Source organism: Alligator mississippiensis, chromosome 12 (genome assembly GCF_030867095.1).
Source record: "Alligator mississippiensis isolate rAllMis1 chromosome 12, rAllMis1, whole genome shotgun sequence".
Taxonomy (NCBI): Eukaryota; Metazoa; Chordata; order Crocodylia; family Alligatoridae; genus Alligator; species Alligator mississippiensis.
This window is the reverse complement of record NC_081835.1, coordinates 43,325,030-43,443,999: the sequence shown is the minus strand read 5'-3', so window position 1 is coordinate 43,443,999 and position 118,970 is coordinate 43,325,030. Positions and strand designations below refer to the sequence as shown.

Below are 118,970 nucleotides of genomic sequence, written 5' to 3'. Positions count from 1 at the left end.
CCACTCTCAACTAGGACATTTTACTTGTTTCAATCCAGTGTCATTTCATCACAAGCCAAGTAACCTTATGGCAATGTTCATGTGCACACCTACAGCTCTAACTTAGTCTGTTGGTCTGCCAACTGCTTTTCCACATTGCCTTGCAACATCATCTGGCTTGGCTGCTCTACTGCTCTGGAAGTCTTGTTAACTAGATATCACCTGCCAGTTTAAATTCTGCTGCTTGTTTCAGAAACCAATACCATGAAAGCACATTTTTCTGTGAGAATTTTATTCACTAACCAAACTGTAGCTCTTTGGGAATGTCTTCTCACCGCAAGTGCAACTGGGGTTGGACTGAGGTCCTTTACCACCTATCATAACAGGAAAAGCAAAAGTACAGCAAGCCTTATGGAAAACTCACTACAACCCAGATATGTTCAACTCCATAGCTGCATTAGTGGCAGTGTAGGGACCCAGGCCATCAGCTATACATGACAGGCCAGGGGCAGGAACGTAAAGAAGGCCTAAGTGAAGGTTAAATATATCAACCAGTGCTCAGATGTTGAGTAACTTTCCTGTATTATGAAGAGTGAGATCTTGGTAGGGGACATGGCTTGGAGCCATGTTTTGCAGATATAGGGGAGGACCTGGGTAAAACTCTGGTTAGCAAGTCTGAGAAGTCTGTGCACAACAAGGTTTTGGACTTGTTTGCCACCAGTGGCAAACCCTCACAAACACATACCAAGCCCTCTGCTGACCTGCTCACTGGTGCCAATAGCTTGTTGTTCTCTCTTGTTTTATCACTACTTTTCCACACAAGAGCCATCATTTAGTCAGGGCATCTCTGCTGTGGAAGGACTTTGGCACTGGAGGTGCATCTGGAAATGAGAGCTGGTTTTCAAGTGCTGGATGTAGAATATTGCAGATTGATGGGCAACAAACATGTAACATCCTTCCTCAAGCCCTGGAACAGTGAGCTCCATGCTAGGAAATTGGAACAGATCATGTGTTCTCTGCAGCCTTGTTACTGGCAACTCCGAAGGAGGCATGTGTAATGGGGGAAAGCGTCTAAGGGTGCCTGGTCCTTCCTTCCTCTGCCAGTTCACCCCATCCCTTTGTAGTGTTCTTTTCTCTAGTTTCTTTTTCCTTCGTCCTGGTCCCTGCCTTGTCTCCCTCTTTCTTTTACTTACACTCCTGTTGCTGGGGTCAAACTCACAGGCAGAGAATCCTGAAAGAAGATGACTGCTGGGTACAGGTGCAGACAGTGCCTGATGGCCAAGGGGGCAGACGTGGAGGGTCAGGTGACCCAGAACACCCTTTATAAGCCCAAGTGTCAGGCCAGAAAGTAAGTCTGGCTGTAGAAGCTACAGAGAATGGAGCTGACAGAGGGACTCCAGGGCTGAACCCCAGACCATCAAGGGAGGGCTCAGAGCAGCAACCAGGATGAAGGAAACCCAAGAAGATAATGACGGGGTACGTTCTGAGCCTGAAGGAGCAGAACCTGTCAATGACTGAGAGGCAGGAGTGGAGCATGGGAAAACAGGACCCGTGGCTCCAGCTGCCTGTGCAGGGGTCTCACAGGGCCTGGAGCCTGAGGTGACAGGGGCATGACCAAAGCTGAGCCACAAGCCTGTGGCCCTGAATATTGGGCTTCAAGCTAGAAGGCACAGCCAGAGTAAAAGTGGCACAAGGCCAGGAGAGCCATGGTCCAGACAAGGGTTCCCTTTCCCAAAACTCTCTTTGCCTTTTGGGCACCTCTCCTGTCTAGCTATTACATCAAGATGTGGCAGGTGAGAATATGGGAGTGGGGGAGGAACAAACGGTGCTAGCTGGAAGAGGCTCCTAAAGGCAGGTGCATTATGTTGGAATCCCTGGGTGTCCTACAGCGCGTGCACAGAAACTGTCCCCGGTGTGCTTCCTGCTGTGCTCAGTGGAACAGGAAGTTATGGGCATTCTTTGTAAATAAGAGGATTGCCTCAAAGATGACTGGATTCATCATCAAATGCTTCTCCTCATATAAGCAACCCTCATTTCAACCTGCCTCACCACTCTAGTTAGAAGGGTAATGCTGCTGTTAGGGGTGGCACACAGTAGAGCTCCCCAAGAAAGGAATTGGGAGCTGATGCTCCTCTTGAATCAAGATGGAATAAATAATGGAGGCACCTACAGAAATCATAAGTGGACAAAGTGGTGTAGGTTGTAGCCATGTTGGTCTAAGGACATAGGCAGACAAGGTTCCTTGGGTGAATCTGATATCTTTTATTAGACCAACCCAAATAGTTGGAAAATAATTATTAAGCAAGCTTTCAGGTTCAAAAACCCTTTGTCAGGCTAAGGAAGTTTCAGCAGTTGGTGTGTGCTCTTCCTGGATGGAACGAAAAGTAAAGCTATGGGCACTAAAATGGCCCCACAGTATGCCAACCTTTTTATGAGCCACCTGGAAGAAGACTTCCTCAAGAACTGCACCATCAAATCCTTGCTGTTAAGATATATCGATGACATCTTCATCATTTGGACTGAAAACCTGCAATCTCTGATTGAGTTCCATCAGAAATTCAACAATCACCATCCCTCCATCCGACTGTCTCTATAATACTCCAGCACCAGCATCTCCTTTTTAGACACGATGATCAGTATCCAGAATGATAAAATACAGACCACGTTATACAAGAAACCCACAGACCAACATACATATCTGCACAGAACCAGCAATCACCCTAAACACACCAAAAAAGCTGTGATATACAGCCAAGCCCTCAGATACCACAGCATTTGCACTGAAGAGAACACCCAGGATTGCCACCTCACCAATCTTAAAAAGGCTTTCAGCCAGCAAGGATACTCGTCCAAAGCAGCTAGTATTCACTTTGGATTTAGATTCGGCTGATTCGGGGGACAGCGATTCAATTCGGTGATTCGAATCACTGTCCCGATTCGATTCAACTGAATCAGATTCAGAGATTCGGCTGCTGTGGAATCTCTGAATCTCTGAATCTCCACACCAGGCCCAGCCCCAGCCCCTCTCCCAGTCCAGCAATGGCCACCCCGCGCCCCCCCCCCCCCCCCCGCCAGCTCCCCGCACTTGTAAAAAAAAAGAAGCCCCAGCTCACCGGGTGCTGCTGGGTGAGGGGTGATCCCTGCTGCTCCCCACTGCCCCACACTGTGTGGGGGGGCTCTGCACAAACCTCCCAACCCCCCCTCCACTTCCTGAGCCCCGACATGGGTGCCCTGCACAGGCCAGCTCTGGCCCTTTAAGGAAAAAAAAAAGAAAACCCCCCTTCTCCTGCCAGCGGGGATGATCCCCGCTCCCCCCACTGCCCTGTGCCACATGGGGGTCTTTGCACGAGCTCCCCAAAGCCCTGAGGCCACTACAGGAGCAGTGAGTCCCGGGCCTTTTCTCGCCTTCTTTTTTCTTAAAGGGCCAGAGCTGACCGGGGAGGGGGTTTTCTTTAAAGTATTGAGCTGGGGAGGGGCAGCCATGGCAGGGCTGGGGGAGTGGGCAGGGGTTGGGAGGGCTGGGGGAGCGGGGAGGTCAAGAGGGATAGCAGTAGTCCTCCCTCCCTGCCCCCCCCCCCCCGTACTTACCAGCTCAGAGTCAGCTGAAGCTCCCTGCTGCAGCCACCCGGGACTGCCCAAATAATCAAAGCTCTCTGAATCTTTTCTGAAGATTCGGAGAGCTTTGAATCGATTTGGACCTTTAAATTAGTCCCCTGATTTGATTTGGATTCAGAGATTCAGCCACTGAATCAGGCCGAATCTCCTCTGAATCGAATCACCACCCAAAGCTTTGCACAGCCCTACTGCTTACATGGTCAAGGATCAACCTACCCTAGAGTAAGAACATTGTGTGGTGCAAGGCATCACACAAGAGCTGCTGGTCAGCCTAGCTGTATATCTTTCATACCCAATGGTTTTGGGGCAAGACTGGCTGAAGATTTTTCAGTTATTAGGAAATGTGCAAAAGAAAATGGACCTATGCAAGGGACTGATAGGAGAGGAAGCTCTAGAAGACCTGGAAGGGGAAGGTTCAGCACTTTGGGATATGAGTTAAATCACATGTGGGGCACCCTTCAGGGAGGAGCAGCGGAAAGAGCCTATGTTTCGCGCTATTTTGGGAATCAGGGATCACACAAAGGGAGCAGCAGGTGACACACCCTGAGTTATGCGAGCAACATCGTCAGTGTGAAGTGAGGAAGGGTTTGTTATATCATCTTAAAAGGGGGCGGGGGGATGATGAAGTTATGGCACAGATAATGATTCCCCAATCCCATCATCAAGATTTGTTATGTTTAGCCCATGCTAGTCCCCTTGGAGGTCATTTGGGGAAGGAGAAAACCATAGCCCAGGTGTTATGTTGGGTTTTTTTGGTTGGGGTGCTGCCAAGACATAGAGCAGTTTTGTATTAGTTGCCCTGTTGATTATGAGGTGGACACAGTTGATTATGAGGTGTTGCAGCCAGGGCATCATAGAGAGAAACAAATATTTCATGTTACCCTTTTAAAATGATGGAGAAAGTCAGAAGGGGTGTGGGCTACTCCCCTTCCAGAGAAAGAGGAATTTGGCAGGGAATTAGGAGATGATTCCAAAGAAAAGCTGGGGCCGGGGAAGGTCATAATGGGAGGTACTTTGACAGAAGGCCAGAAGGGGCAGCTAATTCAGATTATTAAGGACTTCGAGGATGTATTCAGTGAAGTCCCAGACAGGACAAGAAATGCTGTCCATAAAATTATAACACCAGGAGGCAACATTGTAAGGGAAAGGTGGAGATGGATACTATATCACCCTTACTAGTTAGTACCAGATGACAGAAAGAAAATGCTTAAGCTGGGAATAATTGCACCTTCCCGGAGCCCCTGGAGGAACCCTATAGTAGCAATCCTGAAAAAGGATGGGACATTGCAGCTTTGCATAGATTTCCGTAAGCTCAATGCAATCACACAGGTTCCTGATGCCCCAGATAGGAGAACTGCTAGAAAGAATAGGACAGGCTAAGTTTATCTCTACCTTGGGTTTATCTAATGGGTACTGGCAGATCCCTGTAAGACCAACAGATCGGGCCAAGACAGCTTTTTGGGACCCCGTGGGGCCTTTATGAGTTCTGTAGAATGCTGTCTGGCCTGAATGGAGCAGCTACAACATTCCAGAGGCTAATGGACTAGGTATTAGCCCCACATCTATTAGCGGTTTATATAGATGACATTGTATATACCAAAGACTGGGCATGGCATGTGATAGCAGTACGAGCAGTGATACAGGAATTAAGACAGGCAGGTCTGACAGTCAACCCAGGAAACTGTGCATTGGGACAGCTCAAAACCAAGTATCTCGGTTTTCTGGTAGGGCAAGGTCAGATCAAGCCTCTGGCTGATAAAGTTGACATAATAAAACAATTCAAAGTCCCACAGACCAAGAAGCAAATGCAGGTATTTTTAAGACTGGCTAGTTATTACAGAAGGTTTATTCCTAAATTTGCAGAGCATACAATTCCCCTTACCAATGCTGTCAAAGGTAAAGGGAATGGATTAGTGATGTGGGGAGATGAGCAATATTGTGTCTTTGAGGTAGTAAAAAGGGCTCTGTGTCAGGATGTGATACTACATACACTGAATTTCACATTACCTTTTGTACTCCAGGTGGATGCTTCGGGACAGGCATTAGGGGCTGTACTATCTCAAAAAGTTGAGGGAGATGAGAGACCAGTAGTTTACACCAGGAAGAAACTTAATGAACATGAAAAAAGATATGCTACAATAGAAAGAGAGTGTTTGGCCCTGAGGTGGGGTATAGAATATTTTTGTTATTACCTGTTAAGGCAGGAATTTACAGTTATAACTGACCACGTACCCCTGAAATGGCTTAAGTGTACTAGAATGGACAACTCCAGTATTACCCGATAGGCCTTACCACTACAGCTTTTTCAGTTCAGGATATTCTCCAGAGAAGAATAATGTGGTAGCTGATTTTTTATCTCATTGTCACTCAAGGGAGTCTACCAGATCACACCAGACAGAGATAGAAAATGTGGCAGTATGTGAACAAGCTTCCCCAGGCAGCAAAAGAAGAGTGCCTGGCGGTGTCTAAAGGGCAGGAATATGTGAGAGAAGAGGAGAGAGAGGGATGGCCAGCATCCCAGACTCACCGCAGCACAGGCAACCCCCAGAACTGCCGTGCAAGAGACGCTGTGGCACTTCCAGAGCAGTGTGAGGCTCTGGATTGGCAGAGAGAACGCTGAAGAAAGTACTTCTGGCCCAGGAGAAGGGCACAGAGGTGGCAGCGTGCAGCAGAGAGGGAAGGCTGAGCAGCTCCTGGACAGGGAGCAGCTGGCTGCCGAAGCAGAGCATCCAGCCCAGCCCAAAGGGTGCAGTGCTCAGAGGAGCACTGATCATAGGATCAGATAGCCTGTAGATGCTGGAGCAGCCACCAGTGACTCCAGGTGCATGGTTGGAGATGCGGTAGCTTTTAGGTCAAGGGAACCCTGGGTGGAGGCAGATTAGGTGGAAGGCTGAGGTGCTGGGACATTACTCACCTCCTGGGGGTTAGGATCAGACCCAGAGGTCAGAGGCCAGTCTGAAGCAAGTCCCTACACCCCAGCCCTATCCACACTGAAAGGGCAGGGGCAGCTGGAAGCCCCAGAGTAGTTGACTAGATCCCAAACTAAGGATTGAGGGTCACCAGGGCTTAGTTGGACTGTTAATGAAGCCTCAAGTGACAGGATCAGGGCATGTGAAGGCCATGGCCCTAAAGGGACCCCTGTTGGGGAAGGACATGTTTCTATGTCAATGAAGTAAGCCACCAGCATATAAACTTTTGGACTCAAGTAGACATGGGTCTGTACTTTTGACTGCCGTGTCAATTTGATCAAGCAGCTGTGGGTTGTTAGCTGGTTGGAGGGAACAGTTAAGGCCAAAAAGGAGTCAACTAAGTGGATCCCTGACCACAATGGCTGTTGAGGGGAGTATGCATCAGGAAGCCTCAACAATATACACCTCATCAGAGACAGGACGTGTTTAGGGTGGGGTAAAGGGAAGGTTTGGAGCCCCACAAAGAGAACAGGGTAAGGGATCTAGAAGATGGTCTGCAGGGAACTGCCTCCAAAACAAAATACATCAAAGTTGTGGCAGGTGAAGAATACAATACTCCATTGGCAGACTGAATGGCCTAACCTAGGTCCCACCCTGCCGCCACCAGTAGGTTGGCAATCCCTGGGAAGGGGCTTCAAGCCATATAATACCTACAGCTGGCACATGGACAAATTGGAAAGAGTCCAGCAGAGAGCAACAAAAATGGTTAGGGTGCTAGGGCACATGATGTATGAGGGGAGGCTGGGGAACTAGGCTTATTTAGTCTGGAAAAGAGAAGACTGAGAGAGGATTTAATAGCAGTCTTCAGCTACCTGAAGGGGGATTCCAAAGAAAATGGAGCTAAACTGTTCTCAGTGTTGGCAGATGAGAGAACAAGGAGGAATGGTCCCAAGTTGCAGCAAGTCAAGTTTAGCTTGGATATTAGGAAAAACTTTCTCACTAGGAGTATAGTAAATCACTGGAACAGGCTGTGCAGAAAAGTTGTGGAATCTCCATCCTTGGAAGTTTTTAAGACTTGTCTAGCCAAAGCTTTGGCTGGGATGATCTAGTTGGGGATGGTTCCATTTTGAGCAGGGGGTTAGACTGGATGACCTTCTGAGGTCCCTTCTAACACTAATTTTCCATGATTCTGTGATTCTATCATTCTAAACATGAGATGCAAGACGCAGGAGCTCTCTCCTCAGCTTTGGTTAGATCTCATCTAGAGTAGCATGTGCAGTTTTGGGCTGTCCGTTTAAAAAATGATGAGGGGAAGTTAGAGAGGGTCCAGAGACAGGCAACAAAAATGATAAAGGACTTGGAAGGCAAGTCATATAAGGACAGGTTGAAGAAGCTAGGCATATTCAGCCTGCAGAAAAGGCACTTAAGAGAGGACATGATACAGTCTTCAGATACTTCAAGGGCTGCCATAAAGAAGAGGGAAAACACATTTTCTCCTGCTGCAGAGAATAGAACACGATCCAATGGATTGAAGTTGCAGCAAAGTAGGTATAGATTGGATATCCAGAAAAATGTCTTCACTGTTAGAGTAGTGAGGCAGTAGAATAGACTGCCCAGGGAAGTTGTGGACTCTCCATTACTGGAGGTCAGGAAGAGTATGGATAAGCATTGGTCAGGGATGATTTAGGTATGTTCTACTATGGGTATTTCCCTTTCTTCTGGGCTTTGTTGGTTGCTGCATTGGGTCGGCAGAAGCAGGACATCAATTGCTGTGGTCCTTCTACTTTACTTGTGGCAGGTTAGGGTGGTATGTCTTATGTTGTGTCAGGATTGACTGTGTGGTTTCTCTAAGAGGTTAGGTTATGGATTTGTATAGGATGGTTTGGATAGAGATGATCCTGCCTCATGCAGGGACAGGGTTGGCCTAGATGAGGTATGAAGGTTCCTTCCAGCTCTACTTCTCTATGACTCCAAGACATGCTGAAGCAGTAACTGGAGCTTTCACTGCAAGGGCTGAGATAACCTGAAGGTAGATATTAACCTTCCAAGTACCCAGGCTAGACTGGGGAGTTCATTGGCAACACTCCCAGTTTCAAATGGCCAGGTGGGTATAAGACAGGGGGTGATAACACATGTCTGGATCCAGACAGCAGAGCCATTTGCTTTGGCCTGGGGCAGTGTTTGATGGCACTGGGCTTAAGTGGTGGTCACTCCCCATGCCACCACAAGAGGTGGCAGTGGTGGGAGCCCTTCCTGTGACACTGTGCCACTATGGGGAGAAGAAAGGCAGTAGCCAGGTCCTAGCATGTGCCTTCCAAACTCTGACCTGAGCTGGGTCATTCTGGCTCACAACCTGAGAAGGGTGCTGATCGTTGCTGTAAGAGACGACCAGCAACCTGCTTGCCATGGACCAGACAGTTGTCACAAAACAAGGGAGACCAAGAAAGCTTTGGCCAGTTTGGAACCTGCTAACAGGGATGAGCTACAGCAAGGTCTTAAAGAGTCATCTGAGGAATCAACTTGAAAGAGAAATCAAAGGGTCACATACCACTGTGACAGTTGGCATCCTGGAGTAGAGTTGGGCCAAACAGAGAAACTGCATAAGACAGGATATCTAGAACAGTTTGCTGTCCCATTTGTTACCATTGAGGCCTGAAGGGGAGAACTTGGGTCAAGCTCAAACAATGCAACAACCAGTACCCTTGATGAAAAACTCCTGTGGAGGCTTTGTTTGTCTCAGTTCAACCCCAAATTCAAATGCAAAGGGGTGATGGACAGAAAGTGAGGGTTTCTAGCAGCCATCTTGAGGGTCAGCTCTGATGGTGCTAAAGAACTAAAACATGACATGTGTCTAGTGCAGTGATTCTCAACCTTTTTAGATTCAAGGCACCACTCAGAAAATGCCAGCTCTTAGCTCTAACTTATTTTTTTGACTAGAGAAAAATACTAGAGCTATTCTTCTGTGGCAAATAGCTCAGAAGAACCATTGCAAGTCAGAGTGTTTTTAACACTATGGATTCCATTTTGAAATCTCTGTGTTTATCTTTTGAATCACGTGTAACTGTTTTCACACCTAATATTGTGTAGCACCGTACAGCACCCTTAAAAGGATCTCATTGCACCCTAGGTTGCACTCCCACAGCATCCTAGTTGAGAATCACTGGTGTAATGAAGTTCCCTTATCCATTTCAGGAGATGGGGAAAGGGCACCAAGCTGAATTAATACTGCCACCCCTCCCTCACTGACAAATTCCCAAGCCCTGCATGCCTGGATTGGGGCTGGGCCCTGCCCCTTCCACCCATGCAGCAAGATTGGGGCTGGGTTCTTCCTCTTCTCCTGTGTGGCTGAATCAGGGCTAAGCGGCCTGCTCCATCCCCATCCTGTCCCCTCTCTGCCCTACCTGCATGTCTGGATTGGGCCCCTGCTGTGTCTGTCCCAAACACTAGCCAGGGCCCACCAGCTGATTCAGCCCCCAGCTAGATCAATCTGGCCTGAAGTGCAAAGAATTTGGCCACCGTTGAACTAACTGGTCCCAAAAGGAGCCAGTGACATGGGAAAAGGCTTCTGTCTGTGGATGGGCAAAATTGCATCATTGGAATTTGAGCTAGAAGCCTGAGTAGCAGAGCTCGTGGCTGAGCTCATAGTATTGGCTTGGATTCCATTATAGCTAATGATTGTGTAATGTGCATTGGGAAAATCTGCAAATCTGGTCTCTGGAAATTCCTTTTAAAGTCCTGTGTGAGCCAGATGACTTGAAGGCAGCTGAGCTACTGGGAAGGAGTGTCTCCAGCTGTGCAAGCTGTGATAGCAGTGTAACCCCCACATCAGGCTCTGCTTGTCAGTAAAAACGGCTGGATTCTGTCACTAGTGGGGGCTCTCAAAAGAACCTAGGCGATATCAGCTTAAGCACCTAGTCAGAAACCCTGGCAATTAATTTACAGCATGCGGGCACTCGGCATGATGAATGTTGTTCTCCCACTCACAAGCAGGAACCCTCAGGGTAACAAACAGGGGCAAAAAGAAATGCAGTAAAGTGGAAACTTGGAAAAACCTGCTCAATAAAAAAGCAGTAGTTTGAGACTCCCCTCCCTTTCTCCCTCCTCTGGGGGTACCTGGACAATAGCCCTGAGTCGGCTCCTCCTCCTGTGGCTAGGAATATTGGATAAGGTACTTTCAGCCCACCTCCAGCCCCTATTATGCTCTTAATGGCTTCAGACCAAGTACTCTCCACATCTCAGTCACTCACTCACCATCTTAAAGCAAACTCTAGCATGTGCAGCTTGCTTTAGCGCTAAAAGGAATCTCTTCCCTACCCCACTTTTCTTCTGCTTAGCTAGGGCTGTTATTCAAAATGCAGACTGTTGCACAGGTTAGGGTGACCTGTCACATCAGGCACAATTCTCTATCAAGCATGGATACTGGTGTTATATTCACTCTGGCTTTGAAGATTCAAGATCACAGCCCCTCTGGGTGGAGGGGAGGGGGGATCTAGAACCATGGTGTCCCTCTTCCTAGACCGGTGCTCTAGTCACTGAGTGATTGGGCTCAAATGTGGGACAGCCTGCTGCTGCCATTTTGCTTCTTACAGGTATGTGTGCACCTGAGCAATCCTGTTCTGCCACAGGAGGAACTAGAATCCAGCTGTGCATAAGTGCTCCTTAGGAATGTAAACGTGAAACAGGATTTAGTCCTTAGCTGCCAAGAGTTTGTAGATGTAAAACAGGACTGGCTTCTACTCTGTTTGCTAAATGTTTCTGACAAGCATCCAAGAATAAAGGAAAGGCCATTAAAGTGTGTGAGGCAGGAGTAGTAGTGTTCAGGGCGTTCTTGGGCTCCGCTTAGTTTTCTGTAGGCCACCTCAAATCTAGTGCTGCCTTCTTTAGTTGTAGATTTGCTTGTCATCCAAAACCACTGCAGAGGCTGAGAGAGGAATGGAAAGGAAACTGTGTCAGAGGGCAGCTGAATGTGATTTGTCATTTTTAGACTTCAAAAAGGCTTTTGCAACTGCTTCTGTCTTGGCTTATATATGTTTCTGTACCCCTTTCAAATTGGACACAGATGTTATTGCTTACGGTTTGGGGACTGTGTTGACACAATGATGCAAAGGATGTGAGAGGGTGGTGGCCAATTACAGCAAGACTCCATTTTTCAGAGAGAATTATTGTTCCATCTAAAATGAGCTCCTGGCATGGGTTAAACCTCTAGACCATTTCCACCACTATTTGTGTTGAAGGAAGCTTGTGGTCTGGACGGCCCATGCTTCCTGCCATGACCTTTAAGTTTCAAGAATGTAGAGGTACAGCTTACCAGATGTCTGGAAAAAATGCAGTGCTATAATTTCACAATCACACTCAGGCTTGGGGTATGCACATGCCCGTGCTGACATCTTGTTGGGATGCTAGGGAAAATACTGTTTAAACAGGACAGCAAGGAACTGGTTGCTAAGGGAATGAGTACATACAGGAGAGATGGCTGTCTTGTTTCTTCCCCTTGTTTACAGAAGTGCTGCTGTTCCATGTTCAGGCCCTGGTTCAGTTGATGTGGGGCTGCTGAACATGATTGCCCAAAGCCAGGGGAGTCCAGATCCTATTGATTTCTGTATGAGTTATGAGTGGTGATTGTGCGGGCCGGGAGCGGTCCCAGATTCTCGGGGGCGCGCGGTGGGCTGTGGCCAGCAGCCCTGGCACGCGGGTCGGGGAATGCAGGCCAGTGGGCTAGAATTAGGCACAGACACTTAGCGGTTGATTAAAGATTATTTTACTTACACCAAAGATGGTCGCAGTGCAGGCAGGAAAACTTGCTTGAGTTGCGGTTACAGACAGAAAAGAAGAGAGGCGGACAAGAGTTCCTTCCATGCGAACCTCTAGCCCAATCCGGTTGAAGGCTCTAAACACGCGAGCCCGTCGTGTCAACCAAAGAAAACAACTCGGAGAAGAGCTCTGGATACACTCACACAAAGTTTGCTAGGCTCCGTGGAACTTGCGCGCAGGGAAGGGGTTCATTGAGGGATCGTTTGGCGACAGGGAGAGGCCAGAGGTTGATCAGACCCCTATAGCCTTCTCAAGGTACACGCTGGGTCCAATAGGCTCCACAGCGCTTAGAGATCTTCACGAGACGTGAAGTTCTCCTCCTCCAGATGGTTGTGGAGTCCTCCAACTTGGGCGGAAACCACTCAAGCCTCTTATACAGCTAGCAAGCCAATTGCTAGCTGCCACGTGGGAATAATTTAGAACTGGCCAATAGTGGGAGACAAATTTGCATGCAGGTGGCGGGAACTCCTTTGCACCGTGCATTTCTCTTTGCAACTAAGAAATGCACCCTGCAAAGAAAGCTCTGAGTGGCGGGAAATAATTTAGCAGTGCCGAAGCGCACACAAACAAAATCACACCCTTGGGTTGTGACATCCCCCCTTGCTGAAGGCACAGCTGAATTATACCATGTGCTCGTCACTCGGGTGATCAAGAGCTCTTACCACGGGTCACTGAACTAAAGAGGTAAACACAAAATTCGCTAACATAAGAAGTTCGTCCTCCAGGGATCGAATCAAATAATAACCAGTACAAATACATATACACATGATTAGATTCATAACAAAGAACTGCACGATCAGGGCTTCAGTGGGCGTCATGGCGAAGTCGCGCGTCAAGCCCTCACTTCTGCCGATGATGTTATCCTTCTTGGGGCTTCTCTCCGCCACGCACTCTGAATTCCAGATCTGTGAACAAAACTCTCAAAAGATAAGTTAACATATATCAAAATATTTACAAAGTTTCCATGGAACTACACTATCATTTCTAAAACATATAATACAAGTGTTTGCTACTTTAAACTACCCTCTTTTGCACACTCAACTAGATGAAATCGTCAAGGAGCCATCGTCTAGTTCTTCTAGATAATGGAAACCTAACTCATAGGCCGGTTGCCATTGGCCTGCGTCCCCTAAAATCCGAAGTTGCTGCTTATTGAGTCCAGAACGCTGTAGGAGAAATCCAAACATGTATCGCTCCTCTGGTGTTCTCTGTGGCAATGATGGAAGATCGGATTCATGATGTCTTGCGCCCTGAATCTCGGTCAGGTGTCGACATTCCCGATCACTGGATAATCTTGGCTCCATCAGGATACGCAGTCGTGACAACTGACGAAGGAGGTTACTCACGGGTTGGTTCACCATTGGGTTGAGCAGAATCCGGAGGACGACGATGTTGTTTCGCCCATAAACCTCAAGACAACTATCTATGCTGTGAACGGTCACTGGAACGGTTCCAGGATCTCGTAGATGATGGTGAGGCCATGGTCTTATTTGCTGGAGTGATGTCAATCCCAGCGCACATGCTCTGGGGTTCCAGGCATAGTACGAGACTCCGATGATCGCTAGCATGAGTTGCTCTGCGCCGGTATGTTCTGGCCGTCCGTCATGCCATGCGTGGGCTTTCAAACTTAAATTCTTTTGCATTAGATCAGTTATAGTGTGAAAAGTTGCAGTTAGCACTCCCCCCTTGTCGTAGTGTGGGGCCACCCTCTCATCCGCGGCGCGTTCCTCCATCTCCAGATCTTCGCAGAGCTCGGATGGAAGCTCGCGACCCCTTAATCTAGACACCAGCATAAAGGTGGTGAACCGGTTGATCGGCACCAGTTCTTCACTCTTCCGAGCACATCTTAGGCAACGGGCACACTCCCGAGTGAGGGTCGGGTTTACTGCGCCTGCTGGGTTGACTCTGGCGAGGGACACAGTGTCGAGGGGCCTGAACAGGACCCGCTCATCACTCATTATACACCCAAATGCCGCGGAGTGAAGATACACTTCCCTCTCTTTTGGGGCTCCGTCTTCGGAAGCTCCCTCTTCTCCATTTAGCGAAAGGCGTCCGCTGATAAACCTCTCACCCGTTCCGCCCGCCTGGTGGTAAGCGATATGCACCTCCAGTTCCATGAAGTTCTCTACTTGGCGTTTTCCACTGCGCCAAGGGCAGTTCTTAACTAATTCTAGCTCCAGCGTGCCTTCCCCTGATCCCATCCTCGTCGCCATGTGCGGGCCGGGAGCGGTCCCAGGTTCTCGGGGGCGCATGGCGGGCTGTGGCCAGCAGCTCTGGCACGCAGGTTGGGGAATGCAGGCCGGCGGGCTAGAATTAGGCATGGACGCTTAGCGGTTGATTAAAGATTATTTTACTTACACCGAAGATGGTCATGGTGCAGGCAGGAAAACTTGCTTGAGTTGCAATTACAGACAGAAAAGAAGAGAGGCGGACAAGAGTTCCTTCCACGTGAACCTCTAGCCCAATCCGGTTGAAGGCTCTAAACATGTGAGCCCGTTGCGTCAACCGAAGAAAACAACTCGGAGAAAAGGGCTCTGGATACACTCACACGAAGTTTACTAGGCTCCGTGGAACTTGTGTGCAGGGAAGGGGTTTGCTGAGGGATCATTCAGCGATGGGGAGAGGCCAGAGGTTGATCAGACCCCCTATAGCCTTCTCAGGGTACACGCTGGGTCCAATAGGCTCCGCAGCGCTTAGAGATCTTCACGAGATGTGAAGTTCTCCTCCTCCAGATAGTAGTGGAGTCCTCCAACTTGGGCGGAAACCACTCAAGCCTCTTATACGGCTAGCAAGCCAATCGCTAGCCGCCACGTGGGACCAATTTAGAACTGGCCAATAGTGGGACATAAATTTGCATGCGGGTGGTGGGAACTCCTTTGCACCGTGCATTTCTCTTTGCAACTAAGAAATGCACCCTGCAAAGAAAGCTCCTAGTGGCGGGAAATAATTTAGCACTGCCGAAGCGCACACAAACAAAATCACACCCTTGGGTTGTGACAGTGATAAATCCCATTAGGCTCCTCTGTATCTGCATGTACTTGGACACATTTAAGCAGCTTGTGCTTTACACATTTAAGTGCCATGTATCTTTCTAAGGTCCCCAGCGTGGTAGTACTGTGCTGCTATCCCCATCTCCTAATGGGGAAACTGAGGCTCTGAGGACCTGCCGTAGGTCACAGAGGCATTCCATATTGGAGCAGGACCTGAATCCATCTCTCCAACTAGCACTGTGAATGCTGGAACATCTGCCCTGTAGCCACTTGCACTAGGCTTTGCTGATGTCTCACTTAAATTCAGTGGCTTCTTACAATGGAAGAACTCACCTGGCTTCCTAAGCACAAATAATTGAAGCTTCTGAACTTCCTTGGGATACAAATAAAGATCCACATTACCCCTTCCACAGACAGAGTCACTGAACCACAGAGAGGGAAACTGTCTTCAGCATTTGCAAATACATGCTAATGGTGAGCCTGGCTCTGGACAAGACCCAACCTGAGGTAGAAGAATCTCTTTGGACCTGGGATCTTCTGGATTTTCAATCAGCAGAGATCCTCTTCTATGGCACATGGCATACTCCTTACAGAGCCACCCCAGTGATGCAGCCCCCACGTTTCAGGAAATCTTTCTGGCTGTGGAATCAGCTTCATTTCAAAACAGATTTTGCTTTATAAAGGAAGATTTGATGCAAAATCCTTCCCCAAAATCTGATTCCCTGGGGCTGGATATAGAAGTGGCCAACAATACTGGGTCCAATCTGGTAGGCATGGATGTCGCAGGGATGTCAAGTGCTCAGATTATCTCAGTATCTGCAGTGATTCCTGCTAGGATAGAAGCAATATACTGTCAGCTGCACAGTGCAGTCTCATCATCTGCAGAGGCCAGGAAGGAAACTTCCTCCATCTCAGCCACAATACACCGCCAATGGCCAGATATGTTACCGGGTTGAAGGGAGTTTTCCTTGCTCCTCTGAATAATTGAGCTGCGACTGGATGTGATGGGTTGGTGAGCTGATCTGCTACAACCTCATGAAAAAGTGATAAGGTGTTACCATACCAGCTGTTGAAAGGCTCATGTCCTGGTGGCTGAAGTAAAAATTGCTGAGGTTTGGCCTCCTAATAGGAGCAGTGGGCACAAAATTTTGTCTGGTTTTATGACAGACCTTGATCAGCTTATGAAGGAAACTGTATGATGTGGCACCTGTGAGAGCAGAAGGCTGGACTCTGCAGCCCAAGATAGCCCTTGCTGTCATGTACTTCTAATGAAGGATCCAGGGCATTGCGTCGTATGAAGCCAATGAGTCCTTGTTGCTCACTTTGGGCCCAGCAGCCCATGGATTTCTGTCCTGAAAGATCTCTAGCTGCTCTGCCATCAGGCAGGGGTGTGACATTTCTATATAGAACAGAATGAAATTCAACAAAGACAAATATTAGCTGCTATGCATAAGGAAGGAAAACCAAATGCACAAGTGTAGAAGAGTGGTAACTTAATAGGCAGTAGCACAGCAGGGAAGGATTTGGAAGTTATGATGGGTCACAAACTCAGCAAGAGTTTGCCATGTGACGTTATTTTAAAAAATGCAGTTTTGTTGCTGCGTTTGCAGAAGTATTGTATACAAGATTCAGGGAGTGAAAGAACTGCTCTACTTGGCTCTGGTTTGGCCCCAGTTGGGGTATTGAGTGTGTGCAGTTCTGGACCCTGCATTTAAAGCAGGTTGTGGAGAAACTGCAGAGGATCCAAAGGTGAGAAACAAAAATGATGGTGAGGTTGAAATGGAAACCTAGGAAGAAAGGGTGAGAGAATAAGATGTGATTCATCTGGAGGAGATCATAAGAGAGACATGATAATAATTTTCAAATATTTGCCAGGTTGTCACAAAGAATGTCACAGAATGCCAGGACAGGAGACAATGTGTTTAAACTGCAGCAAAGCAGATTTTGAGTGAATGCCAACAAAAGCTCTAGGTGGGGGAACAGTAAGACAATGGAACAAGCTGCGCAGGGAAGTTGCAGAATCTCCACCGGAAGCTTTCAAGAAGAGGCTGAAAAGGCATCTGTCTGGGATGATTTAGGGAACGAATCCTGCAGCTCTTGCAGGGCTCTGGAGTAGCTGACCCTTGAGGTTCCAAGCAAGCCTAAGGGTCTATGACCTTTCCCAAAGCAGCCCAGGCGACACTTCACTGCCAGAGGTGTACAACAAATGGGTAGGGGCATGGGGAAACCAGGAAGCTACCACCAGAGCCAAGTAGGTCAAAGATTATTTAATGTGTAAAACCAGCTCCCACCAGTGGTGGCACCAGTGTCTGTGAAAGCAAGGGAAGCAGCAAAGCTCTGATGGGAACTCACAGCAACCCTTAGCACCTTTTGTCTCTTTTATCTTACTTCTGTGACTGACACCCCATCTGCTCAGGTGGGGATAAAGGCTCTGATGTACATGTGGGGCCAGAAGTAAATAATTGAACACCTGGAGAAAATCTATGTTTCTGCACTGTGGGAAAGGCAACTTGCATTTCCACGGCAGATTTTTGTTACCTTCTACTTGCTTTTTTCTGTATTGTAACTCTTTTTAATGTTGTAATGTTTTTTAATGTTTCTTGCTCTCCCTCTTACTGTTTCTCCCATACTTTTTATAGTAAGCAGCTTTCCTGGGTATACTGGAAGGAATGACAGCCCCATGAGACCATAAACACTCTAGTTTCTCTCCTCATTGGGAAAAATACAGCTGCAACTACTTTTTATCCATCTATTTATGCCTTGTGCTCTATTTACAATGCAGATCATGAATCTCCTCCATTGTAACCCCTCAGTGCTGTGATGTCTGCCTGGAGGAAAAGGAGGAGAAGAGGACAACACCTTACCCAGCCTGTCTCTGAAGTCAAATGTGAATTTAGCCATTGATCTCTGGGGTGACATCTTTCATATGTCAATGCAGGGGAAGACCCACAGGGATGCAGTGGTGCAGTTGCATGCCCACCCCTGATTCCTGCTCCACCCAAACTCTAAAACCAGCTGCCTAGGAGGAACAGTGGCATCTCTATTCAGGCAGTACTAAGTGAGTCAATGACTTCATGGCTCATTATCATCTCTCTGATTCCTGCTAACCTCTTTCCATTCCATAGATGTTAACAATCCTCTCTCCTTTATAGTCATCTCAATGTTCCACTATACAAACCAGCCTTTCTTTTGCAATACTGCTCTCTGTTAGCCATTCCTCATAATGTCTATTTCACAGCCCTGCAGACTGGTTTTAGCTCTAGTTAAAAACCTTAACCTCAGTTATGGGATTACGAACTCAAGTGTAGAAATGACTGCCAGTGAAATATTACAGGCACTGTCAAGATGCTCAAAAAGGCTAGATCTTGTTTTATGAATCTGAATAACAGATGCACATTTAACTATAGTTTCATAGTTTCATAGTTGGTAGGGTCAGAAGGGACCTGAGGAGATCATCTAGTCCAACCCCCTGCCGTGGCAGGAAAGAGTACTGGGGTCAAACGACCCCGGCAAGGTGTTAATCCAGCCTCCTTTTAAAGACCCCCAGGGTAGGAGCCAGCACCACTTCTCTTGGAAGTTGGTTCCAGGTCCTAGCTGCCCTGACAGTGAAATAGTGCTTCCTAATGTCTAGCCTGAAACTACCCTCCGCTAGCTTGTGTCCGTTGTTTCTTGTAACTCCCAGGACTGCTCGGGGGAACAGGGACTCTCCCAGTGCCTGCTGGTCCCCTCTGACTAGTCTGTAGACTGCCAGTGGATCCCCCCTCAGCCTTCTCTTTTGGAGGCTGAACAGGTTCAGGTCCCGTAGCCTCTCCTCGTAGGGCCTGCCCTGCTGGCCCCTGATCATGCAGGTGGCCCTCTTTTGGACCCTCTCCATGCTGTCCACATCCCTCCTGAAGTGGGGCGCCCAGAACTGGACGCAGTACTCCAGCTGTGGCCTGACCAGTGTTGCATAGAGGGGGAGGATCACCTCCTTGGACCTGCTTGAGATGCATCTGTGGATGCATGACAAGGTACGGTTGGCCTTCCTGACCGCATCCCCACACTGTCGGCCCATATTCATTGTGGCATCAATGATGACTCCAAGATCCTTTTCTGTCTCAACACTGGTGAAAAGGGAGTTCCCCAGCCTGTAGGTGTGCCACTGGTTTTTCCTCCCCAGGTGCATTACCCTGCACTTGTCAGTGTTGAACCCCATCCTGTTCTCTTCAACCCACCCTGTAACCTGTCTAGAGCTGCTTGCAGCCTGTTCCTTCCTACTAGTGTACCCACTTCCCCCCACATCTTAGTGTCATAATGATCATAGGCCTAATGACACAATATATTTTGGCTATTTTTGCCTAGTTTGTTGTGTTTTTTTAACTTTATATAAAATCTAACAAAGTTCAAATAGTTATATTTATTTTTGTTTTGTCCTTAAAATGAATAATGTAGCATATTAGTAAAGCTAGTTTCTCTTTAACTAAAGAAAAATTGTGTGTTGTGTTATAGGAGATGATGTACCATGCCATTTGCTTCCCTAGATCCCTTATCAAAACCCTAGATCCACCAATGTATCAAAGTCATTGTCCTCCTTATGTGTAGATTTACAAAACTGCACCACGCATTACTCTGCATGGAAAACATTTGACTTTCTTGAAATCCCCTGCTGATTGGTAGTCTACATCCATTTTTTCCCTTTTGGGAAAAAGAATCCAGTAAAACTGCTTCCTCCCTTAGCACATGGAAGAGGCTCCTCCCTCCACCACATTCTGTATGTGGTAGGCACAGAGTAGAGTCTGTCAAAACACGGACAAAACCAATGTTGTGAAAAGTGATGGTATTTGGAAGATTTTTTTTTTCTATCTTACAAGTTCAACTAGAGCAACTTTTCATTTTTAGGGATATAATTTGAAAAAAATGAAATTGGGGGAAATTAAACATTATTTTTCCAATGTCCATCATTCCTGTCTTCTTTCTCCCTGCCCTTTCCCCTTTAGCCCTGAACATGATGGAATAAATAAGATCTGGGTTATTTTTTTCATTTTTTCTTTTCTACCTCCATTGTGTCTATCACTACTTTCACTTCCAAAAAAATTTCACAATTTTGGAAACTTACAGAATAACAGAGTCTGGAGAGTGGGGGAAGAAAAATGAAAAAGAGTAAAAAGGAAACCCTAGCCATCTTCCCTTGTCTATCATGTCCAGTGGCAAAAGGAAAGAAAGAATGATTCAAAAACTGAAAATGTTAAACTTTTTTATTTTGATCAAAAATGGAAAATTTTGAAAAGAATGAGTACTTTGAACAATGTTAACATTTAGAAAAAGGAGTTGCTGCAAGATGTTGGCCAGTGTGCACTTCCAGAGCTCTGAGAGAGAAAGCCACACGAGTTTCCTTTACAAAAGCAGGGTTAAGAGGAGCTCTGGGCCAGATGTGGATTGTGGGGCTCCTTGCAGGCTGGATCCAGTCCAGAGCATGGGTGTGGCTGTGGTGGCCACTATGGCAGCAGCAAGGGGTCTAGTGGCAGTGAGAGGTCCAGGGGAGAGGGTCTGGGTGTGCAATAATGGTATGGGAGCAATGGTAGCAGTGAGCAAAGCCTTACCATCACCAGCCATGACCAAAGCCATGACCAAGGGACCTGAAGTCCATGGCAGGCCATGTCCCCAGACTTCTGGTGGCCCTGCAGGCCAGATAAGGAAGCTTTGCAGGCCAATTCCAGCCTGCGGGCCATATGTATGACGCCCCTGCTTTACCTGCTTTACACACCTGCTTTACAAAATGAGATGGCAGGCTGCTTTGCTAACCCATTAAGTGCATGCTGATATTCCTCCCAGATTTTCTTTCTGTGTGCCTGCCTGCACTGTGTACACACATGCAGGTGTTACAGCATAACACAGCTGCATGTTGGCCAGTCTGTGCAGCCGTGGCTTGTTGCATAATGCATCAGGTCTGACGTTGTCATATTAAATGTTCGAAGTTTGAGTCTGGAGGGTTTGCTTTGTTTGCTTCTTGGGTGGCTCTTTTCAGGCCTTTTTCTTTTTTAACCCTTTCCCTAGCCAGACTACACCCTTCCAAGAGGAAGTCTCTGAAATTGTACTGCACTGTTCATTTATTTATTCTGGGCTCCTGCTTTCCAAAGCCAAGCCTGGCTGTGTCATGGCAGGGGTTAAACAGACCGAAGTTCTGGCTACTTCAAACCGGATCTTATGTATTTTGCCTCAGTGCTGCCTTTGCAATCTGCCCTGAACTGCTGAAAGCTTGGCCTGAGCTTGTTTTTAGGCATCTAGGATAGTGCCAGATCATTAGTTACTGCAGGTGCTGGTATTAGAAATTGACAATTAGAGCGGGTCTGTGGCCAAGGAGAAGTCAAACATGAACAACAGTAATTGGAGACGTGCACAGGAGCACAAGACCAGATCCTGTGATGGCAACCTGATGAATATTTAACATCCTGCTACGTCGGCAGATTAGGGAGGAGTCCCCATAGCTCAGTCATTACGACTGACTTCGATGTTTTTATACTTCCAATGGGGATTTTTGTTCTTTATTATATTTGAATGTAGTGTCTCCTCTCCACACTTACAGCCTTTATACTGTGGGTTAACTTTATTATCACATTGTAACACATAGAAAGAAACAAATAGAAAGAAACAAAGCAAGTATAACAATCTAGCTGCAAGCTACTCAGAGTGTTGATCATCGACAACCTGACTTCATCTATACTTAAGGCATGTATAATTATATACAGTATAAATAATAGATCAGTTATTTGTACTACACATCTTAATGACCAAAAATATTAGCTTATAAAATCCAACCAACTTTCAGTTTATCCTGTCTTTTTCCTATCTTGTATAAAGAGATATTGAAAGAAGGAACAATACGGTAGGGAAGGAAATATGAGGAGATATGCCAAAGGTAAAAGAGAAGAAAATGTGTAAAAAAAACACACAAAAGAACAAATTATGTATAAAGAAAAAGGGGTACAGGCCTTATTTTGTTTAGACACAATGGATTTTGGGACTTTGAAAAAGAAAATCATTACTGAATTTTTAAGCCCATTTAAAATATATGTCTGCTACAAAATACCGCATCTTTGGCAGATCTTTTTGTGTCACCGGTGCTCTCAACTCAGATGTGTTTTCTCTAACCCCAGTAGTGGCATGGGGCAACTCTTAAGCAGTTCTGGCACAGTATTCACCGTCACTCTTTGCTGTTGTTTTCACTTTGTGAAGGTTTCTCCTTAAGCAGAGGCTGAAGAATTGCCCTCTTTCAAGGAAAGCCTTGAAGACCTGCTCTCTTTCAAAATGGCCACCGCTCATTGGTCCCAGTGTGACAGAGGGAGCAGGCTGCCCTTAGCCAAAATGGCAATGGCCTCCCTTTACCTACTTCTTACCATCTTCCCCGGGTTTTTCATACTAGTTTTGGGGATTCAGATGAGATGTATGTATGTACATCCTGTTGAAGACCAAGAGAGAGGGAAGGACTGCACAGTGCCAGGGTGTGTACACCCCATGGGCCAGCTAGAAGAGCATGAAGAGGCTACTGAGGGCTCAGTCGGCCTTGCCTTGTTAGACCTGTGACAGAAGTCAGGCTGCGGAGGACGGGTCACACGGGAAAGTCTATTTCCTTTGGTATCTGGTGTGTTGAGTCCTGTTGTGTTAATTATCATCAGTCTAAATGATCAAGTCTCAGGAGGTGAAAAAGGCACACTAAATGGCAATTTAAAATGTCCTGAAATAGCTTTTCTAATATGTACACATGTCCCAGCTCTCAAGAGTTCCAGTATCTCAGGACTAGAGTTAAGACCCTGATGCAAAAGATATTAGATCTTTAAGTTGGATTGTAGAATTGGCGGGGGGGGGGGAGGAGGGAGGGGGGGACTTGCATTTGGGAAGGAAGGAGGCAGCTTTCAGACAGGTTTCTTCCTCGAGCTTATTAAGACAGCTGGCAGAGGAAGGGGGGAGTGGGAGGGAAGGGACTGTCTCACATGAGATCTGTACAAGCGAACGTGAAAAAAAATGACATTAAAAGGAGAAGGTTGCAAAGGCCAGAGCTCCAAAGCTAGGAATTGGCAGGACGAAGAATCAGAAGTGAGAAGTTCAAGCTCCTAGAGGCAGAGGCCTTCAGCATCCTAAAGAGGTTTGTAACTCCCTGTGAACCCATGCTGAGGGCCACCCCTCAGGATTACCACAGACCTCAACCACTTAAGTTATGGGAATAAATGTTTGCAGTCCCTCTATATTACCAGTTACTAGAGCACTTGTCAATGTGTGTTTTGTCAGTGGCTTACCCTGGTGGGGAGCAGTGGCATGTGGGACTAGGTATGCCTGTTGCTTATGGAGGAAAATGTGATTTAGAGGTTGCTACCAGCATAGCCAAGCACCTTAAGTTTGTTTTATTCTCAAAGGTAGGTTGGGTCCATGTATTAGAGATGTGTCGGCCTTGTTGAGTGTCCTGGGGCCATGCTGAGCCATAACTAGGCACTTGAATGCCCTAGGTAGCAGCCACGCATAGGGCAACGCCAGTGGCTGTGTTGCCACTGACCCCACTCTCCTCCCTCCCTCGATCAGCACCTGGGGCAAGTGTCCTGGTTTCCTTCTCTTTGTTACCCTAGTGGGACCACACTTCAGTAACCTGAAGAGATCAAGAGTGAGTTGAACAGCTTCTGAAGGAGTTTCCCCAGCAATATGGCAGTACCCGTTCTACTCCCATCTCCCGGAGCCATGGCGTAGGGGTGTATTGAGGATAGGAAGAAGGGAAGGGGTAGGATACCTGTGATGTCTCACATGGGGTACATGGAAAAAATGGCATTAAAGGGAGAATGTTGCAAAATGAGGTCCAGCTGTGCCTGCAGTCTCACAATTTTGGACCTCAGATAAGTCCATGGGGAGCTGGATAAGGCCACCATAAGTTAGAGTATGTCTTGGGGCTGCACTGGCCCCTGAATAAGTCAGATATGGAAGGCACAAGTGTCTTAAAGTTTCCTTTGAATCCTCCTCCTGAGAGGCTCAGCACAGATTCTGGCTCCTGGAATTATGCTCCCAGTCCTGCCAGAGGTGGCTTTATGCAGTCTCCTCAGTGAAATGGAGGTGAACGACACATGCCTGAGGAAGAGCATGAGATCTTGCTAAAGAGTAAGCTGCACAGTGCTCAGGTTGATCAATTAGGAGTAAAACTTGCAGTTGCTCTTGGCTCCCACAATGTTGATGTCCATGCTCCATCTGGCTGGAGAGCATGCTCAGTGCACATGGCCAAGGTTCAGACTGATTAAGTAGTCAGCTTCTAAGAAACCTACAAAGCATGTGGCAGTAGCGATTTTCAAATACTTATAACTTGGCCAGCCTTGGGTGAATTTTTGTGAGGTGGTAAAAAAATACTAATTCAGGACCATCCCATTTTCATCTTCCATTGGACGTTTATGTTGGCAAAGCTGCCGGATTTCCTCTAACCATGTTCTTGAGGATTGGCTAATACTAGCCCTTCTTTGTGAAAACTTAAAAAAACCTCAGCTAGAGGTGAGGCCTGGAAAGTCTGGAAGAGAACATTTTAACCTGAATAGTTAAAATATGGCAAGGTTATTATAAGCAAGACTTGATGCCCATCTTGCTGGGGTTATCTGATCCCAGTGATCTTTCCTGTCCAAGTGCAGGGGGGCTGGACCTGATGATCTGTAAGGTCCCTTCCAGCCTCTAACAACTATGAAACTATAAGAGAAAATGGAGTCTTATGATAAGAAAAGTCAAGCATGCAGTGTTGCTCCCAGCTCTGCCTAAAATTCACTAGGCACCTTCCAACTACTGCAATGAATGAGTCTGGGTATTACAGACATATAACTCCTTTTGTGCACAGCCCTGATTGTGCCTAGGACACAGTACATCTTGTGAACTGAGGGCACAAACAGAAATGTAGCTCCCTACTTTGCAGGAAGCCTTCTGAGTTACAAAGATCCCCTGGAACAAACAGAGAAGTTCACTGTTGGTTTCAGGGGAGAGGGGAATCTAGCTGCTGGCTTGGAGCCTGCTACTGGTTTCCCCTAGGAATGGCCCCTCCTCTCTCCCAGCCTGTCCCTATTTCAGAATGGGAGGGGGAAAGGGAGTAGAGGGAGCTCTTCTAGTTGTTTCCCAGTTAGCACTGAAGGGTGGAGTGGGTGAATTGGAGGCCCACCACCTTGGGGGGGGGGCGCTCCAATATACCTGTCTCACCCACCAGCAGGGGCTGAAAAAACCACAGACTGAACTCTTTTTGCTGTCTTTCCCCCTCCCATTCTGAAAACAGCATGAGACACGCAGACAGGAGTTACAGAAGATGCTGTGTTTTGAAACCACTTTGTCTGACCCCTCATGCAAAGATGGTTTAGATTTTCATTCGACCGGCCATTTTTGAAGCAGTCTGCAGCCATGCGGTTGTGTTCGGTCATAGTAGGGTATATGTAAGCTGCTTTCTGTGAGTAGATTGGGCAAAAATTGTCACTTCTGTGTGCACCCACCTATGCACATGCAAGCTGAATTAAGATTGCACTAGCGGCTGTAATTGTGGCACTTCCTAACTCCTGAGGGTTAAAAATCAACATGTGCTACAGTTACTACAATTATTTCCTAACCTAAGCATGGGGAATCACTATGGTAATGTATATCAGCTGTGGAAAATGAGGACTCTTTTTAACAGTGATCACTGCAGTTAGATATATCTGCGTTATTAATTTAATGACTGATGGTGAGGTCTGTGCCACTACAGAGGAAGTCAGTGCCCTGATCTTGCAGCTTGTAGACCTATTTCTATAAATCCTTGCTCACGCAAACAGCCCGCTTGATATAAATCAGGTTAATCGCAGGATTAGTCTTTCTGGCTACCAGGTCTCTGCTACTGGGCCCTTTACTATAGGTAGACTTGTTGCCACCAAGACCAGCATGTGAACTTGGTTCCAACTATATTTAGACATTCAGGTTATATTAGAACAACCAAAATAGACTAGTGGCATTTAACCCCAGATGCTGTTTCAGATGCAAATTTTCTGGGGTTTTGTGCATGTGCCTGTGCCTGTCTGGAATTAGAAACCCTTGGCAGACTTTGTAGGTCGACAGCGTTTGAAAAGTGACTGTGGCAGAACCACCTCTAAGAAATGCAATCCAGGATGAGGGATAGCGTAGCCAGGAAGGGAAATGTCAGATCTTAACGTCTGTGGCACAGGAGAACAAGAAAAAAAAAATCTATCCTTAAAGAGAAAACACAGCTTCCTTGGGATTTTTTAAAAAACAAACTAAAAGTGCCACACACACAAAACCAAACCAAACCAAACCCAATAGCTAGTGCAAGCTGTGTGAATGATAAAAGAACACTGTTGATGGTTCACGGCAGTCGTACCCTCGATGCCCCTCTATACTGTATTCCTGCTTCCTGAGTGTGCCTGTGTGCATGACCCCCTCCCAACCAGCCCTGCAAACGGTCCGAGTGACGCTCATCCTGAAGCCACAGGGATTGGCAGCAGTGTAGGAGGCGGGCCTGGGATGCCGCCTCCTGGGGGATTACTGTTTGACACCATACTGAAATCTGCACAGCAGGCTTGGAGTGCACAGAAATATCACCCAGGCAAGGAAATCCACAAGTTTCGACTGCTGTCCTCAGTGCAGATCCGAGCAGTGGGCAAATCAGGTAAGTTCCAGCGGACTTTTCCTGTCTTCACTTGAGAGGAGAGGAGACAAGAGTCAGCAGCGGCTGGTTTATATTTTTATCTTGAAACCGCTCTGTAAAACTGCTTTATAATTTTAAAAAGTATTCTGCAAAGTGTTTCCATTTCCAACCCACACTAGAAACACAATTTTCCAACAAACTCTGCTACTCCCTCCCATCTGGTTCCATTGTTCTCATCTAATCTGCCTGCCCCTAAAAATTGACTTTTCTCTTTATTTTACTACTACAACCAATGCCCCTGTGAGATGCATTTAAAGCAGTAATTTTCGATTTGTGGTTTGTGGACCCCTGGGGGTCTGCAGACTATGTCTAAGGGGTCTGCAAAAGATAATATAATCCATTAAACGTATGTGAATACCCACACTTAAAATTCAAAGTCATCTGCACCTCCATTCAAAACTTTTTAGGGGTCTGAAAAAAGGTTGAAAACTGCTGATTTAAAGCATTTGACATATATACAGAAGACAGAAGGAGCAGAAAGCACTCAAAGAACCTATATTTTTGGACCATGTGGAGGGACTTTGAGGTGGCTTTCTTTTACCTTTCCCTCATTTTGCTTCTTTCCTACTCTCTCTCCAATAACTTTGTTATATTCTTTGAAGCAGCTGTGCTCATTTTATTGCCACGGTCAATAGACTCATAATATTCTAAACACTCTCATGTCTTTTCCCCCTTGAAAGAGAAACACTTACCGCTGTCTTTCTGGTTTGCATCTGCCATGTGCTTTACTTAGCAGAGAGAGAGAATCTGAGTTCTCTCCTGCTGTTTGCTCCTGTGGTGTGGACTACCCAAAGAAATGTATTCAGGACAGACCTGAAGCAGTGGCAAAGTTTACAGGTGGCAAAAACTAGAGTTTTGTTGTTATTTTTTGCCAACAATTCTAAAATCATTGTGGGATATATAACACGTATGAATGGACATAAAAGAGACAGGATATGCTTATCTTTGGGCTCAGCCCTGTTTTACTATATTTGAACATAGTGCCATCACATGGTAAAATGATCATCTATCATATGGTAAAAATCTTGGAAAGCATTTTTAGTGGGACTCCTTGGCAGGGAGAGGATGGGCTTGTCTGGTGATTGCTGTGTTGTATGTTGTTTTAAAAAAAAATCCTTTTTCCACTTTAATCTTTAATTGGGCATGGGAATGATTTTTTTTTTTTTTTAGCTCTGGAAACTGTTGTGGCAGAGATCAGATGTCAGGGTCTTCTTGTGTGTTGCACTGACATCTGGGACAATGCGCTCAGCCAGCACTCCAGGTTCCTGCAGTTTGCACCATGAGAGAGGGGTCCCTGCGTAAAATGACGACAGCAGCACCTTGTGTGTTCCAGCAGGCCATCACTAGCATGGTTTATCTGAGTCAGGGCACTAGGACACTGCTGTCAGAACTGTGTGCTGGCCCAGAGGCGATGAGCACGATCGTGTGTATGCATAGCAGGGTATATGTAATCTGCCAGGAGGCAGGACCTGGCTCTGCTTGGGTGCTGTAGCCCAGACTCTGGGTAGCAGGTGGGACATGCATGTATTTTCAGTGCCCTAGGCAGGGTATTTATAGACCCTGGCTGCCTGAGAGGGCATCGTGTGGCAGCCAGTGGGCAAGCTGGGCAGTACATTGCATTCTCCAGTTACTCATATGTTCCCAGTACAGGCCAACCAGTTCTGTTGGATCAGGTCCAGTTTTATCCCAGCCCACTGCCACTGTTTTTCATAGCCATACCCTATAGATAGTTGATGCAGCAGGGAAAGGACAGGTCTGCCCTAAGTGGGGCAGCATAGGCAAAAGGCAACTCATGTCCCTCCAGAGGGAAAGACAAAGTTGATTAGATGGGTGGGGCAGAGCCGACCCAAGGTGGGTGCAGGGCCCAGGGCAAATCAGCCTGTGCAAGGCCCCCTTAACACTGCACAGGGCCATGGTACCCCCACAAAGGGGGGATGAGGGTCTCTGTGCTTCTTCCACGGTGCAGGGCTGAGCTGCCAGCTCCAGGCAGGCCCCACAGGAGGGGCCGCAGCTGCTCCGTCTGGCTCTGCAGGAACCCCCCAAAGTGCAGGCCCCGGGGAGGTCACCCTGATTCACCATACTCTAGGAACAACTCTGCATGGGGGGCGTATGCAGTTCTTTGTGACTGTGCAGAGATCTATGGTACTGTTTGACTAGGCTGCTGGAGTTGGGATCTAGTGTCCAAGCTATGCTTGGTTGTTCTAATGATTTCTCCAACCCCTTTCATCCCAGCTGACCCTGACAGCCCACCTATGTGTGGGCAATAGCAGCCCATGAAAGGAGCCAAAGAATGAGGGACAGTTCTGGTCGGGAGTGCTGCACAGGGCTGGGACTTCTGTGCTGCCCATACCAATCACAGAGAGGATCGTCAGGTCTAAACCCACTCCCCAAGTGTGGTGCAGGGTATGGACCTCACCTCTGCCCTGCACCATCCATTGTGTGGCTTTGAGATGCTCCCATGTCAATCTGGGAAATGTCAGGGCCCAGCTTGCTTTAAGTACTGCTTGACTAGGGTGGGAGTGCTTTACACCCATGGTGCACTGGTACAGTCACTGCACTAGGAGAGTCAAGCCTCCACCACTTACCTGAGGAGGACAAAAGAGCCTGATCTGATGCCTGCTGGAGATGAAGGAAGCCCTTCCACTGACTGTACTGGCTTTTGGATCAGGCTTGCATCGCTAAGTCTGATCAGCCAGGATTCAGCCCTCTGACTCCAGGGATCTGACATCATTTCTATATGAGCTTTAGCCAACTGAGACTCCCCCTTTGGGAATGAGGAGCTCTTACATCTACTCATTGAGCAGGATTTTACATCTTCTACAAGCAAGGAAGAGATCTGGGTCATTTCCACCCTGAAGACAGGAGACCCTTCTCCAGCCCTGAAGCTTCAGGGTGAGGGATGGAGCTGGCAGAAGTCCTGTTAGGGAGCACTTCCCCAGAGAGAGCCAGACCACAGGCTAGTATGCAGGTGCAGCATCAGCATGTGCTCCCCAAACAAAGACCTCCAGGTCCCAGTTGGAAACAATAAAGATCCCTGTTGGAAAGTGAACCAGTACTGATCATCCAACTTGACTGTTGCCATGGTGCCTTTCATATGAGTATCATGAGGGACGAGGCACTCATTAAGTTGTCCTGACATCACCCTTTGCCAATACTGTGTGCACCCCTCTGTCTCTGAGAGGTGGGTAGATGAGTCACAGTGAGGATGGGGCTGGGATGAGCTTCTTGGTTGCAGAATCAAGAATGAACCCCCAAGTGTTTGCTTTAAGTGCACATCCTTCTTAGGCCAGTAATGGAACCCAGGAGTCCTGCATACCAGTACCTCCCCCTGAACAACAAACCTAGCTGTCCTCCCAGAGTGGCACTGGAATCCAGGAGCCCAACCCTTCAGTTTCCTGACACAACCATTAGATAGCATGAGCCTTTGCTCAAATCAGAGTCCTCTTGCATACCAGGGAAGAGAATCCAAGAATTCTGGTCCTTCTGGCTGCTCACAGATACACCCAGACTCTGCCTTCCTGGGGGAAACTAGCAACCCTTCTAACACTGGCTGTATTCAAACATGGCCTGGCTGGGGCACACCCAGATTTCTCGCTCATATTTTAAATCAGGGGCAGGAGCAAGTGGCTGTTCTGGCTGTGGAGCCTTGTGACACCTTGACTTTGTCATCCCAGGTACGTTTCCAAAGGTAGGCCATGTTTTTTTGCAATGTCCTTTCACTCCAAATTGCCCTGCAGTTGTGCAAACTCAGTTCACTTTACTCCAGGGTCAGGGGCTCTTAGGTAGCAAATGCCTTTGCTCCACTTTGCCTTAGCGCAGCCCTCTCCCCCTGCCCACACTGTCTCCTGCTTCACCCCCAGATATGCTGAGGTTGCAGGTTGGACGAAGGCAACTCTTTCAAGCCCAGAGATGGGGACATAGGGGGATGGGGCTAACAGCAAGCATGTGGCACCTGTTGGCAAAGCCGTTGACATTTTTTACGGGATACAGAAAAAAGCAGCCCTTGTGCCATGGGTCTCTTTTGCAGCAGCCCAGATGTTTTCTCCATGAGGGTTCCCTGCACGAAGAGGGTGGCCTGGGCAGTTGTTCAGAGCACAGATAAGTGGAGATCTGGGGCCCAAGGGGAGCTAAGGGAGGGGTGAGCACATGCTTCCTAGACTGTCTGTATTGTACAGCACGCTGCAGCTGTAGCTACACCCACTGTCTGTGACTATCAAGTGAACATGCTCCAGTGGGGACTATTTTCTTTGGCGGATCCATAAGCAGTAAATAGAGGGGGTCCTGGTGTTTGCTTTGGAAGTGTTTTACTGAGAAAACAGTAAAACCCTGCTTGGTAAGGAGCTGGGGGAGCTGGCGCCCAGAGTCAGATTAATGCACAGGCAAACTAGGCATGTGCCTAGGGCCCTAAGTGCAGAAGGGGCCCAGTTGTGCTTATTTTACATATTATAATTATTGAGTGAAAAAAATAATATAAAGTATTAAGTAGGGGCCCACGTTTGTTTGCCTAGGGCCCACTAAAGGGTTAATCTGGCCTTGCTGGCACCAGTCCCCCAGGGCAACCCCTGCCACTCTGGGGTGGTGTAGCTGTTGACGGTGGTACATCCCCTTACTGTGCATTGCTGCTTACACAAGCTTGGTAATGGTTGTGTCCTTCGCTTTTACCCTGGCTTCCAATTCACAGCTCAAAACAAATGCCATTCTACTCCACTCTACTGCCCACTGTCATTTGTTATATATTTCCCATGGGGCAACAAGTCTCCATTTCTTCCTTGAATTCCACTGGCTCCTGGAGAGCCCAGCTGAGTAGGGGTCTGAGAGATGACACAAAGGAAGGACAGCCCCTGCCCCACAGGTGTAGACAAAGGAAACTGAGGCAGAGGAGGGGCAAGAGCTGTCTGGTCAGACAGTGACAGGTGCCTGGCTGGTGGGTCAATTTGAGGCCAGTTAGGCAATTTGAGGCCAGGTCCCACACTCAGACTGGTATGGATCATTGGGGGTTTTACTTTCCTTCCAGTCTCAATGAGAATGTGTGCTCCAGTTGAGTTAAATACCAGGTTCTTCTGTAAATGAAATGGATTGGATGGAAAAAAATGACAGGGGCAAAATTTCAGAAAGGTTTGGTTTGAAAACATGTAAACAAAGTGTTTGAACTTTCCATCAAAGCCGGACATTCATTTTGAAACCAACCTGACGTTTTATTTTTAAGAAAAAGAATGTGAAGTAACCCCAAGCCAGCCCAGTTTGTCTGGGCTCAAACAAGATGTTTGGGACTGATCTGACGCTTTGGTTCAGCCAGTGAGCTGGAGAATTTGAGCTTCCAGGAAACTCAGGTCTGCTGCTGGCCTTGGCCAGACCACTTACACTAGATGAGTTAGGCACCTCAGCCTTATAGATTTGGCTAATTGCACCAGAGTTGAGGGACTGTGTGGGGAGTTGTCACAGGCAGTGCCCTGTCTCTAAGTGGTGTGAGTCTGCAGCTGCCCCCAGTTCTTGCCTTTGGCCCCTTCACTCAATTTCCAGAGGTCCTAGGTCAGTCCCAAGGATGTTGCCAAGGTGGCAGCCATTACATGGATACCTAGCTTGATTCTCCACTGAAGGAGGTGCTGAGTTGGCCTTGTTGTCCAGGCCATGGAAGGCTAACTTCTTCGTAGAGCATTTGGAGGAAAACAATTATCTTTCCACACTCTCACAGCCCTGTCTTTTGTACCCCCATCGCTGCCACATGCTTCCTGACCTTGTCAGCACACATCTGGCTTCCTTCACACAGCCGGACCTTGTTGTTGGCTAAAGCTGTGTTTTACCAGGCTGTATTTATTATTTTAGTACCTTCTGTTGTGATACTAGCACTGACAAATATACAGCTGGGGGCTGGCACTTATAGCAGAAAAAACCTGGAGCAGGATGCCTGGGTTTGATCCTTCTCTCTGCCCCTGGCTCATCTTGTGATTTTGGGCAAGCTCTGTCTTGTTTTTTGCACCTCAGAGAATGGGAGATGGCCTCCTAGTTTCCCTTCCCACTTGCCCCTGGAATGAAGTACCCCTGGGCTGTGCAAGACAGGATGGCATTGCTGCCTGACAGCAGAGCTACTGCAGGTCTTGCAGGGCAGGAGTGTATAGGCTGCCAGATGCTGATCTAACTTCAGAGACTTAACTGCTCCATGCAGGGCTCTGGATCTTTTACTAGGGGCATCGAAGACCACTAGCCCATCACATCAAATCTTCTGCTTTTGCCATTACCTTGTTCTTCAGGGAAAAATATGGCATCTCTGAAGTACCTAATGTGCTTGGCCATTAATAAGATACAGGATCAGGGTGGAGGGAGCTTTCCTTTCTGATGCCTGGGAGTAATAGAATTGGGCCCTGAAGCTGATAACAGGATGTGCCTATTGGTCCTAGCAGGTATCACTGCAGACACTGGGAGGTGCTGGGAGTCTCCCCTGAGACATTCATGCTGTAACAGAACAGGCCCAGAATTTCTGGCTGTACTCCCAAGCAGCACCGTACCTAGGCTCCTGGTGGCCCTGGGCAAACTTTTAGTATTGGGCCCCCCTTCACCAGAGATAATAATAATAATAATAATTTTTTAATTACCATTTTCAGGCTTCCTTTCTGTCCAGGCCCCAGATGGCTGCCTGGTTCACCCATACTTGTGTCTGAGCCAGTTCCCAAGGACTCCTATTCGCAGGGGTTCTTCACCATCAAATCTTCTTTTAAATAGCAGCTCCCTGTTTGAGATCCAGCAAATCCCAGGGCCAGCAAGATTTCCCTAGAAACAGAGCCTGCATTCATGCTTGGGGGTCTGTATGGGGCACAAAATGGGCTGTAGTGTCGGGGCTACGACCTGAAGAACGTTGCACCTTCCTGGTGCCACAGGAGCTGTTTTCAGATGAATCCTCAAGCTCTGAGACCTGGAAAAGCTGGAATTGGAGTAAGGCAGGGGTGGCAGTAGGGGAGGGCCTCCACTGTTTTGTGATGGGGAGGGCCTGTGCTACCCTGAGTTCCCATACTCAGCTCTCAGTCATACGAAACTGGCTTTGGATGAGCCCACTGCATTGCAACTCCGCCTCTGCTCAGTGAAGCACATCAATCCCCAACCTCTGAGCAGGCCCAGATGCACACCCATATTTGCAGGGCAGTATATGCACCTCCCTACTTGTCAGCAGGCCCTGGCTGATGTTACAGAGCAGCTGGACACTCTCTCACTGGTCCTTGCCTCTGTCTCTTCTTCTGTAGGCTTATGTTCCCTTGGAAAGGGCAGCTCAGGGCAGTATGTCCAGCCACAACCAAGCCGGGTGGCAAACCAGCTGCCACGTCTTTTTGCCCCACACATATGGGAGGAGAGGCCAGGATGGTGTCCCTGAGGGAAACTCAGTGGCTGCAAATGAATCTACTGCTAATCCACAGGCGGGGAGGCTGGGCAGAAATGCTGAGCTGTTGCTTGGGAATGGGTTCTGAGCTGGAGAGCAGTGTCGAGTGCGTCGACCAAAGCTTAATTGCTCCATTAAACTGGAGGTTGTTCTTGCTGTCAGTTGCACGTCAAGGATTTGAGGTCCAAGGAAAGCAGGCTGAGGATACAACTTGTATCAAAGAGTCTATTCAAAGTAATGAGAGGCAGTTCTGTGTTGTGATGAGAGCAAGGGTCTGGAATCCAGGGCTGTTAGGTTTTATCCCTTGCTCTGGGAGGAGAAAGAAGAGATCTAGAGGGTTAGTGCAGAGGGGCTGGGAGTCAGGACTCCCGGGTTCCATCTCCAGTGGTGAGGAAGGAGTGGGGTCTAGTGGGTCAGAGCAGGGGCAAGGGAAGGCAAATTCTGGGAGAGGCCTGGCAGATCACTGCAGCTGCAAACATGCAAGTGGAGCATCGTGTTTGTCTCATGCAGCGGTGTCACATACAATAGTGTTATTACTTAGTCTTGAATCAAAGCTCCTCAAGTTCCCAGAGGAAGGGCTGAGACACTGACATTCCTTCCTCCCAGCATGCAAGTGCTGTCAAGAAAAGTTTAGGAGGCAGTCCCCTCACCCCAGAACATTACACCAAGAGCAGATCCCTGGCCCAGGAAATGAAAAGAAAGGCGTGGAGCTATGGAAGGGGATATGTTGTGCTTATTGCATTGGATAAGGGGATGAGTGTAACTGAAGCAGGGCTGACAAGGACAGCAGCCCTGGGTGTTGCTTTTGGTGGGGGGAGCACAAAAATAGCTCCTGTTGCAACTGGATGGCTGGATGCACCACTACCACTGGCAGTGCAGCAGCTGGCACTGCCCCATGCACCGGCACTGCTCCATGCACCATCACTGCCCACAGCTGCTCTGCTGCACATCTGGATAAAGATTTGGGCGAGTTTGTCTGTGCCCTCAGCCCTGCCACTGACTCCCTGTGTGCTTTTGGCATGTCACTAACTCAATTCCCCATTAGCTTATTCAGCAATAACAGGGTTCCTTTTTCAGGCTTGCCCATTCTGATTGTGAGTCCTTTCAGGCTGGAAATGCCTGTTGCTCTGTAGTTGTGCTGCATGTGGCATGATGAGCCAGAGCTCTCTGTGGTACTGTAACCACAGAAGGGAAGTGCAGTGGTTAGAACGGATATAGCACCTTGCTGCAGCTGCTACACTACTGTGCTGGATCCTTGGTATCTGGTGGGTGTTGTCAAGCTAGTGGCTGGTTTCTCCTTCCGAACTATTTCCTTGCCCCTCCTGGGGGGGTGTGCAGTTTTGAAGCCACTCACTGCCCTTATTACATAAGGTCTTAAATACTGAGGTGATGAGTGCGATCTAAATCCTGATATACATCTTCCCCGCTAGCTAACATGGGAGGGCAGTAGCCCCTGGTGGGTGGGAATAATGGGGTACAGAGTGCAATTTATCTCAGTGTAAAGGGTCCAGCACAAGGTTTATGCCCTATTTAAGTATGTGTGAACTCTCCTGGCCTTATGCCTTGTGTTCTGGGTAGATGGTGAACTGTGCCCAAGTGCCTGGCTGGCTGCAGCGCAAGCAGGAGAGGTCAGATCATTGCACTGAACAGATGACCACACAAAGCTGGAAGCATCGGCAGTCCCAGTACAGTACACATAGGAAAGGAGGGAACAGAGTCCTGGACACCAGGAATCCAGTTCACAAGACAAAGGCACACTGGGGAAGCATCCAGACAGCTGCTGTGTGGGGAGATGGTCAGAAGTTGTGGAGCCTCCTGGGCTAGGCAGTGGGTGCATTAGAGGTTGCTCCTGCCCCAGCAGGAGGTGAGGGGAGAAGGGAACTATTTTCTCTTAAGCCAATATAGGGAGGTAGAGTCCCCCCTGTGACTTATGAAGGAGTCCAGAAATGGTGGGGTGTAACTGAGCTGAGCAGAGCAACATTGATCCCTCACGGCCTGGTGTGTCCTGGTCTGGGCCTCTAAGGATACGTCTATGCTGCATCCCCCACACTCTTAGGGAGGGGGACCCCAGCCAACTCACTCCTGCTCACGTGTGCCAAACCTGGCTGTGAGTCACTGGCCTTGGTCTGCAGCATGTGAGAGAGAGGCTATGTGGCATGTCCCAGAGGAGCCCCCTGCTGCATACCTGGGATTGGCATGTTTGAATAGGAGCAGGTGGGGAAGGCATGCTTGACTGTGCCCCTTCCCTGAGAGTCCCCAAGACATACCCTGTGCCCCCTCAGTGCTGCTGGATGCCTGGAGCTGGGCAGCCCACATTTCCCAATTTTCTTCCAGACAGTTCTTATACAGGGAGCCTGCATCCACTCGGACCTGGCTGGGCATGCATGGAGGCACAAGGGGCTTCATTGGCATAGACCTACCATCTTCTTTTTGGGAGCAGGTCTGGCTTTGACAATTGTGCAGGGCAGCAGCTCCCACATACACACACAGGGATTACAAATCTTGTGAGGGCACACAAAGATCACAGCCCTTACTCTGACTTGAACAAGCAGCCACTGAGGGACAAAGGGGCTGCCTGTGTGCTGCAATGTAGGAAAACTGGTTTCACGTGCAGCCAAAGAAATGAAATGTCAGGTGGATTTCTGGTCTGGCCTACGTTCCTGTCCTCGTGGACAAGGATGCTGTTTTTTACTGGGGCTCCAACACTGAACCTTTTTCATTTTATTTCCCGTTCTGTTTCTGTTGCTGTCAGGCAGTAGTAGCTACCCTGCCCTGTGGCTAACACAGGCCTAGCTCTGATATGTCCGCGCAGGCCAGAGGCGATTCTCCTTCCACTGCCCAACCCTGTTAAAGCACAGCACTGCTTGCCTCCTGCAACAGTTCTTATTGGCTGCTCCATCCCAAGAGTGGGGGCAGGGGAAAGGCAGCCAATCACAAGGGGATTCCCCTGGTCAGGTTTGGATGGGCTGGGATGGACCAGCCAGTGCATTGAGAATGAGCATAGGAGCAAGGAGAGCCATAATTTCAGTCCCTGTAGGTACTGGACAGGACTATCACTGATTATTCTCCCTCTGGCACAAGAAGGGAGCTTAGGGAAGAATTGCACACGGTACCTCCTGTTGCTTGGTCTGAAGCAATGCATCCGCATGTTGCTGGTCAACAGTGCAGTAGAATGGCCTTCAGCAGCTGGGCTGCACAGGGAAAGCCCTGCAGTGTCCTTTGCCTGTTCGCCTTTTCACATCAATGTGGCTGCCCAGGCCTTCTCAAGACATTCCTAGCGGAAAGCAGCAGAATAATAGCAAGACCATATCCCATGTAAAGAAACCAAAGTGAAAAATGATAGTAGCAGCCCCAGCATCTTCAGACTTGTTCAGACCCCATGGTCCACCTAGCTCATTATCCAGTCCCTGACAATATAGAAAACCAGATGACTGCAGAAGAAGATCCTAGAGCCCCCCTTGTGGACAGTTATGGAATAACCTGCTCACTGAGACTATTTCTTCCTGACCCATGTTAGTGAGAAGTTGACTCATGCCCTGAAGCATGAGTCTTACATCTCTTCCAGATTGGTGGTTTGATTCTTTTTCCATCTTCCCTCCCGCCCTCCTACAGGACTGTGAACAGTCATTTTCCATACAAGCAGCCAGACCTTTTTGGAATCCTGTTCAGCCACACAGAGCTGGGATAGTGCTGCAAAAAACAAAAGGCCAATTTAGAAAGAGATTGTTCTGGGTAAGTACGGGGTTCTCAGCCCTGTTGGTTCCCAAGAGCTCTCCTTCTAATCCCTTCTGATGGATTTCTCACATTAAGCCCATAACATAGTTTTCCTGATATGTTCTTACCTATGCACAGTTGTTTTGTACCATGTCTCTCTCGCCAGGATTTCTCATTGCTTTTGAGAGGCAGTGTAGTCTAGTGGGCATAGCATGGGGCTGGGCAGTAGGAGATCTGGGCTCTTTTCTCAGCTTTGCCACTGCCACTGATCACTGGGTGATCTTGGGCATATCACTTCTCCTCTGCCTTGTCTGTTTAGAATAGAAGTTCTGCGGAGCTGGGACTATGTCTCAATATGGCTGTAAATCATATGGCACAATGGGCCTCTGGACACGTTTGAAGTCCAAATAATTAACGGTTGGTAAATTTTCCTTTTTCCCTTTCCCTAAAACCCTTTTTCCTGTGGAGTATGCTCAGTTTAAGTGAGAAAGCAATGCCTCATCCTGCCTGGTCCTTTAATTAGCCCCACACTTCTCTGAGAGCTGAAGCTGCCCCACACCTCCCAGAGTTGCCGATTTTAACGCTCACCATCCCACCCATCTGAATTCTGACCAAAGAGGTGTGAGCCAGTTTGGGGACAGGGTGAGCCAAGGGCTCAGGCACCAAGTGGTACTCAGGATGCCTGGCTCCTACGCCATGCAAGAGGCCTCAGTGCACAGTTCTGTGCTCTGGGCAGTCATGCGACGCCCAGGGATGTGCCATCTGCTGCAGTGCCTATCACAGCAGTGTAATCAGCCACCAGCGTGGTTGTGCTTATTTTTGTGGCCTCTCAAGGGCAGTGCCCAGGGCTGCTGTCCTGGTTGCCGCCTTTTAGTTACACTACTGCTCCAAGCTCAGCCTGGTATGTACCCTTCCCCTCTCTCTCCCCATACCTCAAATGGAGTTTCTTCTCTTGTTAAGCTCTAGGGATGAAAATCACCATAGAAGACCTTAGTCTCAACTGTGTCTGTGTAGAAAACAACCCTGTTTCTAACCTGGCCGTGCCTGCAGCACTCTGCTCGTAGCTCTGTAGACAGCTGAACAGCTCCTTTTTACCTCGCTTGTCTTTTTGTTTACATGGGACTGTTTGGCTCAGATGTGCTGCAGGATGCCAAGATCTTGTGTGCCCCTCTCATGCACAGCAGGGGCAGGCGGGGAGGGAAAAAAAAGCTCTGTATTGTCTCTATTCCAGGCTGCCAACACTTTTCTGGGACACTGTTAAAATGTGAAGAAATGTCTTCTGCTGGAAGTTAGGGCATGTATAGATACACACAGCTAAGTATGTCTGTGTGGTTGTGTGCACTGTATTCAATGTGGCGTATATATTCCTTGCTTGTAGAACACATGTATAAGCTAGCACCCAGAGGAGATTGATATCAGAGTGTGGATGGACAGACATGGCATGCAAAGGTGCCTCTATATTTATTACTCTCCTTCAGCTTCTGATTCCTGATTCTTACTATGACGGATTCAAAGCAGCATGTCCTCAATTTGCCTCTTGAAGCATTCACAGGCCTTGCGTGTATGTATCACAGGTTAGATCTGCCTTTGGAGTGCTACTATGGTTTAATCCCCAAACTGCAAATGTAATGTTTTTGAATGTATGTTCCTGATCCCGCCTCCCATGCCGGTGCTCCTTCCTGGTTGGCTACAAGGGAGCTTACAAAAGACACGACACTATTGCAGCTGGTTGTGTAGGGTTGCACCTGTGGACAAATCCATCTGGGAGGCAAGTGTTGCACAGAAGGGTGGCTTCTGGGAATTTGTGAAATCACCTCCTTGCAGCATGGCTGGCCTCCTAACGTGTGTGTGGAGTACTGAGCACATGCAGCAGTACAAAGAGAATCTCTTGTTGTTTGCCCTAGGCAGACTATGGGTTTGCTAGGGGACCCCAAGAGGGTCTCTTGTTATCCTCATTTCCAAATAGCTTGCATGCGGTACAGATCTGTTTGTGGTTGTGTGCAATGTACGGGAAAGAAATGGTAACTTCTGCTGTAAAAATTGCTATGATGCAGGCTTGTCTACAGAGGCCATGACTAGCTTGGTGTCCCTCAGTGAGCTCTGGCTGTTCCTGGGATTAGACAGGCTGTCCATTAATTGCTACACAGCCAATCTGAGCATGGATAATTCTAAAATAAGCCAGTTGTTAAGTATAGTAATAAGGGCTTTAATAGCTGAGCAGTCTTTCAAAGAAAAGGCCACCACTTTGGAAGCCTCCCACTGGGTTCAGTCAGCTGGCAAGAGGCCAGCACTCTGTGGGGCAACATTTCCAAAAGTGACCTAATGGGTTTAGGATCTTAAGTGCCATTGATTGTTCAAGGGAAAATGTTGCCCTCAGACTCAACCATGCCACTGCCATCAGGACCTCAGTGTGAAAAAGCCTGTTTCAGTGCTGGTTGTCAGATGAGGGCCAGGATATCAGTGCTGCTTTTCTTGCCAGGTGGAAATGAGACTTTCCGCAGCTTGGATTGCAAGACTGACATCAAGGTAAACTGGAGGAAAAAGAACCAAATAACTCAGGTTAGGTTAATTATAAAGCCATATAAACCAGTGAAAGGCTGTGTGTGCAGCCACTTTTTGTGTTTCCACATGCGAACATGAAATGTGTGCATCTGATCATGCTTTGAACACGGATATGACAAATCTCCCCCTCCATTTCTGACCCCTCCCTCCACTGCCACCTCTCAGCCTGTCTGTCCCTGTCAGTCACTTCTGATCCACCTGGGTCTCAGCCATTTCCCCCACAGCCAGTCATAGGACAAGCCCATCATCTCTGCCAGTCAGGCCCGTATCTCCCAGTACTCCAACTCTGTCTCAGGCACTGTGTCCAACATGAGGTTTCTAAGATCCAGCCTTCTTGTTACACCAGATGGCCAGCACTCTGGTCTGGATGACTGCCCCTTGCAGGCCATCTGCTGTGCTCTGACCACATCACTCCCTCTGTGGTTCCTTCCATCTTGCACTATGCAGCCTTGCCTTTCCCTGCTACTCACTCCTACCCCCACCCTATTTATCCCCCTCTTCTGCCAATGTTACCAGCCTCCCCTGCTTGTCTGCTCTCTCATGAGAGCCTTTGTGCTTTTTTCCAATTACTAACCCATAAACAAAGGGGCTGATTTCCAAAGACCTTTGGGCACTCACCTGCCCCTGAAAGGCAGTGAGAGTTGGCATCTGACTTCTATTTCTAGCTTTGGATATTTCGTCCAGAATGCAGTTGCTGAACAGATGATGTGTAAAGCCCCACTTCTTAGTGCCTCCCGATCTCTTCCCAGAACTTCCCTCCCCTCAAACATGATCACCCTGGAAAATCAGCCCCTATTCCAAGACAAGGCCAAAGGTAGTCAACCACAGCTTTTATGGAGCTTTGGCGTTTTAGTGGACAAAATAACATTTTGTGAACAAAACATTGAAATGGATTTATGTTTCTTATTGCAATATTTGAATATATATAAGCTCCACTTCTTTGCAACAGACACTGATCCTAGGATCTTATCCTGTTTCTGAGTGTCTTTCAAGTAAAATCAATCAAAAAAAAAATTCTAGATGGAGACTTGCATCTCCTTCTTTTGAGGTTTTTTCTGGTTTGGCCTGGGCCCACTGAATGATCATTTGTGTGCAGATTCTGCAGTGCAAAATCAATTCTTAGATCAATTTCCACTGCACAGACTCTTTCTGTCTGTGCATTGCAGCCCATATACAGTGTCCAAGCTTGTGGCATTTATAATGTTGGCTAAGAGAACAGTGGCAATCCTACACTCCTGTGAGTTGCTCTTTCAGAGCTTGTGGTAGTTACAGGCAGCTCTAGAAATGCTAGGCAAACATGGGCAGGACTGACAAGCCACCACTGATTTTAGAAATTAGGCAATTTTTAAAAAATGTTGTCTTTTTTTTGCTCTTTCATTTTGGTTTCAAGCCTCTTACTGCTACCAGGAGGGGTAAGAACATTTTTGTAATGAAAGAGATTGTGCCACAATCGCATGAATCTGACAGCTCAGGGTTGAAGAAAAACCCCTTCAAATATTAGGTTGTGTGAGTTGGCAGCACTGTGTAAGCCAGTGTATTCACAGCGGGGTCTCTCAAGTTAGATATGAAAGTGAAGCTGTATTGAAATGCCATGGGACTTTGGCTACTAAGGTAACATAGGTGTTTCCAAAAGTTTCCTCTTTAGATCCAGCAGTGTCTAAAAAAGCAAGACAGACAAATGCCCTGGTTGTCAGAGGTGACCATCTGTCAGTTAGTCTCAGTGGGAACTGGGGTTGTTCAGCATGCTTGGGAATAGGGCTTTTTATGTGCATGACTAAATACAGATTTTGGAACCCAGATTCTGGGGAAAAAATGTATTCAGATCCTTCCTTCTAGGAAACGTGTGTAATGGCAAAAGCAGCGGTGGGGAGTCCCCACTCCTGGCAGTGGGAGGGGAGTGTGGCCTAGATAAGGTGACTCCGTAAGAGCTCTGGCTCCGGGTACCCTGGGGATTGCTGTCCAGTGGTAGAATTGGCACCAGGAGTCAGGATTCCTTACTTCTGGTGTATGTAGTTCCATCACACCTCTGCGCCTCTGTTTTCTCTTTTGTAAAAAGGGTAGAAACGCCTTCTCCTACTTTGCCAGGGGGCTGTGAGGCTTACCTGGAGCTGTCAAAACCTTTCTGCTACAATACAGAATACTAATCCCGGCCTAAATCCTCCAAGCACTGAGTTTCCACACACCTGCCCCCTCACAGCACTGACATGGAGACACAGCTTAGCCTTTCATCGTGTGAGCTACTCCCACTCCACACACCTGACATGCGGGGAAAGGGACACACATATCAATTTGGTGATTTACTGAAAAGAGGCAGGGGCTGAGGGGAGAAGAGAACCACGTAAACATGGTCTCCTGCTCTCACCATTAGTTCATGCTGCGCCTCTGTTACATAACTGCCTTGCACTGTGGTTGAGCCACATATGCACTCCTCCCTGCTGCTGCTTGAAGAGAGTATCAAGCCATTTGATTGCTGGCACCGCTCATGGGCTGGCGAGAGCCAAGTTTCTCATTTCCCTCAACTCCTCTGAACACATAGGCTGAAGCCCAGGTACTTCAGCAGCTGCATGCAGTCCTGGGAGTGGGGCGAAGGCATAGTGCTAAAACTGGATTACTCCTGGGCTCCAGGCCAGGTGGATTATCAAAGATTCATCTGTGAAGAGAAAGGAGATGAGGGATTGGCTTTCCCTCCATGGAGTTCCTCTTCCGCCTCCACAGCTTTGCCAGCATCCTGCCAGTGAGGTAGGGGCATGCAACTCAGCCAGTGCTGGGGAGTGGTCCAGATACAGGCCGTCAGGATCTCTGCTCTGGCAGCTGCTTCTCTCTGTGTTCAGGGTAGCGATGCTGGGGGTGCTCCTACCCTGAGTCAGCCTCTAGCTATGGGCAGCACTGGCTACCTTCTGCCCTGTGCTCCTTACCCTGCAATCCCAAGTTTATTACACCAGTATCTTCTTCCCAATGGGATTTCACAGTGACGTGCTACCTCCATGTCCAAAGCCCCTTAGGCTTTGAAGTAGTAAGACCACCTATGCAAACTTTTTTTGGCCTGTGCATGTGGCGAAAGTTTATCCTAAACCAGTTCTTCAGTTAGCACAATGCCCTGTGTAAATGCCTTTATTTCAGTTCAGCTTCAAACCTGTTCCTCACTGATTGAGGCTAAACTGAAAAGATGCCCAGTTTAAACTGAAATAAGGCTCCTGTGCCGATCAAAAGCCACATGTTAGCTAAACCAATGCAGTACTGGCTGTGGACAAAGCTGCGTGTGCATGTGCCTGCCTGTGGGTATAACACATATCAGTCAGAGGTCTGATTGCAGCATACATGTACGTACCCTCCCCACAACCTTCGCTTTAAGTAGTGCAGCCACCAGCAGCTCCAGCAACACAGACTTCAGAGCAGGCTCTACAAATCCACCTGGGCTTGCATGTATGTATTTGAGAGGTGCAGTAGTGTAACTAAGATGGAGCAAGCAGGTTCTGACTAGGAGGAAGTGCCAGAATTGTCCCCACTCCATCGTCCTGCCCTCCCCCCCCCCCCCCCCCCTCGCTGCCCAGACTTTTTGTTTTTCCCTGCCTTGGATCTGGGCAGTGTAGCACCACGAATATATATTGGGGGGCGGGAACTGAAACAAGCAGAATGGTGCTCCCCCTACCTCCCCAGGGAAGCCTTTGCCAGAGCAGACACAGCCCTGTGCTCAGTATGTATGTTTTGGGGAGGTGTAGGGAGAGAATGAATGGGGCACCAGGGTTGGCTCCCAGCCCCCCACCCTCATCTACAGTGATCAGCATACTCCTGTGTGCTGCCCCCCCAGATGCTCTGCCGAGTGCTCAGTGAGCTCACTGTGCCTCTGGGCAGTTGCCTCAGGTTCACTGCTCTGTGTACTAGATCTAGCTTGAACTTGGCTAGTTCAGGTGCATTTATATGTGCTGCAGTTTCCCATCTGATTGCACTTATACCTGAATATAAGTCTAAAAGGGAAGAGGTGGAAGAGAGTATGTTGTACCATCTTGGCTGGATGATCTAAAGCATTGCCCATGAGAGCATGCTTCATCTGAAAGTTGGGTATGATCCATAATCAATCTAATCCATTATGAATAAGAGCCCAGTTGGGATATTTAAATTTCAACCCTGCTGCAGGTGGGAAAACTGAGGCATGGAGAGGCAATGTGACCTGCCTAAGGGCTGTAGTGAAGCCAGGAAGAGTCCAGGGGCTCTGACTAGCTATCTGCATGCAGCATTATGTGGGGGGGGGGGGGGGGTGTTGCTTCTTCTCTGGGTACCTCAACCCTGCACAGACTGTATCAGCAGGCAATCCCCCTAGATAGCAATGGTTTAGTCCCTGGGTATCAAAGATCCAGGCCATGTCCTCTGGCCTGCAGGCTGGAAATTTGGTGGTGGGATGAGCAGCAGCTGCCATGGCTTCAGGAGCCACAGCAATGAATGATGCTGCTTCTGCTTTTCCCACCACATTTGCAGCCCCATGGGCCACATGGCGCAGGTCCATGCTCCAGATCCGGATCACGAGGAGACCCACACCATGGGCCACACGAATTTGATGCCCTTGTGTTAGCCCATAGAAACGAGTGCTGGATTTTAGAGCCAGCAGTAAGGCTGGGATTGAAAATTTCTCAGCTTGGCCCTTACACTAATATATTTTATGGATTATAGGTGATTCAGCTCTTTCCCAAGGTGGACCAGTGCCAGTAATTCCATTGTAGAGGAGGAAAGCGAGACTCAAAACTGACTTACCTGAGGTTTCTCAGCAGGACAGAGCTTAGGATAAAATATGGGCTCCTGAGTCCCAACCTAAAGCCAGGTTCTTCATCCCCCTGGGCTCCCCAGACAGAAGGCAGCCTGACTTCTACATTCATAGGAAGGGACAAGCCTGACTAGTAACAGTAGTTGAGGTGTCTTTAGGCCATACCCTTCCCAAACTGTTTACAGTAACCAAAGGAACCCTGTTGTGGGGGGCATCTCCCTCCTCAAAACAAGGATAAACTGCTCCCTTTTCATGACACCTAACCCTGGGGCTTAGCTGGCTCGACTGAGTCCACTCTGCCTTGCAGGAGTTGCCATGACTCAAAGCAAAAACTTGCCAGTGTGTAGGTGAATTCAGGACTCTGTTTACAACTTGTCCCCTGCCAGCCTCTGTATGGTGTCTGCCAAGGATGGCCTGGGAAGACAGGCTTTCTGGAGCGCTCAGAGCAGAGTCCTTCATACGAAAGTGCTTTTCTCTTTGAGAGTCTGGATGCTCAGACACATGGGTAGCTGGGTGAGAGAACATGTGTTGGCAGAAATTTCAAGAGGCTGGAGAAAGGAGCCCTGGCTAGATGCACTGTTGCCAACTCATGGCAATCCAGGGCCTAGGTGTGACCCATTGAGAATTGTGTATATGCATATGCGTGCGTGCGTGCGTGCATGTGAGTGTGTGACAGCTAAGCCCTTCCCACCTTCTGTCCCCTATCGATAGAGAAAGAATTGTATCCTGCTAGAGAGGTTTAACTCCCACTGCAGCAGCTTGTGTTTTTTAGCTCTCAGTGTCTCCACGTCAATCCCTAGGGCATCAGGCAAGAGAGCAGCTGTCACGTAAATGGGGCTTAGCTGAGATTTGAACAGTGGTTGCCCTCAAATGGCCAGGATGTGTTTCCTTTGAAACAGAGCCCATATCTCAGTGTGAGGTACAAGTCCCCCTTGGCATCCAGTCTGATGAGTGTATAAGCCTGTTACAGGTCCATTTAGGGAACCTCACCCTTAGTACAAGTTGTAACAGCTTTTTTCAGACTCAGGCTTTGTCTATTCTGTGCTGGCAACACGCTGCCCCTCCCAGGGTAAATGCAGGTGAAACAACAGGAAATGCAGTGAAACCAGTATACAAATGTGTGCACTGGTACTGCATATTCAGGTTCACTTCTGAAAAAGAAGGGATCCAGGAACAAATTGTCTTGTGCCATAATTGCATTGGCAGTGGGGCCTTCCCTAAAGAACCATGCCAAAAAAATCCTCCTCTTAATGCCCAGGAGCATGCCAGCACCATGTCTGAACAGAAGGGTTAATAAGCTGGGCTGTAACGCAGTTGTTAAGTAGTCTACTCTGTCCATGCACAGAACCGTTGCCCATGAGTAATATGGTGATGCATGCTATGTGGCTCCAGCTGTGCGATGGGATAAAGCCGGGTGATGCCTTCACTGCCGTTGCTCACTGCGGTGAGGTTACAGATTCAGTCAAGTGCTACTGCTCTGCCATTGCCTTCCCACAATTCCCCCTTTGCCCAGAAGGGCAGATATGATCTCCCACAATTCCCTGGAAAAGACCAAAGGACCATGGGACTGGCCACAGAAACCTGAGCAACACACATGGGGGTGTGGGTAAGGGGACACAGCCTCAGCAAGGGCATGGTGATGTGGGTAGGGCTTTGCTATGGGGCTGCTCACACCCTAGTGTGGCCAAGGCAGGAGTCCATGCCCTGGGCTCCATCTGCAGTAGAGACATACCTGTAGCTAAGCACTGAGCTGTGCAGCTGCAGGTGCATGGACTACTTTAGTGCTCTCATTAACAGCACAGAAATAGGAGAACTACCTGGTGCCAGTAGCAAGAACACTAGTGGGATGGAGAATCTGGCAGCATCCAAAGGAACAAAGGATTGACTCATTTAGCTCAATTACTGTTAAATCCTCTGGGATCTCATTGGGAAAAAGCAGAGGAGTTAATGCTGAAAGTAAGAGATTTCCAGGGTCAATAAAGGATGGCAATCTGAGCTGCTTTTGGCAGAAAGAATGGAATAGGAGAAGTATTATAGTTCTGGGAACAGTGAAACCAGTATATAAATGTGTATTCCTTGAAGAGGGAATGAATAGCAAGAGACACAGGGTTCAGAATGGTTAAACAAGCTCTGTGTAGAAGCATCTCTTGTGCACCAAACCAGGTTAGTGGAGGTGAGGAGGTGGGGCTGGGGAGCCAGGATATCTGAGCTCTATTCCTGACCCTAGCTTTCTGCCACTTTGGTCAATTGTGTACCTCAGTTTCCCCATCCTAAATGTAACTACAAATACTGGCTGATCTCACAGTGAAATTGTGAGGGTGAGCGAAGCATTTTTGTCAGAGATGCATAGGTTTTTAAGGCTGGAAGAGACCATTAACTCATATAGTATGACTTCCTTTCTGAATAGGTCAGAGAATTTCATCCTGTACCCCTTTATTGAGCCGACTGACTTGTGTGTGGCTCTAGCATCTCTTGGTAGTCTTGATATGAAGACCTCAAGAAATGGAGAATCCATCACTTCCCTTGGGAATTCCTCCCAATGGTCAATCACCTTTTGGTGTTAAGATTTTTTTTCTTTCATAGTGGAATTGGTCTGGTTCTGTTTTCCAGGCAAGAATCCTGATTCTGCTCCGTTAGATTAAAAACTATTAACTATTTTATCTTTGAGGGTCTTGGGCAAGAGGTTTCAGGAAGCAGGCAAAGTTCTGGAGTGAAAGTTGAATGAAAAACCTGGAAAAAATGTGTTTTCAACCAAAAATGAAGAATTTTGAGGGGAAAAAGTAATTTTGGTTACTTTCTTGTCAAGTGTCAGTTGATGGAAAATGCTCTCTTTACTTCCCTGCAGTAAAAATATAAGTGAGAACATTAGTTTTATTGCCTATCAACAATGTTTGAAATCCTCTCAACACCATAGAATAAAGTGTTTTCTAGGGTTTGTCCCACATTTTTCAGAAACAGACTCAGAATCGCTCAAGCAATTCTAATCTGGCTCCTGGGTGGCTGGATGATTGCGTTCCACTGCAGAGCTTCCTGAACCTTTTGGACCAACAGACCACTATCCACCCTCAAAAATTGTCACCCCCTACTCTCTAATTATCAAACTTTTACATGAAAAGGGGTGGGATCTAGTGTGATCTGTGGACCACTAATTACAGCCTCACAGATTACTGGAAGTCCATGGATCACTGGTTAGGGAAAAGCTCTTTTTAGAAACTACTCAACTGTGTAGTGTCACTTTGTTGGGTGTTTGCAGACAATATGTGCTAGAAAGAGGCAAGATGGGTTCTGGTCATGCTTCTGTTATTTACATACCATGTGCCAGGGAGGAAATGTCTTCCCCCTTTGTGCCTCAGTTTCCCCTTCTACAGTCTTAAATGTGCATGACAAAATGTTCACCATTTATTGGCCACTTGAAATAAATGAAGCCAAATCATTTGGCTGATGCAAGTGATGTCTGGATTGGCAATTCAACAGGAGCCTAATCATAAAATCATAGAAATTAAGGTCTGGAAGGGCCCTCAAAAGATCATTAAATCCACACCCCTGCTCTGGGCAGGAATACTGCTGAGATCAAATGATCCCAGCAAGGTGTCTGTCCAGTCTCCTCTTGAAGACTTCCAAGGTTGGGGACTGTACCACCTCCTTGAGAAGTCTATTCCAGTTTCTAGTCACCCTTACCATAAGAAGTTTTTCCTTGCATCCAACCTGAAACCATCCTCTAACAGTTTATGGCCATTGCTCCTTGTCCTCCCCTGGGGTGTCCTAGTGAACAGTTTTTCTTCCAGCTCTCCATACTCATCCTTTACATACTGTGGTAGTGGGGAGCCCCCGGGATGGGGCTGGAATGCCCATAAACCTCCTGGGCCTTGGGACTCACTTGCAGGACCAGTGACAGCAGCATGGACCAGAGAGTCTCAGGCACCGCATCTGTCCCATTTCATCAGCTTGGGCCAGATGCAGATAAGCTGGCACGCAAGGGCTGATGTCATAAAAACACGCCCCACACAGGCAGAAGAGGAAAAAGAGACTTGGGACTGTGGTACCTGGAGTGTGGAGTCCAAGTGGAGCTTGCTCTGGCAGGGGTGATGTGAGCAAGGGAGAGCCTGCTCGCCTGAGTAGAAGCTCAAAGGAGCCTCTAGCCCACGGGACACAAACCCCGACAAATTGGGAGCAAGGCATCATGCAGAACCCAGAGAGATATTGCCTGCCCAGGTGAATGCCCATAAGCTTCAATCACAAGTTTGTTTCAGGATGTGGGAATCCAGAGCTTCGTACTGACTGTCAGATTAATAAGTGTAAGCATTCAGAATTAAAGTCCCGCTAGGTTAGCCCCCTGTTGGGCCTTGTAGTAAAAGCCTCATAGACTGTGATTAAGGGATAGAGACCCTAACCACCGGAGATGAGAAAACACAAAACTGATATCTAGATGCTGGGGCCAGAGAAGAAGACCAATACCACCTGGTGGCATAAATAAAAAAAGGACCTGCACTCTCAGTGCAGAGTCCAGGCACAGACAACTTGTTCGGCCAGACATAGCAACAGACAGGACAGGACAGGACAGAGAGAGACTCTACCCAACATAATACAAGACTATTAACCAGCCTCAAGCCCAGCCAAATGAGCAGCTTACTGACAATACCATCTTTCTACCAAATGGCCAGCAGCCTGGGAAGAGTGTAAGATCTGGTAGGTGTAAGGACGGGGTTTATGGGGAAACAGAGCCTCAAGGACCAGTGACCCAGGGTGCGTGAGTGGGCAAACACTATCAACCAAGGATCCTCCCCTCTTGTTAATAAGATCAAGACCTGGCAGGAGAGATGGAGGGTGTGCCCTGTTAATATGAGTGAATCTAAACCAAGGTGCCTGGCCCTAAGAACTGGTACTCAGTGAACAGGAGCACCAGATTCTGGCAGCAGAGTCGAGTTGGGCACAGCTATCAACACATACTTATAGCCACCAAGACGCCCTCAGTCTTCTTTTCCCGAGGTGTTCATTCTATGATCAACCAAAACCCTGAGGTCCCTTTCAGCCATTGTACTGGCCAGGACATCTCCTCTTAACCTATATTCATGTTGCTGGTTACTTCTCCCCAGATGAAGCACTCTGCATTCATCCTTACTGAACTGCATCCAGTTCCACTCCACCCAACTTTCCTGCTTCTCCAGGTCCCCTCGTATTCATATCCTATCCCCTAACGTGACTGCTTTTCCCCATAACTTAGTATTGTCTGCAAACGTGGTCGGGATGCTTTCCACATCCTCATCTAAATCGTTGATAAACATGTTGAAAAGCACAGGGCCAAGAACCGAACCCTGCAGGACACCACTGGGCACCTCCCACCAAGCTGATACAGACCTGTCCACTAACACTTTCTGGGTTTGACCCCTTTGCCAGTTACCAACCCACCTGACTGTGGACTCTGCCAGCCCACAATCCCCCAGTTTTTTTATAAGAGTGTCATGGGAGACCATATCAAAGGCCTTTTTAAAGTCCAAGTATATGACATCAATTGCATCTCCCATATCTAAGTGGTTCATTACTTGATCATAGAAGGAAATGAGGTTGGTCAGATATGACCTGCCCGCAGTGAAATCATGTTGGCTATCCTTCAGCATCATACCTTATGCCAGTCTTTCACAAATGAACTTGGTAATTTTTTCCAAAATTTTACCCAGTATTGAGGTCAAACTGAGCGGCCTATAGTTCCCCAGATCTTCCCTCCTCCCCTTCTTAAAGATTGGCACCACATTTTCCCTTTTCCAGTCTTCCAGGACCTCTCCTGAGCATGAGTCTTCAAATACCTTCACCAATGGTCCCGCAATGGTTCCAGCCAATTCCCTCAGCACTCTGAGGTGTAGTCCATCCAGTCCTGCCGACCTGAAGACATTCAGCCGCTCTAAGTGCTCCATCACCAGTTGGACACTGACCACTGGCTGGCAATTGCCCCCTCCCTCCCCGCAATCTGTCCAGGTGGGCAACCACCATTTATATGCAGGAACACTGATGCAAAATATTCATTAAAGAGTTCACCTTTATCCTGACTGTCTGTTATCAGCTGTCCCATCCCATTCTGCAAGGGTCCCACATTTCACTTGGTCTTCCTCCTGCTCCCTTTATACCTAAAGAAGGACTTCTTATTGTCTTTGATTTCAGTTACCAACCTGATCTCAGTCACCATCCTTACCTTTCTTATCCTCTCCCTACAAATACAGGCTATACCTGTGTATTGTAATGGACATCTCATAGAGGCCTGAGTCCTCATCAAGACCAGGATTGAAGGTGTGATGTTAGCCTGCTGGCTAGCTTACTAGCTAGACTCTTGATAAGACATGTGCTTTTCTGTTTGAGGAAGGGTAAGCCATGAACCCCACCAGTTTAGCATGTATTAAGATCCACCTTGGAGTTCTCCGGTGAGTTAGCATACACTCACTTCACCTCTTAAATTCCAATCTAAGCAGTGCCTTGCTGTGAGGCAAGTTGTGCTTTGATGTAATCCACCCTGGTTTGACATTGAGGCAGCTTTGTCAATGGCTAAAACTTTGGTGGGGAATGGGTTTCATGCAGCATCCTCTTCTCTGCCTTGGTGAAACCAGTGCATTCTGGAACCTGGTGTCCGAGCCCCATGGGGTTAGAGGTTAGTACTGTTGGGCAACAGGATGCCGTGGATCTGATCTTTGATCTCTCCTCCCCTTTGCAAACAATCCCAAGCTGTTTCCCCTGGTGTGGTGGGAAGCAGGGGCTGGGTTGGTTTCAGTGACGCTAGTGGTGTTGGCAATGGGTGTTGCCTGCTGGGGAACGCACTGTTCTGACCAAACTTTCAGATCAATAGTTCCAGAAGACTGATGGGCAAGCTGCTTCCCCATGGGAGCAACTGGATCTGGCTGAGTGGGCTCAATGTGCAGGAAAGGCAAGGTGGGTATTGACGTTGGTCCTGATGGTTCAGGTCCAGAGAGCAGCCCCATGACACCCTTAGGACCAGGGAGAGTGAGAGGGCCAGCATTACTTTGAATTGGTCCCCAAGGATATGTAGAGGTACTTTTTCCTGCAGGACTCCCATGATGGGGCGGTGGGGGCAGGGAAGCTTACAGGGAGACCTGATGAGCATGAGGCACTGGCTTCCCTTTGCCTAGCACAGGCTGACACTGGGACTTGAGGAATAACTACTCACTTTGCACCATTATGGTCAATGGCAGGTTTGATGAACATGAGCAGAATTCTGTAGGGGCAGGAAATCCAAGACTAGTGTAACAATGGGCAGTGGGTAGGTTGAGACAGAGGAACAATGGCAGATCTGTAGGGGAGAAGCCAGGGGACTGGTGCCCATGGGGGGAGTTGAGATTGAAGGGCATCAACAAAGCTGTCTGTTTAGGAAGGCCAGGGATGGGAAAGCTGGTGAGGATTAAAGGGCTTCATCTGCCCTGGAGTATTCTGGCTGTCTTTCATCACCTTAACCAGACCCTGAATGGAGAACATTTTTCCAAAATGTAAAAGGAAAGAGCAGGGAGAGCAGCATTGCCATCAGGGGTGCTCCAAAGATCCCAGTTCAGCACCCCCTCTGCAAGTCAGTAGGCACCAGCCCTGCCAAGGAGTGCTGCTTCCTATTCAATGCCCATTTAATCATTTCTGTGACTGCATGTAGAGATGCCATCTGAGATCAGGGCTGGGCACCATACAGGCATACAGTGAGAGACAGCACCCTTCCCTTAAGAGGTGGCAGACTAAGCACTGTCCCCATCTTACAGATAGAGAAACTGAGGCACAGAAAATTGAAGTGGCTTGCCTAGGATCACATAGAGGGACTGGGAACTAAACTCAGGTGTCTGAATCCTGCTAAAGTGTCTTAGCCACACTCTATACATGTACGTACTCTGTCTGAGCCACACTCTATACATGTACACACTCTAGCCACACTCTATACACCTACCCCAAAACTGGCAGACAGGTTCCTCCTGATGGTAGCATGTGGCTGCAGCTCTTATACTCCTCGGGGGGTGACGGGGAGGTGCCTCTGGGGAGAGGGGAGTGCTTCCTCTGGCACCAGACCATGGTGAGGAGCTAGGTGCAGAATTCTGGAAGGACAGAAAGAAAGTTGGTTTCCCCAAGTCACATGTAGCAGGCACGGACCAGAATGAGGTGATGCCTCATCACGGTGCAGCAGGGCCCCGTTTGCAGACAGGAACAGGGTTTCACAAACCTTGAGACTCCCGGGACCTCAGCCCCTGGAGCAGATGTCCTGCGTGTTGTGGGCAGTAGTGTCTGTTTACAGCAAGACACGCAGAACAGTCAACAGAGTGTGGGACAGGGAGGGAGATTGAATGTCGCCTCCGCCCACAGGCAGGCCAGTTCCTTTCCTGGAATTTCACACCATGCCCTAGACTGTGGCACTGGAGTCATTTACCTGGGAGCCAAGAGGACTTGTTCTGTTTCTGTCTGGGGATTTTTCAAACACCATTTACTCTTCTGATACACTTCCCCCCACCATCCCGGTCCACACATATCTTGGATTCCCACACTGTCAGCATATCCTGCCCTGCCTACTGAGCCCCTCTCTGAGTAGCAGACAGGCAAATTCAGTCTGACTTTCACATGGAGGTAGATGGTTAGAGACGCTGCATAGTAATATAGCCAGAGAAGTGTATTGCCTGTCTATCACACCCCTTACATAGACTCAGAAATACACATGACCGCATATCACAGACTCACGCTTCCAGAAACCACACAAGCTCAGATGCCAGCACACACAGAAACACACTGACACGTACACACTCACCCAGACACATCATTTCCTGTGCTTTGTCTCTCAAATGGAAATACAGACTCGTCCAATGCAAATACAGCCATCTTTCACCCCAGGCTACATATACAAACACAGATACAGCCGCAAACTCTGAAACAAGCTTTCACAATTGTGTAGGTATATGCCCCACCCAGAAACTCTATTTCACATATAGCTCCACACCCGATCTGAATATAAATAGAGAAACAAACCTTTACTCATATACACAAAGCACATATGCACTCACACGTACACATGTATGCGCATGCGTGCGCATGCGCACACCCACACAGATTTAGATTTATTTGCTGTACTGTACGATCTTATCTCATTTTGGGCCAGGGTCTGAGGTTATGTCTTATTGTTTTATTTTCCTCTCCCTCTTTCATCTCTTCCCTCATCACAAATCCTTTTTTAATCACTTATTTAACACCATCAGCATCTTGCGTGATACTTGTTTCCACATTAATATTGTCAATCAGTGAATTGCATTCTGGGACTGCTACCAATTAGGGAACAAATTTCCTCTTGCATAAGATACCGCTGAGCAAAGATCTGTTCTGTAGCCATGAGTTTCACACAAACCTAGGGTCTGGAGAAGGACCATTTCTGTGCAATGCAAGGCAAACCAGAGGAAACTGTGAGATGTGCTGGGAAGTACAGTGGAGAAATTGAACTACTGGCTTCTTTGAGTTAGTTACAGTCTGGGTGAAAGGCACCCAGTTGTTAGAGTTTATGGATGGAGGGATGGATGATGGATGGATGAAAAAACCTGGATGAATGAAAGGAAGGGAGGAGTCCTATTGCTGGGATCACTTCAAAGTAGACTTGAAAAAATGGTAAGCCTATTGTTACAGCAGGAGTCACTGCCCTGCCTGAGTGGGTTTTTTTTCTCTGTGTGTGAGTAGTTTACAGTCTTTAAAGACAGGTTGGGTTATAGTTAGGTTTTGGATGTAGTTTTGTGGGTGGAGCTGTTGCAAGTAGCAACAAAGTTTGCTCCTCTTTATTCTCTCTACTTTGAATCCATACATGGAACAGGACAGTAGTATCTGGGCAGAGATTTCTTTGTGAAGGGCTTGCCTACATGCTGTTTGTGACTACCTCTGTTCAAGGATTGATGTATGTGGTGTCAGAAACAAGCTGCACTGTGATAAAAAAACAACTGTTTTTTCTGTCAGTAACTGTTCCCACAATGGGAAACTGAACCATTAGGCCACACTAGGAGCAAAGGAAGATGATGAGATAGGTGAAAATCCTGAGGATGGCTCAATGATTTGAAAGGTTGCTCCTTCTCTCCCTCATCCAGACCAGTTGCTCTGCTGGTGACACAGCCCTGCTACGGTCCATGGATCTGCACTGATACACACCCTCTGGGGATCTGGCTCTTTGTTTCTTTAGAAAGCAGGGACCTGAATGCAAGACAGATTGGACTCTTTTGTGACTGTTAGAGCCCCAGCTCAAGAGCTGTGTGGATGGACAATAGCTGTTTATACAGAACAGGATGGAGCCCACAGCTTGAGCGGGGCACCTGAGAGCGCATCAGAGTTGTGTGGGGAAAGCTGGGGACTGAGCCTGGGTTTTGAGCTGTGCCCATGGACTCCCTGCTGCCTCAGCTGGAAGCCTGCATTTTCTACTGCAAAGGTGATTAGCCATGGGAATAGTTCACCTGGGAAGGGAGGGAGGGATTTTCTGCCACCTGAAGTTTTTTAATCCAGCTCTGTTGTCTTTCTGTAGCTCTGCCAGGAGTCTCTGGGCCCATTGCTGGAATCACTGGGTCAGATTCTCTGTGCAGGATGTCAGAATGATCCCTACTGACAAAACTTTCTCAGCAAAGCTGTGGTTTCACAGGCCTTCACTACTGTGTTTTTAAGAGCCATCACATTTGAATTAATGCTCCCTAGCTCAGTTTTAAAGGACAGAGCTAGAAGCTGCATTGAATTCTTAAGCAAGCAATGCCATTCAACAACAGAGAGGGTTGTAAATATCTGTTGCTTCATCTGAGGACAGCATGAATCCTTAAGGAATGATGCTTTTTAAGAATAAAGGCCTCCTATTAAAAAAGCTTGGAAATTCACAGGTAAGTTCACCCAAATGGCCTAAACTCTTCCATTGCCACACAGAAAGAAACAGCGTGGTTCAATAGCAAGGAACCAGTGTGCAGATTCATTGGTGTGGCATCTGTTCTCAGTACTACAACAAGCTCATGAGCTGATCTTAGGCAAGTCACGTGACAATTCTCTGCCTTGATTTCCCTAAGGAAGATATTCAGATGGAAATGATGTGCTGGTGGTTTTGAGTCTTAAGGTGAAAAGGGGAGTTGGATCTTCCTTTAGTTTTCTGTAGTAGGTGGTGTCAGAGAGTTGTGTATTGGCTTCTTTTATGTAGTCTTCATGGGTAAGGATAACTATAGCTCCTCTTTTATCTGCTGATTTTATTATTATTTGGTGCTTGGGTCTTAAAGATTCTATGGCCCTTCTCTCCGCACTAAATGCCCTGTTGGAAAGCATATTGGAGAAACCAAATGACAACTGTGTACCAGAATGAACGCACATCAAAAATCAAAGACAAAAATACCCAATTACCTGTGGGTGCACACTTCTCACAAGACAACTGCTCTCTCTCCAATCTCAGTTCTAATCCTCAAAGGGAATTTATAAAGCACCTTTCGTAGATGAGCCTATGAACTCACTTCATCAACCTAATGGATACAAGAAATCATGGACTAAATATAGACATTAGATTTATGGCACATTTTAACCTGCCTACCATATGATAACCCCAGATAACCTGTCTGCATTTCACCAGCTATGTTCTATCACCAGTTCTACATTCCTTCCTTTTCCCCTCCACCTACCTACGACTTATTGTCTCCCATTCCCTCTGATCCTTACTGCCATGTATTTGCATTTTCTCAGACCTGCGTTTTGGCTTCTATTGCACCCAGGAAAGCACATACAACACCAGCAGACTCCCCCTATGCCTGAAGAAGTGTGTTTGTGCCGGAAAGCTTCCACAGAACAATTTTTCCAACTATTTAGTTGGTCTAATAAAAGATATCACGTCTACCCAAAGAACCTTGTCTGCCTGTGTCCTTAAACCAACACGGCTACAACCAACAACCATGGAGTCCATGATTCACCCAGCCAGTTATAATCCTTGCCGGACAAAGTCTTAGTTTGGGAGAACTGGTTCGCTCCTTTGGTCTCAACGGACCAGATCCCTGACTGGTGTAAATCCACACTTCCACTGGGGGCCATCAGCAAGACAGCAGTTGTGGCATCATCCATGACTTACCAAGTGCTGGAACAGGCCATACCATCCCTTGAAGTCATGGTATTATGCTGCTTCCCCATCCCCATACTCCATCCCATCTGCCCACAGCTTCTATAGCAGAGCTGGGTGCAGTGTACAACACACTCAATCCTACCTTCCTTTCTCCTGCACCAAATACCCAAGCTGTAAGAGACCTGCTGTTTTCACCTTGAAGCTGTGCTATGCTCTTCCAGAGCCCACCCCAGCTAGGCTGTTTGGGCTCCTGCCCCTAGTAGTTCCAACAAATACTATGTGGGTCCATCTTTTCTTTCTTGCTCTTGTATTTTGGTGAAAATCCAAGACCTCAGCTTTTTAGCCTGTAGCTGTCAGGATTAGCAGATCAACTGCAGCACCTGGCCTGTGAGTAGCAGATGTTTCACTAGTCTTAGAACCTGACTGGAGACAGTTCTTGCAAGGGACTTGGCTCGGTTCTGTGGAGCTGAGGGGCACTGAGAAGCCAGAGAAACATCCAACCCCCAGGAGCTATAGCACTCATAGCAGTCAACAATTGCTGAGCAGCTGCACTGCATGTTCCTGGTTTCTCTGCCCAAATCCAGGAGGTTAGTGGGGGTCACTGAGAAGAGAAGGGGATCTGGAAGCAGGTCTCCTGGGTTCTGTGACTAATGCTACCAACAACTCACTCAGCAATTGAAGCAATTGAACAAATTGCTTCCTTCCTTTCCCTCATGCATGACCAGTCCTTTACCTTGCATCAACAGTATCATGTCTGGGGAGGGATCTAAATCTCACTGTTGAGATCTACTGATACTTCTGCTCAGTGTGTAGGCTAAACTAACAACCCATCAGGCTGCCTAAGGAGGGAGATAGGGAAGAATGCAGAGAATATCCTAATGCCAATATCTAAATCTGGGGGCCATACCATCAGGTCCTGCATGCAAAGTGCTATCTCATCCCACAGGGGCCCAGCCTGAAAAACTCGTCCCAAGTCTACCCCACGGCTGCTGCTCTGAGGTCAGTACTGCTCCCTCTGCAGGTCCTGCTACTGGCCAGCGTCAGAGCCAGTGGGTTTGTTGGACCTTGGTTCTGATCCACTGTAGGAAGCCCTATGTTCCCCTCAGCCTCAGCTTCCCCATCTGTAAAAGGGAGCAAGCAACACAAAGCTGGGTGTCTGAGGTTGAATTCAAGCCAGCCCTGAGCCTCAGTTGGAAGCATATCCACCCGCCCTGTGCTATGATCTCCTCACTTAGGCATGCATTCCCCAGCTCTGCAGACCTCCCCATCCCCCTCTGCAAGCCATGCTGCTGCTGCTATTTCCATAGACACTTTACACGTCACTGCTTCTTTCCTGGATTCATCCTGGAATGAGGCACCCTTCCCAAGATGCCTGCCAGGGGCTCAGCCACAAACTCTGAGCCCAGCCCCGTGGGAGGAGAGCCTGGCCTCCGTGCAGGCACAGCAGCCCATGCTGGGCCTCCAGCTCCACATTGCCAGCACGTCCAGGCAAGTGGCCTGGAATGACCTTGTCTGCTGCATCTCCTCTAGCCTGTAGCAGTTTCCCCAGCACACAGCAATCATGGGACCAGTGGCTGCTTTCTGTAAATCAGCTACAAGATCAACAACTGGCTGCTCCGGCTTTCACTGGCTGATGGGAGAGGGGGTCATCAGCACAGTGATCTGGGTATCCTGTGTGGGGGGGAAGTCAGTGGTTGCTAAATTGCAGTACTTTTTATCCACCTATGTGTCTATCCATCTATTCCCTTATGCTTTCTTAAACATTATCACTCAAAATCTCACATGCAGTTACTAGCCTCCTCAGTTTGCCAGCCACTGTTTGGAGCAGATCTAGTTACAACACAGACCCCACGTCACAATTCCCCTGGGTGCAATCATTCTGTATATGGCTGCAACGTATCTGCCTGCTCACTGTCTGCTCAGTGTCGGTTGGCTCTGGGCACGGCAGCAATGGGAGTGGAACATTTGCATGTCCTGGCCTCAAATGGAGAAGAAAGTTATGTTGCTCCTGAGAACAGTGGATGATGGGATCGAATTTAAAGGATTGTAGGTATCTTGCCTCACGTTCCATATATTTGCTGAGAAGAATGTTGATATCATGAAAAACATATGGGAAGTTATTTTCCACTGGCCACCAGGCCATGTGCCTAAAGATAGGGCTTCTGAAATGATAGCAGCCTCACCCAGAGCACTACGACCATAGGACGGCACCAGCATTAGCAGATGTACAACTCTGCATACAGGCAGCTACCCACTTTCCAGGCCAGGAGGTAGTGGATGTGGACCCTCTCACTGTAGTGCTGCCTGATGCCATACTGAGACATTGCACATTATTTTGGGCCACAGATTTTAACATGGAACAAAAATAAATCCCTGTTTGTTTAATTTTATTGGGACACTGGGGCAGCTTCTTTCAAGCCAGGATGGTTTTGGCCAAAAGGTGGGTATTTGCTTGCCTGAGCTATAGGAAGCCCAGAGGATCCTGGAATGCTTACCCACCATGCAGTACGGGTCTGCTCGTACAACCTGATACTGTGTGGCCACAACCCAGTGACGTATGCTGCCAACTGTGAAGACACTGTGCGAAAATAGTGCAGTTAGTGCAACTGTGTCAGCAGAGCTTTCACTGCCACATCTCTCTAGTGTAGAAAATGTCTAACCACCCAAACAACTCCACAGAAATCAGGGACTCATTTTAAGAGCCAGTGATGCCAGTGGAACTGCATAGGAAGTAAATCAGGGCAGAGTTTGTTTCCTTTGATTGCAGACCACAGTGGGAAAGAATGGGAGCAGACAAGGAGCTGGGGTATCGGAGGAGGTGTTGAGGGTGCCTCCCGCAAGAATTCAGCTTGTCCTGTGGAGGATAGCTATACAGCACACCAACACACCTCAATTCTCAGGCCAGGTCAGAGAAACATGAATAGATGATGGATATGTGCAGACACCAGAGACTTGGAGCCTGGATATGAAAGGAAGGGATGGTAATGGATTGAACATCTGTACATCTGCCTTTATTAAGGCACAGGAAGGCTAGCACAGAGCTGAGGCTGGGGAAGTAAAAGCAGTTCCTCTCCTTTGCTTAAACGAAGGGCATGAGCTCCTGCTTCGATGTGGTGACTTCAGCTGGTTTCTGGAGCATTTGCTTTCTAGGGGTGCTGGAGTTAGGACAGAAGTCAGAGATGGCACAAACTCCTCTCTGTTTGGTGGTTGTTCTGTGGCCCACCTGGAATGAAGTGGTGGATGTTGGGTCTGAGACACTCTGTCCTAAGGTCCCTGCATGTTTCTACCTCCCCCTCCTTCAATGACTCAGCTTTTCTGTGTTCAGTCCATTGAAGAACAAGCTTCCCCCACCCCATCACTTGTCTTATTGGCATCATCCACAGTCTCATCTAGAAAAGGGCTGAAAGATCTACAGTGCAGCTGCCTTTCTCAGGAGCCAGGCTTGCAGAGATGCCAGGTACCAATAAGCAATGCTCCCTGTGGCTCTGAACAACATGTGAGTTGGAGAAGTGCCTACTAGAACTTGTAGTCCCCAGGGGCACGCTTCCACACTAGACTGGAGACTAGCTTCAATGGAGTCCCTTTTATACAGATTTAGATACTGGCTTCTTGTTCCAGGCATATTCAGACATAGAGTATGGCCAGCTCCTGCTCTTTGTACTGCATGCCACTTCCTGAGGATAACCCAAGCATCTTGTCACATAGGGATCAGATCCTCCCACATGTTGTTTCCCTAACAAAGATGGATAAATCTTTGGGTGCAGCTTTAGGCCTATGACTCTGCCTTGTTTTAGCAGTACTGAGCTGTCAATTGATGGATGCTGTTTTCCCAGAATATGGCCTTGTGGTTTGCAAGGACAGACTCCCCAAGGACACCTTCAACTGCCCTAATTGTAAGTCTGCTGAATGTTGCCAACAGCCAACAGAGTAGGCCTTTTAGTGAGGGCGAGTGACTCCCTTCCTTATCCTGATACAGACTGCATTTGTTCTGCTTCCCTGTGCTTGTGTTCACATAGGCAAGGGAAGTGGGAGAGGGAACTGCTAGGATTCAAGGCATTGCAGGTTTCTTGGTAATGTTCCCTTCGGGCTGGTAGATGGTCGTGTGCTTTAGCAGCTAGAACACTGGACTGGGACTCAGCTAACCAGGCTTCATTTCCTTCCCTGTTGCCTCAGTTTCCTTGCCTGTAAAATAGAGATAAGGAGAACAGATGAATACCTAAAGGGTTCTGGGGTCCATGGTGGAGTTTCTGGTCAGAATGAGATAAAGAGGAAAATAAATGCTACTTTAGATTAGCCAACAGTCTGATGGTTTGGGTGCTCATTTGCAATACAGTATTCATGTCATTTGGGATACAAGAGAACTCAGGTTCAAATTCCTGCTCCAAAGCTGAACTTGAACCTGAGGCTCCCATGGCCTAGGTGAGCACCCAGATGGGGGTGGGGGGCTAGACTGCTGGCTCTCCCAGGTTTGGGGCTTTCTTTAGGTTTCCTCATGAATAACGGTCCCGATGTCCCCATTTGGTTCCACATGAGGACAACACAAACTGTTGGAATGAAAATGTTTTTTGCAGAGCGAAAATCTGCTTTTCCAGCCAGTCCCAATAACATTGGCTTAGAAAATGCTTGGCATTACCCCCGCCCCAAGGTCCCCCTGCAGTTGGAGTTAGAAATGAGGGGAGAGTGCCTCTTTCTGAGCTGCCCAGAAAACGGCACTGTCCATGCAAGCAGTTTCCCAGCTATCAGAAGGGAGGGGCACATGGTCTGTACACAGGGTGCTTTGTGCTGCCTGCCAAGGCATCCTGCACTAAATGGTCAGGAGCCCGGCAAGCTTCCTCTGCCAAGGACTTGTTTCCCGTTCCTGCTCTTTCCTGCCCCATTTGTCTGCCCCTGGATCTCCCCCAGACTCCTTGATTGGCACCAGAGGCAGCTGCTGCTGGCCCCAGGCCAGAGGTAGAACTTACTAAGTCTTTGTCTCCAGAAAGTGCCAAGCAATTTACATAACTGTCAGGGGGTGATGGCAGCTTCTGAAAGGGGCTCACAGCCTCTCCCTTGCCCACCTAAGCCCTGGGACCACTATGGAGTGGGAAATGAGATTCGTCCATTTAACCTTTGCATTCCCATTCCCCCTTTCTCCCAAATTGGCAGGCAGGTCATTAAAGTGACCCATTCCAGTAATGCTTAAAATCTCAGCCCCTTGCTGCTAGGCTATGCCACTCCTGCTACCAACAATACCCCTCAGCACAACCCAAGTGCTTCTCACCATAGAACTCAAAGTAGTCTGTACCTCAGTTTCCCCACACAGCTGGGGAAACTGAGGCATGGGGCAGGGAAATGACTTGCTCTCCTACCACAGATGATGGGGACAGAAATCTGCTTCCCTGGCTCTCAGCACCATGTCACCCTCTCAGGGGCTCTCCTCAGCACCCTGTGTCTTTACCAGGCATGATCACCCCATTTTGGCCAGCCCGGAAGGATGTGAAGAAGGGGCTGCCAGAGCTAAAACTGTTGGTATGAACTATTAGACAAGGGGCCAGGCTGATACTCGAGCAAATGCTACAGGGGAAGAATCTCCCAAGATACAGGGCATTTCTTAGGAAAACTCTGCCCCCATCCCAACAGGCTTTCCTTGGTACAGGAAGTGTTCCTCCCTTGGCTTGGCAGGTGAGAGGTGGCAACGTAACCCTGGAAGCAACCTGGGCTAGGATTTCAAACTGGTGATGGAGCATTTAGAGCGGCTGAATGTCTTTAAGTTGGCAGGATTGGATGGACTACACCTCAGGGTGATGAGGGAATTGGCTGGAGTTATTGTGGGACTGTTGGTGAAGGTATTTGAAGACTTGTGGTGCTTGGGAGAGGTCCCAGAAGTCTGGAAAAGGGCCATTGTGGTGCCAATCTTAAAGGGGAGCAGGGAGGATCTGGGAAACTATAGGCCACTCAGCTTGACCTCGATATCGGGTGAAATTTTGGAAAAAAATATCAAGAAGTCCATTTGTGAGAGACTGGCAGAATGCGTGATGCTGAAAGATAGCCAACATGATTTCATTGCAGGCAGGTAGTGTCTAACCAACCTTGTCTCCTTCTATGATCAAGTTATGAACCTCTTAGATGTGGGAGATGCAGTTGATGTCATATACTTGGACTTTAAAAAGGCCTTTGATATGGTCTCCCATGACACTCTTATAAAAAAACTGGGGGACTGTGGGCTGGCAGAGTCCATGGTCAGGTGTGTTGGGAATTGGCTAAGGGGTCAAACCCAGAGAGTGTTAGTGGGTGGGTCTGTATCATCTTGACGGGAGGTGGTCAGAGATGTCCTGCAGGGTTTGGTTCTTGGCCCCGTGCTGTTCAACATCTTTATCAACAATTTAGATGAGGATGTGGAAAGCATCCCGACCAAGTTTGCGGACAATACTAAGTTATGGAAAAAGTGGGCATGCTAGGGGATAGGATGTGTATCCAAGTGGATGTAGGCAAACTGGAAAGGTGAGCAGAGTGGAACTGGATGTAGTTCAATAAGGATAAATGCAGAGTGCTTCATCTGGGGAGAAGTAACTAGGAACATGAATATAGGTTTGGAGGAGAATGTCCTGGCCAGCACGATGGCTGAAAGGGACCTTGGGGTTATGGCTGATGACACAGGATGAACATGAGCCACCAGTGTGACAGTGTAGTCAATTGAGCTAATAGCATCCTGGGATGCATTAGCCGATGTGTCGCGAGCAGGGCTAAGGAAGTGATACTACCTCACTCGACGTTGGCGAGACCCCAGCTGGAGCACTATGTCCAGTTCTGGGCACCACACTTCATAAAAGCCATGGAGACTCTTGAATGGGTCCAGAGAAGGGCTGCAAGAGTGATTAAGGGCCTGGAGGCAAACCTCATGAGGAAAGACTATGGGATCTGGGACTGTTCAGCCTGGGGAGGAGAAGACTGAGGGGGGACTTGGTGGCCATCTATAAGTATGTAAGGCAAGAATATCGGGAACTGGGAGAAAAACTGTTCACTGGGAGTGCTTGTACACATGAAGTGGTTTAATTCCCCTAATTTGAAATGGTGGGGTTTTAATTTGCGGGTTTTTAATTGTGACCCACCATTTCAATGTAGGAGCTTCCATCACTGTGATGGAAGAGTGAAGGCCTGCTGTCAGCTCACCCCCTCCCCCCTGCTGCTGCAGGCAAGCTCCACCCAGGAAAAAAACCCCAAAGCAACGAGGGGCCAGATCATTTTTTTTCCTCATGGAGCTGCCCACCTCTCCAACTGGGGTGCGAGCTGCCAGCAGCCCCTGAGCTGCAGGGGGCCCTGGACCTTCTCTCCAAGGTGGCAGCACCCCCCAGGTGGCATCTGCCAGATAGCAGCCCGCCCTGGCAGCCCCAGGAGGTGCCGTCCCTGCGGAGGGAAGGTCCAGGGCCCCCCACAGCTTGCGGGCCACTCAGCCCCCTGTCACAGGAGAGACAAGCGGGCTCCATGAGGAAGAAAAAAAAGGATCAGGCCCCTCGTTGCTTTGTTTTGTTTTGTTTTTTCCCCAGCGGAGCCTGTCTGTGCAAGCTGCTTCTGGGCTGTGAAGCCCCTGGGCTGCAGGGGGGGCAGTGCTTCCCTCCATGGCGGTGGCACCCCTCAGGGTTGCCCCAGGTCACAGGCAGCACCCAGCATCTAATGATGCATGGGGCATTGGAAGCCCAGGCATGTTCAGGGAAGCTCAGGCTTGGCGGGCTTCCAATGCCCCATGCACTGTCCCTGCCACCTTCCTGCTGCCTGGGACTGCCCAGGAACAGGCTGGCTTGCCCCTGGGGCAGTTAGGGAAGGCAGCAGGAGGGTGGGGTGTGCTGGCACCTGGAGAAGGTGGTGGGGATAGTGCACAATAGGGTGCTGGAAGCCCGCCAAGCTCAAGCTTCTGTGAGCTTGCATAGGCTTCCAGCACCCTTTGCACCGTCCCTGCCACCTTCTCCGGCTGCCAGACATGTACAAGTGCATGATTTTTTAAATCCACAACAGGACAATTTGCCTCAATTAAACTAAAATACATCTGAGGTGGTCTAAGTTGCCACGCTCAAATAAGTTGTAATGTGAAAAAAACTGTCATGTTTACATGGTGACACCATTATCTTAGACAAATGATTTCTCATCACTTTTTTTCACATGTACATGGCCCCACCATCACGTGTACAATCACCCTAGGGTGCCCCAGGGGAGAACAAAGAGCAATTGCCATAAACTGTTAGAGGATGGTTCCAGGTTGGATGAAAGGAATGACTTCTTTACAGCAAGGGTGACCAGAATTTGGAATAGACTTCCCAAGGAGGTGGTGCAGTCCCCAACCTTGGAAGTCTTCAAGAGGAGACCGGACAGACACCCTGCTGGGATCATTTGATCTCAGCAGTATTCCTGCCCAGAGCAGGGGAGTTGGACTCAATGATCTTTCAAGGTCCCTTCCAGCCCTTACAGTAACCAACCTCCTGGATTTCAGGCACTGTGGTGTGTAGGTGTGATATGCACCCAGAGGCAAGGGATTCTGGGTGATGCACAGGGGCAAAGCCTATGTGAAGGTGGCAGCTGGGATGGCATCAGTGGTACCAGGGTGCATTCAGACCTCCACATTCTGTTCTTTGCCCCCCACGAACATCTCAGCCTAGGCATGAGCCCAAGATCTGGACACTTGAGTATCAGGTTGGAGCGGCAGGGTGCGTGGGCACACGCCTCTGAGTGGAGCATTGATCAGTCACAGCAGGAATGGAGCAGGGGAACAGAAGCAGAAAGACATTCTGCACTGGGCTAAGTGCCTCTTTAGGATGGGCAGATATATTATTTTGTAAACGGGGGTGCAGGAGCATTGACAAGCCCTGCAGGAGTGGTTGCACCACCACTCCCAGCTTCTCCCCTGCCAGCATGGGCAGACCAGACCAAGGCAGCAGCTAGGGACTTTTTTAAGTTTCTGAATCAGGTAAGAATCTATTCCCTCAGCTCTCGGCATCCCTCCCTCTGCCTCCATGCTCAGCAGCTCTTCCCCCTCCCCTCCCTTCCCCCAGCTGCTGCTCATTACAGCTGCTGTCTCTGTGGTTCCCAATTGCCCCAGCTCCTAGTTTGGCTCCTAGATGTAGCCTGAATCCATGTCTAGCTCCTAGTTCCACCCTTATCACCAGTTTCTTGCTTCTGACTCCAGACTAGACTTCTGTCTCCTCACAGCCAGCTTCTGGCTTTAGTTCAACATTTGGCCATGTCCTGGTCCCTTACAGCTGCAGCTGCTTGCTCCAGAACCCGAGTTCTGGATCCTTCTTCTTATGCCACTTGGACCTGTCTTAGTGACCATGCATGTCTTGGTCCCTAACAGACTTCAGCCTTCTGACCTACTTGCTCCTGATCACTTCACTTCTGACTCTAGTTAGGACCTTTGCTTCCTGACCTTGTCTGCTCATGACAATAGCATCAAGCCCTTAATGTCTTTGTCCCACTCATCCCCTGACAGTTTGAGTATCCTCTTTAAGAGGAGCAGCAGAGCAACAGAGTCTTTCCCTGAACTGTGAAAGTATGCCTAATTCCCCTGACCTGGGAGACCAGGTCCTGCTTCCTGTGAAAGCCTGGACTGTCCACATCCCAGACCTGCATAGGGATTTCTGGCCAACTGTGAAATCTAGAAGACCCTGAAGTCCTGGAATCCAGACACATGGAACCTGAGGAGCTCTAGGGATGGGGGTACTGTCAGGAAACAGAGCAGAAGGCAGGCTTTAGCCCCCTCGACCCTTATTGCTAGAGTAGGCCTGACTGCTAGTAGCCCAACTACTCACTGTTTGGTCATTATCATTACCCACCTAGGTGTGGCTGCCTGGATATTAGTAGCCATGACCTTCCAGTACTCCTCAGGCTACTCAACAGGATAGATGCCTCTCTAAGTGGCTCCTGGCCCTTGCCTGTATCCTGGTTCCATGTTCCTTATTCCTGGTTCCTGGTTCCTAGGCCTTAGTCAGCTCCCAGCTGCAGCCCAAATTTATGTCTAGCTGCTAGTTTCTGGTCCCTGACCACCAGCTCATTGCTTCTGACTCCAAACCAGACCCTTGTCTCCTCATAGCTGTCTCCTGGCTTGTGGCTTTAGTTCAATGATTGCCCATATCCTAGTCCCTTACAGTGATGGCTGCATGCTCCAGAACCCTTGGCTAGTGACCCCATCTGGATCGCTGCTTCCTGCTCTTGACTTTCCTGTCTCACATGTGTCTTAGTAACCATCAGGGCAGATGTGGGGGGTGCAATGGTGCAGTTGCACCCTCCTTTGATTTCTGTTCCACCCAAAGTTCAGGCAGCAGTGAAGGAATCGCTTGACTCCATGGCTCATTATAATCTGCCTGATTCTCTCTAAACTCTTCATTCCACAGATGTTAAAAAGGAAGCCTCTCCTTTTTAATGGTCTTAATCTAATCAAACTGTTCTTTTTTTCTGCAATTTTGCCCTCTGTTAGCTGCTCTTGGTAATGTAACTCCTATTTGACAGCCCTGCAGAATGTTTTTAATTCTGGCTAAAAAACATTAACTTAGGTGTAAAAACATTAACTCAGGTGAATGTTAACTCAGGTGCGGAAACAACTGTCAATGAAACATCGGATACACTTTCAAGATTCCTCCCTGGCTCATAACTCTAGTATCAAGCCCTAATCATCCATGTCCTTGTCATTGCCTGACATATCAGGGAATATTTCATCCAGCAATCAGCTGTTTTGTGGGTTCAGCACATGGCTTTGGATGACTCTCTGATTGTTCTTTGTACAGCTCCACTTTGGGGTAGGTGGCAGAATGTGGCAGATCAGACTGAGATGTACCTGCTGCCTGGGATGTGGGCAGCACATGGATCAACCAGCTGGCCCTCCAGCTGTTCCATCTCAGACAGTGAGCTTGCCTCCTACAAAGGAAAGCCCCCTTCAGGAGGCTTCAGGGTGAAGTGAACATCTCCTTAGCAGCTGGATGTGATCAGATCAGTTAATGTGTACCATAGTCAGCACTCCAAGGGAGGTGTATGGCCCTCTGACTATTCTGGTTCGGCTCTCATCTAAATAAGGAAAGGGGTTCTGGGTGCCAGCTGACTGCTGGGTGACCCTGCTGACATTTCCACATGTGCCATTTGGATCTGGATGTCAGGACAAAGGTGGATATTTTGGGTAGGTCTGGATAATGTCAGGCCTGTGGCCTGGACAAATTTCTGTTTGGAATCACAGTGCTGTACAGCCCAGCTTACCACTTCAGGCCTCACCCATCTGGGAACAGGATGGGGATGAGCCCAGCTGTGGTCTTCTGGACTGGCCCCTTGGGAAGGTGCCATTCCCCAGGGTCTCTGAAGGGCAGGAACCCACCCAGCTTTCTTTCCTTTCCAGACCAAGAGCTTGAAACCTGAATCTACAGTAAATCCAACTCCCCCTCCTGCCACCAGCCCGGAGCACTGACAGAGAGAGTGAGCTCAATCTCAAGCCTGCTGCCACAGATGGACTCCACAGAGATTCCCATCCAGACAGAGATGGTGGAGCTGGTGCCCAATGGGAAACACAGTGCAGCTATGAATGCCTCAGCCATCCCCTCTGACAGGTAAACACAGCACAGCAGGGTGGGCAGGGGTTGCTCTGACTGGACTCAGGAGACTCCCAGAGATGGAGATATTCTCACATCACCTGCTCCAGAGACATGGCCCCACTCTGTTTAGGAGAGGGGAGTCTAGTCTTTATGTCACTTACATTTTTCAGGGTGGTGATTTGCCCCTTCTAGTTGTGCCTGGACAGTGTGGCTGTTATAAGCCTGCTACAGCCTGACCTGCCAGAGTGCAAGCTAAAGAGGCTCATACATTAAGATCCAGAGGTGCCAAGTTCCATCCTGCTGCTGCCAGTCGTGGGGAACAATGGAGCCAAACATAGGGAGGACAAGTGCTATGCAGCCTTTTCCTTTCAGCCCTTCCTGCGTCTCTCAAGTTGGACCTGCTGGGGTCTCCTCATGCATAGCTCTGTCAGAATCCCTCTGTTCCCAACTGTTGCAGCCTTGGCTTCTTCCCAAAGCTCTGGCCATGCCCTTCAATTCTGATATAGAACCCCTTGGCCCCTCCCTCACCAGTTCTGTTAATGCCTCTCAGTCCTTCCTCCCCCATGCTGTTCCAGTGCCAGGCCCCACAGGGCTCAGCTACAGGCTGCCAAGATAGCTAATGTGATTCTGCACTGTAGGGACATCTTGCCACAGAGCAGGGGGCTAATAATTCCGTTCTGGTAAAACAGCAGCTAGAACATTACGTACAGTTCTGGGCACCTTCAAATGGGGAAGCTACATGGCTCAGAGTTCAGAGAAGAGGAGGGAGAGGGTGATTTAAGGAGATGGGGCTAAATATGTCCAGCTTGGCCAAGCAAGAGCTTCAGGGAACAGGAGCAGAGCAGCAGGCCTCTGAGCAGGGCAGTTTGCAGACAGTGGCCTTGGTCCAGATTAAGAAGAATCTGTTTCCAAGATGGAGAAGAGCTACAGAGCCTGCGGCAAAGCCAAGTCACCAGGGATAATGGCAGGTGCTTAACATTAGATTGGGATCCAGAACACCTGGGCTCTGTTCCTGGGTATCGATATGCTGTATGACCTTGGATAAGATCTTTCTCACTCCCTGCCTCAGTCTTTTGAGATTGTGGCAGGTGCAGGCATACAGCACCAAGTGCAATGTGGCTGTGATCGCTGCTGGGCTTTTCAGCCTTGTCAAAATTACACAACAAAGCAACTGGGGCTAGATATCAGGGAAAATGCCCTGACCAGGAGATGTAGGAGGCCTCAGAGCCTTGTTCCTGCAGAGCTGGCAGGGGGCCACCCTTGGCTGAGTGATGAATGCGGCCTACCCCATCTCCTAGCTGTTTTGATACTCTTCTACCCAACCCCTAGTCTTCTGATTTGTACAGATTTCCTTGTGGGTGCCACAGTAGGTGTGTCTACACATGCATTTATGCCGGCTTAAATTTACTGTGTAGTAAGCAGGAACAGGCTGGCATCTACATGTGCAGGTGTTAAAGCACATTAACACTGTGTGTGGACTGACTTGGGACTAAAGTTAAACCCAAGTCAGTCCACGCACACAGTGTTACTGCGCAGTAAGTTGTCTACATGTGCATTACTGCGCAGTAACTAATTGGGCACAAATTTTATATCTGCATGATGCAGGTATCAAATTTATGCTCAAGTAGGCATGAGTCACCATATTTGCTGCACAGTAATCTTGGTTACTATGCAGTAAAATGCGCATGTGTAAATGGGCCCAGTGTGTCCTAGTGGCCAGAGCATGGTGGGCTAGTGTCACATTCCCAAACATGAGGTAAGGGAGGTTCTTCACAGCACAAGTGCTGGCACCCCAGCCTGGCTGCTCCAGTGACCCCTCCATCTGGCCTGCCTGCACTGTGTCCTCACGCCTGCTCTTCCCTCCCTGTGGCACAACTGTCTCACCTCCTGGGAGTCAGAGATTGAGCAGCGGCCCCTAACCCAGATCTGCCTGGTGCACTCAGATAGGGACACTTCTTCTCTCTAGGCTTCCCTTCTCTGTCATGGTGCTCTCTCACCCTGGAGGCAGCCTTCCATCTGCTCCTGTGTGGAGGGCACAGGGTTGGTGCCATGGTCACTCACCCTGCTCTACTTTCCTTCTGTAGGGAATGTCCTGAAGGGACAATGCTGGGGGAATCCAGATCCAATGCAATTTTCCACCCCTGTGACAATGGAAAAGCTGCAGTAGCTTGGTCCCTTCCTTCCCACAGTCTTGAGGAGAAGGCCCTGGGCAGTGGCCAGCCTGGCAGCAAGCAGCTGACCTGGGAGTGCAGGTGGGGAAGCATTGGCATCACAATAGACAGTTTATATCTGTTTTCTCCCTAACACCTTGTTCCAGGTTTGATGAGAACCAGCCCACCGTGGCAGAGATGGAGGAGTTCCTGCCTCATGGCCCCGACAAGAAGCAAACCCACTTCACAGATGTAAGTCAGGACAAGGGTGAGAGAACTGGAGGTAGAGGCTGCAGCTTGTGCTTCTGGCTGAGATGCTGGCTCCCGTGCAAGGCAGAGACCCAGTGCCCTTAGCTGCAGTGACAAGAGTGGAGACAGGCTTAGGAGGCCCAAGCAGGCAGAGGCATAGTCTGTTGTGCAGAGTGAGAGGACAGACTCACAGACCCAGGGCTGGTCCTTCCGCCCCTGGGGCTGCACACAGAGCCTATTCCAGTGAGACACAGGAATTCAGTTCCAGTACAGTCCGCCCCACATGTGCCCTCAGGGCCCATTCTAGGGGGCACAGATGGGTGAAGAGATTTTACAGGGTCCTCTGGGTGAGAGTCCCCCTGTGGTTCAGTACCTATGACATATTACCACTTTAAAGGTGGGCACCAATAGAGGTTGTAAGCATCCTACTGTTCCCAACCCATGGAGTTTCTCCTTTGGCTTAAGGGACAGGTGCTTTCATGTTTGGCACTGGGTTGAGCACCAGCTGGTACCCATGGCAGGGACTGGTTCCATTACTCTGGCAGCCATCATGGCTGATGCACCAGTCAGGCCCTTCAGAGCCAAAAGCACAAGTAGCCATAGCATGACTTAAGGGCTGAGATTCCCCGACAGGCCTGCAGCAAGTTCATATCCTCTGGGGTGGCAGGGGGCTGGAAGGAAAACTTTGACACATTCACCAGGGGGAGCAACAGCACAGAGGAAGAAGGGAGAAAGTAGTAGAAGAGGAGGAGGCATTAGAGGTTAAAATCCAGGCTGTCTTGGGAAGGAAGAACAAGCATGGTTTAGGAAATGGCCTGGGGATGGGGTTTGCTAATATGGCACTGCTAATGTGCCCAGGAGTTCTGCTGATGGGCACAGTATAAAAACTTAGCTTCATGGGGAGTTAGAAGGGGTGTACTGAATCCATCACTCTTTCAGTACGGTAGGTAATTGGGGTACATTGATTCCACAGGGGCGTATCCCAATGCTCACAGTCTGGGGCGAGGCTGATTGTGATGTGTGACCCACTGTGTTCTGTCCATGCAGTTCGAAGGGAAGACCTCCTTTGGGATGTCGGTGTTTAACCTCAGCAATGCCATTATGGGCAGCGGGATCCTGGGGCTGGCCTACGCCATGGCCAACACTGGCATCATCCTCTTCCTGTAAGTGGGGCTCTCTGTGTTCTCTTCTGGGGAAGCAGGTGGTGGGGAGTGGTGCAACACAGCTCATCAGGGCTGCACCTTGGATGGCTCAGGTTCAACAGGTGAACAGAAATAACTCAGATACAAGGGTAGTGATCAAGAACTTGGATGGATGGCTGTGCAGAGGGAGACGTGATCTACAGAGGTGGGTAGCAGATTACATATATCCATACCTAAGACCCAGCAGGATCCTGCTGGATGGATAGATACTTATGTCATGTTACAGAGGTCAGAGGGAATTAAAATCAAGTTCTGCCCTGACTACAGCCCTGTTCAAACCCACTGGCTCCCTGGGATGCCCAGAATATAACACAGGGTTGAATTTGCTCTGGAGATTTAATGAAATAATAAAATTGCACCTGGACTGAAGTCTGAATTTAGCCTTTCTAATCCTCTAATATAATATTAATCGGTCTGAATCCTGGCATTTGCTTTGGCTACTGTGTGGCAATATAGTAGGTACTGACATACTGAGAGGTGTGTGCTCTGTGTTGACATGTCACAGGCCATGTGCATACTGTTCTGTGTGCCAGTAGACAGATACACACAGTGTTGGCACACTGGGAGATGCATATACTCAGCATTGCAAGCCAGGAGCCACATGAACTCAATTTTGTATGTGTTCAGCATTGGTCAGCTGGTGAATTTGTGCACTGTGAGCTGGCTGGCATACAGAGATTATGCACACTCTGCATTGGCATATTGGGGAAGGTTTGTACCTGCTCTCTTGATATGAATTACACAGATCCAGGTTTGTGACTGGGGCCCAGTCTGGGCAAGCCTTGGTGTTGGAGGCAGTTGCTGCTTGAGCTGCCCATGAAATATTGCGGTCTTGATTTCTGACAGATTGTGGAATGGATGCAGTGCCTGCTGGGATTTACAACCCGCTGTATGTCAGAGCTTTCTGTGATCCTACTGGTACTATCCCTGAGCCCTTGCAATGCCAGTATACTGGCAGAGAGGGGAACACCCATTGCCCTGACACCTGCCCCTTGAAGAACAATCATCCAGACATGGGATTCCAGCTGGAGGCAAAGGCAGCAAATGCCCATCATGGTGCTGTGTGTCAGCAGCAGAAAACATAGGGTGGTCATGCTCCTCAGCATGGCTCAGAGCAGCATCTGTGTTACCACCTGCTGCCATCCCCAGTACCAAGATGGCCCAGGACTTGGATTACAGCATCTTATGAGTGAAGGAAGCTGGTTTAAAATGAACCCAAGCAAAGTAGAAGTGCTGCAGGTGGAGAGAGGGGAACACTTGAAGGAGTTTTCAGGCTGTCTCCTTGGGTCAAAGGTGGGCACCCATGGCTGGTGAATTCACCCATAGTTTCTCTGGAATTTCTTGGGGCTATTTCAGAGCAACATGCTTGACTGGCACTCCCTGCCATCTGCACTCAGCCAGAAACCTCCATCCTCACCTGGTGGACAGTGACGTAGCATCAGGCTTCCGCACCTGTGGCACCACTCAGCTGGCCTGCAGCAGTGCACTACACCTAGGTGTGAAGCCTTCAGCCCTGGGGTAGCTTCATCAGGGACAGAACACTCCTCAGGCAAGTGGGCTACTCTGAGACCATTGCTCCTGTCCTCTGCTCCCTGTATCACTTCCTGCAGGACATGTAGTCAAGTGTCAGTCCTTCAAGGTTTCCTGCAGCCCATTAGCAGAAACTCTGTGATGAAGATGATTGAAGATTGTTCCTGTTACACAGCAAAATGTTAGTGTCACGCCCATCTTTGGGGAACTGGCACTTTCTCAGGGGCTAGCCTGAGGCTGTAGAATGAACTTCCCTGCAAACTAAAGACAGTCACAGAAATCAAGGATCTTGCACAATGTGTCAGGCACATTCTCTGGTGGGAGCACAGAGCAGCAAGGACCTTTAAAATGAAAGCAAGCACTTTTCTGTCCCCATGCAGAGAACAGTGGCAATGGGCAGATGCTAGGGCTAGACACCCAGTTGGAAGGTCCGGAGTTCACCAATCCATTGGGCTAACAGTTAAGGCACACAAGGGACTGCTGTAGCTGTCATCAGATCCAACCACCTTGGAGTCCCCAGCCAGCATGGGTAGGTACTTTTTTCTAGCTGGGTCCGCTAGAGTGGTCAGTACTAGAGTGCTCACTTGTGTAGCAAAACTTGAACTTGCCCCTCTAGATCTGCAGCAGGATATCACAACTACTCTGTCACTTTGCCTATTGCAGCTAGAGAGTACTCAGATGCAGGCTAAGCTCTGCTTACCTGTCTTGTGGGTGCTGAGCTGGCTATAGATTCATAGATTCATAGATGTTAAGGTCAGAAGGGACCTCAATAGATCATCGAGTCCGACCCCCTGCATAGGCAGGAAAGAGTGCTGGGTTTAGATGACCCCAGCTAGATGCCTATCTAACCTCCTCTTGAAGACCCCCAGGGTAGGGGAGAGCACCACCTCCCTTGGGAGCCCATTCCAGACCTTGGCCACTCGAACTGTGAAGAAGTTCTTCCTAATGTCCAGTCTAAATCTGCTCTCTGCTAGCTTATGGCCATTATTTCTTGTAACCCCCAGGGGCGCCTTGGTGAGTAAAACCTCACCAATTCCCTTCTGTGCCCCCGTGATGAACTCATAGGCAGCCACAAGGTCGCCTCTCAACCTTCTCTTGCGGAGGCTGAAGAGGTCCAGGTGCCCTAGTCTCTCCTTGCAGGTCTTGGCCTACAAGCCCTTTACCATACAAGTGGCCCTTCTCTGGACCCTCTCCAGGTTTTCTGCATCCCTCTTGAAGTGCAGCACCCAAAATTGCATGCAGTACTCCAACTGCAGTCTGACCAGCGCCCAATAGAGGGGAAGTATCACCTCCTTGGATCTGTTCGTCATGCATCTGCTGATGCACGATAAAGTGCCATTAGCTTTTCTGATGATTTTGTCACACTGCCGACTCATGTTCATCTTGGAGTCCACTAGGACTCCAAGATCCCTTTCTGCTTCCGTGCCACCAAGCAGGTCATTTCCTAGGCAGTAGGTATACTGGACATTTTTCCTCCCTAGGTGCAGCACTTTGCATTTCTCCTTGTTGAATTGCATTCTGTTGTTTTCTGCCCATATGTCCAACCTGTCCAGGTCTGCTTGTAGTTGTTCCCCGCCCTCCGGCGTGTCCACTTCTCCCCACAGTTTTGTGTCATCCGCAAACTTGGACAGAGTACACTTCACTCCCTCATCCAAGTCGCTGATGAAGACATTGAAGAGTATCGGTCCAAGGACCGAGCCCTGCGGGACCCCACTGCCCACATGCATAAGAACATCTATGCATTAGACTTGAATAGTGGCCCCAATACCTTTCAGAGTCAGCACTGGCTGCCTGAAATCAGTAATGTGTACCATCCTCTCCCCCAGCTCAGACTCTGTACCTTGGAGGTTGCACATGCTTTCCCTCCTGCTCCTTCCGAGAGGCACTGTCCCCCTCCACAACACTGATGCCATTCCCTTGCCTCTGCCTGTGCTCAGAATCTCTCATTCTATTCCCATGCCCTGAGCAGAGCCCCAGTTGGGGGTGCCTGTACAGATTAGCTGATAAACATTTTTCTGTTATTCCCTTGTGCCCTAAATCAGCATATTGTTGGAAAGGCTACAACCCCACCCCTCCCCCCCACCTTTTCTGGCACTACCTTTGTGTGGGCCGCACTGCTGAGCCTGCAGTTCTTGCACCTAGGACACAGGCTTTCTCAGCCAGGGCCAGAATGGCTGTCTTTTGCCCATCACAGCACTCTGCATTCAGGCACTTGTGAGAATATTTTAGTGGAGTGCCCCAGCCAGGCACACTAGGAGCATACCCATACACCCACAAATGCATGCATATTTCTCATTAGGGATAAACGAGAACTTGTACGTGCACATGTATACGCACCCAAATCCACTAAAGTGCAAATACACACATGGACTCAACCATGTGCACAAACCCAGGCTTGGACACACACATGCACAAGCCCAGATGTGCACAAACACAACTCGTCATGCACAATTATACATACAAGCTCATCCACACACATACTCATGAACATATGCACAAATCCAGCTATGTACAAAGACACAAAAATGCACAGACCCATCCACAAACATAAACTCATGCTCCATCCATGCTCACAAACCCAACCTGGTACAACCTGGATACCTGCCAACCTGGTACAACTGTAGACATGTGCTCATTCCCACACACATGCAGAAACTCAATAAACACACACACACATGCACACACACATTGCCACAAGCATAGTTCCTTCAGGGTGCAAGGAGATCTGTCCCCTCTAGCCATTCAGATGAGAGCCCATCCCCGCGCTCCACAGGGTGTGCCCAGGTGCTTGATAAGAATGTCTGAGAGTTGAGAGCTGCCTGGACTTGCTTGCCTGTGGGCACAGGGGTGCATTTCCACCCCTGGTGATCTTCACAGCAGCAGCTTTGTTTGCTGCTGGGTTTGAGAAGCCCCTTGATGCTGTGGAGTGACAGGTTGGCAGCTCCCCTTCACTCCCTAGCCCCAGGATCAGACTCCAGGCAATCATTATAGAGCAATCCTCAGCCCTTCCCTGTGGGGTTCCCCACATGCTGGCAAAGGCCAGTCGCTCAGGAGTGCTGCATGCTTGGCCAGGTTCACAGGCTGCTGCCAGCTGTGGCAGGGCAGAGGGATAAGGAGGCAGGGCAAGGGCAAGAAAGCACATCTTGGCTGGGTGCCATTAGGAAGCAGGGACAGAGTTGGAGGGGGAGAGACTCTTACTGAGCACATGTGCAGGGTGGACATCAGCTCATGCAGGGGCTGTGCAGTGTAAGGGGTAGCAGCACAGCCTCTCTATGTCCTTCCCAGCCCACCTGGCCTCTGCAGACCCCAGAGCCTCTTTCTCAGTGTTTCACTGATCGGAGAACACAGACCTAATTTCCAAAGGGGTAGAGTCTGGATTGGACTGGGAGCTGGATGCACTTGTATAAATCAGGCCTCAGATTTACAGGCCTGTAAGCCTGTCCTGGTCCAGGCTGGTTCAAAGACCACCTCACCTCATTGGCGTAGAAACTTTGAAAAATAGGGTTGGAAGGGACCTTAGGAGGTCATCTAGTCCAAACCTCTGCTCAAGGCAGGACCATCCCCAACTAAATCATCCCAGCCAAAGCTTTCTGTAGCTGGGTCTTAAAAACCTCCAAGGATGGAGATTCTACAACCCCTCTGCGTAACTTGCTCCAGTGTTTTACTGCCTTCCTAGTGAGAACATTCTTCCTAATATCTAGCCAGCCTTCCCTTGCTGCAACCTGAGACTGTTGCTTCTTGTTCTGTCATCTACCACCACTGAGAACAGTTTAGATCCATCTTCTTTTGAACCCCCCCCCCCCCCCCCTTCAGGTAGATGAAGGCTGCGGTTAAATCACCCCTCAGTCTCCTCTTCTCTAGACGAAATAAGCCTGGTTCCCTCAGTCTTTCCTCAGAAGTCATGTGCCCCAGCTCCCTCACCATTTTTGTTGCCCCCCACAGGACCCTCTCCAATTTGCCCATATCCTTTCTGTAGTGCAGGTCACAAAACTGAACACAGTACTCCAGATGTGGCCTCACCAGTGCTGAATAAAGGGTAATAATCACTTCCCTTGACTGGCTGGCAACACTCCTACCAATGCAGCCCAGTATGTTGTTAGCCTTCTTTGTAACGAGGCACACTGTTGGCTCATATTCAGTTTATTGTCCACTGTAACCCCCAGATCCTTTTCTGAAGAGTTGCTGCTTAGGCAATCAGTCCCCAGCACGTACTGGTGTATGGGATTGTTCTGTCCTAAATGCAGGACTGCACTTGTCCTTGTTGAACCTCATGAGATTTCTTTTGGCCCAGTCCTCTGATTTGCCTGGGTCACTCTGAATCCTAGCCCTCCAGCATATCTACTACTCCCACCAGCTTCATGTCTTCTGCAAACTTGCTGAGGGTGCACTCTGTGCCATCTTCCAGGTTGTTGATGAAGACATTGAACAAAACCAGCCCTCGGACCAACCCCTGGGGCACTCCACTTGATACTGGCTGCTAACTAAATATTGAGCCATTGATTACTACCCTCTGAGCCCGATGCTCCAGCCACTTTCCTATCCACCTTACAGTCCATTCATCCAGCCCGTATTTCCTTAGCTTGCCTGCGAGAATGCTGTGGTCACTATGAATCCTAGCCCTACCTTCCAGCAGGGTTTTTCACCTTCCTCCCAAATTCCGGAAGCCCTGGGTGCTGGCTGCAGCCAAACCTGGGGATTTTGATTGGGGTGTGCCAGTGTTCCTGCTAGGATTTGAAAAACGAGGTTCCTGGCTACAGGACGTTGCTCCCCCACTCTACGTCAAACTGATCACTTTGAGGGCAGGAAGGAACTTTTGCCTATGGTCTAGGCAGTGGGGTTTTGTCTTCCTTGTAGCAGGGGGGCATGGATCTTCTTGGATCTCTTGAGTGTATGTGAAAGTTAGTTCTCCTTTGCAGTGGCAGGACATTGACAGTACCCTCGTCTCCCTCCTTTACCTATGGCAGGCTGGATGTTTTGATGTTCTTGGGCCTTGCGTGAGGGTTGGTCATGAAGTTTTAAGAACAGGTTGGACAAGTACATGTTCAGGATGGTTGAGATAGGAATAACCTTGCCTTGAGCAAGGGATTGGACTCGATGGCCTTGAAAAGGCCCTTCCAGCCTCAATATTCTGTGATTCTGTGAGTACCTCCCTGCAGCTTGGCATTCATTCGTCTTGAAGCCAGGTCACAGTGGTCAGGACACTAGGTGGGGTCATGTGACACCGGGTTCCATTCCTGGCCCCGCCGCAGACTGACTGTATGGCCTTGGAAGAGTCACTCAGCCCCTTCACACCCCAGATCCCTTACAATAATGGGGATGGGATTACCCTAACGCAGAGTGGGGTTAGGAGGGTTAGTACATTACAGACTGTGTCACTCCTAGATGCCAGGGTGATGCTGCCTGTCTCCTAAGGCAGCTGAGTATCTTGTATTGTGCCTGCAGCCAGGGAGGCATAGGGTGTAGCTGAGTGATATATGTGTGTTGGGGGGGACTCCATTCCACCCCTAGCTGTCCTTCCACAATCTCAGGGCCTGGTTGGGCTGCTAGTGACCCCCTGGCATGGGCAAGGGCTGTGTACCTACATTCACAAAGAAAGCAGTTGGACTCTTCCCACTGCTTGGCACCCTGCCATGGCCATACCAGGCAGGACTGGGGGTGGAGGCAGGTGATGGCTGGGTGGGCAGAAAGAGACTAGAGGTCCTGTGTCTTGGATCCGTGGGTGGCAGCAGTAAGGCACAGGGCATAGCAGTGCCTCCTGGGGTGGAGGGTAGGGGGGGACTGTGAACTTTGCATGCAGTGCAGAGTCAGCCAGGCTTCTTCGCCTTCCTGGACCCCCAGCCCCTCAGCCAGGGTGGAGAGATGGGGAGAGGGGCAGCGCTGACTGGCGCAAGGAAGAACCATGCACCTCTAGGAGTTCTAGCCTCAGGGAGCTGGAGAGAGGTCAAAAGAAGCTTCCCAGGAATGGCTGTAAAACAAAGAGGAAATGGCTGCATATCTTAGGGCAGAGAAACGTGGACAACAATGGGGAACAGGCCTGAGTGCCCAACAGTGCTGATGATACTGAGCCCCAGGGGCAGGGATGTGCTGAGTTCCTTGTAGCAGCATTTTTGGTCCCTGGGGCTCTGATCCCATGTGTGCCGGTGGGTGTTATCTTTGGCATTGGACAAGGAGGAAGTGTCCTGCTTTGCGCAGCTGAGCTGGGAGCTGGGAAAAGACTCTAGTACTGCAAATCACGTGATGGAGGCTGAAGCTGCCTGTGAGTGCCAGGCTGCCTGGGGAGCTTTGGAGCCTGCAGTCTTGCTTGGGAAGTGGGGAGGTTTGTGTGCTGCCATGTGGGGTCAAAAGAGCTGCTAGGGGGGTGACCTCCCCCTTCTGTGTCCTCATTAAGCTCCAGCCCTAATGAGGCGCTGCTCCATTAAACCTTCCTCTCCGTGCTGTTGGGAGGCTCGGAGAGCAGCAGCTGTCAGCAGGTGCTGCCTTTGCCCTGGTTTGTTTTCCATCTCAAGGGCCCCATCCAGCAGGGAGGAGTGCCTCACGCTACTGTCCAAACAAAGCAGCCAGGGGCTGAGTTTATTCGGAGGCCCAGGCAGCTTCAGAGGAACCTATTGGCTGTGAGCAGCTCTGGCAGGTGCAGCTGCAGGGACAGAATGACCCAGGAATGAACCACTCAAGACACCTCCTGGTAGTGGTTTATTTGCACTGCAACTAGGATCTTCCTGAGGGTAGGCACTAGGATGCTGGGCACAGTGAGACATGGTGCCCTCCCCAGGGAGTTTACAGGACATAGAGGCAAGAGGGAGGAATATTAAGTCTATTGTACAGATGTGATGGAATCCCAAAGGGATATGACCACGGCTATTCAGAGAGTCTGTAGATGAGCTGAGAGATGAACCTGGATCTCCTGCATCCCACTGTAGTGGCTCAAATACCATACAAGCCTTCTACCATGGCACTGCTTCCTGCTGCATATGTTTTAAAACCTGCCACCTCCCTGTGCCCATGGGGCTCCCACCCTTCCCCAGAAACAGTCCTTCAGGCAAATGGGCCTTGCTCTCCATGCAGCCACTTCCATCCTGCTGGGCTAAGTTATGTGTCTCCCACCTATTTCTTCCCCACTCTGTCATTTGGAGCAGTGCCAACCATCAGCCCCAGAAGCCTTTGTAAATGTTAATGGCTCTTGTGTGCTACCTCAGAAGTATCCCTCTTCAAAGCTAACATTAGCCTACAGCCTACCTACTATCAGGCCCTGTACCAAGGAAGGAGGAAGAGGAAAGCCTGGATTTGGGAGCAGAAACCGCATGCTTAGCATAGACCTGGGCATTATGGCAATCCTTTTTACTACGTGACTGGAGACATTACAGCTGCAGCTCACTTCAGATGTCTGGTTTCATGGCACATGGATATATACTGAAAAGGTCACCTAATGCCCCTGGGCACTGGGCTACCATGCACTACTCAGTGGGTCAATATGGGCTTCCAGGACCATCATTCTCACAGCAAGGAGAGCAGAATGGAATGGAAACGATAAGGTGGCCTTGGAGAGGCTAGTGCTGGCATGGCAAAGTGAGTAGGCAAGGTAAACATGGGTAGTATTGGGTAGGATGGTAATGAGTGGGCAGCTGGATCAGACGAATGAAGATGGCTGGGTGGTGTTCGTGAGGCAGGGCATGGGTTGGTGATCTTTGATGTGTGTGGCTGGCCTTGGATAGGATAGAGTGGGAGGTACTATGTGGATAGGAGGAATATGATCTTATTATCATGTGCCCAGTGCTGTGGTATGTGGGCTGCAGAAATCTTCTTTGTTGGTGGAGATCAGAGCAAGTCCCATGGCAGCATCAGGACTGGGCTTTGCAGGCTGCTTGCAGTGATGCACCGGCCCAGTCTCTCTTAGGGGATGGGTTGGGGAGGCTGGCTAATGTAACTGTACCAAACTCCTACCCTAGAAATGCTCTAGCTGGCAGTACCAGCCTGGGGGCATCCTAGTTTTTAGTGTGAAGGGGCTCAGAAAGGTTAACTAAGGCCTGGAGTGGGCAGGGACTTGTCTACACCAGCCCAGCCAGTGAACATAAAAAGTGGGAATACACTCCAGATCACCAACCAAACTCATTCTGATCGTGCCCTTTTGGAGCTGAATGGGAATAATCATCAGCTGCCAGCAAGGTTGTTTTTTGTCTTCCCCCTGCTGAGTCTGTTGCTTCATATTTTGCTCAGCAGAATGATTGGACCCAGCTTGCTCAGTTCTACTTCCTGCATCCTATTAACAACCCCAGGACTGCTGCATTTGATCAACTCCCAAAAAATGCTATGGGGCAGCAGCTGGATTTACCTCCTGGCTCCATTCCTGATATACACCAACAGCATATGAGAGGGGAAGCACACCTTTCTGACTCTTTAACAACTGTTCTAACCTCTCCCTGGCTGTATTTCAGCATCACTGATAAGACTTACGTGATGTTGATTCTGTTCCTCTGAAGGTCTGACACTGTGTCCGGGTAACTGATTAGATATGCAGCGTGGTAGGACGTGGCTTATTTCAACATCACAGTGGAACCCAGGTGTCTGGTGTTTGTTTTAGTTTATTTTTTGTCCTCTTTATTAATAAGAAGGTATTTTTACAAGACAGTAAAACCAGGACAAAAATAGATCCAGAGGAAAATAACACGTCCCCAACAAACAGTTAGGCACAGAGTGCCATCGCCAGCCCACGAAAGTAAAAGCAGCAGAAAATCTGTTAGGAAGGGCCAGTACAAAAACAAGAGACACTGGAACAGACTGAGAATCACAGGTTAGATAAAAGGACTTGCTTCCCTGTGAAAATGGGGAGCGGGTGTGTTTATTGTATTGGGTGCATGGGTGTCTTTATGAGGTTTAAGGTTGTGATGGAAAGCTGATGATAGAAGATGTGTGTATTTTATTAAAAAATGAATGACAGTGAAGTTGCCTAAAGAGTACAAGGGTGTTACTGGGTTTGGCTGAATTTGGGTTTAGTAAAAGGCAGGGTAGATTTGCATCTTATAAGCTAACCAGAGTACATAGATATGTATAGCACAAGCTTTTGTGAGCCAAACTCACTTCATCAGATGCAATGAAAGGACATGAATAGAGCAAGCAGTGTGTAAAATGGAGAGGGTGATTAAATACACAAGCCAGGAAGGGAGGGAGAGTTGGGAGGGGAGGGAGGGAGCACAGGATGGGGGGACAGCGCAGGGTGTGACAACATAAGCCCTGACACTCTTTACGAGCTTGGAGACCCAAAGGCTAAGAAGGACGGGACGGTTAAGGTGCTGTTTTAGGGCTCAGGTTCAAATCTTGATGTGGTTTCAGGCTTTGTGTGGGAATCTCTCTTGCTTCCATCTCCCATCGGCATAATGGAAAGGTCAGAACCTCCCTTTCCCTGGAAGGGCTGTTTTGGAGGTAAAGACGTAGCACTGGGTAGGTTGCTCAGGCCCCATCATCTTGGTGGAGGGAGAATAGAAAACATGCATCCCTAGTTCTGGCCTAGGTCATATGACCTATGGTATTATCTCAAATAATCCCTGTCACATGACAGGCACTGGCCTTCCTGGATGCTGTTACCACTATCACCCTCTCTGTTTTACAGAGCGGGAACTGAGGCAAGCATGTAAATGACTTCTCTGCTGGCACTTGGCAGGTCTTCAACACAACCAGGGATAGAACCCTGGTGTCCAAGCTCCCCAGCGTCTGTGTGTTGCCACCATCTTCTCTTACCCCGGACAAGTACTACTGGGTTTGGAGTCCCGATGTGCTCTTTTATCTACTTCAGTGGCCCTCAATGTATTTTGCTCACATTCATAGGTGGGATCAGGGGTCAGCAACCCCCGGCACTTGTGGCAGAGCATGGCACCCAGGGCCATTTTGCTCAGCAGGCTACAGCTGACCTGGGCTCTGGGCAGCTGCTGCCAGCCATGGAGCCCGGGCTGCTTGCAGCAGGTGGCTGGGGGCTGCATGCCCTGCTGCAAGCAGCGTAGGCTCTGTGGCAGGCAGCAGCTGGCCAGAGCCTGGACCAGCTGTGGCAGGCAGCCAGGAGACTGCAAACAGCTGTACCAGGCTCCAGAGACCTGGCTGGGCTCCATGGCAGTGGCAGTTGCACATGTACCTTGGGGCACATGACCGGGAGAGGAGCATGGCATGGAGGAGCTGGGCATCTACAAGGAGTGTGGCATGTTCGACTGCATCACCTTGGGTATGTGGTCCAGAGCTGGATGTGCCATATGTCATCACACTGGGGCAGCAGCACGGGTAAGTGAGAAAGGGCAGGGCAGGAGCGATGCGGCCTGGGATCCCCTGCATGGGAGGCAGGGGTGGCTGCAGGTGTTGCCTCCTGCCAGCTGCAGGCCTGGCAGAAGGATCTGCTGCCCTCAACAGCCTGCGTGGGTGGGCTCAGGGCTATGCCATCTCCATGCCTCAGGGCTTATCTTTGCCACATGTTCAGTCCAGGAGGTGTGCCTGGGTCAGTGAAGTAACACTATGGAGCATCAGACTGAAGGGGGCAAAGTGGGGTTGGGCAGAAACTCCAGGTCAGTTGAGGTTGGTTGCACTGCCCCTAGCCCCTTCTCCACTGTGCGCCCCGAGGTGTGCATGCAGCCATTGCTGACAAACTGGGCTAAGGCTCCAAACCCCGGTGCAGTCACTTGCAGGCTCACAGCTGCCCGCTGTGAGCAGTCCAGGCTCCATGGCAGCCAGCAGGGGCCTGCCCAGAGTTGGGCTGCTACCAGCAGGAAGCGGTCTGGAGTCCTGGCTAGACTCAGTGCCAGTGGCAGCGGCACACATACCTCAGTGAGCATGGTGGGGAAGGGACCACCAGGGCTGAGCTGCCAGGATAAGGATTGGGGCCCTCACGGCTCCCCCTCTGGCTGCCCCATAACACCAACACTTTTGAAGTCCAGGTTGCAAGGTTTTTTGGCACTTGGCCTAAAAATGTTGCCAACCCCTGCTCCTAATCTTCCTTGTAAGCATTTCTCTATAGCACTGTAAAAGCAGACACAGGTTTTTTTTAGTGGGCCTGGATAGATGAATCACTATTATACCAGTAAAAAACTGCACTGGTGTAAGTTGGACCAAGTTAGGTCTGTCTGTATACATCTATCCTGGGAAAGCCTTCTGGAGATGGCAAACAGGTCGTTACCTTCTCTACCACTGCCGATTAGCAAGGCACAGTAACAATCACCTACTATGTGAGCTACCCCAGAGCAGCTTCTCATGTGCCAGTCCTGATCCTGATGTAGTGTACATTATTATACAAAAATGATATTAAGTTACTGCAGGGTATGTGTTTGTCTTTCCATGTCCAGTGAGGCACATCATTATGCTGGTTTACCAACTGCAGGCTCCCCCAAGAGCTACCAACTGTCCTAAAGTCAAGGGGTTGGCACTGAGTACATCATACAAGAGGTGGAGTAGTCTTTCCCCCTTGTTGATTGCCCTTCCTCCACCTCCACTCAAGCTCACCAGAACCAGTTATTTTGCAGCTGATTTGTCCCATCTGCTGTTTAAAAACCCCAGGTTCTCACCACTTCCCTTAAGAGCTTGTTCTATGGCCTGAAGCCAGGTCCATACTGGGAAGTTTCAATGCCAAATATTTGTCAGCTTCCAACTGCCAGTACTTCCATGGTGTCAGAGTGGGACATCCTCACCACACTCAGCTAAATGCCAGTGTCTAGCACAGTGCCCTGTGGAGAATTTTGCAGTACACTGTCAATGCCCATGGAAGTATGAGAGCTCAGAGCCAACCTCTCACTGCTGCATCTCTTTCAACCCAGCATGTCTTCTGTATCCTCCCAATATAAAAGCTATAAGCTCCTTGTGCTGCTTTCCCTAGCACTGATTATATGCACATCAACAGAGGCCTCAGGAGCGATCTTGCTGTCAGAGTACTGGACCTGATTTCCATGGCTGTCACCCTGAAGCACAAGGGTCCCCAGGTTACTGAGAGCTGGACTGTGCTGGGGGAGGTGACCCATTATCAGACAACGATGTAACATCCTGTGATCACTGCAATGCCCATGTGGGTGCATATGTTGGCTGTTTGGGGGCTGTTTAACCTCATGATCCCCTACATCATAGTGAGAGTTTGGCAGATCCTCATGTTGATAAAGGCTACAGGATTCTTCAGGAAACTGCAGGGCAGATTGTTCTGGCTCACGGGGTTGTAACCTCCCTCTGTAGCTCAGCTCTCCTACCAGAGCAGCTGCTAATGTGGAGCCCATCAATGACTCCATCGCAGTGGGGGGGACCCTTTCCCCGTGGCCTGCAGTTCCTTTGACAAAGCCTTGAGTGCTCTGTTGGACCCAGAGGAAACTGGGGCTGTTCCAAAGCAAACATGGAGAGCTGGGATGTGGAATGAGCATAAACAGGAGAACAACATGCAGGAGAACAAACAAATATCCCTGTGGCTAATGACATCTCAAAGCAACAATGCCTTCATTCTTGTTGGGAACAGGGAGGGAAGACAGCTGGGACAACCTCACACCACCACCATCCTGGAGCACCCTTCCTCCAGGTTTTACCCTGCTGCCATTCACCAGAGCATCTGCACACCTTCCATGTAATATGAATAGCAAGATCCAAAGACCTAGTGGTTGTCATGGTGTCTCTAGCGGTGATCCCTTTATGGGGCCAGAATTCTGCTGGGGGTAAGGTTTGCAGATTTGATATTTTTCCTTTGTTTTTTTATGTTAATTCCCATTGTCCACAACAGATTTAATTTCACACAGGATGTTCCTGAGTGGGTGATGGGGAGGGGTTTATTGTGGAGAACTAGGTGTCAGCTGCGAGAGTTCTGATGATGATGAATGGGCATTGGTGGAGAGGGAGGTTTGTCTGATCTCAGTTTGCCCCACATCTGGATTCCTTCAACCCAGGACTTCATTGTCCCTGAGGAGCAGCCTGCCACAATGGCACACAGATAACTCAGTCTTTGATATAGCTGGGCACTTTGTCCATTCTTCGCTTGGGAGGTTAGGAGCAAAGCCACAGACTGGTTTGAGGAGCTGACTGGGAAGCAACATAGAGGAGCAGCTCCTCCTGTGACCGCCATATGCAACCCAGAAAGAGCACCCCGGTCCTGGGAGATCACGGAGCAATGAAGAGGCAAGAAGTTGAATTTTTAGTGGGCCTGGATAGATGAATCACTTTTATACCAGTAAAAAACTCCACTGGTGTAAGTTGGACCAAGTTAGGTCTGGGTTACCAAGTTACGCACACCGGGGGTGTGCGTACCCCTAGGAGTATTTAAAAACGTTGTAGGGGATACGCAGAATGAGTGAGAAAAAATTACTAGAGGTGCACCAATATAAGGAAAATTGATTGTATCGGCAGTTGGCTTTTTTTGGCTGATATGGCCGATAAAAGCCCCGTACGTGCATGCAGCCGCAGCGCAGCATGCAGGTGGCCAGGAGTGCAACCCCGCAGTGTGGAGAGCAGCAAGGTCCAGCTGGTAAGTCTATTGTGAGGGAAGGGGCATGAGGGCTGGGGGCGGATCGAGGCCCCCATGGTGAGGGAGGGGGTGGGGCAGGGGTAGGCACTGCACAGCCAGGGTGGAGCGGGGGATGGAGCTGCCAGGGCAGAGCGAGGGATGGAAGGTGTGGGGAAGGGACAGCCCCCAACACTGCACACACCCTGGGAGGGCATGGGAGCGTGTGCCCCGGATCTGTGCATGGGCAAGGGCAGGCTGCCACTGTGGGCTGGGGTGGTGCCAGGCTCTTCCCGGCGGGGGGGGTTGGGATGGGGTTGTGCTCAGGGTGGGAGCCAGCCGTGGCACTGGGAGCAGGGGCTATGATGAATTTTGGGGTGGCTGTAGCCATGACCCCCATAGTTCCCTTCTCACCACTACTGCTGCCCACCCCGAGCGCAGGCCTGGCCCAACCCCCTTGCCAGGAAGAGCCCAGTGCTGCCCCAGCTCCAGCTCACAGTGACAGCCCACCCTTGCCCCATGTGCAGATCTGGGGGCACACACTTCCCATGCCCTCCCAAGGTGTGTGTAGCGGTGGGAGTCACCCCGACCCCACACCTCCTGGATAAGCTGCTCACAGCTCCATCCTGCACCCCGCCCTGGTTGGGCAGTGCCTGCCCCTGCCTCAGCCCCACTCCATCCTTCACTTCGGGGTCCTCGATCTGCCCGCCACCCCACGCCCCTTCCCTCATAACAGACTTACCAGCCGAACTATGATATATATATTTAATGCATATATTAATAATGCATTTAATATTAATTAGTGAAGCCTGCCTTATATCACATAATTGATAACATTTAAAACAAGAACAAAATATAAAGGGGTACATGAGCTAAAACTTTGAGACAGAAGGGGTACACTTGTTAAAAAAAAGGTTGAAAACCCCTGGTATAGGGCAAATAAACACTTCCAAAACAAACTCCCTGCCCCCACTGTCTTCCATCACACCAAGGATGTGGGTAGGGCCCAGGAACCAAAATGTGATTAGCTGATTCTTTGACAATGTTCAGTCAAGAGATTCAGATTCTGATTAGCCAGCAGTTTCACTGGTACCAATTATTTAGTAGACTTCCCAATGCTGATGAGTCAGAAGATTTGCTGCTCTCTTTTCTAGCACTGAGTGTAGGTGAAGACCCTCTTGTCAGCACAGACTGCTCTCTGTCCATGAGACCTGCGGTGGGCTGGGCTGGGCTGGCTGGGGCTAGGGAAGAGTGGTGGGTTGTAGTTTACTCTGGCATGAGGGGCAAGCTGGGCCCTTTACTTCTGGCTGTTCCCATGTCACTAACACCCCAGGTTGCCAACCCAAGACAAATGTTTTCACTGAGAATCTGAAAACTTTTTACTGACAACCAAATGTTTTTACTGACATGTTTTATGTTTTACCTAATGCAAATGTAATCCTTTTGCCAGGCCCTGGACAAGGACTGGGTTCAAATGTAGGGGTTTAGCACCAACCATAGTAAAAAAGTTTGGTTGTTAGTAAAAAGTTTGCAGATTATCAGTAAAAAATGTTTTTGGGTTGGCAAACCTGCTTGATTGCAGCAATGGTTTTACACTGTGCTGCCCCTAACCCAAGGGTTCCCTACTACCTCATGCCCTGAAGCTGCTGGCTACACCCTGTATCTTATTGCCCTCACCGGTTCACCCCGCTGGTTTACCCTCACTGGCCCCTGTCCCATCATGGATTCACAAAGAAGGACTACTGTCTGCCTAACTGCAACCCAGCAGTGTTACATACAGGCAGGCAACAGGATACAGCAGCACATGGGTGGAGGGGAGAGGGCTATACTTCCTGCAGGGTGCTACAGTCCTGCTCAAGCACCGGGTAGTGCTGCTCTGTTCTGCTCTATCTACCAAGCTCTTGATTGCTTAGATGGCTCCATTTTTTTACAGACTTTACAGACAGGTGTTTTTAGCCTTGTTTTTTTATGGAATATCTATAAACATAGTCCTGCACCTCTTCCTGAAGGGGAAACTGGTGAAGGAGCAACCAAGGATTGGAGCATTGATTTGCATGCAGGGTTGCCCTTCCAAATCATGGGGGGGAAGGGGGCAGCTGCTCCGTGCCTTGGAAAATCCAACCCTTGGAAACCCCCCAGGGCTCCCTAAGGTTCTGGAGCTGCTGAGCCCTCCATCTGCCCTGCTGTGGCCTCCTCAGACCCTGCTGCTGGCTCCACCCACCTCCCCTTCTCATTGCAGCTTCCTCCTGACTGCAGTGGCCTTGCTCTCCAGCTATTCCATCCACCTGCTGCTGAAGTCCTCAGGCATTGTGGGTAAGTCCTCCTGCAAAATAGCTGGTGGGGGACAGGGAACAAACTCTGGGCCCACCATCCCAGAGCCAGGAGGAGTGTTCCCTTCTGCTTCTCAGTTTTGCTTGTCTCTCTGCACCCCTTGCCTGTGCTTTAATAGCTCATAGGCTCCTCCCCTAGAGTGTGTGATCAGAGATGACCCTACATAGAGGTTAAAAATACCTGTGTCCTCTGCACACTTCTTATCCAGCCCAAGGTTGGCGTGACTGACATGGGCACCCGGAGGCCAGACTACGGGGAATACATTCATCATGGGGGTGGTGCAGTCCTGAAGGGGCTTGCCCTGCAGGGGTGCCCTGCCTTGTGGGACCTTCCCTGTGATGTGAGCATTCAGGTGCCTCCGGCGAATGGCAGCCTAGGGCAATTGCTCCTTCCACCTCCCATAGCTACACCTCCAATTCAGCAAGATGTATTAAGGGCACCCCACTGTAGGGTGCAGCAGAGGGGAGGCTGTGCATTGTCACTGCTAGGGGCCTCTAGCTGGGGGGTGCACTGAGGTCCCACGAGCTCTGCTACTATGCTCCTTGGTGTTTACTGTCTGTTACCATAGGGGAAGAGGAATACGGAACCAGCCTTAGTCATGGGGGTTCCTTCTCCTAACCCAGAGACACAGCATGGTGGAAACTGGGGCCTGCTGGATACTCTTAGCAGTGGGTTAATGAGACTGAGATCCCAGGAAGATCGGGTAGCTCTCGGACTTCAGGCAGTAGATGAGGTCTCAGGGGCATGGAGGACAGGCAGGGACGAACTGATCATCAGTCACACCAGATTCACCAGCTGTGACTGGCTTCCCTGGAGGACACACCAGCATCCATGCTGCAGGTGCCTGGGGCTGTAGCAGGGTGAAGGGGATGCTAATGCTGACATGTCCCACATCCCGTGCCAGCATGACTCCCTAGCAACTGCCCTGTGGATGGTGCTGCCAGGACTAGGTTTCTGGTCCCTCACCTAGTTGCTCCAGTGCCAATATCAGTTGCTCTGAGACCCCTCCCTGCCCCCTGCCTCTGTTCTCACCGAGGATCGTGTCTGTCCCACAGGGATCCGAGCCTATGAGCAGCTAGGCTATCGCGCCTTCGGGACACCGGGGAAGCTGGCAGCTGCCATGGCAATAACACTACAGAACATTGGAGGTGAGAGGGGAATGGACACCCAGATGAGATCTGTACAGCAGATTGCATGCAGACCCCTTTCAGCCTACAGCCAGGAGTCATAGTCAGGAGCACTGCCCTTTCCTGGGGTGGGGAGATGGAAGGGCTGAGTGCTATCCAGCAGCCCAGGCACAGATCACTGTCTGGCTCTCCACTTTCCCGAGGAAGCATCAGGCACTGCCATGGCCATCAGGGCACTGTCTGGGCTTCCATGACCCATGCTCACGCTCTGCTCTTCCCACAGCCATGTCAAGCTACTTGTACATTGTGAAATCTGAAGTGCCTCTGGTGATCCAGACCTTCCTCAACCTGGAGGAGAAGACTACGTGAGTGCTTCCTCCCCTGCCCTATTCCCCACTCCCTTCCCTTCCCCTTGCCAGCCACAGACTCTGCCAACCCCTTCTAATGTCCAGAGCAGCATATGCCTCAGACATGTCCACTTTGTGTCCTGCAGGGGGGCAGTGGTGGGTCAGGCCAGAATCCTGGCTCCCCAGCAGTGTCAAGACAGATAGGAGCCAGGCAGCACTGGGCATGCTGGGGAGAGGGGGATATGTCTCTGCCAAGTGCAGGGAAAGGCACACTCTTCCTCTTTCTGGCACCCCATTGTAGTTTCTGTGGTTCCCCAAGCTAGCGTTTCCCCTTTCAGGGCATCTCACCTGTCTGAGAACCAGGCTGACAGCAGGGCTGGGTAACCAGAGCATAGCACAGAGGGCACTGGGCTGCAGTCAGGAGTGGAGTCCCTCCAAAATCTCGCTCTCCTCCTGCCAGGGAGCTAGGACCCTGCTCCATTGCTGCAAACAGATGGCAAGCTGGGCCATGCCCAGCTCCTGATTCCATGGTGTCTCAGGACAGCATGACCTGCACCCAGATAAATTTAGCAGGAGGAGTCAGCCAAGGGCTCCTCAGAAAGTTCAGGAGGTGACAAATGGGGCATGGCGAATGCACCAGTACTCAGGGGGGAGGGGGGCCTGCTTGAATCAGTTGGGTGCATGGGAGAAGGGTACCACCCTGGAGCAGACTGCTACTGGGAGGGTCTGGGACACAGCAAGGGAGATCTGAGTTCTAGCCTGCGCTCACTCCCCCCTGCCTAAGGTCCCAGCCAGCTCCAGCTGGGAACAACCCAGGTTGGAGAGACTTCAGGAAAGGTGTTTGCTCCAAGCCATGCCCCAAGGCACTGTGTGCATTGGTTACCAAAGGACCCTGCACTGACATGCAGCCACCTCTGGGGTGGAAGACAGCAGCTGATAGTTAGATTCCATAGTGAAGCTACAAGGGTGGGGGGAGCATGGGGAACTGGGGACTGGAGGAGGAAGTGGCACATTAATGAAGCAATGTCTGAGAGGCTGTGAGTACAGCTGCCTGCTAGTTCTCTGCCAGGGAGAGTGTGACCACCACTCCCTTCCCTGGCCCCATCCATCATGGAGGAGGTGTGCTCCAGCAGGGGGGCAGTGGCCCTGAGTGCTTGGTGGCACCCCTGGCACAGCTCACTATCTAGTTCGCACCTAGCACTGCCATGGCCATCAGGGCACTGTCTGGTGCCAGGGCTCCCATCCCCCTTGCTAAAACTCTGCTCCTCCCACAACCATGTCAAGCTACCTGTATATTGTCAAATCTGAAGTGTGGTCCAGCTCCTGCCCTTCCCTTGGTGATGGCTGGGCCAAACCAGTTCATTCCTCTTCTGGCAAGGCACACTTTCCCTGCCAGATCCCTCACTGAAGCATTCCCTTCTGCCCCCCCCAGCCAACCCAGGGACTAAGAAACCCCCAGGCTCTCATTACTCTGCATGATGCACCAGCACTTGAGGCCTGAATTGACAGTCAGACACCAGCGGGGCGGAGGTGTGGGGGGGGATGAGGATGAGAGACAGGGATGCAGGGGAGGGGTAGGTGGGGTGGGTACTGTGTGGGCAGTCTCCTGCCTCACCACAGTTCAGTCCTGACCCGCAGCCCTCCACTATCCCAGTGCTTCTGGTGCTGCTGTTTGCATAGGGACTGTTGGCCATTAGAGATTAGACTGATCAGCTCCCTGAGCCCGGGAACTTCTGTCCTGCCCAGCGTTGCTGTTTCCTGCAGGCTCCAAATCTCCCACTCTTGTCAGCCCTGGCCCAATGAGTGGCAACTTGAGCCTCCTTTGCCCACCTGCTAGTCTGAGCAGGCACAGGCTTCCTAGGCATAGGGGATCACCTGTCCTGTTGTGCAGCCCCTGACACCCAGCATCAGCTTTCTACTCAGTGGAGAGCAATCCCCCAAGGAGCTGAGTCCCAACTCTGCAGAGACTCCATGATTAGTCCCTCTGGCTCAGGAGCTTTCCCCAGAAAAACACCCCAAAGGGTGCGTTGACTGTTGGGGATGAAATCTTCCTCAGTCTCAGTGGTTCCATCTCTTCCTGGTTATTCAGAGACAGGTTGGTGCCCCCCTGTCCTCTGTGCAACTGCCCTCCCCCTGCTGTTGCTGGATCTGTCACTGCAGGAGCCAGACATCTCACAGTCCTAAGCTACTTCACCCAAGGTCAGTGTTATTAAGGGGGAACTGAGGCACAGCAATAGTCCCCCCGCACCCACACTGAGACTCAGTGGTGGCATGCACCCAGAGCCAGTAGTAATGCCCTTAGGAAACCAGCTTGTGGCGGGCCAGTAGGGGGCGCTCCTGCGTTGAGCCGCCCAACTCCCTGCGCCCGACCACCTTCCAGGCTCCGAGTGCCTCCCTGGGGTGCCTCCCGTCCGGCCGACCCCTTCCCTGGAGCACACCCGCTAGCCTGGGGTTCCTGCTGCCACCATCCAAGGCTCTGGACTCAATTCTGGCTCTGCGCACCTTGGAGAACACAGGCCTGATCGTCCAATGGGTACTAGACCCAATACAGACACTTGGGGCACTTCTCCAAGTCAGGGGCTTATTAGAAAAAGTCTCCCTTAGTCCGCAGACCTAAGGGCCCTCCTAGGCATAATTTAGAGCCACCCCTCAATAAGTCTCCCACACCAGTCACAAGGGAGAACTTTATTGATTACAGGGGGTAGGGCGGAAACAGGGTAAAAGGTAGAGCAATATCATAGAAATATTAGAGGAATATCAAAGGAATCCCATAGAGCAAACTAGAGTGGCTATGGTAGCCGTTTTAACACGCATCTGAGTTACTGAAGCTAAATATCTCTCCTGATCTTGAGTAGCTTACTCACTCGCATCATCCAGAGGTGGTTGGAGTTTCCTCTGGAGGCAGGGCACTCTTGGAGCATGCGGTGACAAGGAGAGAGCCAGTTTCAGATGACTGCATGGCTAATGGCTGCCCTTCTTCCTGGCCCAGGCCCTTAAATAACCTCTCTGACCTCAGCAGCCCGGTCCAATCAAAGCTGCCAGTACTGGCCACAAGCCGACCAATCTACCAAGCATCCCTGGCTACCTGGGCCCATGCGCAGGGCCGGGCCTTTCCCCCCCCTGCCCAGGTGACCAGAGCATTCAGGCACCAGGCTTTTGTCATGTAGACAAGGTGGGAGATCCCCGCCCTGAGGGATTCAACAGCAGCCTCTCAGGCTGGCAGAGACAGGTCTCTGGAGAGGGGCACCGACAGTGGCATTTCTGCCACACTGCTCACCCAGTGAGTCAGCTGCCCAGCCTGGAGTTGCACCCAAATCTCCTGCATCCCAACCCAGTGCCTTAGCTCTGAAACCCAGGCCCCCTAGCCAGGAAGAAGGTGACAGCAAAAGTAACAGCAGGGATCAGTCTGTGCGCTTTCCTCCCCCATCTGTTGTAGCCACAATCCTTAGTGATTTCCTCTCTTCCTCCTTATTGCCTGTGCATTTTCTCCATGGCCCCCTCCCCACCCCCTCCTCCCAGCAGTTCTATGCTGCTTAATGTCACCGCAGCAGCTGCAGATCTGGCTTCTGGCCAGTCAGCTCATCATTTGGATTTAGCGGCATTAAGTCACTACTATTTTAGATGGATGCCAGTACTGAATAAACCTTCGGCACAGGATTAAACCAGAGTGAACTTCCAATCCCTGCTTCCTTGTTTCCCCTTCAGAACAACCTTTCTGGAGGCCTGTGAAGACTCTGTGCTGGGCTCACACGTGCCTTGTTTGGAGTAGGGGGGGTGGCTCTGGAGAGTCAGAGGTGCTGGTCTGCAAAGGATTAACTCTCTGGGGAGTGCTCTGACTGACACCTGACTGATGGGGATGAGATAGATATGCAGGACAGGGTCTGAGGATGTGGCCATCCAGGACATGCAGATGGACACACTCGCTTCTGAAACCACCCCCAGAGGCTTTCCTGCAGAGACTGCTGTCCTGAGAAACATGGGGAGACTAGTGCTGAGCTCCAGGCATGTCAGAGCCAGACAAGGGCTTTCAAAAGCCCTCAACAGCTGTAATGTTCCCTGCGCAAAGGTGTTACGATCCCTGGGCCCTGCTGAGCTTGGCAGCTTCAGAAAGGGGAGTAGGATGGGGATTGTGGCTTGAGAAGAAGCTGCAGGCTAGGGCCTTCCCAAGGGAGGAGAGGCAGGGAGGGGCTGGGAATGTGGGGCCTCTGCTGGTTTCTCAAGCAGACTAGCTCTCCCCAGAGCCTGCAGTGTCAGATTGAATCCTGCATAGGCACTAGGGTCTGTGAAAGGGGCTGGAGGTCATGCACTGCATCAGGTGCTCCCTCTGAGCAAGCCAGCTGGGCCCAAGAACAGCTAGCGCTGATGTGGGTACCAGTGCCGCGTCAGAGGCCTGAGGAAGGCGCAAGTGTGAACCTTGATTTTACTGCCAGGGATCCCCAGCCCCAGCAGTGTGGGGGGCCACATACTACCCTTTCTCCTGCTGCTCCTGGCACTGCAACGGGGTCCCCACTTGTCCTGCCGCTCTCTCCTGCCAGCCGCTGCACTGGGGTCCCCTCTTTCCTGGCCTCCAAGTGCAGCAGAGGTGTAACCCAGCCTGTTTCTGTTTCCAGGGACTGGTACATGAACGGGAACTACCTGGTGATCCTTGTCTCTGTCACCATCATTCTGCCTCTGGCCCTCATGAAGCAACTCGGTAAGTTGCCCCGTGCATGGGCCCATCCCAGCAGTAGGATGAGGAGAAAGTATCCCCCAGGGAACTGGCCAAGGGATGATGTTTTGTGTGGCAAGTGGGGTGCACAGAGCTGCCACAGTGGATAGGGAGCAAGGCATGACAGGGAGCAGGAAAGCAGGACCTGGTGCCCCTTTGCCAGCCAAGGGGGCCATCCTCTACCCCATGTAGGAGGGGTCAAGGCCCCAAAGGGATGACATCATAACAGCCCTGCTTCACCCCAGCAGGCAACTGTGCCCCCTCCCCATATCAGCTCTGAGTTGCTCCCCAGCCATCTTGGATCTCCCTGACACCCATGAAATAGCCATCCAAGCCCTGTGCCCATGGGGTTGTCCAACTGTCTCACCGTCCCACCCCAGAGACTGCTGCCTGTTGGCCACAACTCCCTTACCACCCACATCAGCCACGGCAGAGGCTGTCTCCAGGGTGGGCTGGTGAGTCCCACCAACTGGGGACAGGCCTCCAGAGTCATAGTCAAGCTCCTTGGAGGGTAGGGTGCTGGGATTTCCCAGTGGCCTCTGCCCTGTGTGAAGCACTGCCCAGCTAATAGCTCCTCCCATGCCCACCCATGTGCTGTCCTCTCTTTCCAGGCTATCTGGGTTATGCCAGTGGATTCTCTCTCAGCTGCATGGTCTTCTTCCTCATTTCGGTGAGTCAGTGGCAGGAGTTGGGATTGGGGACTGGTTACCTGGATAGGTACCAGGCCACACCATGGACACACTGTGCACCCCTCTTGCTGCTCTGGTGGGAATCTGCACCTCCCCCTGCTCCCCGAGAGATCTCAGTGTGCCTGCCCAGGGTGCCTCCCTTCATCCCAGCTCCAGGGATCCCCCTCCCACACCCACCATGGTTGCCCACTGAGCCACAGCATCTGCAGTAGGGGTCCATTTCCCTCATACGCTGCCACCTCTGGCACTGATTCCATGATGGAACTGGGGCCTTGTCTCTCAAGGGGCAGCACCCCTTGCCTGTCCATCCTGGCACCTTCATCTCACCAGTGGTGATGACTGGGAGCTCCTGGGCTCTGTGATGGGGCTGCCAGTGAGGGTCTGACACAGGGATAATGGGTGAGCAGGCTAAGTGGCACTGAAGTGGCTCTGAAGAGGAGGAGAGGGCAGGGGGAGAGACTGGTCCCACTGTGATGACAGCCCAATGCGACTGGAGCCTGTCCTGTGACCGTTTCTGTCCTGCATGCCATGGTCAGTCTTGTTTCAGCTACATGTGAGTAGAGACTAGCAGGTGTCTGAGCTACCAGCACTGGGACCTCTGTTGGGTTGCGACCTGGACTGACACTTTTAGGGAACTGGGCTTCAAGTTGACACAGCTCACATGTAGGAGGACTGTGAACCCCTCCCTCTGCTAATGGCTGGACACTGACATGCAGTGGGCCTACTGGAGCTGGCAGAGCTGGGAATCTGCTCCAGGGAGCAGATCTCAGGGCTGGGATATCAACGGACTGTGGGTTGGGACTGTATTAGCAGGGCTGAGGGGCTCGTAGTAGGGGGCTGTGTATAGGGAATGAGGGTGTCTCAGAGGTGAGGCAGAAGCCTGCACACTGTGTCTGTCACTCTCCCATCTTCTTCAGACTCAGCCTGTTTCTTCCTGTTGTAGCCGATGCTGTCTAGCCAGGAGGGCACTGCTGTGAGATGTGCTCTGGCTCTGAGACATCCGCCCAGGCCCTCCTGCTCCCACAGAGCTGGCTGGAGGTTTGCTATTGGTTTCAGCAGGAGCAGGACAGGGCCTGGCAGCTCAGCACCTGCTTCAGTCGCCCCAGCCAAAACACACTGCCGAGGCCTGAGCCCTTCCTGCTGGGGCTTGGTGCTGGCAGGGGGTGCAGCCTGGGGGAAGTGTCTCCTCCGGCCCACAGAGGGGAAAAGGATCAGCAGGGCTCAATCTGGCTGAGCCTGGCTCTAGGGGGTTGCACAGTTCATGCCTTGCTGGGCTGTCAGCTCAATAGGAGCAGACACCCCAGCTAGTTCAGCAGCCCACAGGGAAGCTGCCACCCAGCCTGTCAGGACTGCTGTTTTATTTCTGGCTGAAGAGTCCCAGTAGGTGGGGGATGGGCCATGGGCCGGGGCAGGGAAAGCAAAACATACACACATGTGCTGACACGTGCAGATACTTGCACAGCCAGGGCCTCCAGGCACACATGGGCACATGGGCATTTGTGCAGGCACACACACACTTGAGATGGCCAGGCATCTCACCACCCGACAGCGAGTGCTGAAAGTGCTGGGTGGGTCAAAGGCCTGGATGGGATCTGAGTCATTTTCTTCCCTGGTGCATGGGCAGGTGTTCAGGGCTGGAGTCCTCATGCTGCAGCAGAGACCCACACTGAGCCCCAATCAGAAAGTGCCTTTCACTCTCCCAGCTGATCTGTGAAGGGGAGAGGGCAGCATCAGTGAGATGCTCCAGATCCTGCTGGGATCCTTAGGCAGGGCAGTGAATGGGCACACACAGCAGCACCGGGACCAGAAAGATATAACACCTTGAGCTCTGAGCAGTGTTCCCGCTAAACTGTGTGGTGTGTGCAGCCACGCAGGCGTGCCTGGCAGCTCAGCATAAACATGTCTGCATGGCCATGCATGCCACGCAGCTTAGAGGGAACGCTGGCTCTGAGGCGGCATCAGGCATGGCAGATTCCCAGGATCTGGAGGGAAACACCCACCTCATGGGCAGGCAAGGGCCATCTTGATTCGGAGGCCATGATCATTTGGCAGGGTGAGAGCTCAGAGACTGCAGTCTGTTCAGAGTTCTCCATCCAGGCAAATCTGGGCCATGAGGCAAGACTGGCTGAGAAGCCAGTGAGAAAGGGGGACAAGCCACTCCCCTGCTCTGCTGCTCTGAGCTGCTGGACTGAATGGGGAATCTCATCTGGCCCTGGCTGGGGAGAGGTTACTTATGCACCCCTGTGGTCTCTTTCACCTTGGGCTTCCGGAGGCTGAGGCTGAGGCTGGGCTGGTGCTCCCAGGGCTGAGGCTGGTGGGTGTGTGAGGCTGGTGGGGTCAGGAGCTGACTAAGTTTCTATTCCTCTCCCTCCTGCAGGTCATCTACAAGAGATTCCAGATCCCCTGTCCGCTCCCTGAGAAGGACATCAATGGCACCAGCAACTTCAGCTACACACTGGTCAGCACCAGTGACTACCAGAATGGCTACACACCCCTCCAGCATGTCGATGAAGGCACCTGCTCCCCCCGGTTCTTCACACTCAACTCCCAGGTATGGTTCAGTCTCTTGCCTTGGCCTTTCAATTAATTCATCACACTAGGGTTGAAGCAGTAATTTCATCCAGAAAAAGGCTGTGCCAGCAACTAGCTAGCAGCCTGAGAGCCTGTCTTCTGCCTGGAAGCAGGAGCACATAGCACCTGCCCTCACTTATGAGGGAGAGGGTTCAAGTGGAAAGACTGCAGGGCCCAGAATGCTGTGCTGCTTCTTGACCAGAGTTGCAGTGAAATTGTGTGCATGTGCACATGTGTGTGTACATGTACCTTCATGCATGCACTCACATGCTTTTGCTGTTAGTCAAGAAAGAGCATGGCATTCTGAGACTTGTAGTCTCCATTGCTGTTGTTATTTAGATTTATATTCCACCCTATCCAGAACATGTTACTCACCCCCAAAAATACACAAGTGCATATATATATGCCACTGGGATCAGTAACATTGCTTTTAGGGTCTTGTATTCTCTGTAATGAGCACATAGTACATATATTATGCTCTTATGCCTTATAAAAGCATGTGCCGTATAATATGTATTGTATGATATATTATCATACAGTGTTATGTTGTATGAAATGTATGTTATATGATACACACAACCCACATATGCTGCTCAGTTCAAGGAACATTGCATTCTAGGGCCCATAATCTCTGGTCACACTGTTTCACACACACTTGGGTGCACACATGCACACACCCACACAGACCAAGAAGTAGCACTGCAGTTGATACTGTTTGCACACAGTGTCCTCCTGATGCTGAACCAAGCAAGTGCTCTGAGCACACCAGGCAGGAGGAATTCACACTATTCACTCTGAACTACTATGAGAAAGCTTCAGAAACTGACCCTCAAAAGTTCTTGGTGTAAAAATCAAAAGGGTCACAAAACTACAACCCTTGGGTTTGCTTTCTTTGTCTCTCGGGATCTGAACCCTAGCTCACACTTTAGTCACATCAACCTGCTTTTGCCTATGATCACTACAGCTAGAAATCTGCCCTTATACTTTAAATGATAGTTGATTGTCTCACCTGGTCCTGTGACTCCTGGAGGTGGAGCTTCAGAAAAAACACCATATAGAATGGGGTTCATGATCAGCAGGAGAGCGCAGTCACTGCTGCAATGACTGGAACTAGCCTGGGTTCTGGAGAGGTCCCCCACCCCTGGACCAAGCACCCAGCTACAGGGATCCAGGCCAGTGTGCAGTGGGCAGGCTGACTGCCCAGGGTCACTCTCTGACAGGGGCCTGACACTGTTAGCTCACACCCACCCCACTTAGCTTTGATGTCTCTTGCAGACGGCCTACACCATCCCCATCATGGCGTTTGCCTTCGTGTGCCACCCTGAGGTGCTGCCCATCTACACAGAGCTAATAAAGTGAGTATGGCCAGACTGCTATGTGGCATGGCTATGGCACTGCATCAGGGTGCCAGGGGTCAGAGACAGGCAGATGGGACAGTCTCAAGTGTGCCCTGTCCCACAGTAGGGCCTGAAGGTGGCAAGGCTCCACTAGAGGCAATGGGGGAGGCCTCCAGGGTTATTTCTGTGTCTGGGATAAGGATTTGGCCCCAAGATGTGTTCTTCCCTCTCAGGATGGGCAGGGTGACCGTGCCAGGTGGCTGTGTCAAATGCCTGCATGGGAGCAGCCATTATGGGAGCTACTGCTGTGATTGCCCTTCATTACCCTAGGACTCACAAAGCTCAGAGGCTGTCTTGGGGGCACAGGTGTCCCTTAAGTGGCATTGCAAGGGGGTGCCTTGAGTCCAAGCCTGTGGTTCCTGGGGGCCCCTCAGAACCAGCTCTGTGACTCATGACCCCATCCTACCCACTCTGTGGTGACAGGTCTGTGCAGGCAACGACCCATCCACCCTCTGCCCATTGAAAGGCTGGCCCTGACAGGGCAGCTTGTATAACTGTTGGCAAAAGGCCTCCGTGGTGCAATGCCAACACTGTCACACCAAAGCTAGATCTGGCTCTGCATCTCCTTCAGTTCCTTTTGTGCAGCCTGAGGTGCCCCTGCCGATACTTGGTATGCCAGGATGGAGGGATGGGAAGCATGGTGCTCACCACCAGCCAGACTTGTCTTTGGCTTGTCCAGTCAGCACTACTGAGCACAAATGGGTAGGATCTAGCACACCTGGCTTGGCAGTTGGCGTATAGCCCTCACCCTTGTTATCAACGGGAACCCAGGATTTGCACCTTACTTTGGCATTCAGAGGCCACAGGTGGCAAATAGGCACTGGGAGTCCTGGCCACTAAGCTTGGTCATATTGATCCGTGGGTGAGGGTGTAGCTATCATTCAGGTAAATGAGAGAGGCCAAGCCAGGGGTCCTGGTCCAGGAAAGCCTGAGAGCAAACTGGGAGGGGTGGAGGCCAGAGGAAACTCAGTCTACCCTGACCTGTACCTTGAAGGGACCAAAAAGTCTAACCTTGCTCTGGACATGTTTCAGCCCCTCAAAGAAAAAGATGCAGTGCATCTCCAACATCTCCATCACCGTCATGTACCTCATGTACTTCCTGGCTGCCCTCTTTGGCTACCTCACTTTCTATGGTAAGATCTTTCGGTAACAAAGTCTGGGGAGAGGGGTGGTGCTCCCTGCCTATGAAAGAGGAGACCTCTAACTTCAGCATGTTTGCCCTCATGAGGCTCTGCGTGGTGCCCCTCCCCAAGGCACTCCCTTGACATCAGACTCAGTCATCTCCTGCACTCAAGGCCTGAGCTCAGGATCATTGGTTCCACTTGTTTGGTTCAGAAAGCTGCGTGCCCTCCTACCACAGCTGTCAGGCTGATGGATAGAGCTGTAGTGCTAGGGGTTGACCCAGTCATGGGGCTGCCTGATGCTGATTCAGTCACTCACCAAATGCAGCCATGTTTGGGCACATGTTGAGTCCTTCCTGTGCTGTTGTACTTGGCTGGACCCAGTGGGTCCCTCTTATCTGACACTGGAACAGGCCATGACAGAAGTACATTGGCCAACTCTCGCTCTGGGCAGTGGTTTCCCTTTGACGTGGGCCTGATCCTGGTGGGAGTGGGGAAACTGCAAGCCCCCTGGGGCACAAGGAATGCTTGACAGTGAGGTTTGTGCTGGCACCTGTAGGCCATGTGGAGTCAGAGCTGCTGCACACCTACAACAGTGTAGACCCTTTCGACATCCTGATCCTGTGTGTGCGTGTGGCTGTGCTGACTGCTGTGACGCTGACCGTGCCCATTGTGCTCTTCCCGGTAAGTAATGCCAGCCATGGGCCCCAGGGATGGGCAGCACAGTGCAGGGCCTTTCATTTGCACATTGCTGAGCCATGTCCTGCTTCAGAGGGTGTTCCCCCATCCAGCAGCAACTCTGGTGCCTTGACCATGTCATCTGCATGGGCAGTGTTGGCATAAACTGGTTCCCCCATCAGTGGTCCCATCAAATAAACCTGAGACCAGATGGGCCTTGGAGAATGAACTCTGACCCCAGGGAGTGGCACATTCTGAACCCCTGGTATCATGTGAACCTCCCTCCCTGCCGGATGTTTCCCTAGGATAGTCTGAACCTGCCCGTGGCTTCAGTGTAAGTGGGTGGGAAATGGAGATGGCTCGGAAGGGACATTCACACAACTGGGGGAAAGAGAGCAGGACCAGGAGTGACCACTGGCACAATCTGGTTCTGAAGGGTATGGTGAAAGCTGGCACATGGGCAAGCTCTGACCTTTTCCCCTGCAGGTGCGGCGTGCCATCCAGCAAATGCTTTTCCAAGGCAAGGACTTCAGCTGGATCCGCCACATTGTGATCGCCATTGTCCTGCTCACCTCCATCAACCTGCTAGTCATTTTTGCCCCCTCCATCCTAGGCATCTTTGGCATGATCGGTGAGTCTCTCCTCCCTGCCACCTAGCATGTAAGCCTCCCCAGGCTTTCCTAGAGTGCTGTGGAGCTCCAGGAAAGGCAGCACATTGGGACACCCCTCATGAGCCCAGTACCCACAGAGCCCCAGCTTGTGCCTGAGATCCTAGCCTAAAATCCCCATAGCATTTTCCATCCCAGGTTCTTTCAGACAGTGCTTCCATACTAAGCTCAGCACTCACCAACAGACCAGCACCTGAGTTTGACCAGTCCATATAGCAGTGGTTCTCAACCTCCTTAGACTCAAGGCACCCCTCGGAAAATGCCCTCTCTGAGCTTTCATTTGTGTTTTGACTACAGAAAAATACTAGAGCAACTCTTCTGTTGTAAAGAACTCAGAAAGACCACAGCAGGTCAGAACGCTTTTGATGTTCTGGATTCCTGCTTGAAATTTGTGGGTTTATCTTGTGAATCATGTGTAAGTGTTCCACACCAAACAGGCTTATATTGCACGGTACCTCATGGCACCCTTAAAAAGGTCTCACGGTGCCCCAGATACTTTGGTTGAGAATCACTGACACATCTTCAAAGCTGGATGCATATTGGTGACATAAATGCTGCTGGTGACATGTTACTGTTTTTCCTAGAAAAGAGCTTGATTATCCCCAGAACTTCTCAGGAAATGCTTCTTGCTCCTCTTTCCTTCCTAATGTTCTTGATCTACTTTTTTGCTTAACACTAATGGGAGAATTTCATGCTGGGTCAAATTGGAAGATTCCCAGCCCCATAATGCAAAATCCTTGGTCGCTGGTGAGACCAGAGTGCATAGCAGGCTTCCCCATGTGCTGGAGGAACCTGCTGGCTTTCCTGTACACGTGGGATTTAATCCTCTCCAATATGGGATGACTCCTGTTGGACAGGCAGACCCTGATACATAGACAAGCACAGTGACTTCCCTAAGACTGTAAAGTGAGTCAGTGGCTGAAGTGGGACTAGAAAGCAGGACTTACTAGCTGTGGCGGAAGGGCAGCCAGGCACCACAGCTCATAATTTCCTGTTCCTCCTGCTCTTGGTGAGCAGGTGAGGTAGGGTGGGCTCAGGGCTTGGACCCCTAGACTGGTGCTCTGGGTTGTAATTTTGGCTCTGCCACTGATCCGCTGGGCGACCTTGAGAAACTCACTGCCTCATTGTGCCTCAGATTCCCTTCCCAACTCTCACCCAGTTGGACTGTAAGCTGTTCAGGGTGGGGGCAGGGCTGTGCCTCACCTGCTGGGGCTGTCTTAATACCAATGGCTGAGGTTTGTGAGATTGCCTTGCCCCCACGGGCTGCCATGACTGACTGAGGGGGTGAAGGGATCCATCCCACACTGCTGACTCCTCGAGCTGACCACTCACTCGTTCTTTTGGTAGAGTGGTTTTAGTCCACCTGTCCCAGGGCTCTGGAGCCCAGTACTTGTGTGTCTGTTGTCCTGAGGACCAGGGTCAAAGCTGCAGCCTGGTGCCTTTCTTCTTTGTTTGCAGCACAAGGGGAGCAGGAGGGTAAAGGGGGGTTGTTTTTGCTGTCCTCCCGTTAGTATTCTGCTTTTTTAACACTTGAGGCTGGGTCCCTGGAAGGATGTGGCTGCCCCTGCAGGTGGGTGCAGGTCTCAGAATCCTGCAGGATGTCTTGATTTCCAGGAGAGCTAAATGAGGTCGGGAGGGGGACTCTGCTCTAGTGCCAGTGCCCAGCAAAGGACTGGGCTCCAGGTGAAGTGACTCTGGAGGAAAGCCTGCCCACATCCACTCCTTCCCAATGTTCTCCAGGTGCAACATCGGCCCCCTGCCTGATCTTCATCTTCCCTGCTATCTTCTACATCCGCATCATGCCCAAGGACAAGGAGCCCATGAAGTCCACCCCCAAGATCCTGGTACGTCTTCTGCACCTGAGCTGGCTTAAGCAGAGGGGACCCCATTGGGTTCTGTGGGCTGTGGGAGATGAATCATGCTCCTGTTGGCTCTGGTGGGAGTAGCAGAGGGTCGAAGTCCATAAAAGCAGCATCTGATGTGGGTGGCCCTGTGGGGGGGAGATAATTGTTTAGTGTTATCTACATACATTTCAGAGCTGCTGCCACAACTATAGCAGCAGAGACCCTAGTGGAGTTGCCATGTATGGCAGCAGAAGAGGTTTTCCTTCCACTTCCCTGAAACCAGCCAGGCCAGTAGAAGCCCTTCCTGTGCACAGAACTACATCCAGTGGGTCGGGTTTGCCATCAGAGGCACTGCAGCTAGGGGCACAGTGATCTTGATCAATGATACAGTGTAACCCCTCCTAAGTTCAGGAGAGGTGGAGCTTTGTGTCTGGAGGAGGGAGGGGTCCAGGTGAGCAGTTCCTGAGGTGCTTGTCTATCTCTCCATGCAGGCAGCCTGCTTTGCGTGCCTTGGCGTACTTTTCATGATCATGAGCCTCAGCTTCATCATCATTGACTGGGCAACAGGAGGTGGCAAGAGCGGCGGCAGTCACTAACCAGCCCTAGAGCCTATGCCAGCTTTGCACCATGGATCAGCGCCCTGGGAGAAGCAGCTGGCTTTGATATACTTCCCTTCCCCTGCCCCACTGCTAGTACTGTACGGTGTCCCAGCCCATATGCCAACGCTGAGCCATGCTGCCAGCCAGGGATGCACTTGGGGCCCTCTGTCTTTATTGTAATTTCCTGATTGCAGGATCATTCAGTCCAGTCGTATCCAGTGACCCTCACACGGGGGATCAAAGCAATCCCATGAAAGTGGGGACAGCCATGCTGGGTGTGTCTGGGCCTCCAGAGACAATGCCCTTTGTGTGTAAGACGAGTGCCAAGGGAGTGGAAAATCAGAAGCCAGAGGGAGGAGAGGATGCAGGGTCTAGTGGCTACAGCCTTTGACCAGCTCGGTGACCTTGGGCAAGTCTCCACAACTCTCCATGCCTCAGTTTCCCCATCTGTAAAATGGGGATAATAATACTTCCCTACCTCACCAGGAGCTGGCTGTGAGACTAACCTCATCCAAGTTTTTATGTGGAGTGTCTGGTGATTTTGGACACCTAGGAGGGCAAAGTGTTATTATAGATTGGCTGCAAACAGGAACCGAAGGCTGCTGAGCAGGAAGGGACACATGAAGCAGACAGAGAGTACTTCCTGTCAGCAAGCACCTCCTAGGCAAAAAGAAATGAAAAGGGGTGGGGCCTGAATTTGCAGCAGTGTCACTTCCTGCTTCTCATTTTTCTTTTCCTGAGCTTTCTTGTCCCTTCCACAGGGATACAGAGCCATATAAAGACATTCAGAGCCTGATGATCAATGTCACCTTTAAGGGCAGAGGGAGGGGCAACCTCATGCTCTGAGTGATGTCCAGCTGGTCTGACTCACTTGTGATCGCCATGCTGCTGCATTTGACCTGGTCATGCATTTCTTTGCTGATGCCCACAGCCATGACTTCATAAGCATGTGTCCATGCTGAGAGGAGGATTGCTGAGTGGAGGGCAAGGGGTTACACTAATGGGAAAGGAGGCAGAGTGCTAAGGTTCAAGAAGGGAAGATCAGGTGATGAGTCCCAGTTGCCTCTGTCCTCTTTCCAGATTAGCTGGATGCCAAGTTTGGACTTTGGAGCAGACTTGTGGGGTGGGGACATCCCCATGAGAACAGGTCACACACTGCATGCTCTGCAGTGCTCAGCACTGCCCTAGGCTGGCCAGTTTGAGGGAAGCAGGAGCTGCAACTCCAGACCTTTCCTGTCTGCCCCTTTCTTCTCTTCCTGGTCCAACCTCAAGCTTGGTCTGGAGAAGGGATAGGAGGGAGAGGCCCTGTCAGTAGCACTAACAAGGTGTCTCCACTGTCTTCCAGGGATAGGAATGAGAAGAGCTCCCTTGAGGTCCTGTAGTGTCAGTGTCCCAAATACCTTTTCTTATCCTGGCATGCCTGGGCAGAGGCCTATCCCAGTCCAGATCTCAGCCCCAGGTGCTTATCCCAGCCAGGAGCCATGGTCCTTCCCATCTATCCACAATGGGAGCTCTCTCCTTTCCCTCCAGCACCAAGAGACATGTTACCATCACTTCCCCCTTCTCACCAGGGTTCCCTCACTTGGTAAAAGGGTGCCATGCCCCACTGGAAGTTGGCAGTGAATGCTGGGAAGTGTAGTCCCACCACTGAGTCCATATGGAAATCTAAACAGTGACTAAACTTGATTTACTGCTAATCTAAATAACTTAGTAGAATCTATGTTAATTTATTTTCTCTATGTCTATATATGTGTGTGTGTGTGTGTGTTACTATTATTGTATTATTGACTTTACAGCTAGTGCCTAGGCTAAAAGGAGTCCTTTAATACCACAGTGACCAGAGGATGTGTGGAGAGCTTCCAATGGCATGAAACTCACTTGGCTGTCACCTTGAATTTGGGATGAATACATATGGCCCTTAGCAACCCCTTTTGCATAAAGTCAGTAGGATCTGTTTACTTAGACCTATCCTTGATTAGTCGTATTTAATAGATCTTCTTCAGCTCTCAAGTGGAAGGCATCCCACTAGGAATTATATCTGGATGCAAGGTCAGTCCAAGTTCAAGATGCCTGCTGAGGCTTCCTGCAACAAGCACTTCCTTCTGTAAGTAGCCTGTATCTGGTTGACTGAGGAGACGGGAAAACAGAACCATACAACTCCTTAGGCTGTTTTTGGACATGTGGGAAATATGGGGCTTTCACACCACACCACACCCCACATCTGGAAACAGCCCTGGGCACTAGCAAAGGTTTAACTGCAATAGTATTGGGGTAACATAGTATTGGGGTAACCATGTTAATAGCTTTTATTTATGCAGAAAAAGATCATATTGTTTTAGCTTTTAGTATGCAGAAAACTGTGTAGTTGAAACAGGCCATGCTAGTAATAATCATTGTTGGGCTAAACTTGAGAGCAAGCTGGCAAAAAGGTGTAAACTATTTTTAGCAAGAAATGCAATGAAGAGGAATAGAATAAAAGAAAATTAGGGTTGGAAGGGGCCTCAGAAGGTCATCTAGCCCAACCCCCTGCTCAAAGCAGGACCACCCCAACTAGATCATCCCAGCGAAGACTTTGTCTAGCTGGGTATTAAAAACCTCCAAGAATGGAGATTCCACAACATCTCTGGGGAACCTGTTCCATGCTTTACTACCCTCCTCATGATTTTTTTTCCCCTAATATCTAACCTGAACTTCTCTTGCTGCAACTTGAGACCATTGCTCCTTGTTCTGTCATCTGTCACCGCTGGGAGCAGTCTAGCTCCATCCTCTTTGGAACCACCCCTCAGGTAGTTGAAGGTTGCTATTAAATGCACTCTCAGACTTCTCTTCTCCAGACTAAATAAGCCCAGTTCCCTCAGCCTTTCCGCATACATTATGTGTCCCAACCTCCTAACCATTTTCATTTCCTTTCACTGGACTCTTTCCAGTTTGCCCACATCCTTTCTGTAGTGGAGGGCCCAAAATTGGACACGGGACTCCAGATGCGGCTTCACCAGCGCTGAATAGAGGGGAAGAATCACTTCCCTCAATCTGCTGTCAATGCTCCTACTAATGCAGCCCAGCATGCCATTAGCCTTTTTCACAACAATGCCACACTATTGGCTCATATTCAGCTTATTGCCCACTGTGACCCACAGGTCCTTTTCTGCAACTGCTGCTTAATCAGTTGGTTCCCAACCTGTATCGGTGAATGGAATCATTCCATACTAAGTGCAGAACTTTGCATTTACTTATTGAACCTCATGAGATTTCTTTTGGTCCAATCCTCCAATTTGTTGAGGTCTCTCTGAATCCTAGCCCTACTCTCCAGTGTATCTACTACTCCTCCCAGCTTGGTGTCATCTTCAAACTTGCTGAGGGTGCACTCCATCCTGTCTTCTAGGTCAGTGCTTCTCAAAGTGGTGGTCCGTGGACCGGTGCCAGTCCACGAGCCACCGGTTGCCGGTCTGCAGCAAGTTACCAGGAAAGAAAAATATATTCGCTGGTCCGCAGCGAGTTGCCAGGAAAGAAAGAAATATATTTTCAGAAGCATAACATTGACATGTCATAGCGCCACAGTTCGTACGTTCCAACACTCCAGGTGATGTCACGTCGTGCGAGGTGAGGAAACAGAAAGAAACAGCTGGTCGTACATTTGTGTAGTGCTGTTACACGCAGTTGCTGCCACCGGCTAAACCAGGCACCAGTCCCTGGCCCACTGGAAAAAAAAATGCCGGTCCACCACATCAGATAGTTTGAGAAGCACTGTTCTAGGACATTGATGAAAACTTTGTACAAAACTGGTCCCAGGACCGACTCCTGAGGCACTCCACTTGATACCACCTGCCAACTAGACATTGAGACATTGATTACTACCCTTTGAGCCCAATGATCCAGTCAGTTTTCTGTCTACCTTACAGTGTATTGATTTAACCGTACTTCCTTAGTTTAGGTATGTATCCATCTAATTGTGTTCAACCAGCAGTGTCTATTGATTCAAATCTTGCCCCCGGCATTGAGATGGGGCTATACCAGTGGTTGCCCTTTTTTGTGGGGTAAGGCTCTCCAACAGGAATTGCTGGTTGAAGTCAATTAAGTCAGGATCTAGGGGCAGGGGCCCTGGACATGTAGGAGTCAGTCTTACAGAAGTTTGACATCAATGAACTCAGAAGCTGTGTGCCTCTGTTAGCTGGTGGGGGACTCCAGCATTCAGATCTTCTTAAGCTGATTACAGAACTTGTGTGGTCCCAGACAGGTTTCCTCGCACTGGGGTTCAGCAAGGTAGATTTCTGAAGATGTTATGAACTCCCCCAGTCACCCTGTGGTTCACGCGCCTTTCTGGAAGCAGATGGTCTAATGAAGTGGTGCTAACTGTACAACCTGCAGGCTGAGCTGGCCTACAGAGCTTTGATATCTAACCCACAGAACTGTGTCATCTTGTCTGTGGAGCTCCCCACAGGCCCAGAAATATGGCAGGGGGAGCAGTGGTAGCATTAATTGCTCCCCAAACCTTGGCCATTAACACTGCCACCATCCCCCCGCAACCAAATTTCTGGACCTGTGAAGAGTCCCAAGAGCCAGATGACATGGCTCCATGTACTAGGTCACGTCAGTGCACAGGGTCAGCTCATGGCCAGAGCCAGCATATAGAGTTGGGTTGGTTCGTGGGTTCAAGGCATGGTTGGACCTGATGTGTGGTGTTGGGCCAACATGCAGAATTGTTCTGCAGTCAGCTCCAATGCACCAGGCTGCATCTGCAAACCAACCCCATGCATGGATCTGATGCTCTGGATAACATCCATGTGCCAACCCTATGCTGGACCCAGGCCATGGACTGACCCTGCATGTGGGACTGAACCAGTTGTATACTACTCATACAGCTGTAAGGCCAGGTAGGTTGAGCACAGATCCAGTGCAATATCTGGCTGGCAGCGCTCTCGCAATCCCCACAGATTCCCCCAGGAGGTGGGTGGTGCATGCTGGGCCTCTCCTGGCCAACCCTGGCTAATTGGCTCTCCCAGCTCTTCCATGTATGTTGCTGAAGCTTGTTTTAAGAGCCAGGGTGAATTGGATATGTTCTAGAGCAGTGAGGGCCAACCTTTTGGGCAGCCATGCCACAAATTAAGGCACATACCCTCGCCAAGTGCCACTGATCCTTTTCCCTGCCTGATCTGCTGCTTTGCTTTTTGATCCCTGCCTTGTTCTCCCTGTTTGATCTGATGCTTTGCTTTCTACTTCCAGCCTTATCTGCCCCATGCTCCCTGCCCCCTCCCTGATCTGCCACGTGCCACAGACAGAGGTTGCTCATACTACTTGTGACACCTGCGCCGCAGGTTGACCACCCCCATTCTAGATGGATATACCTTTCAGTAGACAGGCAGTGGCCTGTATTGGAGAGTGTGGGGTTTATTTTTTGAATGCCCTATGGGACAGGCTGTGGCATCACTCTGTGGCTCCCATGAATGTCAGGGCTCAGCATGGCCATTGCTTTCTATCCTGCTTGAATACATTTAAGGAAGTTACAGTCAAAGATAAAAGTAGGTCTCTTCCTATTAATGCCCTCCTTTTCAGACTTGGTGGCAGGCGTTCTGTGACTGATCAGGACTCCCTCTTGGGTGTGGTCAGATGGAGTAGGACACAGTGAGAGTGATGGATGAGAAACAGAGGGGATAGGGTGGATATGTACACAAGGAGTAGGGACATGGATCACACTGTATGAAATGATGGTAACTTCCATGGTAGTGCCCCTGATGACCATGGGAAAACACCTCTTAGTGCCAGCAACAGAGGAATTCCCATGTAGAGAAGTGACATGAAGTGCTGCTTTGCTTTGACCTCCCAGTTGGGCAAACCATGGGCAATAGGAGAATATGGAGTTTGTTTCTCTTACTGAGAAACTCCAGTGCCTCAGTGTAAGACTTGAGTGGGTCCTAGGCACCGAAGTGCTTGTAAGGAATAATAGTGCCCTGTGAATCTTTGTGCCCAGCACTGTTAATTGTTGCCACCAGCAATGTCTCAGGAGTAGCTGGGTAATGCCCAATCCTCCACCCAAAGTGACTTCTCCACTCAGTTCCCCAACAAGCTAGGGAACAAAAGGGTGTTAACAACAGTCCAAGAAATTCGGGCATCCCACGCAAGCTGGGAGCGGGGGGCTCTGAGCAGGCAGAGGCCAGTACATGATGCTAAGTGACTCTGGACTGAGCCTGTCAGTGTGTTAGATGGTAGGGGCATAATATCCTAGTGAGAGAGGAGCCAGATGGGAGAGGTAAGGAAAGACCATGCTCTTGCCTTTTGCCTTCCCACTTGTCTCCTGGTTAGCTGCAGGGTCAAGAACAAACAAGCTAAATGTACTCCTGAGATTTGCATACTGGACCATACATTTAGGAAGGTATCCATTGATTTCAGTGGCACAGGAGCAGGCCTGATGGCACTGTTTTTCCCACCAGCACATGCATACACAGGTGAGCACAGAGTTCTTGCCTACTGACAGGGATTCAGCAGGGTCCCTAGTGTTCTGTCTACCCCTTGCCCTGGAATAAGACTGCCTGGCTCCCAACCATATCCTTACATTTGAAAACACATCTCCACCTCTTGGCTTACACAGTCCATCTGTCCATCCCATCCCCACAAAGCCTCCCAGTTCCATGTGATCAGGAATCTTCAGGTTGTGCCAAAAGCCAGATGTTAACTTTTTTTTTTTTTGCTGTGTTGGGCACCTTCTGAATTTAAAAGGAGAGGAGAACTGGGGAGGGGGGTGGCACAGGAAACAAAATGTGAGTGGATATTTTTATGGCACTGTGATTAATGAAATAAATACAAGATTTCTTGGGTTAATACATGCAAATTAAGTAAATAAGAGACGTATTTTTTTATCCAGAGTGGTGCAGGCTGGAAAGCTTTTTATAAATACTGTATATAAGAGTAGATTTTTTTATGTATTCTGTGTTGCTCCTGGTAGCTCTGTATAGTGTATATATATATTTCACACTGTTGATGGAGAGGGACCACTCTGCAAAATGACCTGCCTGTGCTAAAGAGAATATATGACTAGAAAGGGAAGTCAGGCCTTTCTGTGGCCCAGTGGCTGCTGTAACAAGGGTTGGTAGACACAGGTGGGATGGTTCAGGTAGGACAGGCATCTATTTAGAATGGTTTAGGAACTGTGAATCCTGCATCTATGCAGGGATTTGAACTGGATGAACTTTGAGGTCCCTTCCAGTCCCAAAATTCGATTATTCTATTCATGGGTATAATTTTTGCTTAGGCTGTTAAAAACCAGCAGCATCAGCATTGTAATCCATGTTCTAGCTAACCACTGCAATAGGCTGTGGCTCAGGCCCCTACCTAAGAACAGGGGAGTTCAGGAGTCCAAGAAAAGATGGTAGCAAATTGAAAGGGTATCTTTTTAGGTAGCTTTAAGTAATCTCTGTGGGGACCCAGGCATGTGAGGGACTGAGTACTTGGACAAGGACCTTAGTAGCTAAGCTCAGGTCCCCCTGATTTTCCCAGCTCAGTTCAGTGGGGGTTTGCAGTGTGATGTGAATGCTTGTCTCTACCTGTTTGCTTCCCCAGTGGATGGCAGGTCAGGTATGGTGGTACCTCTCCATCTCCAGTAGAACCCGCTGTCTGTGAGGCAGCTCAGCAGGACAGGTGGCAGGTGGCAGGATTGGAGGATTTTGCTTTCCCTCTACATTTGGGACTCTCCTGCCTTCTGCCAGGCTGAACCGTTTGTGATATCTCTGTCCCCAAGTCTCTGTTGCCTTCAATGTTTGATGTGAAGGATGAGATAAGAGGGCAGGGCTGTGTTTCTGTGACATGTGGTAGGGCTAGGGGTCGGTTTTAAATTATATGTTGAAATTAGATCTATATTTGGAAAAGAAAGAAAAAAACCTTTTTAAACAACAATAAAGAAAACATGAAACTTCCATAGTCTTGCGTGTTTCCCTGACGTAGGCTGCTCAGCTCACAAGGCTAGGATGGGGGCTGCCTTTCAGAGGGATCAAGTTGAAGCTCTCAGCCAGGATGAGCTGGTTTGGCTCCCCCTCATGGACACAATGCACCTTGTCTGAACTGGATATATGAACACTGGAAATGAAGGGATCGTCTCAGGACACCCATCTCTCACCCTGCTGGGAGTGGGGAGGGGCAAAGAGCTCTCAAGGCCCCTCTCTTTCATCCCTCTGCTGGCACAGAGAGAGGCTAGGCATTGGTATGGGGTGCTGGATGCCTCATAATTTGCAATGTACAGCAAATTACAATTTTCCCAGTACAGCTGGAAAGTGCTGGCCTCATCCAGAGGGGCAAGCAGCTGGTTTGTATTACTGCAGTGCACCGAGCCTACCATGATGTGTGGCAGATAGGAAGATCAGCACTTTTCTTCTGTTCTTGTGTCCCCATGGGAGAGGGGAAGGGACCCTGTTCCCAGCCTTCTGGAACGCTGCTGGATCATCCTGCACCCTCCCTCTTCCTCTGGCGAGGTCCAGCCCACAGCAAGGATCATCCACTTGCAGCCCTGTGAGGAGAAAGGTCCCGAAACCAGTCGTTTGCACCATTCTCTACAGTGCAAAACAGCACCCTTTGTGCCGGGCACGGACAGTGGGGTCAGCTGTGACTCCTCTCCCAACTTGTCTTGCCTGACAGGACCCCCAGGTGTTTCTGCTTCAGTACAGAGCTGAGAACCAACTGCAGAACTGGGCTCCAGCTCTGGATGCCCAATACCCCTGACCCTCCTCCTCTATAAAATGCTCTGGCATACATGGGGTAGGCCTGTGCCCATGGGAGGGCCAGCTGGGTATAGTCTGTGAGAGTCCCTGAGAGGAGAATGGGCCTCAGCACTGCTTCCTGCCCCAACCAAAGTCTTTGTGCTGACTAGCAACCATAGCTCAGATTCCATGCTGGCCTCAGCCATGGAGGGGGCCCAGACACGTCAGTCGGGACTGGGTGGGGGCCCCTGCCTGGCAGCCCCTGTGCAACATGCAGTGGCAGTAGCCAGTCTCCACTGAAGCTAGAGGGAAGCTGGGTGGGGTGGGCTCTGCTGAGAGAAGGAGGAACCCAATGCAGCGCCAGTGGCTATCAGGGCAAATGCCCACATGTTGCTGAGATGGGGGCACAGGGGAAGGGGGGGGGGATTGTATCATGATTTTGGGGGAGGGTCTGGCTTGGCTGCCCCAGCTGTGGGGGCCTTTTCTGGCCAGTGGAACGCTCCTCCCTGCCCTCACAGGAGCTGCTCTAATTAAAGCACCTGCAGCATCTCATGTATTCAGCATCCCACACTTCAAAATGGTGAAGGGGGCCACTTTAACTAAAGCTGGTTCAACAAGCTTTAGTTAAAGCACTGCTGCCACCATTTTGAAGTGCAGGGATGCTGAACACACATGATGCTGAGGCTGCTGGAGTGTGCTAATCACTATGCTCTGGCAGACTTGATGAATCAAGTCTGCTCTGACACATCCTAATTTAAACACATCATAGCAGGTGTTGGGCACGTGTATAGGGTGGCTCCAATGCCCCCATCCCTCCCCCTCCAGCTCCACAGGCTGTGCTGAGTGAGCGAGGGGATAAAGAAAAGTGACCATGACTTGGTTAGGTGCAAAGCACAGAGGGAGACAGCTCTGGACTGAGGGTGACTGAAGCTGCCAGGAGGTATGTCTGGGACAGCGTAAGGGGTTTGGTGGCCTAGGAGGAAGTTCACTGGGGTCTGGCATCAGGAACCAGGCAGGGTTGTTTCTTACAGAACACTCCATACCACTTCCTTGGTTAAACACTGCTGTTCTTATTACTGCTGTTATTCTTCAATATGCTAATGATTTGTTCTAATTAATCAAGCCCCAGAACATGGATTAAACTGGGCAGAACATCACAACACAAGACTGCATTCCCCTCTTGCCTGCCCTCAGATCCCTCTGCCCCAGGAAAGGGCAAAGACCCTGTGATAGGCTATGCAAACCCCAATGCTGCCCAGGAAAGGGTTAGAGGGTCACTGTGGGCTCAGTTGGCTCTGGCCTGTTATACCTGCAACAAGTGTCATCTTGGAGAGATGGGTTTAAGGGCAGAGCCCAGCTCACAGGTGGTGAGGAGGGAATTAGAGTGGATCTGGAGGTTAGGGCAGATGGCCCTGGGTCTTCTGGAGGGGTTGTGTCCTGTCAGGGCCTCTGTGAAGCATGGCAGGCCTGGCTTGGGGCTGCAGCTGGGTTCATGGTTATGTCCCTCCTTCCTGACCCAGGGATAGGGCTAACTGCTGCAGGCAGAATATGCCCAAAGGGGTATCTGCTGCTTTGTAAGCCCAGCTGGAGGCCCAGCAGTTTCCAGCCCTGAGCTCAGGGGCTGTCCTGTCACAGACCCCTAATGCAGGGGTGGCCTGTGAAGCTGCTGGTAGCATTTCCTCTGAACATGGTCCCTCTGCCTGCTGTGCCCATGTTAGTGCTGCAGGGAACTGCTACACTGCATGGCTAGCAAGGTAAGTTTCTGAAAACACCCCCTGCCAAGGGGAATCCCCAGGACTGCTGGAGAAAGGACAGGATACAGGTGCTTTAGTGGTAGCTACCAGGGTCACTCTAAGTATTTGTGACAGATGCTGACTGAGGGCCTGGCTGGGAATTGCTGTTGCCCTGCAAGCTGTGGGTTGAATGCCATTTGTTGATGTATGAGCATGTTGCACCCACCCAGCCCTCAGGTAAGTGGCCACATAAAGGACAGGGGAGGGGAACAGTAGTTTCTGGTGTGTAGCTATTGCTATTCATCTGTTGATCTTGCAGTCCTTTAGAAAGGGAGTCACTATTGTTCTTATTACCCCTTCTTATAGATGGGGAAGTAGAGGAACTGGGGCAGTGGCAGCTCCTGCCAAGAGATGAACCTAGATGAACCCTTATACGAAGAGGCACTTTCCACATCCACTGGTGTACATTGAACATGCTTCATTAAAGCCTTCCTCCCCACTTCTTTGTTGATTCCTTAAAAGTGCTGTGTACACACACTGTGTCAGCCTAATTGCCACTAGTTTAGTCCTCATTAAATTCCTGGAACTGGGACATGACAAAAAGTATTTTTGCTTCATTAGTGAGACTTAAAAAACCATGCCAATTGGGAGGGCCTGAGAGTACCAAAACAGAGAAAGGCCTCCATCCTACTTAGATCTGCATGCAATGATTGTCCTGGGTGCAATCTCTGTCATCTAGGTGGCCTGTAGTCCGATGGGACCTGGAACCTGAGCTCCCTGTGCTGTGCTGCCACATGTCAGGAATGAGATGTGGGACACATCGAAGGGATGGGAGATACTTTTTCCCTACCGTGGCCCATCCTCCCTGCTAGGTCACTATAACAACTCCTCAAAATGGGGGAGAGCTCTTGGGCCTATCAAGGCTTCAGCAGTGAGACCCTTTAGGTAGCTAGTGCCCTCCCAGTGGGTTAGCTTGTCATGCTTGTGTCCTATAAATAGTCCAGGACATACAACTACCCCACAGCACCCTGAGCCACCCACAGCAACTGCCTCCACCAGAGCTGATGGACAAAAAGTAGCTATACCCAGCACGTTACCCCACCTCACTCCTGCCAGGAGGGAGAGTCCACCATCCAGATCCTGGGGGAAAAGGCATCACATACGTAGTAGCTTCACGATCTATATCTCTGCATCACGTGCTATGGAGAGTAACTTGCTGATCAATTCTCCAGTGGAGTTCAATGGGTCTTGGCAGAACAGCACATGATTTTCATTGTCTCTGTTCTGGAGAAATGTGGATAAGTGAAAGAAACTAAGTCAGTGACTGGCTGCTTAATGAGCTTGTCTCACTGGCTGCCCTGGCCTGGCCCTGGGGTGCCCTAAAAGGAAAATATTCTCAAGTGCTAGCCTGGTGCTAGCAGGCAATTGGCATCTCCCTGTGGGGCTCCAGGGATGGCCATCCTAATGGGCTAACACTTGCCAAATACAATTAAATGTGGCTAGCACTGAGTGGCTTGGTAAGTCCAGCTATGGGCACTGGGGACTCTCCGCTACTTGAGGGTCTGAAACAAGGTCCACAAGAGTCAGGGGAGGCCACAGAGGCAAGCGTGCCCAGAACCATGCCACTCCCCATTCCTGCCAGGAGAATCATATAGTGAGGAATCCCTTGGGATTCAGGCTGCTGGAGCAGGTGGTCATGTGCTTCTTTACACCCGTTATAATTGTGGGGTGAAATGCACCTGCAGTAGGGGACTCCTTGGACTTCCACTGGACGTCAGTGAGGGTGGGGTCCCTTATAGTGGTTGCAAACTTTCTCTTGAGGATGTTGTACTCATGTTTTATGAGTGAGGCTGGTGCTGCCTGGTTCTCTGCCTCCCTCTAGTGGCTATTCAATAAACAGAGATTTACAATGTTTTTTTGCAACTTCACAGCTGGTGGACCTGGTCTTCTAGCCCTGGGAGCAGGGGTTGACGCTTTGTAAATTTAGAGGACCAACTGTTTCAAGCTCAGGAGGCGACTCATCTGAGGTCTTTGTGATCATCTCACTCTTGGAATGACCATAATCCAGATTTTTATGCCCAGGAAAGTCTGGTGCTTAGGTGGGAGGAAACGCCGTATGACCAAGGCACGCGGGATAACTGGACAATAATTCTAGAACTGAAAACACCTAGATTAGGGGTTCTGGGGATTAGTCAGTAAGGTTTGGTCAGGCCAAAGTGCTTCTCTATTTTTTTACAGCAAGTCTTTAACCATTATGGTTTCAACAAAACTCTCAAAACATTAATCAGTGAATCATAGAAAATTAGGGTTGGAAGGGACCTCAGGAGGTAATCTAGTCCAACCCCTTTCTCAATGCAGGACCACACACTTTCCCTCATCCTCTTTGGAACTGACCTTCAGATAGTTGACGGCTGCTATTAAATCCCCTTCAGTTGTCTCTTCTCCAGAATAAATAAACCCAGTTTCTTCAGTCTCTCCTCATAAGTCATGTCTCCCAGGCCCCTCACCATTTTCACTGCCCTCTGCTGGACTCTCTTCAATTTGTCCACATCCTTTCTGTAGTAGGGGGCTCAAAACTGAACACAGTACTCCAGATGTGGCCTCACCAGTGCTGAATAGAGGGGAAGAATCACTTTGCTTTATCTGCTGGCAACATTCCTGCTAATGCAGCCCAGTATGCTGTTAGCCTTCTTTGCAACAAGGGCACACTGTTGGTTCATATTCAGCATATTATCCACTGTGACCCCCAGGTCCTTTTCTGAAGAGTTGCTGTTTAGCCAGTCAGTCTCCAGCCTGTACTAGTACATAGGATTGTCCCATCCTAAATGCAGGATTAAATTGCATTTGCCCTTAGTGAACTTCATGAGATTTCTTTTGGTCCAATCCTCCAATTTGTTGAGATATCTCTGAATCCTAATTCTATCCTTCAGCGTATCTACTAC

At 49.8% G+C, this 118,970-nt stretch overlaps 1 protein-coding gene and 1 long non-coding RNA gene across 2 annotated transcripts; one reads left to right on the top strand and one right to left on the bottom strand.

Annotated features, from left to right (window-relative positions):
* Positions 1–26,820: 26,820 nt before the first annotated feature.
* On the top strand, positions 26,821–113,518 carry SLC38A3 (solute carrier family 38 member 3). Its single transcript, XM_006265540.4, has 16 exons — positions 26,821–26,933; positions 68,779–68,986; positions 71,289–71,373; positions 72,418–72,533; positions 89,774–89,847; positions 90,921–91,013; positions 91,276–91,357; positions 95,950–96,032; positions 96,659–96,717; positions 99,114–99,287; positions 100,583–100,662; positions 101,737–101,837; positions 102,385–102,509; positions 102,990–103,134; positions 104,912–105,015; positions 105,507–113,518. Exons 2-16 carry the CDS (start codon positions 68,886–68,888, stop codon positions 105,609–105,611), a joined length of 1,527 nt encoding a protein of 508 aa, XP_006265602.2. The 5' UTR covers positions 26,821–26,933; positions 68,779–68,885; the 3' UTR covers positions 105,612–113,518.
* LOC106739013 (uncharacterized) lies at positions 40,227–53,637 on the bottom strand. Its single transcript, XR_001372199.3, has 3 exons — positions 53,565–53,637; positions 53,295–53,439; positions 40,227–40,583 (listed from the first exon to the last, which is right to left on the bottom strand). It is a non-coding gene; the product is annotated as an uncharacterized LOC106739013 (long non-coding RNA).
* Positions 113,519–118,970: the final 5,452 nt, after the last annotated feature.

Coding starts and splice junctions, on each gene's coding strand:
- SLC38A3 (XM_006265540.4), top strand. CDS start 68,886: ATGGACTCCACAGAGATTCCCATCCAGACAGAGATGGTGGAGCTGGTG. Junction 91,014..91,275: donor AACACTACAGAACATTGGAG/GTGAGAGGGGAA, acceptor CTCTTCCCACAG/CCATGTCAAGCTACTTGTAC. Junction 96,718..99,113: donor TGGTCTTCTTCCTCATTTCG/GTGAGTCAGTGG, acceptor TCCCTCCTGCAG/GTCATCTACAAGAGATTCCA.